This window comes from Colletotrichum godetiae, assembly GCF_030913485.1.
Source record: "Colletotrichum godetiae strain CBS 193.32 chromosome Unknown BDP55scaffold_16, whole genome shotgun sequence".
NCBI lineage: Eukaryota > Fungi > Ascomycota > Sordariomycetes > Glomerellales > Glomerellaceae > Colletotrichum > Colletotrichum godetiae.
Window position 1 is genome coordinate 162,559 of NW_026851264.1, and position 134,145 is coordinate 296,703.

At 53.6% G+C, this 134,145-nt stretch overlaps 32 protein-coding genes and 2 non-coding genes across 34 annotated transcripts; 16 read left to right on the top strand and 18 right to left on the bottom strand.

Annotated features, from left to right (window-relative positions):
* Positions 1-491: 491 nt before the first annotated feature.
* On the bottom strand, positions 492-2,204 carry BDP55DRAFT_630824 (uncharacterized protein; the record flags this gene model as incomplete). The annotated part of the gene is made up of 1 exon (XM_060572205.1): positions 492-2,204. One exon carries the CDS (start codon positions 2,202-2,204, stop codon positions 492-494), a length of 1,713 nt encoding a protein of 570 aa, XP_060430733.1.
* Positions 2,205-5,463: 3,259 nt separating this feature from the next.
* Positions 5,464-6,310, bottom strand: BDP55DRAFT_630825 (uncharacterized protein; the record flags this gene model as incomplete). The annotated part of the gene is made up of 4 exons (XM_060572206.1): positions 5,464-5,754; positions 5,783-5,867; positions 6,026-6,144; positions 6,227-6,310. The coding sequence occupies 4 exons, from the start codon at positions 6,308-6,310 to the stop codon at positions 5,464-5,466; spliced, it is 579 nt and encodes a 192-aa protein (XP_060430734.1).
* Positions 6,311-13,560: 7,250 nt separating this feature from the next.
* On the top strand, positions 13,561-14,848 carry BDP55DRAFT_99316 (uncharacterized protein). Its single transcript, XM_060581353.1, has 2 exons — positions 13,561-13,720; positions 13,966-14,848. The coding sequence occupies exon 2, from the start codon at positions 13,980-13,982 to the stop codon at positions 14,769-14,771; it is 792 nt and encodes a 263-aa protein (XP_060430735.1). The 5' UTR covers positions 13,561-13,720; positions 13,966-13,979; the 3' UTR covers positions 14,772-14,848.
* Positions 14,849-15,986: 1,138 nt separating this feature from the next.
* Positions 15,987-17,084, top strand: BDP55DRAFT_727545 (uncharacterized protein; the record flags this gene model as incomplete). The annotated part of the gene is made up of 2 exons (XM_060579321.1): positions 15,987-16,407; positions 16,591-17,084. The coding sequence occupies 2 exons, from the start codon at positions 15,987-15,989 to the stop codon at positions 17,082-17,084; spliced, it is 915 nt and encodes a 304-aa protein (XP_060430736.1).
* A 1,510-nt stretch (positions 17,085-18,594) lies between these two features.
* Positions 18,595-20,001, bottom strand: BDP55DRAFT_693049 (alpha-N-methyltransferase NTM1; the record flags this gene model as incomplete). The annotated part of the gene is made up of 3 exons (XM_060577185.1): positions 18,595-18,712; positions 18,948-19,283; positions 19,727-20,001. The coding sequence occupies 3 exons, from the start codon at positions 19,999-20,001 to the stop codon at positions 18,595-18,597; spliced, it is 729 nt and encodes a 242-aa protein (XP_060430737.1).
* A 1,420-nt stretch (positions 20,002-21,421) lies between these two features.
* Positions 21,422-21,880, top strand: BDP55DRAFT_714453 (uncharacterized protein; the record flags this gene model as incomplete). Its single annotated transcript, XM_060578270.1, has 1 exon — positions 21,422-21,880. The coding sequence occupies one exon, from the start codon at positions 21,422-21,424 to the stop codon at positions 21,878-21,880; it is 459 nt and encodes a 152-aa protein (XP_060430738.1).
* A 1,268-nt stretch (positions 21,881-23,148) lies between these two features.
* On the top strand, positions 23,149-23,930 carry BDP55DRAFT_630829 (uncharacterized protein; the record flags this gene model as incomplete). Its single annotated transcript, XM_060572207.1, has 2 exons — positions 23,149-23,237; positions 23,288-23,930. 2 exons carry the CDS (start codon positions 23,149-23,151, stop codon positions 23,928-23,930), a joined length of 732 nt encoding a protein of 243 aa, XP_060430739.1.
* Positions 23,931-24,343: 413 nt separating this feature from the next.
* Positions 24,344-25,309, top strand: BDP55DRAFT_660607 (uncharacterized protein). Its single transcript, XM_060574644.1, has one exon. It carries the CDS (start codon positions 24,528-24,530, stop codon positions 25,092-25,094), a length of 567 nt encoding a protein of 188 aa, XP_060430740.1. The 5' UTR covers positions 24,344-24,527; the 3' UTR covers positions 25,095-25,309.
* Positions 25,224-25,315, top strand: BDP55DRAFT_t136. Its single transcript has one exon. It is a non-coding gene; the product is annotated as a tRNA-Arg (tRNA).
* Positions 25,316-26,851: 1,536 nt separating this feature from the next.
* Positions 26,852-26,945, bottom strand: BDP55DRAFT_t144. The gene has a single exon. It is a non-coding gene; the product is annotated as a tRNA-Ile (tRNA).
* A 2,807-nt stretch (positions 26,946-29,752) lies between these two features.
* On the bottom strand, positions 29,753-31,873 carry BDP55DRAFT_580358 (uncharacterized protein). The gene is made up of 2 exons (XM_060570813.1): positions 31,503-31,873; positions 29,753-31,411 (listed from the first exon to the last, which is right to left on the bottom strand). Exons 1-2 carry the CDS (start codon positions 31,638-31,640, stop codon positions 29,777-29,779), a joined length of 1,773 nt encoding a protein of 590 aa, XP_060430741.1. The 5' UTR covers positions 31,641-31,873; the 3' UTR covers positions 29,753-29,776.
* Positions 31,874-32,531: 658 nt separating this feature from the next.
* On the bottom strand, positions 32,532-33,032 carry BDP55DRAFT_727549 (uncharacterized protein; the record flags this gene model as incomplete). The annotated part of the gene is made up of 1 exon (XM_060579322.1): positions 32,532-33,032. One exon carries the CDS (start codon positions 33,030-33,032, stop codon positions 32,532-32,534), a length of 501 nt encoding a protein of 166 aa, XP_060430742.1.
* Positions 33,033-35,229: 2,197 nt separating this feature from the next.
* Positions 35,230-36,811, bottom strand: BDP55DRAFT_550197 (aminopeptidase I zinc metalloprotease; the record flags this gene model as incomplete). The annotated part of the gene is made up of 2 exons (XM_060568998.1): positions 35,230-36,662; positions 36,754-36,811. The coding sequence occupies 2 exons, from the start codon at positions 36,809-36,811 to the stop codon at positions 35,230-35,232; spliced, it is 1,491 nt and encodes a 496-aa protein (XP_060430743.1).
* Positions 36,812-42,794: 5,983 nt separating this feature from the next.
* BDP55DRAFT_630834 (uncharacterized protein) lies at positions 42,795-44,065 on the top strand (the record flags this gene model as incomplete). Its single annotated transcript, XM_060572208.1, has 4 exons — positions 42,795-42,911; positions 42,994-43,083; positions 43,415-43,829; positions 43,968-44,065. 4 exons carry the CDS (start codon positions 42,795-42,797, stop codon positions 44,063-44,065), a joined length of 720 nt encoding a protein of 239 aa, XP_060430744.1.
* BDP55DRAFT_99736 (uncharacterized protein) lies at positions 44,018-44,693 on the bottom strand. The gene is made up of 2 exons (XM_060581355.1): positions 44,323-44,693; positions 44,018-44,161 (listed from the first exon to the last, which is right to left on the bottom strand). Exon 1 carries the CDS (start codon positions 44,615-44,617, stop codon positions 44,324-44,326), a length of 294 nt encoding a protein of 97 aa, XP_060430745.1. The 5' UTR covers positions 44,618-44,693; the 3' UTR covers positions 44,018-44,161; position 44,323.
* Positions 44,694-52,545: 7,852 nt separating this feature from the next.
* BDP55DRAFT_727552 (uncharacterized protein) lies at positions 52,546-57,306 on the top strand (the record flags this gene model as incomplete). Its single annotated transcript, XM_060579323.1, has 4 exons — positions 52,546-52,733; positions 52,807-52,909; positions 52,986-55,868; positions 55,924-57,306. 4 exons carry the CDS (start codon positions 52,546-52,548, stop codon positions 57,304-57,306), a joined length of 4,557 nt encoding a protein of 1,518 aa, XP_060430746.1.
* A 2,033-nt stretch (positions 57,307-59,339) lies between these two features.
* BDP55DRAFT_660633 (uncharacterized protein) lies at positions 59,340-61,302 on the top strand. Its single transcript, XM_060574645.1, has 3 exons — positions 59,340-60,218; positions 60,298-60,576; positions 60,671-61,302. The coding sequence occupies exons 1-3, from the start codon at positions 59,745-59,747 to the stop codon at positions 61,157-61,159; spliced, it is 1,242 nt and encodes a 413-aa protein (XP_060430747.1). The 5' UTR covers positions 59,340-59,744; the 3' UTR covers positions 61,160-61,302.
* On the top strand, positions 61,285-61,723 carry BDP55DRAFT_660634 (uncharacterized protein). The gene has a single exon (XM_060574646.1). The coding sequence runs from the start codon at positions 61,305-61,307 to the stop codon at positions 61,470-61,472; it is 168 nt and encodes a 55-aa protein (XP_060430748.1). The 5' UTR covers positions 61,285-61,304; the 3' UTR covers positions 61,473-61,723.
* Positions 61,724-63,645: 1,922 nt separating this feature from the next.
* On the bottom strand, positions 63,646-64,010 carry BDP55DRAFT_99821 (uncharacterized protein). Its single transcript, XM_060581356.1, has one exon. The coding sequence runs from the start codon at positions 63,974-63,976 to the stop codon at positions 63,758-63,760; it is 219 nt and encodes a 72-aa protein (XP_060430749.1). The 5' UTR covers positions 63,977-64,010; the 3' UTR covers positions 63,646-63,757.
* A 1,596-nt stretch (positions 64,011-65,606) lies between these two features.
* On the bottom strand, positions 65,607-66,909 carry BDP55DRAFT_727554 (RTA1 like protein; the record flags this gene model as incomplete). The annotated part of the gene is made up of 3 exons (XM_060579324.1): positions 65,607-65,751; positions 65,817-66,227; positions 66,539-66,909. The coding sequence occupies 3 exons, from the start codon at positions 66,907-66,909 to the stop codon at positions 65,607-65,609; spliced, it is 927 nt and encodes a 308-aa protein (XP_060430750.1).
* Positions 66,910-72,642: 5,733 nt separating this feature from the next.
* Positions 72,643-73,314, bottom strand: BDP55DRAFT_549883 (uncharacterized protein; the record flags this gene model as incomplete). The annotated part of the gene is made up of 1 exon (XM_060568970.1): positions 72,643-73,314. The coding sequence occupies one exon, from the start codon at positions 73,312-73,314 to the stop codon at positions 72,643-72,645; it is 672 nt and encodes a 223-aa protein (XP_060430751.1).
* Positions 73,315-76,192: 2,878 nt separating this feature from the next.
* BDP55DRAFT_630839 (uncharacterized protein) lies at positions 76,193-76,875 on the top strand (the record flags this gene model as incomplete). Its single annotated transcript, XM_060572209.1, has 2 exons — positions 76,193-76,292; positions 76,457-76,875. The coding sequence occupies 2 exons, from the start codon at positions 76,193-76,195 to the stop codon at positions 76,873-76,875; spliced, it is 519 nt and encodes a 172-aa protein (XP_060430752.1).
* A 1,904-nt stretch (positions 76,876-78,779) lies between these two features.
* BDP55DRAFT_550264 (NADH:flavin oxidoreductase/NADH oxidase-like protein) lies at positions 78,780-80,138 on the bottom strand (the record flags this gene model as incomplete). Its single annotated transcript, XM_060569007.1, has 1 exon — positions 78,780-80,138. One exon carries the CDS (start codon positions 80,136-80,138, stop codon positions 78,780-78,782), a length of 1,359 nt encoding a protein of 452 aa, XP_060430753.1.
* A 3,490-nt stretch (positions 80,139-83,628) lies between these two features.
* On the bottom strand, positions 83,629-86,789 carry BDP55DRAFT_549828 (exportin 1-like protein; the record flags this gene model as incomplete). Its single annotated transcript, XM_060568966.1, has 2 exons — positions 83,629-85,148; positions 85,202-86,789. The coding sequence occupies 2 exons, from the start codon at positions 86,787-86,789 to the stop codon at positions 83,629-83,631; spliced, it is 3,108 nt and encodes a 1,035-aa protein (XP_060430754.1).
* A 2,158-nt stretch (positions 86,790-88,947) lies between these two features.
* On the bottom strand, positions 88,948-90,906 carry BDP55DRAFT_550252 (uncharacterized protein; the record flags this gene model as incomplete). The annotated part of the gene is made up of 3 exons (XM_060569006.1): positions 88,948-90,053; positions 90,104-90,456; positions 90,512-90,906. The coding sequence occupies 3 exons, from the start codon at positions 90,904-90,906 to the stop codon at positions 88,948-88,950; spliced, it is 1,854 nt and encodes a 617-aa protein (XP_060430755.1).
* Positions 90,907-93,285: 2,379 nt separating this feature from the next.
* On the top strand, positions 93,286-94,264 carry BDP55DRAFT_550242 (acyltransferase; the record flags this gene model as incomplete). The annotated part of the gene is made up of 2 exons (XM_060569003.1): positions 93,286-94,003; positions 94,068-94,264. The coding sequence occupies 2 exons, from the start codon at positions 93,286-93,288 to the stop codon at positions 94,262-94,264; spliced, it is 915 nt and encodes a 304-aa protein (XP_060430756.1).
* A 798-nt stretch (positions 94,265-95,062) lies between these two features.
* On the bottom strand, positions 95,063-96,463 carry BDP55DRAFT_660659 (uncharacterized protein). Its single transcript, XM_060574647.1, has one exon. It carries the CDS (start codon positions 96,189-96,191, stop codon positions 95,163-95,165), a length of 1,029 nt encoding a protein of 342 aa, XP_060430757.1. The 5' UTR covers positions 96,192-96,463; the 3' UTR covers positions 95,063-95,162.
* BDP55DRAFT_693060 (uncharacterized protein) lies at positions 96,381-96,887 on the bottom strand (the record flags this gene model as incomplete). The annotated part of the gene is made up of 1 exon (XM_060577186.1): positions 96,381-96,887. One exon carries the CDS (start codon positions 96,885-96,887, stop codon positions 96,381-96,383), a length of 507 nt encoding a protein of 168 aa, XP_060430758.1.
* Positions 96,888-98,279: 1,392 nt separating this feature from the next.
* On the bottom strand, positions 98,280-99,280 carry BDP55DRAFT_660661 (ATP synthase subunit delta; the record flags this gene model as incomplete). The annotated part of the gene is made up of 4 exons (XM_060574648.1): positions 99,080-99,280; positions 98,719-99,014; positions 98,466-98,644; positions 98,280-98,399 (listed from the first exon to the last, which is right to left on the bottom strand). Coding segments are annotated over exons 2-4 (304 nt in total), but the record flags the coding sequence as incomplete, so codon positions are not given.
* A 10,065-nt stretch (positions 99,281-109,345) lies between these two features.
* BDP55DRAFT_630846 (uncharacterized protein) lies at positions 109,346-109,969 on the top strand (the record flags this gene model as incomplete). Its single annotated transcript, XM_060572210.1, has 1 exon — positions 109,346-109,969. The coding sequence occupies one exon, from the start codon at positions 109,346-109,348 to the stop codon at positions 109,967-109,969; it is 624 nt and encodes a 207-aa protein (XP_060430760.1).
* Positions 109,970-117,830: 7,861 nt separating this feature from the next.
* Positions 117,831-119,340, top strand: BDP55DRAFT_100300 (ADP-ribosylation factor family protein). Its single transcript, XM_060565286.1, has 5 exons — positions 117,831-117,948; positions 118,109-118,212; positions 118,345-118,384; positions 118,476-118,841; positions 118,908-119,340. Exons 1-5 carry the CDS (start codon positions 117,930-117,932, stop codon positions 118,946-118,948), a joined length of 570 nt encoding a protein of 189 aa, XP_060430761.1. The 5' UTR covers positions 117,831-117,929; the 3' UTR covers positions 118,949-119,340.
* A 1,687-nt stretch (positions 119,341-121,027) lies between these two features.
* BDP55DRAFT_693063 (patatin-like phospholipase) lies at positions 121,028-123,564 on the top strand (the record flags this gene model as incomplete). The annotated part of the gene is made up of 2 exons (XM_060577187.1): positions 121,028-122,111; positions 122,168-123,564. 2 exons carry the CDS (start codon positions 121,028-121,030, stop codon positions 123,562-123,564), a joined length of 2,481 nt encoding a protein of 826 aa, XP_060430762.1.
* A 1,484-nt stretch (positions 123,565-125,048) lies between these two features.
* BDP55DRAFT_549954 (DnaJ domain-containing protein) lies at positions 125,049-127,260 on the top strand (the record flags this gene model as incomplete). Its single annotated transcript, XM_060568976.1, has 3 exons — positions 125,049-125,390; positions 125,447-127,037; positions 127,097-127,260. 3 exons carry the CDS (start codon positions 125,049-125,051, stop codon positions 127,258-127,260), a joined length of 2,097 nt encoding a protein of 698 aa, XP_060430763.1.
* An 859-nt stretch (positions 127,261-128,119) lies between these two features.
* On the bottom strand, positions 128,120-133,760 carry BDP55DRAFT_630851 (uncharacterized protein; the record flags this gene model as incomplete). The annotated part of the gene is made up of 4 exons (XM_060572211.1): positions 128,120-128,488; positions 128,545-133,106; positions 133,135-133,434; positions 133,610-133,760. 4 exons carry the CDS (start codon positions 133,758-133,760, stop codon positions 128,120-128,122), a joined length of 5,382 nt encoding a protein of 1,793 aa, XP_060430764.1.
* Between the last annotated feature and the right edge of the window lie 385 nt (positions 133,761-134,145).

A 134,145-nucleotide genomic window follows, 5' to 3' on the forward strand; every position in this document is an offset into this window, starting at 1 on the left:
TAAAACTTGAATGCAAAAAAATAAAAAACCAACAAAGGTGCAAAACACAAAAATCCAACGCTGTGGAAAAGTTGATTTTGGTTGGACCAGACCCTCTCTCGGGAGAGGCAAAGGTGCTTCCTTTCTGTTGTAACGATGACTTGACTCTTCTTGACACAACCACTTCTCTCTCTCCCCCTTCCTTCTTTCTCTTATTCCATGCAGCCAACTCCCATGTTACAGCCCATAAGAAATGTCTGCGTCGGTCGCCCAACTATGCGATTCTCTGAGAATAACCAAAACTAAGCCCAAATCAAATAGTCCCTTTTGAAACCACCATCTCCCTCCTATTATAATCTGTATCCGTATAGAGCGAACGAGTTCGAACAGTTGAAACGAAGTGGGTATAAACTAGGTAGCGAGTGTCGATGTAGAGAAATGCGTCGGTCGGAATTCCAAAGGCCTAAAGAGATAAACACTTTTCTGTCGTACGTTGTTATAATTCTGTTGTTCTACCGCGGGCCACCTTCATGGGCATGATGCCCGTGGTGACCGGGCGGTGGCGGACCAGCTGATCTGCTCGCAAATCCTGTCTCGTGAGGAACACGCGTGTAGCTGGGATACAAGGGACCACCGGCAGACACCCCTGGCCCCGGTTCCTGGCCAAGATAAGGACCTTCCATGCCCCGAAGAGGCGGTAGTCGCTCACCACCCGGCGCCGTAGACGGGGGTCTCTGAGGCACCATGCCATACGCTGGAGCCTGCATGGGCGGCAGATTTCCAGCTTGAGGGATCGGAGCGCCATACGAAGGCATCGAGAACTCTGGAGGCGGGGCCGAATCGGTCCTACGCCTTCGCGTTGGTCGTTCCACCGAAGATGCCTCACTCGATGCGTAGCCCTGAGACTGATGGGGAAGCATCGGAGCTTGCGCCATGGGGCTGGTCTCCGCCATAGATCCACCGCTTCTCGACGACGTTGGGCTCGGAGGTCCGTTCGCCATGTCGCTGAGAGGCGTTCGTAGGACCACATCGCGAAGACGGTTTCGTTCGTCCCGGTAAAAGTCCCTCTCCCGAGTCAGCTCCCGTACTCTCGTCTCCAGGTCCCGTCCCCGCTGCTCCAACTTTTGCAGGCTGGCCGTCTGTTCCTGGTCTCTCTCTTTCTTCCTTTGTCTGAAGCGTGCCGAAGCCCCGGCATTTCGTTGGCGTTTCTCGTCTGCCTGTTTCGACGCCTGATGTACGTCCACAGGTATGAGAATGCCTCCTTCATCTCCTGGTAGCCTGACCACCATTCCGCCCTCCGCCTTTGTCACATCTGATCGCAAACTTTGATATAGAGAAGTTCCGGCACCAGGTGTGGACCAAACAGGCACTCCTGGAGACTGTGGCGGAACATAGTTCTGGCCAGGAGGTAGCATTGGTTGACCATGATATTCTGTTGGTCTACCATGAGGATCTCGTGCCATGGGAGGCAGTTGGGGCCGGTCAGAGTTGCCAGGCTGCATGTGCCCAACCATGGGTTGGGACATGGATCGCGGCGGCGTTGTGAGCGGCCCCATTCCTGCTGAAGGAGGGCCCAGGGAAGGTGGTCCAGAAAAGGGCAGACCGGATGCTGAACGAAGGGGTTCCTGGGGACCCTCCTCGCCAGGATAAGGACGCTTCATTCGCGGAGCGTTGGGCGGTAAGAAGGGAGTTTGTTGTGGCTCGGGGCCTCGCATGCTCGTCTGGCTCACACTGGCTGCGCGTACCTCTCGAGGACTGAGAATTTGTCTCGGAGCACCCATGGGAGGGAAGGGAAACCCGCTTTTGGGCGAGTGTTCTGATGGTGTATGGCCCAATGGCGTTGTCGTCGGGTGCCCAGCTGGCGTAGCGGGCTGAGAACTGGGATATCCCCGACCTTGGAATGCAAACTGACGATCACTGGATGTGGTGTATTGCCTCGAAGGCATGCCATATGGCGAGGTTTGACTGTCAGTTGGCCGGGGCTGTGATGACTCGCCAGTGGAGCTTTCCTGTTGCGCTTCAGATGGGTTGATCAACCCTCTGATACCCAGGGACCGTGGAGCATGGGAGTGTCTCTCGCCGGCAGCTGATGGGGCTGTGACAACATCTTGGAACGCTTGACTATCTCGAGGGAGTGGACTCTGCTGGGAAGTAAAGGGAGCTCGAGGTGGTGATTGCGTCGATGCCTGCGTCGTAGAGTGAGGTGCAGGTCCCCTCTGTGACATCGAGACCTGTTCCCCTACACTCTCCCGGCCGTTATGGCCCGAACATTGACCGTTCTGGCCAGTACTCGAAGCCGAGGAGTAATCTGAATCCGGTCCAGGAGAAGGTTGTTTGGGAGTGTGTGTGTTTTCGTGTCCAAGGTACCGAGCAGTTGTGTTCAAGCAACTTGTCCGTGCGTTTTCGCCCTCCTTAGCCTCGCGGCTACGTTGGGGTTGGTGATGTCCAGAGAATCGGACAACCGCTGAGATCGCCAGGTTGTCGGCTTTGGGTGGGACTAACTGGGTCGAAGCCAACAGTCCCAAGGTCTAAATATCACGAATGGGTCAGGAGGTAAGGATGACTTGTTCAACGGCCACAGTGGAAGCCGCTCAGTCAAGTCAATCTTCAGATTGGAGAGCTGGCTAAAGCCCAATAGGGTAGATGGAGGCCTGTCGAAATTGGCGTCGGTGGTCGTTTCAACGCCTTCTCTATGTAATGGTAGGCTGCTTTGCTTTTATGGACTGAGAGAAAAAGCTTTTCAGGTGAGATGCAAGTTTCCGTAGGTGAAGTACTTGGGTGACCACAAAAGGCCGTGGAGGAGGTTGGAAAGCTGGCTGAGGGCTGGCAGTGCCGATGGTCAGATTAAATGTGTTGATGGCGTGGGATGAGTGCAGGCCGAACGGGCCACTCATGACTCTGGATTCAATCCCAGGCAATGAGTGGCCGAGAAGAACCTCAGGCACTAGGTGATGGTTGGATCGACTCACTGTAAGTAGCCAACGCGTCCTTCTTCCTTGCTTAGAGCTAGTGCTCTTTCTTGCTGGTCTTCTTCAGGAACCCGGGAATGATCCAACAGTTTGACAGGTTGTAAGTCTGTCTGCTTTAGAGAATCGTTGTAGAATGTGAGCCGAATGGTAGTTGTTGTTATTCGAAGTAGCGTTGTTCAGTCAGTCGTGGTCCTCAGAACTGAGTATTATTTCGATAACCGGGCAGGGTGGGTTCGTGACCAAGGTCGTAATCGATTTAGATGAGCAAGTATGATCGAAAGGAGTGGTTAGGATTCTCTTGCAAAGCTGCTATGATTCCAATGTAACCGCTGGGTCATTACACGACAGAGACTATTAGGCAAGGTCGGGAGGAGCCAGGTCTATTTGATTTTTTTCTGAATTGCCCTAGCGTAGTTCTCTTATGGCGGCATAGCCTTCTTATCGACCGAGCCCTGGCAACTTGCCGGGGAACCAACGAGCTTAAGGTGCATGGGGGTGTGGTGCTGGAGGAGAAGGAGGAGAAGAGGAGGATGAACGGCGACATGGATTCGGATACAAGTTGAAGCTGTTGGGTTGTGGACAGCAAATGTGCTGGCCGGGGTACATGGGATCAAGGGAAACACCAGGGGGGTAGACCCATTCTCGGCGCCAGAGGGTGCTCAGACATTGACAGGGCTTAGTCGACTGGTTGCTGCTTGGGTCGAGAGGTAAGTAACGGTACAAGTCCCCTGCTGACATGACGGTACCGACTCTTTCGCTCTCTCTCTCTCTCTGTCTTGCTTGCATGCCTTGGCTTTGGTTGGGACCTTGACCTAGGGAAGTTTGCCTCTTGTTTTTGCTTCTTGTGACATGCCATGCAGAAATACTTTTTTCCAGGAGGGTTAGCCATGCTCGACGCACGGAGCCAAATGTTCTCGACTGAAGAGGCATTCCGGAACGGCAGCGAGAAACTGGGATGGGGCTTGCTTGTGCTGCCTCGGTCTTCCTAGCAATGACGGGCAGCAGTCAGTGATGCTTCGCAGCTAGCTAGCTTGAGCTAGCTGGCCGTACAAAACCACAATGCTCAGGCGGCGTCAAGCACAAGAAGAATGGCTGCTCGGCCGAGACGTAGCGGGCATCTTTTCATGAACCCAAGGTGCCGCGAGATTACGATGCGCTGCGCAACCGTTATTGAGTCGAGAAGGATGGTGGCATATATGGTACTCCACGATGCTCATTGCGTATCTTGCTGTCCCTCTCGCACAGATGTGTTCGCATCCGAGGTGTGTGCAGGTAAGGCACTGGGGTCGGTTGTCAGCAGCAGTCAGATATGTCTGAAAGCAGACGAGGGATTGCTCTTACACCCCAGGAACGTCTTCCGCTGTATGATGCAAGAATCGGGGAGCTTCCCCTCTCATCACCGCCCTTCTGACCGACTTTGGCAGGCCGAGGGAGGAACGCGGGATATTGGGCCTTTCCCTCATCTCTGCCAGTGGAGCGTGGGAGGGAGAAAAATGCAAATCGGCCGGGATTTCGGGGGTCCCTGCGCGGGTCTCCGGGGGGAGGGGAAGAGTAGCGAGAGAAGTCGAATAGAGGAGTGAAGACGACGTCCTTGGACCAGGCTCATGGAAGCTACTTCGACGCTAGGTAACTAGCCGGCTAGCGTGGTTCGTCGAGCAAGGTGAGGTGGGCAACATGGCAAGGCACAGAGGAGAATGTGGACGGTAGCGTGCGGTGTCCCGTATCTGTTCAGAGAATAGTGTGGTGGTAGTGTCCAACGTCCAAGTCCATAGATCCCCGTCGAAGACTTTTCGTCCCAAAGTGCCCGCCTGCCCGGTGCGGGTAGGATCCAGCGCGGTGTGGTCGACGCTGAGCAGATCGCCATTGTTGCTGCACATCCATTCGGCTCGGCGTCAGTCTCTTGGGCAATACTCTGTATCTGTGAATGGAGCGGAGTACAGAGCATCAAGGTGATGTAAAGTACCCGTAGGCAATGAAGCACCTGGTCGCAAATCATATCTTGTAACGTCCCGGACGGTCCGTCGGTTCTGGTTCGCTTCAGTGCCTACACTCCATGCGCAGCCTACAGCCCGCCGGGATCCAGGTCGTCAGCAATACTGCGTATCCGCACTCCGTGTGGCGGTTTAGCCTTTGGGAAAATCGATTTGCAAGCCTTTGGGCTAATATCGAATCGGCAAGCCGGAGAGTGAAGAATGGGGGCCAGTTGGCTTAGCGCAACGGCGGGCCATATGTATGTCTATGATTGGAATCCATCCATCTGATCAACGGTGACGTTTGGAATGCCCGTCTGGGGCGGGAATAAAGCTGCACTGATTCGCATGAGTGGCCAAGAAAGGAAGACACGGAAACTTTGAGCCACAACTCTGCGCCGTTATCTCGTGCAGCAGCGTTTCTGTACTCTGTACACCTGACGAGAGGGAGAGCGAGCACGTGATTGCAGTGCAGGTGGCTAGGCTTGGGGTTCGAGATGAGATACCCAACCCAACAATGTTTGTCTTGTGTGTGCATTCGAGGTTCAGTACGGAGTGCCGGTAGAAGCTGGTCGTTCGATGACTCGTTGTGTAGGCTCTCCCACCGGCAGCATCCGATGGAACGCCTGTCCAGTGTCGGGGACGGGTAGACGATACTCTAATGTTTCGTTGCTTCGAGGCACGCGCCGAGGCTTGATGGACGTTGAGTTGGAAGAGATAGAAACGCGGTACATCGTACGGACTACGGAAACCCACGACGACGACGATGTTGAGTGGACTACCTTGGATCTTGAAGTCTCCAAGGAGGGATCCTGAGGTATCCTATCTGAACGTGACTAAGGTACATACGAACTCAGTACGTACTGCGTTTAACAGGTACTGAGTAATTACTGCCGCGACTTGGTTGGATGACATTAAACCGCAAGGGGAAAGGACGACGAAACCAGAGCTAGACAAGATTCAAGAAGAAACAATAGCGGAGCTGGACCAGAAGATGGGTAGCAGCCGGTACGGCAGATGCGGAATGATGTAAGTCGCGGTCCTCTTCTTCTGGGTGTACTGGTACATGGAACGTGGTTCCTGACCAAGTTCCTTCGCCTAGCGCACCCTGAGGCTTGCGCACCCATCGGCATGTTTCTGCGAGTTGCAGGGGAGACACGAACGGTGCCAGGCACTTGGAGTGCATTCCATGGGGATGGGCTGCCGCTGCTGTTGCTCAATTTACTCTAGTAATCTAGGTAGTCATGGTAGTGTGCCTAGAGCTACTCTCAAGTCTAGACGGATACGGTTCATCGTGACCCAACTCACCTGAACGTCCTGAACAGAGTGGGCTGCTTTAGACCTCGTCGTCGAGACATGTTTCCCTCCCTCCCTCTCCCGGAGACCGGACATGTCTCTACCTTATCCGTACAGATACTTCAAAGTATAGTAGTGTAAGTGTAGTGCCCACCGGCAGCACGATGCTACTTCCGAGGCGAGATCCGGCTTGCTGCCGATGGCGACAGCCCTCCGGCGCTTTAGAGTTCGGTAGGCAGCGTATCGTTCGGAATCTGGGGCAAGCCGCAACGCGGGAAAGGGGAGGCTGGAGCTATGAAGAGAAGGGGGCGGAAAATGAATGCCTCCAACGGTGTGTATCTTGTATGTGGAACTTGGAACTTGTACCAGACTCTCAGCAGAGTCTAATTGCAAGGAGCTCAGCTGAGTGTCGTACACTACTTGCCTAGGCTCTCCGCAAACCTCCTGTTCCACCCCTCTAAGCAAGAAAAGAAGACTTGACTGACCTCGCTCTCGATTGGATGTCATGCGTTCTTGGACCCTGACCTTCCGACGGCTTGGGCAGACAGGCGACATACTCCGCCCCTGGGCCGAGCTTTCGGAGGGGAGGGGACGACTCAGGTGTCGACGTGTGTTTGTGTCTTTTTATTTTTTTTATTTTTGCGCAAAATGGATATGAGCAGCTGCTAGCCGTGGGTTAGGAAGTCTATTTGATGACGGAATTTCCTTGCGAGGGACCACCAGGCAAACATGCAAGCATCACGGCGTAGGGCAAGCTGGGATGAAGGTGGTAATTGGAAATTGGGGGCGGAAGGTAAGGGAACAGACGACATTCATCGCTTCATTGTACCAAGCACAAATCGAATCGAATCAGCCTGGGTGATGATGAGATAGTCGAGACTCAAGATTGAGCCGGAGCCTGAGCCTGAACCTGGCTATGTTGAGTGTTGACAGTCAGTCGAAGTGCCGCGCCGTTCCTTCACCGTCGACGCCAAAACTGGCTTTCCATCTTTTCATTTTGTTTTTTTCCTCCTCCTGGTTCACTCCCTATCGTTCTCTGTCTGGTCCCCCTCTCCCCCGCTCATCACATCACTCTCATCTCTTTTCCCCCCGCCCGCGTGTGTTGCAACTTGCTTCCAGGTCTCGACTCCTCTCATGTCTCCTCAAAAGGTATTCGCACCCACTCTGAGTTTCTCCGAGTATCTGAGCCCTAGACAAAGAAGCTGCGAGTCTATCGTTTAATGTCTCAAGCGTCACTCATATTGTCTCGAAGCGGCATCCCATGCTCACTCAACTGGCTGCTAGACCGCTACCCTACGGATGCTATGAGTCTATGAGTGAGTCTGATTATCTGAGACGATTCTGAGTTGTCCAACATCACGTTTGGTAACCGTCCGTTGCACGACGGCCCAAGCCAGCCCAGTCATGCACTGCGTGATGTGACGCGATGCACAGCACAGCACAACAAAGCAAGCAAGCAAACCACATCGCACTTGCACTTGAACCATTTGGATATTGGGCACCCATGGCGCATCCACATTCCTCCTTCTCCCCTGTTCCCTGACACATCACGCCTGCACAACCACAACCATCCTCATCCTGGGGCTTTCCTGGTCCGCGCTTGCTAAAGGTATCCTCAACGGAACCACTTCCTCTCCGTCGTCTTTGTCTGCCTTCCCTCTCCACCGCTGGAGTAGCTTTTCCTGGGCCCTGGGCAGCTGGGCTGGCATGCCTACCGCTTATCCCTGCCCTCACAGCCCATGCCATCCCAGCTGCACCTTGGACACGTTTTGGCTCCTCATTTTCTCTCGCGGAAGACGGAATCTAGCCCTGGCTTGCTCTAACGTCACCGTCACCGTCTTTTCGAGAAGACGACAAGGACTCGTCAAAGTCGATCTCGTCTCATCCATTCCTCCCGCAGCCAGCGGACGGACACAATTCCTAGACGCCATGGATATTTCTTCTCTCCGGTCCACTGCGGCGATCTTGATCCGGAAGGCCACTCTGGCTCACGCTCATCGAATTCCGACCTGTCATATTCACACTCTAGGCCGGCTCACGATTCGAGCACCATGGTAACATACGTGTACTCTGTACGGTGTATGTCTGTCTATGCAATACACAATCTGTCAAGGAGACCATGACCGCTCTGTTTCTCATGCACCGACAACTCCTCCATGACAGCACAGCAGTGCAGTTGGCGCTTGAACGGGTACAAGCACACTCCTGCCTCTGCTTCGCTCTCACTAATCATTCAACTTGTCGTCCTCTGCTGCCCGACATACCCACAACGTCTCATCCCCGCCATGTCTCATTGAAACATTGTGCGCAGACTGCAAGAAGGTGATCGATGTTCCGGCCCCAAGGTTAGTATGGATATAGAGTTCCACGGTCATTGGACTTTTGTCTGGACTCTGGACCTTCTCAAAACAGGGACCTGAGTCGCACATCTCGTGTATCTGCCCCTCTGAGGTGAATCCCGCAAGCTCAAAAGACCTCCCCAACTGACGACTGTGTGCTAGCCCTACAGATACAGGCAAATCCATTCCACGGTCGTCCAAGGCGGTCAGTTGACGTGCAAAGTTTAACCCCCATATCATGCAAGCTAGCAGACCGATGGTCTGTTTAGATCCACACTAGAACGCATGCTGCATCCGCTTCGTGGAAACATATTGCGCGCATCACATCGAGAGTCGGGGTGGGTTGGACGGATGGACTTCCTGGGCTTCCTGGCAGGTTGACCGTGGCCATGGATGCGATGCTCACCACCATCTTCTGATCCCGCCCGCTGCATCTCAGGATCCTCGTCCAGGCCATGCCGTGCCATGCCATGCAAGCCCTGCCTCCCGGCCTCCTGGAACACCATTCACGCGCGGCCACGGTCGCTGCTTCTGGACCGATGCCGGACAAAGAGCCTCGTTGGGACATGGCAGCGAACACACGCCGCAGGAGCGGGTCACCAGTAGAGATGGCCACATCTTGCGTGCATCTCAGCCCACCATGGACGGGATGCTTCCATTGGTAACGTATCACCGACGACCTCGCCATGGCCAAACAAATCTACAACAAGCCCGAAGGGGGGTGGCCGCCCTGGATCCAACCTCAACCAGCTGGCTTGTTCAGTTGTTCAATGTTGGAGAATGGACGAGACATGCCTAGTTCCAAATAGGCCACAATCATCGCTTCAGAGTCTGGTCTTGTCTCTCTTTCTCAGCATTCCATTGTGCATTCATTGTCAAACCTGCCTCCATTGTTTCGTTTGCTTCTTCGCTGCAAAAAGTTTCCCCACACCACTATCGATTTCGATGTAATATTCCCTGCAAGCAACCCTACGAACTGAAATACCTAACCAACCATCCTGGACGGCAAGGCTCCCCCCTCGCATGCTCCTAAGATGACCCCAGTGAGCCGACACCGACTATGACCGACGACCGGGCACAGGCTTCTGCTCCTGCTCCAGCTGCCCGTCACACGGTCACTTGCGGCGGCATGGGGAATGAAGGGACTAGGTAAGAAGATCCTGGATGGGGAATTGAGATTCTCTGGGACGACCCTCCATCTCACCCTCCATTTGTTCTCTCTCCACACTCAATGGTCTCCCACCCACGCCTTTTCACGGTGTCTCATTTCTTCTTCGTATTATCGTTTAATTCTCTGTCTGGGGGGGGGGGGGGGGGGGGGGGGGCTACAAGTACATTCTTCACATCGGCTTTTCTTCTTTGGTTTCTTTGGTGCGGCCCACTGCCAGGCCATCTCTTGGGACAGCCAGGCCAACCATGCCTCCAATGTTGAGTTCATAGATGGTTAGATGGCATCGAGAAGCTCCAACAGGTTCCGCAGCTGGACGGTGACTGTTATTGGTTGTCGTCCAGCGTTGGTAGGCGCAACTTCGCAAGTCATGATATCACACCGGCGGCTGCCAACCCTACCAACGCGACAGATGATATCAGATCCTTGGCCCCTAGCGACGCACAGCACCACCCGCGGGACGTGTCGTTGTACGTACATGCACCATGGCCACCTGCATGAGCTGTACGGAGTATGCAAGGCCCCAGAAGGAACGAAGTGCCATCTGCGGCCCAATATGCAGCCCCTGACACCTCTGTCTACCGCCTACGGTAAGGTGTTCAGGGACAGGCCGAGTACAGAGGTACTTTGGCCTCGTTTCAGACGAGACGAGACGACACTCGCACTACGCTACGAATACCTGACCTACGAATACCTCACAGGCTTACGGAGTAGACACCAAGATAGACCAGCAGACCAACGTAGCTGACGAGCAAGAGTCCCGCCAGCCCGCGAGAATAGTGCCATGTTGCTTGGTACGAATCATCGCGACCCGGTTGCCTCCCGCCGCCAGTAAACTCACTAACCCGCCTCACCAAATGAGTCGTTCCAAACGAGTGGATAGCCGCAATTATACCACTGACTTAGCCTTTCCGGGATATTTCGCGCTTCCGCGAAAGAGAATGAAGCTCTACGTATGATGTACCAGTACGCAATCCGGCATGTTCGTTCGGCTCTGCCCTGTCTAATCCTAGCTTCTAGAATCTGGCACGCGATGCACCCCTACCAGTCTACCAGTGCCTAGTCGTGGAACACGGGTGTGTGTGCGCGCGCGCAAAATCACCTCGTCAGACAAAACCACGTTCGCGAGGGACCTGACCCTGGGCTTATGCAGACTGAGTGTACGGAGTACAGATACTTGGTTCGAGTTACAGAAGTTGCAGAACGCGTCCGATGAACGGGGGTTATTGCGACAACGAGACCAGCGCAAGCCTGTTTCCGGTCTTACCGCGAGCTACGCGCGCGTATCTTACCGCGTAGCTCCCCGAGCTTTCCGTGATGAGAGTGATGACACCGCATCTCAAGAGTCACCCATGAGATGCGTAATGCGTCACACCAAACATACGTCGGTGATTTGGTGACAGCGGCTTTTGTGACCGCAGTGGAATCATGTATGAGAGGCAGCGCAGGACGGATACAGCGCAAGCACACATCAAGGCTAAAGAGAAACCCTGCCCCGTCTCGCCGCAAGATTGGCTTCACACACCGTTGCGAGGCTCAAATTTGATCAACTTCCGAAATGTCACGTCTCGAGACTGCGGGCAAGGATATCCCTTCAAAGAGCTTTCAGCCCGCAGAGTGCCAAAGCCAAGGGAGGCAACGTCGGGACTGGAATAGCGTGCCTCCTTGATTCGAGACGAACGGGCAACGCTCATCTCATCGGACCTTGTTCGCGACATTCACAGGGAGTATGGACTCGAGCGGATGTAACGTCGGACTGGGAACAAGGCCATGCTATTTGGAGGCATTCCCCTGGTTTTCAAGCTTTCATTTACACTCGTCGCTTCCGAAGCCGACGCGAAACAAGCACCGTACTGGGTAGGTTGCGGCATAATTGTAGACTCTGGGCGAAAAAGAGGGGACAGAGTCTATTGTTATGCCCTTGATATGATGGCATCCCGCAGCACGCCTTTACGGATACTACTAATGTACATCACCGATCAAAAGCTCCGTTATTCGGAGTGGAGGGGCGGATGGCGATGTGCTCGACGGTAATAAGTAAGTCGATTCAATTGGTACCAACACAGCTGGCCCCCAGTAAACCTCAAACTTTATCAGGACCCGTCTCTGCCAACCAACCCCTTTGGAGTAGCTACGACAGAAAAGTTTGGCGGTCTTTGACGGCGCTACGTTTCGTTCCGTGTTAGTCGCCACAAAGTTTCAACCATTTCGGGGTCCTGGGCTAAAAGAGACCAAAAGAGAGAGGGGGGGGCCCGGCGGATGTGGGAGACGCAATAATATCCGTCACGCGCCCAAATTTAACATTGCGTCGTGGGAAGTTGCGAGATGAACCCCCACCGAAGGGCCGAAGTTCACGGTTGGTAGTGATGAGACAAGTGAGACATCTGCAACGACGACGGGAATGGGAGCTTCCTTAATTGCGATGATCAACTGTCGTCAACGCCTGAACCCAGGCCAGAGCGCATGTGAGGTGGTTGATTGCTCTGGTTGCTGGGCAGATATTACATTGGCATGCTGTTGGTAGCCGAAAGCTGCATTCCGCCACCTTTCAGAGTTTCCAAGCGGCATGCAAGTGGGTTTTGCTGGATGCTTCAGAACACGAACAAGTTTAGGTGCCCTACAAGACTGAATTTCGCAGCCGCCATGATGGACCGAGGACAGAAAAGGCCACTCTAGAGCTTGGCAGTCCCGTCGCTCTGCCAGGTTAACGCCTTTGTCCAAGCCACCAGAAGCATATACGACGACGGTAAGATTTCGTTCGACATCGACAGGTCACATCTAATAGCACGCAGCGCGCGCTCGAAAGAGGATTGAAGGCCTGTTCCCTGCCCGTCTTCACTGTCCGGCCCGTCCCTAGCAATTTGGTTTTCCCAACTAGTCAGCAACATCGCACATCCAATAAAGCCCGAACCGTCCACTCGCGCGAATTGGCGCGGTATCGTTAGTGCTGTGACGACTACTCCTTTTTTTTCCCCCTTGAATCCTGGCAGACGCACGATGAAAGAAGGAAGAAGAAGAAATTTGAAAGGTGATACTTTTCTTGGGGTGCGCTGACGATCGCTGCTGCCATCGTGTGGATGTGTTGAACCCGGCGGCCCAGAGGCGATCGATGCCGTCTCAAATCTCGCCAACTGGCAAACGAGTTGAGGGGACACTGACACACATCCAATCCTCTTTCTCTTCAGTCATTATTTCACCCACCCCCTTCCAAACAAGGGTGCCAAAAAAGAGAGAATGCTACCCTGACGAAGAAAGTTAGGTATGTGATGGGAAGAAGGACGGGCCACACTAGGCAGGGCGGGTAGGCACGGCGAAGTAAGGTAAGGTAGGGGAGGGAGGGGAAAGCGGAAGCGGAAAGCGGATAATACGTGATGTGAGAATGGCATGCGTCTTGCAGCTGCAACTAATAAACGGTTGCTTCACACGGGCCGCGGTTCATGCGCCCAGCCTCTCTCTCTCTCAGTTTCGACGACTTCCATTACTCCTCCGTACTCGGTAACCCCCCTGTCCGGCTGGCTGGCTTTGCTGGACTGACCAGCCTCGGAAACGGGAAGTCGTCGATAGGTATGTGCAGACGCGCGTGATGATCAACGAACGGCCTTTTTGGGCCAGCGGGTGACCCGTGTGCCTCTCGTGCAGCTGCTGCTCGTTATGCAGCAAGCCGTTTGGGGTGAGAAAAGAGGCAAAGGTGCTTGGGGTGGTGAAAGCCCTGTTGGGGTCACTGAGTGATTCCTGAGGCTGGCTGGGATGGAGTGATACGCGCCTAATAAGAGCTTCACCATTTCATTAACATTGGCAAACTCCAACGCCAACGTCACTGTCACTGGAAGCTTGCGACAGGGCGACGGAGCTACTAAGCGATACGACTCTTGAGGTATCCGTGACGAGGGGTACCCCTTCCCGCACGCCGTTCATCACTCCCGTCCTCGTACATTAAATCAGGGCGCCATTCACTCCCAGTCTCCGACCCCAAGGTCAGGCGATTGTATGGCTATCTAGGTAAGTAGGTATCCTGAGAACAAGACGCGCAGTTGTTGGATACAGATACATGGCATCGACGTTTTTTTTTTTTTTTTTTTTTTTTTTTTTTTCGTTGCTCCCGCCTGGCCCGCATCGGCACCCGAACGAACAGCTGCATGATTCATGGGAGCGCGAAAATCCCAAGAACCGCGAACGAGCCTCGTTGTAACCCCCCCTCGTTCGGGAAATTTGCAAAAAGAGAGACGCTGCTAACTCCCCGGGTTGTGGGCGATCATTGATGTCTGATCACCCCCCTAAAGGCCCCTTGATGATGGAACATTTCGATCGGGGGACCGCACTGCATAGCATACTTACATGTACGGATACCCGTAGCCCATGGATGATGGAAAATAGCTGGCTGGACTGGCCCATGAACTCTGCTCACTCACCTCAAGGCACAAGTTCCCTCGTCGGCTCTGCCCTCATGGGTGCGGTACCACAATACCTGAAGAATATCCATACATTCCCCTCACAGTCTTCGTATTCAAATACTTCTGGAGCGGGCGGCCCATCTTTTTTTCTCTCTCGCGTTGGTAATCTTCCATTTGTTCCTTCAATCTTCGATGAGCGAGCGCGTTCACTTGACAGATCCAAGCTTGCATTGACCCCCTCTGGGGAGGATTCGCAACGGAGCCGAGGTGAGGTTAGAGGCTCGAAGCCAAGCCAAGCCCGAGGAGGGTTAAAAAGAAGAAGGAGGAACATTACGCGCAGGTCGGTTTCGGCACGTGAAATGAACAGCTTGTTTGCAAAATATGTTAGGACCAATGTTCGGATGGAAGGAAAAAAAAGGCGAGAGACAATTGACGAAACAACGTGGGGAAATGGCCAGACAGGCGGCCCTCGGCTCACTTATTCACTCACTCACTCACTCACTCAACTCTCGGCCGCAGCGGGCCACCAGGGCCACGGGCGCGCGGACGATCTGGCACATCTCACTCACCACAAGTTTGTTTCCGCGGCACCGCCGTCCCGGAACATGCATCCAATGCTTCCCCGGGCCCCCGGAACTGGGTGTCGGGGGGCTTGTTAAGCAAACATTTGTTTAATCAACAGCAATCCTTAGCCTTGCCAATCCAAACCGGCCACAACTCTGTTGGTGCAGGGGGGTTTCTTTTTGGCTAATGAATTCCTGACATGCAGCCATGGCGACTGTTGGTTTATCATGAACTACAGATGTGCGAAGTCACGAAGTCACAAAGACATGGTGCAGAGTTTCAACCAACAAGACGGCAACGATCATCCACCCGGACGCGAACAAACTACTTCGTACGGATAACGGGGTTGACAAGCGTCGCTCCTTGGCTTTGTGTTTGTTTTCTGCCCACTTTGCCATGATGAGTTGCATCAGGAGATTTTCTGCTGAGATCTGCCGGTCAAATTTTCTTTGGAGTTTTATTGAAACATTTCTTAACCCTTGTCGTTCTTGCGTCTTATTTCTTTTGGCTTCTTTTCTCTTTTTCGGCAAATTTCCTGAGCTCGGCTTCCATTTGCTTCAACGCGGGAGATTTCGTCTCCATTATCAGTTGCTGGTTTTGGAGGCCTCGCTTTGGGGGAAACTTGTCGACCTGTGTGATTTTCCTTTCCTTAACTCAGTAATGTGTATGCGTGTGTTACATGCGTGTAACCTGTTCAATCTTGTGTTCGGTCTACAAGACACAAAGTTGCGGGATTGAGGCTAAGCGGCCCGTCTCCCGCGTATTTACTCGACTATTCGGGAAATACGAACGCGGTGGCTCCGTGGTTCTTCTCGGGGCGAACAAGATGCTTCATCCTGGGGGGATAAGGCCAGATAACAGATTCTAAGCGAAATGTCGGGATATCATGAGCAAGTTGCCATGATAAGAAAGCTGGCTCTTGCAGAGTCGGTAACGAACGACTCCGCTGACGCTACCGTGACGTCTGCATCTCTTACCTCTCAAAAGACGTTTTCTTCTCATCCGGGCGGAGCGTCTGCGGAGTGACGAACCGAACCGAGAAAAAGACGTGGTGCTGTCGGGTTTCCTTCGGGTAATTGCTGAGCGAAACGACTCATTTTCGCAGACAGCATTCCCGGGTTTACTGTCTGTACAAGGATATAGCTAAAAACCTCCTCATCGCGAAACCCCTCACTCTTGAGTCTCCAGTACTATCAAATATAGGACAGGGTGACAATCCGAACCAAAACCAAGTTTCTCTCTGAATCGAGCTTTCCAGGCGATAGTATACTTACGTTCACTCTGTACGCCTCTGTACAACCAAACAAAAAATGGCGTCTCTTCAGACTTGGACGGTCGACAAGCCGTACCTCAACATCCACTGCGGCCTGGGCGAGGGACCATACTACGAAAAGGCGACAAACCTACTGCGCTTCGTCGACATCAAGAAGAAGAGGGTCCACTTTGTCAACCTCGGGCAAGGGCCCGAGTCCCTGCGGACGGTGCAACTCGACGTGCCCGTCGGCGTGACGGCCGACATCGAAGGGGTCGACCCGGCCGACAAGATCCTGGTCGGCCTCAAGTACGGCATCGCCGTGCTCGACGTCCGCTCGGGCATGTACGAGTACGTTGCCAAGCTGCACGACCCGGACAATGAGAGGCTGCGATCCAACGACGGCGCCGTCGACCCGAATGGTCGGTTTTGGCTTGGTACCATGACGGATTTCGGACTGGGTGACTTCAAGGTTGAAGGTATGTGCCAATCGTCCATGACCCTTGTCAGTCAACTCACGACACCGCATCTTTCAACTCACAAGCCTCGTCGTCATGACAACAAAAACCTCTCACCGCATCACCTTACACAACCAAACATGCATCAGAAAACCTTGTGAAAAACATAAGCTCATTCATCGGGGTCACCGAGCCCCTTCTTAGGCGCACTGCACCGCTTCCACGGGAAATCGGGCAACGAACAAGTCCTACAGGACATCCTCATCCCCAACTCGGTGGGATGGTCCCCAGACAACAAGACAATGTACTTTACGCACTCCACCGACCGTAAAGTCTACGCATGGGACTACTCCCCCGCCGACGGCGCCGCCGCGCTCTCCAACAAGCGCGTCTTCTACACCCACGACGGCAAGGGCGAGCCCGACGGCTTCCGCGTCGACACGGAGGGCAACCTGTGGCACGCCGTCTACGGCGAGGGTCGCGTGCTCAAGATCTCGCCCCAGGGAGAGCTCCTCGGCGAGGTGCGCGTGCCGACGCTGGCGACGAGCTGCGTGCAGTTCGTCGGGACCGAGCTCTTCATCACGACGGCGCAGCTGAACGAGGGCGAGGGGACCGAGGAGCAGAGGGAGCTTGGGGGCGCGTTGTTCCGCGTCGATGTCGGCGCCAGGGGTCTGGAGCCGTTTGAGTTTAAGCTCTGATGGGGGGATTTTCCCGGGGAGAGGGACGAGATGGATCCGGGCTCTGGATTTTGAGGGTTCAACATGGGTTTGTGCTAGGTAGCGTGTAGCGTGATCGTGGTCATGGTCTCGTTTCATGGGTTCATGGCCACGGTTTCCCACTGATGGGGGTCTGGATGAACATGGGGACATGTGTCACGTCGCTGCATCAGATACGAAGCGCGTCCTTCACGATACTCTCACACGATGGAACACGAGCCCATGATGCTTTGGGGAGGCTGGATGACTGAATGGCCAGGGGTTCTGACTCCTTACTCCAAAGGAAACTAGTCAGGCAAGACGTTGATGGTAGGATGCGTTGATGACGGCAATGAAGCATACGACACCGCTCTTTCTCTCTCTCGGCCTCCCTCTCATTTTCGCCGTGCTTACCGCGTCTTGTTGTCGATTGCTAAAGAACCATACTACCATGCTATCGTGACATCTCAATGGCCAGGTTTCTCACGGACGTGGACGACGATAGCTTCATTGGGACTGGAAGTAGAATGCGTTGTCGATGACACCGGGTCCGAGGCCCAACCACCCTGTCCAACCTGCGCTTCTTGCGCTTCACGATAATATTTTTTTGGCGGTTTGCCTAGGAATGAGCCCTTTGACTCATGTCTGTTGCCAATTGAGTTGGTGATATGCACTCCGTATTGTATATAGAACTGCAGCATGCAGCAGGTTCGCCTCACTTTTACACCGTTCAGGTCCATCCATATACGGAGGGTGGGAAGAGCAGGGGAGATGCAACGGGCTATTTTCTTTTTTGCTTTTGGGCACCAATGCCTCTCGCAAAGTCTCAGCTCCTTGCTGCGTTTGCACTGCATGCCTTACTGGTCGTACTCCGTTGCATTCCATCGCGGGACGTATGACAGCGGCGTGGGAAGAGGTGCAGCTAGTGACGTCCGACATCGCTAGTGTATATGCATAAAGGCAAAAGCCATGTATGTAGCCCGCGGAGGGACCAAGGTCCAGTCGAACCCAACGAACCTGACGGTCCTGTTCACGCCCACCACACCCACACCTGTCGTCCGTCGTCGCCTATCTGCTGCATCTGCAACATCGACGTGGCAGGCCGGTCGCGGGTCATGTACACATACATACAAAACTCGTGCGGACCAGGTACCGCCGTCTGGCCGGGTGAGTCTGCCTCTCTTCCCCTCTCCCTCGCCTTCTCGCAGTCCCGGTTTTCTGAGATCGGAGAATTAAAGTGGCTCCCCATGGAACGAACGACCGGGGGCCTGCCGTATCGTGCAGTAGATCGGAGCCCGAGCCGCCATGTCATCCCATTCCCATGCTAGGCGGCCAGGGGAAGGGAAAAATCGAATTGCGGGATTGTGTCTCTTGGGTTTAACCTGGGCCTAGTCTAGCCCATCCAGCCGGCCCCCAGGACCCCTGGTGTCCCGGCGATGAGCCCCGGATCCATGGTTTGCCGCCGCCGCCGCCGCCGTCGCCGTCCCGTGCCACCGCTGGTTTTCCCAGGCCGCTACTTGAGTGCATACATGCGTACCGGGAACAGATCCTTGGGAAAGCCGTGCTGTAGCTCCGTCTTGACGAGGCGCAGACCCGCTTGCTCAAAGAGGGCGCGGAACTTGTCATCCACCCTGTTTTGCGTTTTGCCATGCGTCAGTGTCCTGTGTATGTAGGTATATGTATATGTATGTGCAGGTGTCTTGCATGCGTCGCAGGCCATCCAGTTACGTGGGCCATTGAGAGTTATTGATGGCCGGTGCGGCGGCAAAAGTTTCAAACAACATGACGGTTGGTGGCAGAGGTTGGCGACAAAGAACCAGGGTAGGGAATCGGGGAGGAAAATGATAGGCTTGAAAGTAAACTTACCTCGTCACACTGCTGTCAATATCATCAAATAGATCGACACCGCTAGTGCTCAAGTTTTCCTTGACGACGATGAGGCCGTCATTGGGGGCGACAACAGCCTTACAACGACGCATGTAGGCTACAAGTTGGTCATCAGTGAGGTGGCCGAGACACCACTGGTTCCATACGAGGTCGTAGGCGGTGCCATCAAGTGGCTTCCACTCTTCAAGGCCAATGTTGAAGACAGAGCCGACACCAGCCTTCTCCTGGAGAGCGGCGGTGAACTTCGCTATGGGTTCGACGATGTCAACTTGTTCAGCTACATCGAGGAGGAACCCCTCTGTAATACGGCCGATGCTGGGGGTTGGGGATTAGCAAGGGTCTGCATGACACGGAGACTTGAACCGGGGAGACAGGGATGTTGCAGCAAGTATCCGTACACCATGGTGAGAGGTTCCGACGTGAGATGCAAAAAGCAAGACAAGGGCTGAAGAAACGGGTCAGGAGAGGCAAATCATTAGCTCGGCCCGCTCGTGCAGTGTTGCGGTTGCGGTGGGTAAGGGTAGGTAGAGGGTAGAAGTGAGACAGAGAATGGAGGAAACTGAGCATGAGTGACTGCAGAAGGAGGCAAAAGGGGAAAAAAAGGTTGGGAGGCGGTGAGTTGAGATAGCGGTGAGAAACGCCGGGGGGCGTGTACGGATATGAAGTTTGCGAGGTCGAGTCTGAAAATCAAACGCGAGGCATGTCCAATGTACGGGTACACCGTACGGAAGAGAAGAAAGTCGCAAAGAAAAACTCACCCGGCCCCGCCTTCCAGAGCGCGGCTCACCGTCCGCAGACCGCTCTTCGAGCCAATGCCCAGTTTGGCGAGAAAGTTGCGCGAGCCCTGCAGGTCGACCTTGCTGATGTACGGGAAACCGCCCAGCATACCGTTCACGTCGGCGTCGATGCCCTGCCAGTAGGAACGGCCATCGGCGGCGCTGATCTTGGCGTCTGGCGGCGGTGTGGCTGTCTGTCCTGCTGTTGCTGTTCCTGCTGATGCTGAAGCTGCGGCAGCTTCTTCGTCACCGGGCATTGTGACGCAACGCGGGCAGCGACACGCAACCTCACTTGCTCGTCTTTTAGCAGGTGTGTGTGGTTGATGAAGTGTGTGGCTCGTTGGCGGACAGCGTGGTAGTGAAGAAAGGATCGGAGGTTGCTTGGCTGTGTCACATTGTTGAAGAATATGTGCACTGCATCACAGCAGCATCGGTTGACGTGGATGCGAAGATGGAGACGACTCGGGTTTGTGCATTTTCACTGGATTAGCAGAAGTGACGTGTGTTTAGGTGCATACAGAGAACCGATATCCTACTGAAGGACAAGTATCACTTAAGCATGGTGAAGAAAGCTCCTACCATGTGAGATAAGATAAGAAGATGCCGATAAGGCTTCTGAGACCATGGAAGCCTGGGAAGATAAGAAACCTAAGTCGTCATCCATCACGCGAAAAGAAGCTCTCGGTCTAAGGTTAACCTCCCAACTCTATCATGACGGACTGCACCGGGCCCTTCGTTGCCCACTGCGCGCAATTAAGTTGCCATGAGAATGCTTGCTGAAATATCTGCACTATGGGAGTTTCTTTTGCCTTTTGGTTTTTATATCCATCTGAACCTCCAACCAACCTAAGTTAATCTCAGCTCCTGCAGCTGTCAGCCTCTCCCGGAACCCTACGGAGCACCGGCGGAGGAAGCGGAACATAATCCCACTTCAACATCACGACACACCTATATGCCGACCTCGTCTGATGGCCCGTTGATTTCCAAGTCAGCCAGTGCTGTCTGGAAGACTTCTTTTCCGTTCATGTCCAGTCTGCATTGTGGCACCGCCTGCGCCCGAACACACACCTTTATGTGAACGACACTTTGCAGGACCGTTCGGCCGTTATGCGCATCAACTTCCAGGCAGCGGGACGTTGGAGGATTCAAAGGGACGATTTCGACTACATATTCCGGACGGCCTCTGTCTTCTCAACTTCTGCAACCAGTCAAGTGACTGTGCTTCTCCCTTCGGAAACATTTGCGACGAAGCGGGAACTGTTTTGCCTACAAGCCGGCCACCAATAGTAAAAGTCGCCGTACTCAGCCACACCAGTCCATGCCGGCCTCGTTCCCAATTGCCTCATGGACGATGTCAAACTGACTGACCTCATCAACAGACGAGGTGGTATTTTTGAAATGGGCCTCGAATGGAAATAGTTCGTCGTCCCGGTGGGAGCGATTGGGTCACCTCTTGGGATTCGGCTGTGACATTCCTCACCTCGTCTTCCAGAGTCCCCACGACTCCGGCAAAACTTGTCTCTGAAGCGAGCGGCTCATGTCTAAAACTTCCAAAATAGGATCCCGAGGGGCCGCAGTGTGGCCTGTGTCTCGAGTTGCAAACGATTATTTCCAAATACCTACCAACTGATCTGCGATGGATCCAGGAATCCGGGGATGCCAAGAGTTGTAACCAACATGCAACCGATATCAGGCGCGAGAAAGATTATGGAACAGAGGATCTGCAGATTCCTTGGAGGACATCGTTTCCTCAGCCTACAGGGCCTCACCCTGAACGCCTCGGCCAAGGCCGGTGCCTCTCTCGACCTCACGACATCGACATCATGTGATACTCCAAGAAAACACAGCCCAGTTGAGGTTTTGCGTGGTGCGGTCCAGGCTTTTTTTGCGGCAAGGGGCCTTTCTGGGCTGAGCGCAAAGCCCAGCCGTAACCAGGCACGCCAGGTTTCTCCTACACACTACCATGCTTCTGATACTAGCCCGGGGCCCGAACGTCCAAGATTGGGTCCCCTTTTCTTCCCCGCGGGGGCGGAACCTACGGATCGCGTGAGGCAGCGAGCCCACACGACATTCGATTGCCTGTCTAGATCACTGGTTCGGTATTTCGGCAGCCTTGTGGCTGCATCTGCTACTTGAAGCTGTACGGCTCTTCGGCTTCTAAGCGCCGTGTCAAAAAGCTTGACTGACAACGGTCACCGACGACGGCATACTGCACCCGCGCCGCGTAAGTCTATTCCCTCGCATCGCGGGTTCCCTTGAATCTTTCCTCGGTGAAGACGATATCCGGAGCTGAATCAGAGTTCAAGGACAAGGGGCTGTCAAAATTACAGTTGTATGCTTCTTTTTTTTTTCCCCGTCACCATGCCCTAGTCATTTGTCAATTGCGCATATCAGCAGTTCTCTAGACTGTCAAGAAATGTGCGTAATCCTCCTGGGAAAGCGTTTAATCCGCCAGCCTATCGAATCCCATCGTTTTCGGATTGAGTCGTGGGCAACCATGCAACGAATGGTGTCGAGAAGATGACGAGCAGGGTGGGACGAAGCGAGGCGGTTTGAGGCGGTTTGACCTTGCTCGCCTCCCATGGTGTGTTCTTCAGCACCGGCCCAACCACATCACCCGTTGAACCACCAAAGGGGATCAGGGGGATTGAACAAAGTTTGCTGCCCTCAAACGTGAAAACGCGACGAGAGGATGGGAAGGGGGGCACGAGCCAGGCAGATCACCCGTGGTCGTGGTCAATCGTGTGGATTTCTCTCCGGATCCCCCAATGCTTATTCCTGAGACCGAACAGGGGCGACCTTTGAGTTCCGAATCAAGCATGAATAACCTTACAAAGTCTGTGGGTGGCCCTGGTTCGCGCTGCATGATACGAAAAGGGCGTGGGACTGAAGACTTCGGACGAGGGAACAGAGTTTCGGTTGCCTCGAGCACCTTACCCTTTTGAAGGTCTGGATGTAAAGGACTTGGGATGACGATGGACCGAGTCCCGAAACGACTCTCTACGGTTGGCCTGACTCAACGGTTGTTACTATTCTCATTGCGATGCAGATGAGAATATCGACAATCGTCTCTTGGTCCATGAAAGGTGGCTCAGCGCCTAGCACATTGACATCTGTACTGCTAGAGTGGTTTCAGGCACTCTCGGTCACATTGTCTCGACATGTTCCGCCTCACGCCACTCACAGTCGTATTGGGGGCACCTGATTTGGGACGAAAGATGAGTGAGTACATAAAGATCTGGCTCGTTCCTCGTCATTTAGATCATTTTTGATTTGGTTCGACGGCAGGCCTCACAGTATCAAATTTAATACAGACATTCCCTTGGAAACGGTTACTTCGGTTCAAACATTCACATCAAATCATCTAATATTTCATCAACTTCGGTTCACTTCAGTCCATCAAAATGAAGTTCCTTACATTCGGATTCCTTCTCGCCTCGACGATCGTTAGCGTCAGCAGTGCTCCCGCAGATATCGATAGCAGGGCTGTCAGGTAGGCCTAGGAGCTCATCTTTCACAGCAACTTTTCACTAACACCGTCAGTTATCAAAACAACTATGACCAACACTTGGAGGACCGCGAGGAGCGCAAAGAGGCTCGCGACATCTCCGTCCCCTCGTTCGCCGGTGTCGAGACCACCAGCGGCGTGATCGCTGACATTGAGGTCGAGGAGAACGCCGTTCCCCTGAGGGCCCGCCAGCTTCTCAAGAAGAAGAAGGGCAAGAAGGGCAAGAAGGCGAAGAAGGCTAAGAAGGCAAAGAAGGCGAAGAAGGCCGCGAAGAAGGCAAAGGCCGCTGCCCCCGCAAAGGCCAAGGGCAAGGCCGCCGCGCCCGCCGCCGGTGCTGCGAAGAAGAAGGCCGCCGCTCCTGCTACTCCTGCCGCCGGCAAGGGTAAGGGCGCTGCTGCTCCTGCTGCTCCCGCCGGTGGCGCTGCTGCTAAGGGCAAGGGCAACGCTCCCCCCGCGGCTGCTCCTCCTGCTGCTGCACCTCCTGCTGCCGCACCTCCCGCCGCTGCCCCCAAGGCTCCTGCTGCCGCGCCCGCCGCCAACCCTCCCGCCGCTGCTCCTCCTGCCGCCGCTCCCAACGGCGCCGCGAAGCCCATCCAGCCTGCTCAGCCGGCTGCTGTCGCACCCGCCCCTGTTGCTCCTGCGATTCCCGCAGCCAAGGGCAAGAACAACGGCAACTGAGTTATTTCTCAGCTAGTTGTGGTGGATGGAGGTTAATGGATAGAGAAAATCAGCACTGGTGCTGGTTGCTTGATTCGGTTCACGAGGTTTACGACAATGCGCAGTTACGGCGATTTCACAGGACCAAACAGATGTGGTGACAAAAAGGTTTAGCCGCATAGGATGTGGGCAAATCCCTTCTTGAGACCCTCCATCTCAGTGGTGGTCAAGTCCGTGGGCTTCGTCCCTGGCAGCTCAGGAAGCAGCCCTCGAGCTGTCATTGAGACGTGTTGACGAGTTAGGGGTTTGAGACCGGAGTGCGGAAGTACGTACATAGCCACAACGAGCAATCCAAGCGTCAGACGTTTATTCCCAACTTCTTCGTTCTCGTCTCTCTCCTCTTCGTCGTAGTGAGTTGCGAGTGGTCAAAGGCCGGCGCTGCACTCTCAAGTGAATCTCAGCATGACGATGCGCCTGTGAGACGGATATCTTGGCGCTATGATGTCCGCGGCCTCCTCTTCACCAAGGAATCCCTTTCCTCGTTTCATGGGTTGGACCCATGGAAACATGTTTCACTCTGGTCCCTGCTAACCACCACACCAACTTCAACCCACGGACATGCAGGTCACATACGGATACCATGTGCACGCTGTGGCCGTCTCAACTTCTATCCTCCTTGCTGCCCCCCTCCTCCGTTCGTTACATTTTACTTACCAGTGTCACCATCCAAGGCCAAGTTTACGAGCAACGGGACCCGATCTCTCCGGCGACCTGATCGACAGATTGAATGCAACCCTCTCTCATGAGATTTTCCGAGTGGCTGAACCGAGACCAGCAAGAATGGCTTGGCCAGCGAGTATTGGTCTAGCTCTACACGATTCTCTACCCTTCTTTGGTAGCTACCTCGCCTTTGTCGAAAACAGGCCTGAATATCTTGGCCAACACTCCCGACTCAAGTCCGAGAGCTCCGGCCGCTCCACCCGGTCGCACCGGACACCGACAACCAATAAAGATGTCATTCCCATGATTCGGGCTTTTGGGTCAAATGAAGCTTTCCCTTTCTGGAGTCCACCCCCCGTCCACGAGGTACGTCCACTTTTCCCCTCTTGGCGCGCTCTTCTCTCTTTCGTTCTTCATCCCCACCGAATTAACTATTGCGTCCCCGTTTTCCCGCACGCACATTGAAGAAAATTTCAACGACCTCTCCACCATCAAGCCCACAACAACCCACGCTTGAAAGACTAAGAGCACATTCTGCCTCCGAATCTTCCATCACCGGGTTCCCATCCCTTCGACTCCATCAAGTCGTTAAATGGCCGGTTGGCCCAATGGCAAGGCGTCTGACTACGATTCCCTCAAAAGAACGTGTAATCAGGAGATTCTGGGTTCGACCCCCAGGCTGGTCAATTGTTTTGCCTCAGTATTGTAGTTGGTGATTGTTCTTTTGTTTCCCTTCCATTTTGGCTGAAAATTCCGAGGATGTCTTCTTACACCCTCCGACGCCACCTTAGTCAGATGCCAGTCAGATGGGCGGGAAATCGACTCCGGTTGGGTGGCCGTGTAACATGAAACGAGTGCTGAGTCGATTGTGGCCACGAGGACCCAGTCGTCCTTGTTTACGAACCTACCGTACATTGCGGGATTTCACTCCAGGCGAAGATGAATGAAGATGATAATTGCAATTCATTCAACAGTGAAAACCGTAGGTCGTTGAACAAAAACTCTCCCCATCACAATTTAGGGATAAGCTTAAACTGGGTGACAGAACTCAAGCGTGACGCGAGCAAGAAGTTTGTTGTCGCGATGCTTTTCGCTACTGAGGTCCCTCGTTCCCTGTACAAGCTCAGGCTTTTGCTCTGTATTTTGTCACTCTGAAGCTTATTCGGAAGAGAGACGTCATGGTCATAAGTCGGAGTCGTCGGACCACGCGAGAGAGAGAGATTTGTTGGGGCTTGTGCTTTGAGTTTTTTGTCGTCATCGTTGGACTTGTCTTCGTGAAGGAAGTGAGTGATTCTCTCACCTCGCGCTCAGTGATGTTTTTCAAAGGCCAACCACCTACACCAAATAGGGCATCATTCGTATCATGCATGCCTCTTGGCGCAGAACATTGCAACCTCCCAGAGATTCCATCAACGTATGGCTCTCGGACCATCTCGGAAGACTTCTCTCAGTCGCCTTTCTCCTCTGTCAAGGATCCCTCGACGATTGGCAAAAGCTTATCTCCAGCGGGCGTCGAGGCAAGCTCTCCTCCCCCAAGTCAAGGGTCACACTTGTAGTCCAACTTGGCTCAAATGTCCGTTTATTCAACAACAATGGACTACATTCGAAGCCTTGTAGAAGGGATAACCCGTCAAGGACTTAATGTTCACACTGGCCTAACTGTCAAGTGTCTTGGAGTAAGTCTATTCTGCTTCTTCTGCACGCTGCCTGGGCTGGGTTGATTGAGCACGTAATGCCTTGGAGACCTGGGCACGTGAGAGAGAGACACGCCACAACGCCAGGAAGGATGAATGCCCCCTCCCATGCAATTGAGCAAGTATGCTCTCTGCCCTTGTAGTGAAGAGGGAAGCTGTGTCTTTGCGACATTGCATATCGATGCCTCGCCCTTTGTAGCGTTTGTCATACCCCAGAGATGGGAAGACACCAATCAGCCAGGCGGGTAAGAAAACATTGATCAATCTCGTTCATATCAGTGCACTTCGTGCTTCGTTCACACTCCGGCAGCTGATGGTGAAATGAAAACGCTATGTGTGTAATGAGGCATGATGCACAGAAACATCACTCCATTCATTGCCACATCTTATTCCTCTCCTGGTTTAAAAGTACACATTCAGTCGACATGAGCTATTGCAACTTTATCGCTCTCTAAAAACTGTGTGAAGCGTCGATTGATCCATAATCGACTCAAATTGCGGTGCAGTACTACGAAACGCAAAAAAGATTGCTCCTGGTGAGGATCGAACTCACGACCTCCGCATTTCTCACATTGATGATGTAATTATAAGAACGGCGCCTTCACCACTTGGCTACAGGGGCTTTCTTAACTTTTGACAAAATTTACTTTATCAACCCCTTTTGCACCCCCGGAGCTCGGTCCGGCACCACGCGACGGTGCGGCGCAACAACTGCGCATACATCCACATACACAAAGCACAATCCGTAAAAGCATCCGATGCAACTCCGATTTTCTTCACAAAGAGCGCTGTCCTCAAAATCGTCGAGATGCTCTGTTCCAACAAGGTGATGTGCACTGTTAGTGCAGTACATTGTTGCAGTGCACCACCTCTATCAGAGAGTTTAATTGGGTGTTGTGTGTCTTGGTGGGGTCCGGATGACGGGTGAGGGGGAGAGCTGTCATCGGAGGTAAGGTGCGACACCTTTACGGGCTCCGTCAGCGGTCCTATGGAAGCCCAAGACGTTGAGTACACCTGGCGGCTGATACGTGGGCTGCTCTGCAAGTGCAGATTTGGGTTTGATGTAGTCTTTCTACAGTTGTCTTCCTTGTGTTCGGTCTCCTTCCCCTGAGCTTGTTGTATACTTTTAGCTGTCCGCTCAAGTAGGGACATCTTGCGTCGCCGGTTCAGAGTCGGCAGCGTTACCAACATGGTCCAACCGACCCTCTTCCTGGTGGATCTCCTGGCGGTTGTCGACAAGAACGAATGCCCTCAGCGCCAAGATTACAAGTCACAGCATAGCAAACGAGGATAACGATACGACTGCGAGATGACGTGCCATTCGTCGGCGACTGTTTGTCACCGCGATTGATCTTCACTATTAGATTCGCCGGCTGCACATCTGCCCCCAAACTAGAATAAACACGAGAAAGCACAAGTATGCAATGATGAAATGGATGAGGTACTAGATTCAGACTTGCGATGCCGCTGCCGCCGCCACTACCGCTCCGAAGAGTGGGGCAACCGGAGCCCGGAGGACGCTGGGCATTCTCGAAGACGAACCCCGCCGCCCCGATGACAACCTCCCGAGACTCACGTTACTCTCCAATGAGTCTCTCTAATTATTGTCTACGAAGACCAGTAGCTCTATGCGTTTCGCAGATGATAAATTAGTAATACATTCGTCCTACCTACCTTTATCTTAGACAGCATACATTGTTGTGCATTGGAACTCCACTATCCATACATTCGGGAGCACTTCGGGAGCACTTTGATGTACCCTACTTAGTTTGTTATGGAGTAAAAGCCAGCTAGACCTCTTTTATAGCTACGAATATGAACTCATCATAGCAGAGCACACTTGAACTACACCTTCATACGACTGTAGTCTCGGAAGAGATGTCAGAAAAAATATGACCCCACCAGGCCAGGTATTAGGCAAGGACGTATTCCCATAGTCTCCATTGACCTGCATTTTATAAGGCACATGAATCCATGGCCGCTTACCTTTTCCTGAGTGAAATTATGCTGTTGGCAAGGGCCATATTGCTGCAACAATCGAAGGAAGCAGACTCACGTTCTTTTCCTGAATGGAGGCGACTGCCACTACCTTCAGTTTTCCTCCTTCTTAGCGATGGGAAGCCTTATCTACCTGGACCTTTTGAGGTTGCCTCCTCAAGGCTCGGCCAGTCTAGAGTACTGTGGACGCAAAGAGAACAGAAGAGGGACTATCAGGTGAGGTGCTTTAAGAGAACAATCCGTTCGGCACCCTGTTGTAACTTATTCATATTCTCCGGAGTATACAGCCAGGAATACCCGACGAGAGACAACTGACAGCCCCAATTAGCGGACCCCCTCGCACATCATTTTTGATGCCATCACGCATGTCTGTGGTTCCAACGAGAAGCTTATGACGGAACTTTGGACGCTGGTCGACGAATACATCGAGAGGGATCGCACTGGCTAATCTCTTGAACGATGGTTCAAGAAGAGCCCATCTGGTCGCTTCTTCCGAGAATATTCCCGAAACCTGGCCTCCAGATGCCCTTTGGTATTTTTTTTCCTCCCTAACGGCATCACCTAAAGGAACTACGTCCTCGCCATGTTAAACTTTTGCCAACATGTAGTACTAGACCCGTTCGGCTTAGAGGGAAGAAACATCCCGGGACAGAAACATAAACTTCAATAGTGATCCAAACCCAACAGTAGCGCTCAATGTACTCCATCTCACGGCTTGAGAAGGCTCAACCTAGAGTTAGCTCTTTCTACTTACGTATCCGCCAACTCACTTTCCAAATTACCACGAAACCACGCTCTGTCGACACAAGCAGTGTTACACAAATGGCAATCGCCAACATACCTCGTCGTGTAGAAAACTAACTCGTCATCTACGAGCAGCAACCCCGCCTTCTCTAACTGAATGCAAAGTCGAATGCCCATAGATTCAGCCCAGAGATCTGATCTTCAACCTGTAGCTCACATAGGCGGTTGAACTGCGCACTCCCGTGTCTACGAGGATAAAACAATTCAGATGCTGCGTCTTGGAGGGTAATATTCTCAAAAGCTGCCAACCCCATAGACGAAGCGGAGCTATGCGATGTTGGAGAGACATCATCATACATTTGTCTAGGCGTAGCATCGCCAATAAGACGTCCCAGACGACCAGTGCGGCATCGCAAACCGCAGGCATATGCAATTGGCAATCTTGACTATCCCCAGAGGCTCCAGCAGAAACACGAGACGGACTACATCACATCAACCCACGTCCAGAAGAACAATCACCAACCTCAACACATCTAACCTCTCATCTTACAAAAGGTCATTCTCCAATAAATCGTACCACTTCGTGATTAAATCGTACATGCCCGTCCCGGACAAGTTCTATCAACGACACATTTCCGTAAACACATCTTATAATATATCTCATTTGCCCCCCCGCCTCCCTTCCTCCCCCAATCACAAAACACACTCGCCTCATTGACCCCCCACAGCGCGTCCCACCGCCCCCGCAATCTCCCCAAACAAGACGCCCTTGAACACGCTCTCGCCCATATTCTGCGTCCAGTGACCCGCCTTGGAAAGCTTCTCCTTCCAGAGCTTTTTCTGCTGTGGCGCCAGGTCCTCCCAGCTCACCGCGGGACCGTACACCTCTTCGTCGTGCACGGCGGCCTGAAACCTGGGGACGGGGTCTTCTTCAACGTGCGTGGGGCTGACAACGTCCTCGCGGATGACGATCGGGTCTCCCTGCAGAGCGTGGACGTCGCCGATGAGAGAGGTGAGGAACTCGTTGGGCACGTTTGCGACGGAGCCGCGGCTGGGGAGGATGCGCGGTTGGATTGCGCCCATGGTTTCGAGGCCAAGTTGGAAGAGGATAGCCAACACGAGGACGAGGACCGTCGTCGCTGCGAGCCAGGTCTTGGACCACTTCCGGGGCTGCAGGGCAACCGCATAGCGTTGGGGACGCGGCGGACCGCCCTTGCGGATGGGGGCGTCCCTGTCGGTGAACTTCTTCAAGAGGATAGAGTGCACGATGACGGTATTCTTCATCGAGATACTCGCCAGCTTGATGTACTGAGGGCGGGCGGTGGTCTTGGGCGGAATGTAGTGGGAGAGGGCGACGTTTGTGATCTGCAGAGGGTGTACTTCCTTCAACGTCGTGAGCAGATCAAAATCGACAAGCAAGTCAATGCTCGAATGCGCATGGTGCTCGAGCGTGAAGAGTGATATCGACCGATCCTGACCAACTGCAGCGACGAGGAACTGCGCGTTGCCAATCTTGGCACCGGGGGCTGAGGGAGGAGTGAGATTCCGCGCAGCAATGGTCGTGATTTGGTTCACCGCACGAGGCAGCTTCACCGTCGCCGCCAAGCGTCCAGGTTCGTCCTCCTTGAGCGGAAGTCGGATTCCTAAAAGGATTGCACCACCCCGCTTGGGAATGTTGGTGCCCGCCAGAACAAAATCTTTTGAGAGGTACCGGATTGACCGGAAGTTGGGCCAGGTACCGGAGCCGTCCTCCTTGATTTCGTAGGCATGGTGAGGACCGTCAATCTCAGACTTTACAACATTGATGATGAACAGCTCGCGCTCGTCGCAGTACGCGACCTGGTACGAATCCTCCCCAGTCTGAATGACATCCACGTCCACGGGCTCCTTGGAAACGTCCAACTGTCCGAGAATCTTGGGCTTGGTAGCATTCCCAGCCGCAATCTCGAAAATCGCAATCTGCGACTGCTTAGCCAGCCCCGTCGCCACGACACCAAGCTGCTTCTCGCCGTACGACGCAGACAGCCGGAGGACGCGCTGGTACGCATCCTTGTCGATCTCGTTATGGGCAAAGATGGAGGCGCGCGACAGCTCAGCCAGGCTCACGCTAGGAGCGTTGGCGCCGGCCGAGACGCGCGCCTTGCTCTGCTCGATGCCAAAGGCGCGGAAGTGCTCGTTCTTGCCCTGCTCGACCTCGGCGGGGCTCGAGTTGATGCCGGCGTAGAGGTAGCTCGTTCTGCCCTTCTTGGGCCCGGCGGCGAGGGTCATGACGCTGTCCTCATTGCGGCTGAGGTCGGCTTCGCCGCTGATGCGCAACTCTTCCTTGGCTGAGGTGTCGATTACTGTCTGCGGCGCAGAAGGTTAGTCGCACGAAAAGGCAGATGATTGTGGGGGGGGGGGGGGGGGGTGGGAGGAAGAGCGATTGGGTTTGACAAACAATCTTGTTGGCGACACCGCTGCGGTTGGCACCACCTCCTCCGCCGATGAGAAGGCGATTCGGATCTTGGGGGTCGAATTCGCAGGCGTAGGGGAGGTAGTCGAGGGAGAGCTTCGCGGTCTCGAAGGGGGAAGCCATGGCTGACAGATCTGATGGCGGTCTTGGCGGGGGAGACGTTCCCTGCAATTGACTGAAGAATGGGTCCGAGGTATTAGGGGAAGAGGATTCGAATTTTGCTGAGTACACGTATCAATCGTCAAAGAACCATGGCCGACTGAGATTTGATTTGCGCAACACGTGTGTGTCGGAGGAAGAGCAGTGATGTTGAAGAAGGATGACGTTGGAACGAATGCGGAAGAAAGAAAAAAAAGAGTTGGCCAGATGGCCTTGCCGAGTTAGTTAGGGGGGGCAACGTCAGTTTGCCTCAGCTCTGGTTCTGGTCTGGAACCTCTCCACGTGTGTTTTAGTGCAAGTAAGCTCAGCTGGAGCACGGGGCAGGCAACCTAAAGCTGTCACTTCACAGCTCAGCTGGGGGAGCACGGGGAGACCCTTGTTCTTCTTCCTAACTGGCTGTGTTGATCATTTTTACCCATATTTCTCCCTGTCCCCAGAACCAGTTCCTCAGAGCCGCCAAGATGAACAACTTCATTTCATCTACTAATACTTACTTTGCCACCATCAGGTTTTCTGCCGTCTTTTGCTATCAAAGCTTTCACTCTACCTTCATATTAAGGATGTCTTAGTCAAGTTAAACTAAGAGAAACAACAAGCATCGTATTCTGCTGTTGCTGTAACCACCACAAAGTCGGTGGATCTATAGTTCTATGAATGGAAGCATTTACTGATAGCTTCTCTCTAAATGATTTATTGCGCTAAGTAGGATGTGTCTTTTCATCCCCAAACGAAAGCGCAAACTACCCTCGCTGGCACAGTGTGCTGGTGGCACGATTCTATCCCCTCCAAAAAGAAAAGAAAAAGCCCATCCTGTCAAGGCCTCAAGGCTCAAGCCTTTCTCTCTCTATTTCTCTCTCAAAGGGCATTTTGACCGCGCTGGACTGCGAACCAGGTGTCCCGGGCCACATTGATCTGGTACAACCTGCTGGGGGCAACGGGAATGTTTTCCTCACGCCTCATGTTGCCCATCTTGTTCGACTCCAGGGGGCGAATGGTCTTGCCACTGGGCGAGATTGACTGTTGATCTGGACGGCTCTGCGTCTGCTGGCCTTGTTGCCTTTGTTGAGCCTGGGAAGCCTGCTGGTGATCCAAGATGATTTGAGCACCTTCCATGACGTTGTTGTAATGGTGAATCCGCTGCTCCCATTCACCCATTACTCTGGCACCATGGCGATTCTGCCTCGTGATTCGAATCACCTCGTTGCAGTCGTGGCAGATCTGATCCTTGAGACTGGTGTGCTCGGATGGTTCGCGATGCATGCAGCCATTTCTCGTGGATCCACGGCTCTTGATGCAATCATAGGTGACGCACTCAACATGCTGGCACGCATAGGTGTAGAAGACCTTTTGGCACATCTTGACTGCGATGACTAATTCAGCCCTGACTCGTTAATGAATGTTTCCAAAGCACAAGGGCGAGTGAGTACTCATACCTGATCTTCTTTGATGTTGGTCCTAGTTGTATAGTAGGAGATTGCTTGCAGATAGTGTATAAGTGACCGTCTTTGTCGAGGTTAAAGGAGGAAGGTCCGACGCTGGTGGATACGCGAGAGTTGTGTCGGGAAGATCGTCAGACTAGTTTCTAAAGAGCCAGAAAGGATCTTGGAATGGGTAGTCGACTGTAGAATTGGAGGTGTCGAATTAAGAGATGCGGGCGACCATCTTCTAGGGGACGAGGGCGATCTGGGAGGTATCGAGGCTGTTCTTTGATTTGAGGTTGGTGTACAAGAAGAATCCTTTGGCCAAGAAAGGTGCTACGCTTTCTTCCAGTGCTAGTTCTAGTCGATGGAAGGCGAGATCGAGATTTCTCCTAGGAAGTTGCCTTTCCAGACTCTGCTGAAATCTCTGTAAAAGGCTTAGGTTCCCATGAGAGAATGTGTTTAGGGTAAGCAGGAGCTGTTCGTCAAGAAACAGGTCAGCAAATTGTTTGGAGATGAGGAAGTCTTTGTGAATATTGCGACTGCAGTGCTCAGCAAGACATGGGCGAAAGCCAAGAGTCTTCGTTGATTGATGTAATGATGAAGTGCTGGCAAAGGCAGAGGGAATCAGGGCCGAGTTGCAATGGTACGTGAAGGGAAGATTAAGGCGAGGGTGAAAGGCTCCGAATAGAAAGTGCGAGGCCGAGGAACTTACCAGTACAGAAAAGGTTGAGCTTTGCTTGTTTGTCCCTGTATGCCTCCCAAAGTCAGCTACGGTATGGTCAATCGTATGAAGATGTTCAAGATCGTGAAGGGAAAGTCCTGCAAGAACCACCAATTTTCTGGAGTGATTTTGTCGGAGCGCAAGTGTTGTAGCAGTGGTTGGAGTAGGGGCGGGTTTGATACTCATTGAAAATGGACCTGTCAATCGAAGGAGTCGATCAGGACGACTTTTCCTGAGAGGATGTCTGATTTGTCTTCGTGAGGTCTGCGATAGGAGTGAGGTTAGCGTCGTGAAACTTATTCGCAATCCAGGTTGACTTGGCGTTGGCCCAGGTAGATGGAGAGTATGGGGATAGGTATCGTACCGGGCAAAGGAAGCAAAAGGTGATGTTGGTGAGAGTAAGGGAGAAGGGAGCTAGGACGTGGAGGAAGATATTTGTAGTCCTCTGTGAAGTGTGCTTGATGGAGTTGTGAGCGAGGTAAGGCTCGACCAACTGATGGGAAGGGGGAAGTTGAGAGGAAGGCTCAAGTGTACAAATGGAAAATATTGATACCCTGGGTTGGCTTTGGATGGGGAGGGAAAACACCGATCCAGAACCCAAATTTGAGGCGAAATTCGAGACCGAAAAGTCCGGTGTCGAGGGGTCGAAGTGGCTGGACGAGGATACAGATGAACCGGCAAGGCAGGTGAAGTCTGCGAGGTGTCGAGAAGACAATTCTCCCAATGTGGTTGAAGAAGGTAACGACGAAGGCGGAGATGGACGACAAAAAAGAAAAAAAAGCCGACGAACCTCTCACAAAAAATCGACTGTATCGTGATATCTTCAACCAGAAAACTAGCCGCTGTGAAGACGTCGAATCGCGGGAGGCGTTCCCAGTTCGTTTCAAAGGACGACGCTCGAGAACCTAAACCATTACTCCACGTCGATGGCCCGGGATTGTTGCAAGTCGGAGTTTTGAGTGAGCATATGTTGAGCATATGCTAAGCTTGAGTCGAAGTTGACGAGAATAATACAAGACGCCGCCAGCACTGGGGCGTAAGTACTCCCGCCAGGGTCCCATCAGATCTATAGTTGAGATGGAAGGAGGAAGGAACGACCACCTCAGCCAGCTACCTCTTTCCTCCATTCATCTCAACCAACGTTTCCAAAAATAACACGCCAAGTCAACCAAATATCTCAATCGTCCTTCACTCATAACAGTCACTTTCACATCTCTCTCTCACATAATCACAGTCTCAGCTCCGGCAAGACGAAGTCATCTATACTCAATTAACATTTGTATTTCCCTTCAACCACCCAAACAACTCCAAGGCAATACGCTACTACAACTACACCCACTTCGTCAAAAGCCAAGACAAAGACCGAAGCATCTTATCGCCATCTCCAAACGGGGAGAGGGGGAGGGGCTGCTTAATCAACAAGAATCTTCTCCTCCAACTCTCCAAACCGTTCATAGAAGCTCTCAAATAACTTAATCGCATGCTCCACATCCGCACTACCGCCCGTCTCGCGAATCGAATGCATACTCAACTGCGGGTTCCCCAGATCCAGCGTCCTCACGCCAAGCTTGGCGCTGAGCATGGGACCAATCGTGCTTCCGCACGGCGAGTCGTTGCGCACGACAAACAACTGCAGCGGAACACCCGCGAGGCGCGCGCACTCCTGCAGAAGCACGATGCCGGGCGAGTTGGTCGCGTACCGCTGGTTGGCGTTGACCTTGATGACGGTACCGCCGTTCATGGCCGGCTGGTGCGAGGACTCGTATTTACCCGCGTAGTTGGGGTGCACCGAGTGCGCCATGTCGGCCGACACGAGGAAGGAGCGCGAGAGCGTCTGCTCGTAGGCCGTCGACTCGTAGTCCCCTCCGTCGTGGGAGGATACGGCCACGTAGGACCCGTCCGAAGCCGTGTCGCGGCTGCCCGGGAGGGAGGCGAGGCGGCGCAGGACGGCGGGGAGGAGGTTCGAGTTGGCACCGTGGGCCGAGGTGGAGCCGATTTCCTCGTGGTCGAAGCAGGTGACGAGACGGATGGTGGTGTCGTTTTCGAGCACGTCGGCGGCGCGGACCGAGGCGATGAGGCCCTCGATGGAGCAGTACGTCATATTGAGGTTGTCGAGGCGGGCCGAGAAGATGAACTCGTCGTTGAGGCCGCCGAGGCAGGACTTTTGCACGTCGTACAGGACGAGCTCGAAATCGATGACGGCCTCGGGCTCGACTTCGGCGTGAGAGGCAATGACGTCGAGAATGTGAGGGTGGTGACGCTCCGTCATGGCCTTGAGCGGCTTGAAATCCTCCTCGGCCTCGTCGCCCTCAGTAGCACTCTCGGGCTTGGCGCTCCCCTTGTTCAGCTCCGCCGTGGCCAGTCCGGCAATGGGAAACAGCTCATTCTCCTTGTTCGGGTCGAAAGTAGAGCTCCGGTCAAGGTGAATGGCCAGCGTTGGGATGCGCAGCAGCGGCTTGTCGACCTTGATCAGCTTCTGGACAAAGTTGCCCTCGGCATCCTTGACGAGGACGCGTCCCGCGATGCTGAGGTCGCGGTCGAACCAGCTGTGCCAGATACCGCCGCCGTAGGTCTCAACGCCGACCTGCATGAAGCCGACGTTGCTCTTCTTGGAGACGGGCTTGATGCGTAGGGTCGGGGAGTCGGTGTGGGCGCCAATCATGGCTACCGGGTTACCGGGCTTCCACTTCTTGCCGATGGCGAAGGCGACGATGGACGAGCCATTGCGGGTGAGGTAGTATTTCCCGCCCGGTCGCAGCGCAGAGTTCCACGAGTCGCGCTCCTTGATCTTTGTGAAGCCGGCCTTTTCGAGGCGGGCGGCGGCGGTCGCGCAGGCGTGGTAGGCTGCGAGTTGGGGGAGGGAGACAGTTAGCTAGGGTACCTTAAAGAGACTAAAGATGTTTGCGCGCGCAAACAGATTGCCAATTGTACTTACGAGTAGGAGAGGCGTTGACAAAATCGACAAAGTCGAGGGCGGCAGCGGGAGGAGCCATTGTGCTGGTGGACGTCGAGAATCGAGCTCGGGTCTGGAGGGGTCGTCGAAGGACGGTAACGGTGACGGTTGGGATGGCGGGGTTCTTGATTGATCTGGTAGAGGCTCGGCACAAGAAGGTTGTGGCCGATAGCATTTAGGGGTGCTAGATGAACAGATAGAAAGCTTTGCAATTGCAACTAGGAGAATATCACAGACGTTGCTCTCCTCTCTCTTTCTCTCTCTGTCTCTGTCTCGCGGATTCGTTCAGTTGTAAGGAAAGGTCACGAGGGGTGGCTATCAGGTCGCATGTCGTCAAAAGGTAAGCCGACGTTGATCCGGCGCCGAAAGCTGGGATTATCTGCTTCACCTGCCGAAAAGGAATGGGAGGGACCCAGGTGCGTTAGGTAGGCATGTAGGTAGGGTGGAGCGTGTGCACCACCGGCTTCTGAGCGTTAGGATGATGGCCCATGGGAGATCGGTGAGTGGTGGCCGTCGTGGTGGTGGTCCCCCAAAGACTTAGCTTGGGTTGGAATGATCCGTCGTAGACCGGCAGAAGTAGAGGTACGAGTATATTCCATTCAAAGTGCATCAAAAACTACCCGCGTCATGTATCTATACATATCTCACCACAGCCTACCGTCCATCCCGTGAGTCTGTATGTAAGGCAAGGTGAGTCTAAGGTAGGTACTGGCGCAGCCGGGCTAAGGCGCCTCAAGCTCAAGGCAGAGGCAAGGTAAAGTCGAAGGTATCGGTCGGATCGGGTCAGGTCAGGTTCAGCATCCATCACCTTGTTGGTGATTCGCATACACCACCAAAGACAAGATTCCCTTGATGTAAGTTGGGTTGAGTAAGTAGGTATTTGTTCGGATTAAAAAAGGATGCGTCGTTGGAGAGCATAAGCAGAGGGCTTCTTCGATGGTGGTCTCTATGCGCGACTTGACGCGCGCCCTCTCTCTCTCTCTCTCTCTCTCTCTCTCTCTCTCTCTCTCACCCTTGTCTTCTTCCTCTCGTACGGATCAATACGCATACGACACACACGCACACGCACACAAGCATAAATCTTGAGCATAAACACTTCCCATCGCAAGATGCGCAAAGTGCTACCAACCTCGGCTCGGCTGGGACAGACTGCGCTATCCCGCCTACAGTTGACAAAATTTCCTTCATGGCCCGCTGCCAACAATGGGGGTCCTCGTCTGCTCTTCACTAGATGACTAGGTTATGCTCCGTGGTAAACAGGCTATCCGTACAGCCAGGAAACACTGTAGGCCAAAGGTCCTTGCCCCTGGCCTGGCAGTGGCAGCGACAGAGGGGGAAACTGAGAGGCCTGTAGGAGATTTTGCCTACCCAGTAACAAAAAGCAGAGAAAGAAGAAAGAGAAGGATAAGACAGCAGGGAGGGAAAACAAAAAAAAGAAGCACCCAGTCCAGGGTCAAGGGGGAAAAAGAAGAAGGAGGAGAAGAAGAAGAAGAAGAAGGACAAGGCAAGGCAAGGCAAGGCACCCGAACCCGTGCAAAGTGGCGGCAAAGTCGACGACTGCAAAAACCCATGCAACCATGTTCGATACCTGGCGTTGCAGCACGACAGATACGGAATTGACCCCCCCGGCTCTGCAGATCCCAGGGATTTCCTTGAACACAACCCATAGCCAGCCAGCCAGGACTGACTGACTGACTGTCCCAGCAGTGCCTTTGCAGGACTCATGGACGGGATGATGGGGACACACAGTTTGGCACCCATCAAACAAGCCCATTATGCTTTCCCGTCCGTCTCTCACACGCTCTCTCTCCATTCTGTCTCAGTGCCCCTCCTGGTGGTGGTGGTGTTTCTACAAACAAGAAGAAACGAAAGGACTCGAAAAAGCCACACAGCCCATTCAAGTCAGAAGAAGAACAGCAACGAGAAGAGAAGAGGAGAGAGAAAGCTACCAGGGCAAACACCAGATGGCTCATAGCACCATGGTGAAACTTGTCACCGGTCCTTCCCTCCACTTCCTCCCATTTCCCAACGCCTGCCACACAAGCAACTCCTACCACCAAAAAAGACTTGGACCACTCTGAGCTCCGTACCGGTCGGGAGAGCCAAGCTCATTGGCGTGGCCCCCTTTTGGGATGCCCTGCAGGCGCTTGTCTGTGCTTCCTCCCCACCTCTCCATTCCTAAGCCAGGCGTACTAGGTCGATATGAGAGCTGCTGCTCTGGTATCCCGAATGGATACACATTAACACAGTATGTGTTGTAGAGTGGCAGGCTCCCAGGGTTGTCTAATCTTCATCTCGCCAAAAAAGATAAAAGATCTCTAGCCTCCCGTGCCTTTTTTGGCTGCAAATGGGAGCACGGAGGCAGCTTTTTGGCCCCCCCCGGAGCCTTTGCTGCCTGCCAGGCAGTCTTTGCTATCATGGCGAAGCTGATATAAGTACCTTGATCGTGTAGGAGTTGTGTGGACACCTTCTATATCCGTCCAAGGTACAGACGATGTGCAAGAGGTCATCTAGCCGTCGTGTATCCGTAGAGTAAATCGCACGCCACGAGACCTCCTCCAGTCGGCTGCTCTGTCAGTCTGTCCTCACTAGAGTCCAAGACTCTCAAGTCCTGCAGCAACGTCGACGGTCGACCACCACCGCGGTCTGCTGCCCGCAGCCCGCCCCAGACCCCTGTCGAGGTCAAAACTATCGAGCAGGGGTACTCCATGACCAACGCGGACCCAGGTTTGACAAGCTGCCCTTTCTTTTTGCACGGAGCAGATGCCAGGTCCCTTCGGATCAGCAGAGTAGGTATTGTCGAGCAGGTGGTCAATCAGCGAACGATATGCGCCCATCAGCCAACTTTGTCCGGAAACTGGGCTGTGATTGCCGACTGTGTAAAATGTGTTCTGGAAATGCCCATCGTGTTTCTCAAAGTACCATTCTTTGTCGGAAAGGTGACTGTCAGCCAGCCATGCATTGTGCTTTCCGAGTCCGATGGAGGCTGAACAAGAACACCCAGCCAAAGTACCCTGTAGTTATCGCAGGTCGGCGCGCATGCTGATGTCGCGGATTCGGTGGAGAGTAGAGAACCGCACTCAAGGTGGCCTCTATCCGTGCCGCGGTACTCCGTAGTGTTTGCCGCCTCTTCTTCACTGCTTCTGGAAGGGCATCGGAATCTAAGAAAAGAAAGGCAGTCGAGTCCTTCGCCTGGCCCGGTATCCAGAGTAGTTGCGAGGCAGGGCAGACACCTGCATCGCCGCATCGCATCGCCCAATGCAAGATGCGCTGACCTGACATCCCATCCGACACTTCACTCCCGGTCTCTTCCAGTATACACATTCGATTATCAGCTGGCAACCGTTTGCAGTTTGCTGTCAAGTGGTTCTTTTTTTCGCCACGGGCTGGACTGCGATCCGAATGAGCCAAAGAACGGCCTCCTCCAAGACCCGGTGGTAATCTCAAGCCACCGTCTTTTGCTGGGCAGAAAATAGGGACTGGAGAGGGAGAAGAGAGACGGACCAAATGAGACGAAGACGCACACCTCGTTCTTTGGGGCGGTCCCTTTGATCAGGGGTTGGCCTTGTCGCGCTATGGACACTCGCCCCAGCGACACGCATACGCTTCCGTCACCTTCCAGTAAGATCCTCAGGGGCATGAATGCTCACTTCCTCGATGTCCCCTGCGCAAGACAAGAGTGATGAAGCTCCATCTTGATAGAAGGAAAGGCTGGCAGATATCTCTGGCCGTTCTTTTTCTGGTGGTGCTTTGGTTATAACATATTTGATACACGCAAGCGCCAGCTTCACGTCGCGATGCGTGATGGAGGCTCATGGCTTGGGATGCCCACACACAATGAGGTGGGGGAGCTGGCTCCGGGACTCGAGCATAGTTCCGACCCACCACAAGGGGCGGGGGGTCTGGCCCCCCTTGCCCTTCCCAGGTCGTCGATTTGAGTGCGACGATCAGACATCTACGACTGTATCAAAAGAGCTGCCGTCTGTTGCGCACCGTTTCCTTTGTCTAGACTCTCCAGCAGTTGCAACTTGCGAGCTATCGCCATGTAAGCACGCAAGTAGATACTCGCGGCTCTTTTTGACCGCTGTCAAATGTAGTGCGCGATGCGTTTGCATGCTTGGCTGAGTGAGATGGTGCGATGGCAAGTAGCCACAATCGTCCCCGATGCCCATCGATCCTAGCTGGGGGGTGTGTGTCGTCAGATACGGGTGGTGTCTTTGGTGACGCCATTCCCTTGCCAATCGAGCCTCTCTGTCCGGTATGACAAAGTCCAAACTCGCACCATCATCGCCTCCGATGGAGACCAGAAGCCCCCTCATGTTGGCCGAAGTGGTCGATCGATGCTGACTGGTTGCTTGTTTTTATTTCTTTCTTGCTGTTGAATCTTCTTGATCGTCATATCAACTGGTTTCTGTGCGTAGCTAGTTCCCGCACTGGCAGTTCGAAACTTTGGAGGGGACCCGCAGATCGTCCAAGGGAAGTGGGCTGTTGGCATCCCAAATCCTGTCCAGGCACGCCAGGATGCTTCACATTGCCCTCAAGGTCCCGGGTTAGAGCATCGTTTCGACATTGAAGAGAGAAAAGATCGGAGGCGGCGACAGAGGTGCAGAGGTTGTGCGCGAATTTGTTAGCTGCATAACCCTCGCCCGTGCCGTTCAAGCGGGAACAAAAGCGCAAACTCTAAGCCCATACCAAGTCGCTGCTTTCGTCCATTCCAATGTGTATCTCATGTCAAAGGCCCTAAAGGCAACACACATGCAAATGTGGAGGAGAGCACGGTGGCAATCCCACGACCCCGAGCGCACAACAGCAACGGTGCCATCTAGATCACCAAGACCAGAAGGGGGAAAAGGTATTCTGGGATAGAATGCGGAGGTGAATGAGGGACTCGCTCTATCACGTCAGGGATTACCGCGTGGGAGCACAACGGCGGGCAGAAGGTTGGAAGGTGGGTTGCTTTACAACCGTGCTGCGTTGACCTTGTTCGAACTTGTTTCGTCTGCTTTTCCCCCTAGATGACCTTCCATCGATGGGAAGAGATATCGTCTCACAGCGTGACCGCCCAACGTTCGTCGCAATGCAGTTGCCATCGCCAACTCTCTCTGTACTGTATACTCTGCCTTGGAGTGATAGACAACATCGTCCAAGCCCGGCGGCGATCCCTGCGCAGCGTCCTTAATAGAACATGATCTCGAGTGTGCTCCTTTCTCTCTCTCTCGTTTGAGAACCAGGCGTGCCAGGGTATTTCGAGCTGATGCGGCGTCGTGTAGTCGGTTGCTAGCCTCGCTGCTTTCGCTGCACGGTTTTTATGTATTACTTCGTGTTGTTCAGTAGCTTTCACAACAGTGCTGCCTCGTTTCTCCGTATGCGCGACGACCCTGTCTGCTTGTCAGCCACTTTGGCTGGGGAAGCGGGGTGGCCCAAGACGTAAGGCTTTGAACGAGATACAGACGACTGACCGCGGACACGTTCCCGTGCCGATTTGATTGCATTTCTTTCAGAATCCGAATGTATTCTTCAACTGCGAGAAAGATATCGTCCTCTTAAGTTGAAGAAACTGGTTGATGCGACAGGATTCAACTCATGGTTTCGATAGCACTCTGCAATACCGATGAGAACCCTGGCGGTGATCGTTCCAGACACGGGCCAATACTGCGAAGTACCGATTCAACGTTGGCGTAAACGTCACCAGATGTCCAGAACACCAGTCAATCATCCGAGCTGGACCCGGGCGAGAAATAGCTTGTGTGTATCTCTCTGAACTGCGCCAGCAAGAGAGGGGGGTTGTTCGACGACTGCCATGCCTGATTGAAGCGTAGAATACGAAAAGGGGAAAAAAAAAGCAATAAATTCAGCGCAGCTTTGGTACGCTCACCAGCTGCCTCGAACCATTGGAGCTGTTTAACGGATCAAGGATCTGGCTGATGGTGTTGCCGACCCCTGCTGGGCTGAGAGGACCCCGAAGATGCAGCGCCAATGGACGAGTGATGTGCTAGTGAGGCGATCGACTTGACCGAGACTGGATGTCAGCCACGCGCACGCCAGTACAAAGTAGCCTGCGCCTCTTCCATCTGGCGGCCCCCCCGGCAGTGTCGCTAGTTCGAGCACCCACGCCATCGAATAGTGCAAGCGGCCACTTGGTGAAGGCGTTGGACGGCTGGCGGCATGGCGAGCCAGGAGGACAATCTGCCCTTCTGCCACGGCTCTTGACCATACATATAGGTACTGGGATGCGCGAGGGTGATGGCCTATGATGACAGAGCGGTGGCTCTTCAAAGCTGCGGAAGATTTCGAGTGGCCAGTGAAGAAGCGGTAAGTATGGAGACTCTCTTCAGGCTCATCAAATCGAGTAGCAACAAGGGCGAGGCGAGAAGTCGGTGCGAAAACAGAGACATGTTGAACAAAGATTGGCCCGACGGATCAAGGTCAAGGCTCCCCCCCGTCCGTTGTATGCTGGGCCGTCCACACTTGAAACGGATATGCTATTTTGGCGACCAAGGTACACGGCGGGCAGTGGGGCACCTGGCATAATCTGATGAAGCCTTCTCTGGATGTGTATGTGTCTGCGTCTGCGTCTGTGTCTCTACGCGTGCGTGAAGGCTGTCTGCTTGTCCTATTTGTCTCTCCTTCTCGGCTCTTGCAGCATCACCTAGCATCTGTCATTCAATGCAGTGCGTTTTGGGCGTGCAGCGCCGCCAGCTGGTACAAGGTGCGGCAGGTCTGCGACACGCCTACGCCGGGTGCTGCTGCAGAGCCATTGGAAAAGAAGCAGTATAGGTGGCATGGCCCAAGGACTCAAAGAGGGACGGGGTGGGTTGGTCTGGAGTCGAGGGCCGCGAGAGGAGCCAAGCGCAGCGGGAGACGCTTTGCTTTTCTGACATGGCCGGACGATTGTTTGGCAGAAGAAGAGCCCCTTCCAAAAGCTGGCCCGTTAGCTGTCCTTCACTTCCCACCCTGCAGCTTTGATGCTGACTACTCGCCCACGGCCGAGGCGGATGAGCTGAGCTACGTGGCCGAGACTTGGCTGGAGAGTCTTTTGATTCTGTGCGTTGGTGAAGGTGAGAGCCGTTTGGCGCTCTTGATAACAAGAGTGTACTGGTAGTCAGTCCAGCAAACGGCCTCACACTCCGTACATGCAGCCGAAGGCTGAAGGCCACGATTGCGAATAGGATGACAAGTTGGAACCTGTTTCTTAGTCAGGGACGGGGGCCATATGCCAGATTCGGATCCGGAAGAAAGAAAGCTGGTGGTGGTGGAAGTAGTGGTTGAGTCGAGGACGGAGCTACACCGATAGTATGTGCAGCTTGACGTGGCTGGAACGAGACGAGTCTGGGGACGTAACCTTATTGCGCGCGGTTCAACCAGTCACGGTCTTCTTCTGCTCAATGGTCTGACAGTCAACCGGGAGCTCGAACGGAGAGAAGGATTGATTTTTTTTTTGGGGTGTCAAAACGGCCGTGAAGCGAGAGAACATGTCTGGGCTGATAGGCTGGTTGGTTGGTCTTGTGATGATGTTGGTCTGATAGGATAAGCCCAGGGTTGAGGATCTACCTTATCCAAGGCCGGTACCGCGACTGGTTTCCTGGCGATAGTGGTTCACGCACACCGGGAGACGATGCAAGGTAATCCGAAAGAGAGGGGAATAAAGAAAAGAAAATGGAGAGGAAATAGTAGAAGCACCCCTCAAAACACAAGAAAGAGACCAGCCGTTGGTCGCGCGAAGAAGTGGAAGCGTGTGTAACCATGACTTGTCGCCGTTGCTCACCGTTGCTGCCCAGAATATATTGGCAGCGCAGAGTGATGTAATCAAAAGGCGGCGAGTACGAAGTAAAGTAGACCTGAGCATCTTGGAGGACCAAAGGCAGGCACAGGCAAGACTCAGGACACAGGACACAGCAGTGGCAGGCACGAATGCAGTTGGGTTGGGCGGGTTACCACACTTCTTTCTCTCCCACGCAGGTTGCGACTTCTTGCTGTAAGGTGAGGGAAGGCAGTTGACCACCTCCATCCATTCAGAAGCAACGGGACGCCAAGTATCAGTCACCGGCAAGGTTAGGCAAGTACCGAATGGGACCCAGACACATTATGATTGGGCCTGACCGAGAGAAAGAAGGGGGGGGGGGGGGCGTGATCTGAGGTACCTTGGACATGGAAGGAGAGTGGGGGGGGGGGTAAATAGAATCGAAGGGGGAGAGAGGAGGGGAGGGGACTTTCCCTTCCTGCTGGTTCTGGGTTGGGATTTTCTTAGCTGGAGATCCTCTGCAACGACCAAGCTGCTATTCTCTCTGAGGCAAATACGGCAAGGCAAGGAGGTACCTTGGACACCAAGAGGTACATCCGAAATCCTAGGGACGAATGATGCGCAGATGGGAGGGAGAACTGCAACTACACCTCAGGTACGGTAGTACTCACCATTCTCATCATCGTGTTCCTAATTTTCCATCGAGTTGAAGGATGTACCCAATGCAGATAGCAATCAATCAAACAGACGCTGCCTTTATATCTTTTTCAAAAGTCTCTGGAAATGATTCTTGGCAGAATGAAATTGATCATTCCCAAGGATAGAGTCTCGCTCTATTTTATTTGTTTTCATCTCTCCTCACAATCAAGGTAGCCTCACCTTGCCACTCCACGATGGGGAATGGGGACAAGAGTAAACGTAGAAGCAGGTAGATTAGAACTAGCAGGGGGAAAAAAAAAAGACCAAAAAATCGCAGATCTCGTCCGTTTGATGTTCCCAAAGTGCCAACACCTTGTTTTTCTTTTTAGGTTGGAGCCGGTTTAGAAGAACCTAATTAACTCAGGTCCCTGACTGATGTCCACGGGCAGCCTTTACACTTTCTTCCCCCCCTGCTACCTTACCTTATCCCACCTCTACGGCCTATTTCGTACGGAGTATTCGACTGGATACCTGGGCTTGCTTCAGAGCCTCTAACTCTTGACTCTCTGCAATCCAACCAACACCCGACTTGCTTGTTAGTCATCCACGGCTACCAACAAGGCGATCAACCCCTGCAGTTCACCTTATATTTCTGCTGCATTTTCTGATCGCGAGGGTTCATACTGCGTGACTTGCTCACTGATCAGTGTGGTGAGGCAGGCAATCTCTCATACTTTTGTGTGACACTTGCTTGTGCTCATCTCGCCGCATTAAGAGAGAGTGAAGCACCTTATTTTGGCAAGGTTTCGTAGCAAGCGTCGCGCAAGGCCCAATGGCCGGTCCCGAGTTCAGATGATTGCTAGCCGTTGCCTTTGAGGGTCCCTTTACTTTTGCCCTCCAAACACCCAAACGCCGACCCTGTCCACCCGGACTTGCTCTGATTGTGTCGCTTCTTCAAAGTTCTTGGGTTGGGAAAACCACTCTCAGATGCAGTGCGTGGTGAGATGCACGGCCTGCGCCAACCCCAGAGTCCCCGGATGGAGGAGTGAGGGTACGGACCGTCGTCGAGGAAACCCAACATGGACCATCATGGTCCCAGGGCCTGGCTGGACCCCGATCGATCATGGTGGGAAAGTTGGTCACAAATAAGAGAGTGAGAGGGAGAGGGGGAGGGGGAGGGTATGGGGAATTTGGCTGCCTCCTCTGCGATGAGTAATGTGTGACTCGAAGAACGACGAGACGGATCATCTATCTGTACCCTGAGATCACTGAGATTAACTTACTCGCTGAACTAGGGGAATAAGGCGAGTTGCGACATGCAAACATGGCAGATCGAAACGGCTCCCGTGGACGGCCCCTTGGTGTCTGATCATGCCCACCGGCACACTTCCCAACACCTGCTGCAGGTTAACTTACAAGACCAGATTGAAACCGTGATACCCAGGCGTGCCAGGCCTCGTCGCCGTGGCCCGGATAACGCCCATTCTGACCCCGGTTCGGAGCCGCAGGAGCCATGTCGTCCGGGGTTAGTTGACTATGGCAGTATCTGCTGAAGACATGGCATCTTGGACTTGGGAACAGGCTATCAGGCCGATCGATGGATTGATGTTGAGAATGGCGTTGTCGCAGAGTCGGGTGTCTCCAGTCTACCTGCTTCACTTTGTCAGTCATGGAACTGGTCACTTGTCTGTATCAGTACGGGACAATGCTGAGGTGTGTGGTATGCTCGATAGACAGAGAGGGAGGCAGTGGTGGGCACTAGCTTGACTGAAATCTGGGACTCGCAGGGTGCCCGTGGACCCGTGCATCCGTGCCTCCGCGCCCTTGTTATTTTCTCCTCCCGGCACGCATGTACTTCGTCCCGTTTCGCTGCAACGCTTTCCTCATATTGAGATGGATCGATGTGGATGAGCCTAATACCAACGTCCATTCCTTGGTCCCGGTTCTTGCGGCTTGCCCGCCGCCTTGAACGTCCCCGTTGAACTCGAGCGTTCAACGCACCTCCATCTTGCACAATCCTATTTTCGCCTCTGATAGAATCCGAATGACTCTTTGGAAAAGTACGGATTGCCAGCAGATACACCGCCAGGTCACGTCTCCATACCGCCGCGGTCACTTGGCACAAGCTCAGGTACCTCCTCCCACCTTGTGAGAAGCAGGCCGTCACGGCTTGATCATCTTGGGTCTAGCGCCCCATGTGTGCAATTGAACTAGACAGGGATGACCCTGGAGCTTTTTGTGCAGCGTGTCCAGGGAAAAAGCAGCAACTTGAGCCACGAGCCGTGAGCCTCGAGCTTTTTGAGCCTTTTCTCTCTGTCTCTCTCTCTCGCGCTCTCTCTCTTTCTCCCTTTCTCTCTTAGATTTGGGTTTGGGTTCCTTAAGAGGGTCCCCGTTCCGTCGATGCTAGGTGTGCCCTTCCTGCCCACAAAGAGACGCGCAGACGTACACATACTCCATGGGCCAATTACGCATGGCTTTTCCCCTGCTGCAGATGCCATGTGAGGTTCCTTTTTGCGTAAAGTGCCGGGAGTCCTTGCGGTCAAGATTCTCCCTCACCAATCCTCTGTAGTCTGTAGTCTGTAGTCTGTACAATACGGATATGCAAAGCATCGATGCAAGGGCAGATGTCCCCTGTTAAGTTGCTGTGTTTGCAACTTCTCCTCAGTATGTATCCGTAGGCACATCGGCTTTGTCTCCTACACTGGAACAGGAATGCCAGTGTGACGGGGGCAAGAGGGATAAAGCAACTAGGTAACCGCTGAAACGTGAATCGGGGAATGCGTGGGCGGGAAGGCCTCGGACTTGAGGACCATGTTGCTGGGACGTGGGGATCTGGGAGACAAGACGACGGGCGAATAAAATGACAAGAGTGGGACGGTAGAATGGTTCAACTGGTAGTGGAAGCAGAAAAAGGAATAGGAATGAAAGCCAACTTGCCCACTCGGGAAGCAAGACGAGAGGGAAGGGGATAAGAAGAAATGAGGCAAAGACAAACGAGGCCCGTCCCAGCAAAAAACGTAGATAGACGGGTGGCCTGCATCTACGAATATACTAAGGTAGGTATTCCGGCACTAGGCCTATGTATCCGTTCGTACTTTGTAGAGGGGGAGGAACTCGCCAGTGGGCCAATGTCTTGCCATGGCTGGACTCGACAGAGACATTGGATTGTGTCGACGGAAAGAGTGCTGGCTCTGCGAGGCTGCAAGAATGCGCAGCGTGACCATTGAAAGCTGGAGAAGTTGACTCCCGCTCATGAGCGCCCGGCATAGAAATGGAGCGGAATGTAGAAAGGGTCTGTTGGTACCTGGTATTCGTACGAAGAATAGCCAATGGCTGGAGCGAGATGAAGAATCGGGGACGTCGAAATTCCTCTACATTCCTCTGCCAGAGGTATCGCGGATTGCCCGGGGCAGGTCCCTGGTAATTGGGAACAGACGAGGTGCCGTGGACGGTGGCGTAGCCGTGCCGGTCCTGGCTTGCCTTGCCCTGCTCACCGGGTGATGTAAATCACTGGCGAGCGAGACGCGTGACCAGGGGTTTCGAGAGATGGCCATGGCCATGGGATTTGCTCCTCCACGATCTGCTGGCGAGGGCTCATGGCGATCGTCACGTCGCAATGTGGTCTGCCAGTCTGGTGAATTGATGGTGGATATCCGATAAGTGGCTCGTCCAGGCCGAGGAGCTGAAGAGAGATGAACAGTAATACTCTATATTCGTAAAGTAATCATGGCCGCCCCCGAAGCTGAAAACCTTTTGGAATGGCCTCAGAGGGGAGGGGAGACAGAAAGAGAGGGCCAAGGCAAGGCCAAGGCAGGGTACATCAGACATACGGGGTCCGGTATTGAGGTTGGCTCTGACCCTGGCCCCCGGCACTGACCCCTTCGGTCTGTCTGTACTTTGTACCGTCGTCGGTTGGCACGGAGCGGAAGAAGCTCTCAAATGTTAGATGAAGCAGATGAGGCGAGGACACCACCACACTCGCACCATGTCGTTCGTCAACCTCGTTCGTTTCCGAGGAGTTATTCTGGTAGGTATGCCTCAAGTGTCCGGTACGTAGGTGAGATATAAGGTATAAAGTACAGGTGTACAGGGCAGATAACCGTAGACTGTGTAAGGTATGTACCACATTCGTTTTGGCCGGTTGTCAATTGCTTGCCCGGAGGGCCTGGGCTCGAGCTTCGAGGTACCTTACACAGGTGAACACGGTCTAGAGTTGGCTACCAGGTTGTATCGTGTTAGCACCCATGATACCGTCAAGAGTCTGGCGGACCACGTTGACCGCTTCCCACACCGCTGCGCTGATAGACTGGTACATGCTGACCGAATGCTGGCCTCTTGCTTCGCACGTATCTCAGCAACTGAAGATGTTGTCGCGAGAGCATAGGGCTCCGAACCAGGTTCAATGAGTAAGAGGAACGGACGGTGAGAATGACAAGATTGGTAGAGTGGTAGGTAAGTAGACCAGAAAGTGGCAGAGAGGGCTGCTGGTGGCATTGTGGACGAGTGAGAGGCAGACAGAGAATGTGCGTGTGTCTAAGGTATCTTGACCGCACCCCCCTGTCACTAATACCACATCAGCCCCCCTCCCCTCTCACAGTCGACGTCCCAGTCCCTGCCCTGTCTGGTCCAGGTGCCGTCTGGTTTTCCCCTCCTGGTGCCAGAGAGAGTGCCAGAGTGCCAGAGTGCCAGATTCTGCGGATAGGTGAGGTATCCGTACCTTTCCAAGGCGCGAGGGCGGGAACTACGAAAGGAAAAAAAATTCAACCAACCGCCGCCAAAAGGTAAGGAAAGAAAAGGAAAGGAAGGAGAAGAGGACCCCATTTTCGCCAGGTGCCCACTTTAGCCCGCCTGGCTTCCCTTCCCTTTCCCTTCCCTTCCCTTCCTTCCTTCCTTCCCCCTACTTCTACACGGAGTACGGATACCTTGCTCGTCTTTCCTCGTCCATGTTTCCCCCCCCATCCGCCCTTCCCAGTCCTGTCAGTCTTGCCAGTCTTGCCAGTCTTGCCAGTCTTGTCCGAATTCTGATGCCAATGCAGTCAGTGTTGGCGAGCAGGCGCATGCTGGTTGGCAGGTCGTGATGGACCACAAAAAATGGGTTGCGGCGGCTGTCTTTCCATGCCGGTATTGCTGTGCAGCGCTTGGTGTGAAGTTTGTACCTTTTCGTCCCAAGGTACCTTCCATACCTTACTGCCCAAGGGTACGGGCTACCTATCCACCCGGCCTTACCTCAAGTTCAACTTACACCGAAGACCAAGACCATCCTCTCTCTCTCACCGGGACGAACACACCAACAGCCCCTTTCGAGTTTTCCAAGCACAGGTACGGATAGAGACTTATATAGAATTATCATCTGGCCAGGTTTTATCAGTTGAAACGTGTGAATATACTGCAGAATTACGCCCACTGGGACTCTCTTTCCCTCCCTCGCCCACCCAAGGTAGGTACCTAGTGACGAACCCTTGCACGTGAGGTGAGGCAAGGTACCTCGTGCACCTCCTCAAGCTCACCGGTACCTGGCTCTTGCCTCTTGGTGTTGCGCTGCCCTGCTCTTTCCCACAGCTACCTCCCACCTCCCACTTCCAGAGTAAGACCACACCCCCTCCTTCACATGCTCTTGTCCAATCATCTCTCACCAATCCACCTCGTCCACTCATCGTCCCACGCCCTCCCCTCTCCACCTGCGCATCTCGCCGCCCTGCAGGCCCCATCCTCTCTTCTCTCAGTCTCCCACCACCCACGCAACTCACGGTCCCCAGTCACTCTCACAGTCTCACTCACATCCACCACCACCATCACCAGTACTCTTCACTGCGCACGCCCTCTTCCTCTCTCTTCCATCGCCCTACCTTACTTTTACCTGGTATTATTCGTACGAATACACCTACCTACCTACCTCTACCTACGTGCCTACCTATCCGTATTGCCTACCTTGTCTGCTCCGACCTCCGTCCTCATCCTCGTCTACTACGGATACGTCCTCCCTCCCTCCCTTTCTTTCTACACACAACTATTCTGTCACCACCTCCTCTCCTCTTCCTCCGGGTCCTCCTTCTCAGCTGTTAGTCGCCTGGTCGCCCCTCTTCTTTGGAGAATGGTTGGAATCCCATCCTCTCTTTCTCTCCTCTCACCTTGCTCATCTGATTCACTCTAGAAAAAGGTGAACGAGCGTCTTCCCGCGATATAGGGCGATTACGACGACAGCTTCCTCGTCCAGTTGTCGTTTCAGCCACCCCAGTCGACCGTCGACCACAGGCAAAAATAGGCTCCACGCTTAAAAGGGCGCCAATCCTGAGCCCACCAGAACCTAAATCAACTGGCACTGATCGAGCGAAAGCCCATCTCCAGGAGGCTCCACCACGCCCAACGATCCCGTCCTCTGCCGTAACCCATTGCTCATTGCACTCACCACACACCACACGCACACGCACACACGCACACACACCTCTTCTCTCTCTCTCTCTCTCTCTCTCTCACTCACAGCCATCTCTTCCACCTCTTTTTCTCTTCCTACAACACACTCCACACGACCTCTACGTCGTTGTTGTCGTTTCTTCCTCTTTTCTTCGTGAGCTTCTCGTCGCACTTGTCGCCGTTGCTCACCAAACCAAAATTCGGCGACGCTTACACAGACGATAAGTTTGTATTGCATAATTTGCTACGCACAGCACCGTCCCGTTTTCGAAGACCACCCCCGGCTCGCTTTGTCTCGACCTGCGGCTGTCCACGCCCACCCTCCACTCTCTGGAATTTCCGCCGCTCCTGGACGGACACAACCGAAACCACAACAACCCACCACCACCGACAGCCACCTCTCGCCGCGGGTCATTTGCTTTTCACTCTTCTCTCCAGTCGTGTCAACCGCATTTTCCTCTCTCCAAGGTTCATGCTACAGCGACTGGCGCAACATTCAACGTCGTTGCTGAACAGGCGCTCGGGTCTATTGACGACTCCACGTAATCCTGGTTAACGAAAAACACGAGACGAGACCACCGAACCTCCACTCACGCCTGCCTCGTCATCCTCCTCACTACTCCAGCACGCCCACATACGACGAAATCGATTTTTGTGTGGCATCGCAACAACTTCAACGAGCGCAAAACCAGCTTCCCAGTCGCTCACAACGCCCGAATAGCTCCTTCATGCCTGTCGCAAGTCGCTAGGCATCCTGCAGGTAGTCAACGGCACCGTGCTTCATTGTTAGGAACAAAACCAGACCAGCACCACTTCTACGTGTGGACCTCTCAATCCGATCAACTTTCCCTTCGCCCAGTTCTGCCCCCGGACCGCGGACCTCATCACACCAGTCGATCGAAGGTCCCTGGCCCCTTGCCGACCGAAACTATCGGTTCTGGTATTATCGTTGGAAACTTGTGTAAAACCAGTGGAAAGCGGCCATGGCCGCGAATATGCAACACATGGCGGGAGCGGCGGGAATGATGCAACAGCAACAGCCGCGTCCCCGACCCTCCCAGGTTCAGTTGAATCAGTTTCTTTACCAGACCATGCTCGCCCAGCAACAGCCACACACAGGCTGGCAAGCTGGCGTGGCTATTCAAGAGCGCATGATCAAGTGCCATAATCTGTACGTTGAGTCTGACTTCCACCCTCTGGATTCTCCAATGTCGCGCCGCAACTGACATGACGTTTCCACTCAGGATCACAAACATCGGCCTTGCCGTGTCCAACATTGATTTCATGAAGGCGGCAGAGGTTGGCGTAAACTTTGAGCGCGATGCCTTCAACAAATGCCAAGACAAGGTAAGATTTGAGCGGAAACATTCACCCTGATGTGTTCCTCCTCCCGTTGGAGGGAAATTCTAACACGGAGACGCAGGCTCAATACGAAGCTCAAATGAGCAACAAGACGAACGAGTTTTTCCGACGACGACAGGCGAACGAGCAGAACCTGACCAACAATCTTCAAGCCCAAGCAGCCGCCCAGGCTCAACAGCAGCTTATGATGAACCAAAACGCGGCTATGCAGAACCAGATGGGTCGGGGAATGGGCCAAAATCAACCGCAGGGCTTCCAGCATCTCCAGCATCAGATGCAAGCGTCGCAGATTCCTCAGCAGGGCCAGATGGGTGTGAATATGGGCAATCAGGGCGGCCAACCGATAGGGCCCAACCAGCAGATGTTCCAGATGCCCGGTGGACAAGGACGGCCTCAGAACGGCATTCCCACCGACGCCTCAAATCTCACACCGCACGATCAACAAAAGGTCATGGAACTCGCACAGAAGATGGCATCCGCTTGCCCCGATCCCCAAAAGAACCACTACCGCAACATCGTGCAGACTCGGTTCGCACAGAGGGCACAAGAGTACACTGCTCAAGGCAAGGATCCTGTCTTGATTTGGTTCCAGCACCAGGCCTTCCAGGGACTTTCAAAGAATGCGGCTCTGGCCAGACAGCGACAGCAACAGGGTGGCATGCCACCCAACATGAACCCTGCCCAAGCCCAGGCCATGATGCAAGCCGGCAGAGGACAGGTCAACCCGGCCATGATGAACGCGGCAAATATGCAGTCTGGCAACGGGGACTTTGGCCAGTTCACCATGGAGAGCATCATGAACCAACAAAAGGCGGGCATACTAGCCCAGGAGCAAGGCCAGATGGTCGTGCCTGCGAGCAACGGCCCAGCGCGCAACGCCACGCCGCAACCCATTGCTGGGGGCCAAGGTCAGGGAATGCCTAATCAACCTGGACAGAGTCAAACACCGCGACCGAACCAGGCTCAGCAACAGTTGAGTATGCAGCAGGCACAGCAGCTGAAGATTGAGCAACAGCAGTCGCAACATGCAGCGCAGATGCGTGCTCAACAACAAGCCAGACAATTACAGGGACAGCCGAACGGCCTCGGAGGCGCCCCGCCATCTCAGAGCCCGGGTATGAACACCTTGAACACCCCCATGCGTCGTCCTCCGAGTGCCATGAATCCCATGGAAGGTCAGAACGGGGTACAGGCAAATGGTCCTTTCGCCGGTACTCTTGACCCCCGTTTCAACCAGGGCAACCAGAGGCCGATGGGCGCGGCGGGCAACATGAACTTGAACAACAACCCAGTCTTTCACAGTATGATGGCAAGCATGAATCCCGAGCAAAGACAGGCTGTTCACGGTCTGCCACAAGACAAGTTGCTCGAGGTCATGCAGAAGTGGCAAGAGCAACAGCGCAAGATGCAGATGAACGCCATGGGTAACCCAGGCCAGATGCAAGGTCGACCAGGACAACCTGGGCAATTCAACGTTGCCAATGGCAATCAGTTCATGCCCAACGGCATGATGCCTCAGCAAGCGCAACCAGGTGCCCCTGCTCCTAACAACCAGCAGCAACTCATCGCACAGCAACAGCAGATGCTGAACCGATTGAGAAACCAGCAAACACCTGTAGCACCGGCACACCAGGTCATGATGGATAGCATGGAGCTGCCGCCACCAGTCCTCCACCAAGTAGGAAATCAGCTTCGTGCTCCTCCCGAGGTACGCAAGTGGAAGGATCTCCGCCAATGGCTGGCACAAAACCCCGTACAGCCACAGTTGCAACAGCACCTCGAGAGAATCCAGAGATCGCAGTTCGCGACCTACATGCAGAGGCAGATGGAGAAACGCAACCAACAGCAGGCAGCACAGGCAGCGCAGCAAGGACAACAGCCAACGCCGCAACCACAACAGCATCAACCCCAGCCGCCACAGCAGGTTCCGCCACAGGCTCAACCACAGCAACTTGCGCAGCAACCTCAACAAGCTCAACCTCAAGGGCAAGCCCAGCCGCAGCCGAATGGGATGCAGCCTGGCAACGGCATACAGAATCCGCAGGCACCCAACCAACCGGGCATGCCGCCTGGCATGCCGAGTATTCCAGCTCACATGATCCAGGTGACGCCAACTGATATCATGAACGCTCGCAAGGCGAACCCTAAGATTGCTAGCCTTACCGACGATCAACTGCGACAGTTCATCATCCAGATCAAACAACGGCAGATGGCTGCCGCAATGCAAAAAGAGATGGCCATGCGCCAGGCTCAGTCACAGGGGCTACCGGCGCCGGGAGGACAGAACGTCCCGGTGGCAGCACCTCAACAACCCCAAATGCCACAGCCCGGTCTTCCAGCAAGCATCACCCCGACACCTGCCCAAGCACCACCAGCACCGCCGAAGCAGCAGAGCGCTACTCCTGATCAGAAGGCTGTCGCCAACGCCGCGGCACCAAGGAATAACAATCGGCCGGCCTCGAGCAACCAAGCACAGCCTCCGAATCCCTCGCCTGCGACGCAGCAGAAGAACCTCAAGCGACCTAGTACCGACGAGCCTGCCGACGTCCCTCAGGCATCTCAGCAACCTCAGAGGCCTACTGCTGTACCGGGTCAGATGCGCCCGTTCCCGAACTTCACCCCGGAGCAAATAGCGGCCATGAATCCCGAGCAAAGGGCCAAGTATGAGGCAATGAAGAGTCGCCAGCAGGCCATGCAAGCTGCAAACTCGGGTATTGCACCTACGGAGAACGATTTTGACAAGCTCAGGCGCATCGGTCAAGAAGAGCAGAAAGTGATGATGACTGAACATATGCCGGATATTCCCATGTCACCAGACCAGCGTACAGAGACTTGCACCAAGCTCATGAAGATTGTGGTCGACATGGGCAAGATTGGAAAGGCCCTGGGCCGCTGGTATGCCGCGACTCGTGATGATGCGCGCGCCAAGAGCTACTTCCGAGCTGTAAGTGAACATTAAAGCTTCGTACTGGCCTTTTCATTTTGCTAACATGACCCAGCGACTCCGCATGATCAGACAATTCACTGACGGCGAACACATGAACAATCCCAAGCCAGTCTTCAGTGTCAGGCCCGCCGAGATTGACGAGGTCCGTAGACTCCTCGAGAGCATGGCGCGCGACTGTGCTAGCCTCGGCAAGAAAGCCGGTGCCGTGCCACCACAGCAAGGCCAACCCGCAGCGCCGAACCAGGCCGGTGCTACTCCTGCTCAAAGCGGACAGGTGACGCCGTTGAGTGCCGCCAACTTGGAGAAGCAGACCAAGGCTTTGAACAATATGCACCAGCGGTCCAACAGCAAGAGCGGTGCCCCCCCAGCTGCACCAACGACAAGCCAGCCTCCGTTCCCGTTCAACGCAACCTCTCCGCATGGCGATCCCACTTACATGGACAGGCCAAAGGTGAACAGGGACAACCTGAAACTGCCCAACCCGCGAAAGAAGGCCAAGACTGGGGCTCAACCGACGCCGCCCCAGCAGCCGAGCCAGACAACCCCGTCGCCCCAGATCAGCAAGTCTGGTTCCCCGGAACTCAAAAGGCAAGCTATGCCCGAACCTAAGGCGCCGCCAAAGCCTATGTTCTTGTGTCCCGAGGCAGACTGCGAGATGGCGACAACGGGCTTCCCCTCAGAGCAGGCGCGACAGACGCATATCCAGGAGGAGCACGTCAAGCCTCTGGAGGACCCTATGAAGTTCATGCAAGAGAACTTGGCTCTGTCTTTGGGATTAGATGTCAACGGTCAGGTGCCAGTCACTGCGCAGCCAATGGGCCAAAACGCATCCAAACAAGGCCAGACGCCAGCCAGCAATCCGGGTGCGACACCAATGTCTCGAGACGCGTCGATGCAGCGCACAGGCAGCAAGATGGGAGGGAAAGCACAGGACAACAAGCTCGCGGTTGGCAAGACGGACAACACCCCCAAGATGGAGCACAAGCAGCCCGAGATGGCGGTCGCACCGGCTCCGCCAATGGATGCGTGGGCAACGACGATCAACCCACAGAGCCTGTTCAACAACCTCGGCAAGTTCGAGCTCGGTGCCAACGGCGTCATCAGCGACATGGCCGTGTACCGGTCACAGACACCAAACGATACACCAGAGTCGAGCAAGGACAGCGGATCATCGGAACCCAACAGCGATATTTCCGAGGGTGTCCACTTGGACATTGACCTTAACTGGCAACCAGTCGACATGGACGTGCTTCTCGATATGAACAACATCAACATGGATGGACTGGACGGTGGAGCCGAGTTTGAGGGGCTGATGCTAGAGGAGGCGATGCCGATGGAGCAGTTCCCTAACTGGGATGAAGTGACAAACGACTTCAACAAGCCGTTCCAGTTCGATAACAGCCTGTACTCACTCGATGTCTCGTCGTCGATGTGAGGAACAGAGATGAAGGGGTGAAGTGACAGAGAGGAAGCAGATGAACAAAAGTTGACCGAAGACTATGGAAAGCGGATGCTGGATACCCCCGGGAGAGAATTCCACGAATGACGACCAGCCGGTTCATTGGATGGGTGGGCAAGGTTAGCATTGGGAAAAGCAAAGGGTTTGGCGTTCCTCTGGCAGGGTTGTAGACTGGCTCAGTGTGCAGTCTCTGGGCAGGTCTCTTTCGTGAGCGTTTGTGGTTTTTTTTTTTTTTTTGATATATGGAGAGACTACCTGAGCAGTCGTGACATGAACGACGTTTGGCTCAGTGTGTGGTTTGGGTGATTTGAGGATGCGACGACGACGATTACTTTTTACTTTTCTTTTATTTGCCGTCTTTTGAGGATCATTTCATCTGGAGAGACAACTACTTCTACGCGTTGTATGTATGGAGGGAGGGGAGGCCGAATTGTTTTAGTTAGTTTCCTTGGCGAGGACGAAAGCGTCAGCGCAACTCTCGCAAGGGCGAGAGGAATGATACCCGAGTTTACAAACAAGCGTGTGCTGAAGATGTGATTGTGAGATGTTATCATATGCTCGAGAGTTTCGGCTTAAATGAGACGATGCACAGAGGCTCGTCGAGTTGAAGAAGGTGGAGGATGACAAGAAGGGAGGAGGGAGGACAGGCCCATGCCAGTGGTAGCATCGAGGCCAACGACGCGTGGTGTTGATATGACACCCAATTAACAGTGACAGGAAGGGTTGGTTCTTTGGAACGGTCTGGGATGGTCGGGGGGGAAAGGTCGGGTGTCTGTCTGTCACGTCAATCCCAACAGCGTGGACCCTGAACGGGCGTGCCCCCGGTACCTGCATTTCATGTTTCGTTAGCGCTAGGCCAGATGCGATCGACGGTGGCTAGCGAACCCTTGCAAGTTGCAACCTTCCATTGGAAAAGAGACACGCGCCTCTGGGGACCTTTCTGCAGGTGTTACTGAGGTGAAGTGTCCTTATGTAAGCCGCGCTCTGGAATATTGCAGGGCAGTCACAGGTCCCGTCCCCTGTGAATAGCGCTACAGTACACTGTAAAGGTCGCCTGGAACTCTCAGCGGTCCACACCCGGATGCTGGCGCCGACGAAAGCAGTGACGTGCCCCAGCGGGTTTGGATTTTGACGCAGCAGGGGTACGCGACCAAGGTGCCAGCCACCAAACAGGGGGGCGATGAAGCGGGCCGCGATTTGGGGCGGTTCCTTTACTCTTTCTCATGCAGGTTTCTTTCTTTTTTGCCGGTTAGGTTACTTTGTTTTACAGTGAGGTTCATGCAGTGAAGAAGCCGGAAAGTGCGCTACTAACGCGGGCTACGCGGTCACCATCCTCTGTGTGCTGCGTGCCTGGGACGCTACCCTACTCTTTTACATATTTCCCTCCTGGTCTCAGACAAACGGTCAAGAGGTGCACCACCACCCTTTACGCGTCTGTGTCTGTGTGACCTGGATCATTATCATATTCCATAGAATCACCAACACATTTGGATCGTCCATAGCTTGCTTCCCCCCCGCCATTTCCTCCCTCCTTGGTTGTGAGATATCCATCCTTTCTCCCTCAAGTTCTCAAGGTTTGTTGCAACGTCGAACATTGGAAACATCAGACGTTTAAATGTCAAACGTCAACAAACAGTGTTGTTGCTGTTGATTGTTTTGTTTAGAAAATAAAGCGCACGGGCAGCAGAGGAAGGAAGTACACCTACCGTCCCGTCAGAGGCTCAGTTCCTCCCCGTTCAGTGGGTGAGCTACCGCATTTTTGTGTTGCTACAGCTGCACGCGGGCGGAAGCCGTTCTTCATTCGTTCGGGTTAGGTTTAGGCTTCGGCTTACCTTAGGTAGCCGTACCGTGTATCTGTACGGGCTCTTGGGCGCCTCCCTCCCCATCCCCCAGCAGCGGCGCCCAGCTCCATCCACGGCACGCCACGAAACACGCTCTGAGAAGTTCGCTTGAGAGCTTTTTTGTAAATTGGCGATTTGAGTGGGAATAGCAACTTTGCCGCCTCTTCCCTTTTCCTCTCTCTCTCTTTCTCTCTCTCTCTCTCCTCCGCCTCTCTACCTCTTCCTCTTTCCCATTTCCCCCTCTCCGTGCACCTTTACTAGGTATTACCTTGGGCTTGTAGCAAAGGTACTTTACACGCACCTGATCTGCCTTCTTTCCAACCCTCCTCATCCCCTCCTCCACACCAACACGCTCCCAATCCCGCTAATCACCTACCCACCTCCATCCAACCACTACGAGGATCCAGACCCCCAATACCTCCCTCTCCCTCCCTTTCTTCCCCCAAAACCTTCCCCTCGAAAACCATTTCCAATCTCTCAACGGTGGTGCAGGAAGATTGAACAAAAAAAGGAAACATAGACACTCCTACACGGCCTTTACCCATCAACACAAACACACGCTACACAGAGATCATGGACCCCTCATCACCAGCAAAGAGACGCGCCCTCGCGCCCCTGGACGCGAACGTGAACGCGATATCGTCGCCCACGAAGCTGCACAAACACTCCAAGCTGAGCGCCGGTCCTCAATCGCCGCGTAAGAGCCAGAGTCCCATCAAGGCTCTCAATCTCAAGAGGTCCATCGCCGCCGTCGACATCTTTGACGAGAACGCCCTCGTTCCCAAGAAGAAGCATTGCCAGGATCCCGCCTCTGCTGCTGCTGCCGCTCCTGCTGCTGCTACTGATGCTGATGCTACCACCGCCGCCGCCGCAACCCTTGTATCTGCTGCACCCGTAATTGCACCTGCATCAGCACGAGAACTTGCATTGGCACCTGAAGCTACTTCATCACTTCCTATTGCCTCTGCATCCGCGGCCGCACCGACTCCCGCGCCGGCGACCACACAGACGGAGATGGAAATGGACGTTGAGCCCGACGCCATGGAGGTGAGAAGATATCTCCAATAAATAGTCAATTGACAGGTACACGTTAGAATTGGTGTACTAATACGCGTACTACCGACAGAGCCAGAACGAACAATTACAAGAGCAGAAACAGCACAGCGAACAACAACCAGAACCAGATGTGCAGGGCGAGGACGAGCTGCCAGAACAGCAGAGAGAGTCGCGGCACGAGACACCGCGAACCCGCTCCGCGTCCCCCGACACGTCGGCCGTGTTCGACACCTCCGCCATGGACACGTCTCAAAACACCACCATCCTCACCGAGCCCGATGCAGAGCAGGCTAGGACCCTGCCGCCGCCGGGGCCGAGGAGGTTGTTGACCCGCGAGGAGGCGCGACAGGTACGACTGATCTCCCCCATTGTGGTACTTGAATAGTGCCTTGGGTCGGTGTTTCGAAGACATGATTGCTGACCTTAGTGTTTCGTTTACGCAGAAAGCTCGGATCCTTCGATTGAAACTCGGACTTGCGAATTACAAGCTCCAGACGGGGCAGGAGAACGTGCCTCTTGACAAGCTGCAGGTGAAGCCGCGACCAGGACAGCAGCAACAACAGCAAGAGACGAAGACGCAGACGCAGACGCAGACGACGGAGAGGGCCCTGCCGAGGGTCATGGTGCAGCCGCCGTCCAGCCGCGATGGTCCTCCCGAGAACGAGGCCGAGGAGGTCATCGAGGAGACCGAGCCTGAACAAGAGCAGGAGACTGACGAGGCCGAATCGGCGACGCCGACGCAGCAGGGACAGGAAGAGAAGGAATCTAGGAGTGTGGTCGGCGCGCTGCCGCGTCTGGAGATGGATGACCTCAAAGCTGGCCGGGGTACCAACGACGATGAGGAGCCGACGAGTGCTGTTTCGGGTGGTATTGTGAGCAGTCTGCTTAGTCTGGCGAGGGGTCCGTCGTCTTCCGTTTCTACTTCGTCATGACGGTCGCCGTCGGCGATATATATATATGTCAGGGTTTGGGAGTGGGAAAAGGCGTTGTGTTTTGGGGGACTTGCATTGCATCGTTCGGTTCGACTTATCGTCGAGACCGCGTCTTGCAGCGGAACTTTTTTTTTTTTTTTTTTGCATGATGTTTCGTCGCAGCATACGGGTTGATGATATTACTGCGCCGTTATCATGGTCAGAAAAGGAGATGGGATGGGGATGGGTGGACTTGATATCTTGCCTGGAGTGGGATTGGAATATATATCCCATGGCGAGATCAGTTCCCCCTTGGTACGGGGGAGAGTTTTGATTATTGTCTGAGAGTAATCGCTGGGTAACTTGTACGCATCTCATGATGGAAGGGATGGTTACTTTTTGCCTTGACCTGAGACGCATATCACATGGGCTATCAGCTCTTTGCTTCACGTTGGAAGATGGCAGATCTACAGCCATGAGGAAAACGGCGTTATGGGCGCTTTAGTTTTTGTTTTTGGAAGCTAGAGCTAGAGCTAGAGCTGAAATGCCGGCGAAGCCAAAACTTTTTTTTTTTTTTTTTTGTCTACCTACTTAAATGAACGAAAAGTTGCGTCGTTGATTCCGGGACCCGAGGATGTGCCTGATTGTAAGTCTCTGCTTGAGGCAATGTATGGAGTTGGGCGTGATGAGATTCAATGATGTTGGATCTTACTTGTGACATATGGCTAACGGTGGTTTGGAGTCTGTCGGGGTTAGGAGGTTGGGCTAGTGACGGGGCGGAAACGGTGCGGGTGACGGAAGTGAGGGGGAGCGGCGGGGTCTGTGGGAGCGGGGTTATCCGAAAACCAAGTGGGGCCGTGACCCGAACGGACACGGTGTTGGTGGGCCAAGTCTTTTTCTCTCGGGGATCAGCGCATTTGGCCTCGGCGTGATTGATGTCGCGGTCCGGTCGAGGGCTGGTACAGGCAGAATAGGTAGGCCGAAATGGATGGGGTAGTACTAGTTTCAAGTACTTTGACTGGGTTTCGTCATGGTCTATTTGTGAGTGGATTGGCCTTGAGTCTGTGGTACCTATGAAACTTTTGGGTCATTTGCATGAGGAGTCTGGGTGCCTACTTAGTGTGGGTAAGGTAGCTGGGAAACTTGGTCTTTAGGAATGGGTACGTCTGGCAGTAAGTATATCAATGCAGACTTCTTGGCCGCCGGTACCCTTTTGGCAAGCGAGGGCTTTGCTATAAGGCATGCTAGTAGGGCAAGGCAGATCGTGTTCCGCAAGTTTGCTGTTCTTTTGAGCTAGAGGTATATGTGCTTATATGTGCTTTTATTAGTAGGCCGTTGGGGAGAACGAAGCAACGTCTTGTCACATGAAATAGCAACCATTGACAAAACCAGACAACATTGACGTGGACCGCGGCGGTAGTCCACACCATCCGGCGGAGCTGAAAGCTGGCTGCTGCGTAGTAACAATCTTCCTTGCGCCGAGGGTCCAAGCAGGTATTTTGATCGAGGTATAAGTCGGGTTTTTTCGACGCACTGAATTCAAGATTTATCCACGCCACGATGTTCCCATGTATGTTTCACTTTGGTGAGGTCACCGACCGGCCGGAAATGGTCATGGTTGCAAGTTCGACGCTATCGAGGCCCGTTGTGGGTTTAGGAGCCAGGGTCCTCCTCTATCTAGATACCGTCTTTTCACAAGCTTTTCCTAGTATGTATTCCAGTATGAATACCAATGCAATGGAGGCTAGATGGGAAAGGGGTTGATCCTTTTTTTTTTTTCTTTTCTTTGTATAACTGGTTTCTCAAAATACCGCGCTTCCGACTTTTTTGCAAGAACCTAGCGTGCCAGGTCCCCGGTGTCCAAGAGATGGAACCGAAGTTCGGGTGCGTCTATCATGACCATCTCATGTTCGCTGCCCTCCCGCCTATAACGCTTTTATAAGGGACGGTTGAAAATGGGAAGATATCAGTTACGAAGATTGGGGTGACGAGACAGAGAACTCTAAGGGTCTCATGGCTCTATACCCGAGGGTGAATATTCCCATGGCATCATGACCACAATCGCCCTCTTCACTCCCCTGTTTGGAGAAGACTCATCGTAAATTGATCGGTATCAAGACTGATGGGGTAAGCATTATAGAAAACAACCCCGACAATGTCACAAGTAGGGGTCATGTCAAGGTGTCTAGAGGGATAAGCAAGACTGTATGGCCAAGGCATGGTTGGAACTGACCATTATCGATGTTCAGTAAGAGCCGCAGGTATTCGGACGATAGTTGATGGGCCGTTTATTGATAGGTCGAGGCATGCAGAGCCGTTGCGCCTCACGGTGGTAGAGACGTTGTGTTCTCCCCAAGAGAGAGAGAGAGAGAGAGAGAGAGGGAGAGAGAGGTAGAGAGGGAGAGAGAGAGAGATTAGGGGCTGTCCCATAGATAGAGGTGCTTTTCATCGGAAACTCTGCCAAAGGTATGAGAGATTATATATATAGAATGAGGTTTCGAGTAGGTCTAAGGCATTTTTTACAACTACTAGACATTCTCAGAGTACCTAATCTCTTTTTGGCGTTTTGGTGAAGATGTCTGCCCTCCCGCCTGCAAATGATCCGTTGCACATTTCGCTTTAGGAAAGATGCTGACAAACGAGGTGTAGAAACCCAGAGTCCGTTTCCATAATCTTCCTCGGTCCGCTTTGAGAGTGCTCGAGACGAACGATTAACGAAGAAGGGTTTTGGACAGCGGAGAGGAACATGTTTATAGTACCGGGTCGGTTTTTGGAACGGATGGCGGGCGGTCTATATTCTATAGCCTTGGAGAAAGGCCTCCCCCTCACCTTTCCCATCCTTCCATTCTTTCTCTGCCAAGAAACACTATAGATTGCTGGTCATTTTTTATTGTCCGTCTCCATATGTGTAAAAGGTGTTGTGCGAGGCGTACGTCTAGAATTGGTCGTGATCTCGTAGCTTCCGTATAGCTTGAGGCAACCAAGGATAGATGAGAAGGATAAGATAGACAGAAGATTTTCTCTTCAATCCTATTAATACACAGCTAGAGTCAATATAGAGAACTCGAAGCCACGATATCCTGTTTATCCTTCTCAGAATCCGAGACTATGCCGAACTCTTGGGAGAGCTAGTAATTGATTACAAGGTACAGCTAAAGAACCTCTACTTACCTTCTAGTGTCTAGCTAACAATCATACTCATCTAGCTTCCAGTCACTTTCTGGCATATGCATATGCAACGAATACGCTAAGAAAACTGACGGAGGATGTGTTCGGATGAATCTCTTCCTTTTAATGGAAAGTAGCACTCTCGACAACATGTCTTAGTAGAGCTCTGCGAGCCGAATTATCCTATACTAACGCGAATTCGATCTTCAGAACTTCTTGAAGCTTCCATGGAGCTTCAAGAGCTTCGCAAAACCTCGGACCAATTGGATAGCTTGAGGAGAACGAAGAGAAAAAGAAATAAGAGCCCTTATCAAGCCGCATCAGGCCTGTTTTCCCGGAGCGGCGTTTTCATCGGTGACATCCGACACCTGTGAACTTGCTAGAAGAGCGAATCTCGGAAAGCGATTCCGCCTTCGGTTCTATCCATCGCTCAGTGGCGAGAGACGTCTCTCCGGCTAGCAAATGCATCTAGTTGATATCCAGATGGCGGTAGAACTACTGGCGTCGCAAAGTCTCAGTACTTTTATATTCAAAACAGGTCATTTCATTTAATAAGGTATCCACATTCTCTAGGAATTTTCTTTTACGTCTTATGCTTGTGTGAATAAGTCAGTCATGACGGTATTGTACGGGGAGGGGCTTTTATCCTGCCTGAGCATTACCGATGGGAAACAAAATGCCATCACCTGTAGAGTAAATAATGACGCCGGCTCTTGACACCAGAGATTACCATCAAAATCACTCGGCTAAGCCTACTTGGTGCCTAAGGCTCTGGCATCCATGATACCACATCGATGGTTGACTTGAACCAGCAGCTCTTAAGTAGCAGAGGCGAGCCGGCCCGACAACGCGAACAACCTAGCACGACGTCACCTTCAGCCAGGCTGTTGGTATGGCACTTCGAAACTTCACAAAGACACTTAGGGCCGTTGATGAGATATCATTATGCCGTTGACATTGCATTGTCTCACGGCATTAATGTGAAGGCACTGAAGTGTGCTGGTGGGTGCATTTCTGGGCTCATGTCATTTTCAATTTAGAACTAAGGCCAGCCACATCATTAGCCAAGTTTGGTTGAGGTGTTTTAATGTTCTTCAATGTCGTTAATCGCCGTGTCTATGGTCACATGTCATACTAATATCGCTTCTAAATGCTCAAGGAAACCGGGACCTAATCAAGATGAGAGCAACAGAGCTACGCTTCAATGTCCGCTCAAAAACGTGTACACAAATGAGAAAGAATGGCGCAAAGAGAAAGTACACTGACAACACGAGTCCCGCTCTGCAAAATGGTATCTCAATCACTTTTGCTCCACTTCCGCCGCGGCACTTTCGGGTCCGCTCTCTACATTCGACTCCTTTCTCACATCATTCGAAACCTTGGGCTTGCCGAATAAAAGTCCGGGGTGTCCAAGGCACAGCGCAAAGACGGCACAGATGATAAGTCTGAGTAGGGACATGTCAGTAAAGAAGACACCAGACGTCAGCTTCGATAGGGGAAAAGAACTCACACTCCCTCCAACCCAATAAATAACCCCTCATTCGTAATCTTATCCGAGTTCGAGTACCCTTCACTCAGCTCATCGACACGGTACGCGCACCGCGCGAGGATAAGCACGATCGCCAGCGCAAGGAACCCAAAAAACGTCTTCTCCCTCCGCGTCAGCGCCCGCGCGACTTCGGACCGCGTGTAGCGGATCATGTAGTCGGCAAAGAGCGCGCAGAACGCAACGAGGACGATGACCTGGATGACGAGCCCGGCCATGGCGAGGTCGACGCCCACGTCGGAGCTGCCGCTGGAGGTGGTGCTTAGGGCGCCGCCAGCGGCTTGGAGGGTGAGGCAGAAGACGTCAAAGGAGATGAAGAGCCAGTAGATGTACTTTGTGGGGATGCGGGAGAGCTCTGGGGCGAAGGATTCGATGCTATGTTATCTGAGTCAGTTTGGTTGATGTTTCAGGGTAAATGGATGTGATGCTATATCGGGCCGCTCTCTCCACTGTGTTTTGCTTTTTGGCCGGGAGAGGGGACTCAGATGCGCATGATCTTAGATGATGACGTGCTGTGCAAGGAGGTAAGGGGTTTACGACGATGAGACAGCTGTCAATAAGCCCTCACGGGGTGGAAAGTGAAAAAGAAAAGAGACCATGTGAAGTAAAAAAAAAGCAACGAGCGCGAAACCAGAAAAGGAGTTCAAGAAACAGGGAACAAAAACAGAGAGACAACCATGACTTACGCCTTTGAAATGGTAACATAGATGGCGGCGGTGTAGTAGACGGGCCCGCTGGTGATGAAGACGATCTGGAGCATAAAAGCGATGAACTCGAAAGGGTTCTTGTACATGACGATGCGGCCCACGTAGCCGACAATCTCGCTGAGGCAGCCGGCGAGCATGAAGGCCATGAACCACCACTGGCGCCACTTGATGCCGAGGACAACGTGGACGGCGCCGGCGAGAGCGAAGAGGGCGAGGAAGAGGATGTTGACGGCGAGGTTGGGGCGGTACTTGTACAGGCTGTACTCGAGGGGGCAGATGTCGAGGGTGCAGTTTGATTTGGGGCCGAAGATTACGACGTAGGGCGGGAGAGGGGGCGGTGGGCCGGCCATTGTTGATGGTGATGTTCTTCGTTTCGGTGACCCGAATTCGTTTTTGGGGGTAAGGTAGAAGCAGAAGAGGATGGTTCGCGTGAGTAGTCGAGGAGAGTAGAGAATCAGGCGGTTGTCAAGCTCCTTTTCTTCTCTCGTTGTGTTTACGTGCCAGAGAATTAAGAGGATGTCTTAAACAGTCGGATTGTTCAAGCTCGGGCCTGGCGAAGGTAGTTTGGGAACCAACAGGCAAACATCTCACCTTTCATTTCGAGCACGGGGAAGAGGGTAGATGATATACACGGTTCTCTGCAGGGAGAGAGACATTTGATAGGGAGTCCGGTTTCTCATTTCGCTCTACTCGTTAGACCGGGCTACTGGGCTGAGCGGGAGCCCAAACTGTGAACGAACGGGATAAGTCGTCATCACTAGCGACTGGATACCAGGAACAAGGGCTCTCTCTCGCATTCTCTTACACTTGCAGAGATCGGGAATAAGCTCGTGTAGACTAACTGGAGGAGAAGGAAGAAAAGAGAGGCGTAAGACGTGGGGAACGAACGCCTAGTCTTACGGGTGACAGGCGCGTGGGAAGGGGAACGGCAGCGCCTGAGATATTCTCTCGCATCCGCATCGACGGGAGGGCAGAGACATCTCGCATCGGGCGGGTGGCTTGACTAGGCTGCCAAGGGAGGATGATGGTCGATGGGGACGGAAAATCAAACAGGAGGCTGATTCTATAGCCCCTGGTTGGTTGGCGCAAACGGCATAGGCAGTATTCAGTTCCCGTTTCTTGGTGTACCCTCCCTATCAGGCTTCACTTCCCTTGGAACCACGCACCAGGCAAGACACTTTCTCTCACGGCCCAGCAACGAGGGTAACGACGGACGGAGGTGGGAAAGGCTTGGCTGGTTGGCTGGTATGCCTGGGCTTCGATCATCGCGGGTTCTGGCTGTTTGGTTGTCCTGGCTTGGCTACACTAGATTTAAGCGAGTGCGGAAGTGGGGCCGGCCTTGAGCTCCAATCTCTCAGCTCAGTGGAAGAAGAAAAGAATTGAGTGGTGTTGAGAACCCGTGAGAGTCGGCGATCGGAGGCAGGACAAGCTTGGTCTGTGCGTGCCGAGTGCGAGCGGAAAGAGTGGAGACCATCCCGGGCTAAGGGTAGCTAACGTTCGTTCCAGTAAGACGGGATGACAGGTTTATGTACCTAGTGTAAGGTATTTTCGATGACGATTGGGTCGGGACGACGTGTTCGGTGAGAGAAGAGCGATGGGATGATGCGCGTGGCTTTCCCGGTTGGTGGTGCTGATAACGGATGTCGAATGATTCGAGGCTGTAGGGCTGGGGCGCTTGCATGCGTTGGATGAAGAGGCCTGAAAAGTCGACGTGTCATCGACGATGAATGTACATATCAAGACTGAAGATTCTTGGCAGACTTTTGGATGCTGCCAATAATTTCTAGGGTAGATGATCTCTCAAGTCATTTCGTTGATTGATGTCCTACCTTGACGGCTGAGCCTTCTGTCCACGACCGTTCGTTGACCTAAGCCCCGGGGATCGGAATCGGCATCGGCGTTGGGTTGCGCCGTTGGCAACACAAGCTCCGATGCTCTACTTGACACCGAACGCCAAGGCTCCAGAAACGGTCGAACACCCCCCCATGGGAGCAACAAAGCGTAGTATCTACCTTGAAATCTCACCCTAGCCAACTCTACTTCAATAAGGAAAATGGAGGTGGGACCTCATCCGTCGGTGAATTGCCAACGGCTTCATCAAGGCAAGAACCCGATCCCTTGAAGAATTGCAGCGACAGGCCCTGCAACTGCAGAGCAATTTGCTCTTTCGAACATTCTTATCCATGATGACGAAGCCCCATGAACCAGCTGCAGGACGTGGGCTGAGGTCGTTTGATAGGGACCATAGGGTATATTGCCGGCCGGAGAGTGGACCCTCGAAGCTTTGGGGCCGAGTACCTTTTCGGCCCGCGTTTGAATTGCCGTCCCGGACCAACGTAAGTGGAGCCGTCTCCGAAACAAAGGTTCCCGATGCAGCAAACAACACGACTTCTGGCCAGAGGCGGTTTTACTGGACACTTGCCCAAAACAGATCGTAAATCCATGATCAAGTAAGACGAAAGCTATTCATTAGTACAGTAAAGATTCACCTGAGTCGTTTCAGTATTTCTAAGTTGAAGGGAAGGACAGGGCTCAAGGGGGCGGCGCGGGTGGTCTTGCTCAGGTACCTCATGTGAAAGGGAGCGATGTCAACCAAAGCTCGAGCCAACCTTGATTGTGCGACGTTCACTCCCACTTGATACTTGGACGCAGAGCTCGACATGGCTCTCAGCCTCAGCCGTGCTCAATACGAAAAGACGAGCACCTTGGCGCAGCATCGGACGTAGCCGAAGAATACGACTCATTTAATGGAAGGGGGAAGAGAGGAAAGACCAACAGGCTGCTCTTCGAACGTACCTTACTTGAAACAAATTGTTCGCAAGGACGAGTGTCGTTGGTTCCTTACAATCAGATTTTAGTGTTACTGCGAATAAGTCAGCAGCTATGCTGTGAAATGGTCAATACGCCTTGAGGCTGAGGCTATCTTTAGGTCTGGCACTGTGAATGGACTTGGCAGACAAGGGTCTCGAGTCGTTTGCCCGCAAACCGCAGCGCTGTTGGGTTGGAACGGTATTCTATTTCAAACATGTTTACGTTCGTGGAAGCTACTTATTCTGGAGGAGAGCAAGCCACTCTGCATTTAAGAGAGAGACAAAATTTAAAGTTGCCTTGCAACTCTAGAAGCCGTTGGAAGGAAATCATGCCGAATTGAGCCAACAGCTGGGATTGCGTGAAGGCAATTGAAGTCTCAAATTGATCCCGTATAGGGCTTGGGATGACACGGTCTAAGAAAAGGCGACTTTCTTGCACTTTTTCTTCACCGGGGACTTGTTCCAGATGGTTCAGCGAGCTATCTCTGAGAGATGGAATTCGAGAGCTCAATAGGATCGTTGCCATGCAGGCTTCAGGTCCACAACATGACGATGAAACCGACACATATGGTATGACCAGTCCGTCTAGAGAACCATACAGACTCCCAAGAAACCCCGAAGCAGGGGCTAGTGGATGATGAGCCTAAGTATACGAGTACTTTTCCCGGGAAGCAATACGAATGGAATTCAAGACATGAGAAAGATTTCGTAGGCGTGCCGTACCATGAGATAATCGTCCCGCAACAGATATGAATGTGTCCTGGCCTCAGCGAGCCTTTTTGCCCGCTCGTTTCTCAGCCCATGCTTACGGAATTGACAAGCTAGCTTGCTCTCTCTGCTCGGGCGGATTACCCGCAGAGATGTATACCAAATTAACTCCTTCGATCAAGGCTGCGACATTGAGACTTTTGGCACCGGGCTTGCAAGCTGGAATGAAATGATAGTTCGGTGACGAAACCCGCGATGCCAAATCGCCCCTTGCTCCTGTGAGATATCGGCGGGCACGCGGAAGGCAGGCCGTCACTGTCAAGAAAGGCGGTCATATCAATATTTTTGCATCGTTGAATGTGACAGCAAAAAGCCGTCGTTGGTTCCTTCGATATAGGTGCGAAGGTGACGTTGGCCGTCTTTCCACCAGCAAACCGCTTTCCGCGGCTTGTTCAGTGACTAGAGCCGGGTGGCTTGGTACAGTGAGCAGGAAGGTCACCGCGGAAATATGATGGAAACGCACTTGCTCCATAATCTTTGTCTTTTGCGTCTCAAGTGAAGTCGTGGGGAAGCCAGAGACCAAGTGACTGGATGTAGCTGTTCAAACAGATGAAAAGCGAGTTTTGATCCTTGATGGAAGCGTCATCATGACCGTCAAAAGTCCGAGCCCCAAGCAAGAAGAAAGAAAACCCCCCTTGAGCCAAAATTGCCCATCACATCACGGCTCGGCAACTTGAGATGACAATTTGCCATCAGAAAAGCAGCGAGGAGACTGCAAAGACCAGATACGCACCATCGATGATGAGAAACACCAAACACCGCCTCACCACCAACCATCATCACGGCAGCACCAACAAAAGCAAACAGCCGAACGTGTTGTTCTACAAGACTGAAATCCCCCCCTCCTCGGAAGAGACCGAGAGCGACCCACGCAGCTCACCCAAACCCTCATCTCCCCAGACTCCGGGACCACTGCAAAAATAATGTTATCAGCAGAGGTATCCGTACTTCCCTAAAGTACGCAAACTTCGTACCCGCAGCATGACAGAAGCGGAAGTGGGAGATTTGCAGCTTTGCATGAACGGGGGACGGGGGAGGAACCCCAAGTCTCCAACGCTGTTGAAGACCAAAAAAAGAAGAATACCAAATATCCTCCGAAATGAAAGGCGGAACTGCGCCTCGCGATCCTTGGGAGTGATCAATGGGTATGGGTTCAAAACTTCCTAAACCCATTCATCCATCGCCTTCCTTTTCCGGCGCCAGGCTGAACTGTTTTTCGAAACCCCATCGCATGGATGTATATCCCCCCCCTCCTCTCTCATCTTCCCGTTCCCTCGGTGAACCTTGACCGCATGTCTGCTGTATTCGTATGATGTGCATAATAACAGGCAGAGGAAACCGAACAAATTGTGCTGAACACACACACACGCACACAGGTCGCATTCAAGAGAAGTCGTCGGGGAAGCCGTTCATCCCATTGGGCGGAGCCGAGCGTTTCGTCCAAATTGCGACCGGGGTACCGTCCAACCAATCGCGCACACCCGTTCGTCCAAATCGTAATCTCCCGAAAGTCCCTCAAAGTTGATCCTGTGGGGTAAGGGCCGTTTTCTCTCTTTCCCACACCCCTGTGCGTGCCTGTGCGAGTGAGAGGCACACACTGAGAGTGAGGAGGGGGAGGGAGGGGGGTGCGTGGTTAGGATCATTTGACAGGGCGATCCTCCTTGTTCCTTGCATAGACATCCGTTCAAGTCTTGGCCGGAAAGAAAAAGTCGTCCAAAGGTTCGATCGATTGGTTTGCTTATTTTTGTCTGCTGATGTGGTTCTTGTCAGTTCGGTGTGTGCGAACGTACGGATAGTTCTGAGCTGATGATTTCGGTGCCGTCGGAGTCGTCCGTGGAGAAGTGAAGGAAGGATGATGATCAATGCGGATAGTTGCGTCCAATTTCCCATTGTGAGGGTTTCGAAAAGTCCGGGGAAGATGGCTGTAGGGCGGATGTCACCTCACTTGAGGAACATCCCCCCTCCACGATATCACACTGAGCAGCAGATGTCACATTGCAAATGGTCACTTTGGTAACATATCTTTTCCCCAAACACTTCGTCGTTAAAGCCAGGTCGTCGGGAATAAGCCGAGTAAAAGTCCCTCGCGCTCGATGTCTCAATCGCAAGGTAACCCTCAACTTTGCTCAGTCCCAGACGTCCCCCAAATACAATTAGAAGATTAGGTACAAATGGTATTTTTTGCATTCCGTTAAGATACAATGTACAAAGAGAAAGAAGGGCTCTTTTTACATTTCCTCTTAAGACTCCCCAGCAAAAAGAACACCCGTTAGATTTGATCGTAAACTGCCGTAGCCTTGGTTGGCTTTTCCTCAGAAGAGTTGTCCAGAAGAAGGAATTTATGCGAAGACAAAGGCAGCAACACCGGCAACGGCGGCTAGGACGGCGGAGCCGGTCAGGCTAGCGGCACCGGCAGTGACGGGAGTCTTGGTGGGGGCAGGGGCACTGATTGGAGAGTTAGTGTCTTGATTCTTTTGGTTTGAGGTTTTGATTTTGGGATAATACTCACGTTCCGTTGCCACCGGTAGGGACACCAGGGATAGTGGCAGAGGGCTTGCTGGGGGTAGGGCAAGGGACCTGGACAGTCTCGTAGATGACGGTGGGGATGACGGTGGTGACGCTGGTAGAGATGGTCTTGACGGAGACACCACCGCAGGTGGCAGCAGCACTGGTGGCCAGGGTGGCGGGGACAGAGACGGAGGGAGCAACGCCGCCGGTGGTGACGGGGACGGGCTTAGCACCGCTCTCGGTGGTGGGCTTGGCGGGGGGAACAGCCTCGGACTTGCTGGGAACGGCGGGGACGGTGCCGTTGCCGCCGGAGGGGGGAGGAACAACGACGACGGGGGCGGTGGCGCTGGGCTTGACTCCGGTCTCAGTAACAGGGCAAACAGTGGTTGAGATGGCCTCGGTCTTGGTAACAACAACGGTCGAGTGGGCCGGGCAGTTGGTGATCTCGGGGGCGCAGGAGGTAACGGTGCTAACCTTGGTGGTGTAGATGGTAGAGGTGGTCAAGGCCTCGACGCTGGAGGAGACAACGGTGCTGCGGGCAGGGCAGTTGGTGACCTCGGGAGCGCAGGAGGTGATGGTGAAGTACTTGGTGGAGAAGACGGTGGAGGCGGGCTCTTCGGTGGCCATGACGGCACCGGCGAGGGCGAGGGCAGCAACAGCGTAACGCATTTTGAATAGAGTTATTGGGGGGGTTTCGTGAAAACGAAGTTGTTGGTTGTTGGATTAAGAGAGCGAGTGTTTTGAAGCAGAGAGCTTTGGTAAAGAATGGACGACCGAAGTCAAAGTTGAGTCAAAAGCGGATGCTTGAGATTGATGAGGCTTGTTTGGCTGAAGAGGGAAGAAAAGAAGAGGTCTGCAGTAAACGGGGAGGACGGCAGCATATTAATAGCCATGTTGGACAAGTGCGAGTCCTTCACCCAAACGGCCCCTCTCTCCGGTGTGAATGAGCGAGTGAGAGTGAGAGTGAGAACAAGGTGAGAGAGTCAGTCAGCTCCCCTCCCGTTTCCTCCGCCAGGCACTCCGCCAACGCCCATCAGCAGCAGCAAGTAAGAGCGAGTGAGCGACATGGAACGAGGCACACAGAGTGGGAAATTACACAGCGCCTGCTAACATCCAGCCCCATGAACGCTAATCCAGGGGTTTGGTGGAGAGGTTGGATGGCACCAAAAAGGCACTTGGGCGAATTGGCCCGTACAGACCAGGCCGGCCAACGAACCCTTGTTTTCACCCCGGCCTTTCCGCTGGGACTCTAGGCCGGGGTTAGATCCCATCTGCATAGCGCTACATTAGTGGCAGAACAGAAGGGAAAACGCCGTTGCCACCTTATTTGCTGGACTGCAGTAGGTGTGGTCTCTCGCATGGCTCTTGTCTGTGGTAAGGAGAGAGATGAGTTGCGAGCGCTTATTGAGGGTCGAAAACACGACCGGATAGGGCGCCATTGCTTAATGGTAGCCGCTGGAATTGTGCGCTGGGCTTCATTAAGCTTCATTGGATCTCTGGCGCCTCTTTCAATTTCCCCGTTCGTGTTAAGCAATGAAGCACAACAATTTCGCTCTGGACTTATTGTACGATGGCCACTTGCGCCAACGAAAAGGAGAGAGAGAGAGAGAGGGGCATATATCCACACACTTGCTGGAGGAAAGCCGCTGACACTAATACCAGGTGACAGAGGGTGAGCGTCTATTGAACGTCCAGCTGGACAACTCTGACAATGGCTATTCGCGATATGAGCGTTTGCACATTAGCGGTGACATGAGTGAAAGAGGCTGTTCTTGGTCGGGTTCGCCAATCTCGGGTCCTCCTTCAGAGTTGGCCAACGCTCTGTGCCTCCTCTGATCCCAAGGATCCTGGGAGGCAAGGTTGCCCAGTACGAGTCAATCAATCAAGGACCATGGAATAATGTTTGAAGGCGAGCCAGAAAGTGGCACAATTCATGGTAACAGGGATAGAATGTCTGATTGGGCAAGTGGATGGTTCGGTGAGACTTTGTACGCGGTACAGCTGGCAAAGGTGTGAAGTTGTGCGAGCCGAAGTCATTGCTGCCGTACCCGGTACTTGAGTGACTGAGTATCCGTAGTTTCGCAGATCCAGGCCGTCGTTATTTCGCTCAGTCGCCTCCCCTTACCCTGTCTCGTCGGCTGGACAGAGTGGTCGTCAGTCTCCGAGATGCATCCAGGGCGGCACGGATGAAAGTGAGACGAGATATCGGAGAAGGTGGTTGAGAAAAGGTTTGCCTGAGGAATGCGGGAGCGAGTGAGCGAGACCGCGCTGCTGTGGATGAGACCAGAAGACTGGCTTCATGTCCGCAGATAGGGAGAGAATGTTCCGTAGGGAGAGACAATCCGCGGCGTTAGTCGTCTTGAGAACAATCGGAGCTACGAATGGATAGACGGGACAAAGGAGCGGAAGAGCTGAGTGCTGAGGCAGCGAGGCCGCCCAGCTGAGAGAGATGATGGGCGGCGGGAATGCACCGAAACGTGGAGTGAAGGACGATCATCTCACGGAAGGAGGGAGGACTCGATGAGAGGTGCAGCAGCGTTAGCGGGAGTCGACAATGACAGAACCTGAACAGAACATATTAGAACAGAACCACAGAGACAGCGAGACGCCAACACAGAGAGAAGACGAGGAACAGGGTTCTCCGCCAAAAGAGGGTAGAGAGGCATCCTCGAGCCAGAAGACAGGGGTAGCGGTTCCCCTTGGCAAAGCCTTGTTGTGCCTTGTGCCCTGTGCCTGTGCTTTGCCCCTCACCCTTTGTTGATTGACCCTGAACATTTTGGAAAGAAAGTCTGACAGTTGGCCAGGGGTACGGGGTAATCTCAGTACCTTAGTTGCACAAAGCAGGCATAACTCGAGGGAGGAGCACAAACATTTGGTTCATCGAACTAATGCAGGAACAAGCTGCGGAAAGTTGAAGCTGTGGGTTCTCTTTCAAAGTTGTTTCCCAAAACATTTCAACATCCCGACTCTGTACGTATCTACGTATCTACATACCTGGCACGTGCTAGGTTCATCGCTGAGTGGTACGTATCCGTAAGATACGTAGCTATTCCCGCACAAGCCAGAAAGCGCAAATGATGTTCACAACTTCCCCTTTTCAGTCTTGAGTCGTCAATCATTTTCCTTTCCACGAACAACTTCCCTCCAACTCCATGGCGGTCTAATTTCCTGCCGATGGCTGTCACTCAAAAAGGGAGCCACTTTCTTTTGGTATCCATCACTATTCAGTGGGCCACACGGCAAATCATCCCCGTATTTTCAAGAGGAGAAAACTGTCACCCAACACGACCACGGCCCATGGCCCACGACACGTTATCCATGACACTCACACGATGTACGGAGCCGCGGGAGTCGGGGACGCCAGAGCCAGAGCAGACTCTCACAACAGGACTCGAGATACGGATACCGACTCGAGAATCGACAGGCGATATGTAAAGCCTACTTCGTACAGGGATTGACATTGGTTGAACAGACCCTGGCCGCAGTCGAACCGGCCCCCTTCTGGATCTCCAAGCCTCTTTTCCCCTGTCAATCCCTGTGTCCCTCGATGACCGTCCACTGTCAGCGAAAATCCTCCGCGGCTTCATCCAGCGTCGCTACGAAGCAGATCAGCATTGCCAACACGTCAGAATCACGGACCACTGCCCGTGTGTTTTCAAGCTCAAAAAGCCAATCTTAATCTCCAAATCCTCTCTCTTGACCGCCCCGGCACTTCATGATGCCGCTCGAACCGGCTTAGCCCCGACTTGTTTTCTCTTCCTTAGACCAGCCACCACCGACTGACAGCTTGAATGCCACGATGTCTTGGCAGTGGTGTCTGGACGCCGCCTCATCGACAAGTCGCAGCGCTACTGCTTCTCTCTATTGATTGAATGCTCGTGCTTCAATTACTCAATGAGAGTTGCGCAACGCCCAGACGCGACATTGTGTGACGGCTTCTTCGATGCAATGAGCAGATACCCCCGGTATGGCTACACAGAAGGATTGGCTCGAGTCTCGAAAGTCCAACCCTTTGCAAATTGCATAATCGACACATCCTTGTTGGTTATCATCAGCGGTATCTTAACAGGCCCCACGAGGCAGGCCAAGGGCTCCAGCGAGCTGGCCTTCGCGCGTTTCACCACTGTGGATGCACAAGATCGTCTGATGCTCCCTCAACCCGCCATCCCATGCTGCCTCAACCCTTATGACGTCGCACATGCCCTGCTCTACCCGTACGAATACCTATGAAGTAAACGGCGCAGTGGGCACTGACCGATGGCCGGCCGAGAGTGCTTGATTATGGGCATGATATCAACGTCCGCGGCTACTTTCCGCCAGAGGGTCACTGGAAATAAAAACCAGGTCCGTTCGACAGGACTCAAGGAGCAATGATAACCTTAATCAGCCGCGACTCAGTGCGGCCACGGCCAAGGTCGAGCGCCCCGGGGCCACGCCATTGCAGACTTGGGCCCGGCTCTAGCTGCTCTATTCCTCCCTCCATCTCCCCAGCGGCCTCATCGGATCGACTGCAATTTGGCCACACGACCTCCGTGGCCGCACTGCCGCACGCCACTGGGCCATACCTTGTTTTCCCGCATCTTGACCGATCATCTGGCCAGCAGGACGACCATTTTCCAAGAGAAAGCGCAATTTCCAGACGAGCGCCATGGGCTGGACGGGCAGTGGCGTGCAAGAAGAGGCGTCCTTCATCATGTTAGGTGCATGAAGAGCATTGTCCCCTTACCAGACTGTCGGTGAAAAGCGTCAATTCAACCCGGATTGAAGGCTTCGTGGAACTCCGTCACGTACGAACACAAGCAGCAGAAACTTGTTCCTGCTGATCTTCCGGTCGTTTTTCAAAACTTCCGGTCATCCATGGATCTGTAGAGATGGATGAACCATGCTGCTCCGCTTCACCAGGCGCTCGGCGCCACATCAATTCGTAGATCATGCAGCCAATCTTCTCGGATCTTCATACCGGTTGCCTATCACTATCCTCTTCTTCATCGGAAGCGGTGCGACAACTCAGAATCGAGATGGATTCAATGTGCTATTTCGAGCCGTGGAAGGCCTATCTCTCTTCTAGGCAAGTGGGAACGAGACCCAATTGTTCTCGCTCCACAGGCTGATTGTACACTATAATCTCGTCCAATACGCGACTTTGAGCTTCCTCGTGGATCAAAGGTAAAAAAGAGAGGAGCAATCCGGCCATACGAAGAGCAAATCTCGGGCAATTTTTCGAAACCCACCTCTGACCCCGCAAAATTCCAAAAGGAGTATTGCTCTCAGCACCGTCATTGTGAGGAACGCTGCTCGCGGGCCGAGTGTGTGCCACTGCCAACCGATCCCAGAGTTTCAATCTGCATACACTCTAAGTAGTGTATGCAAACTTCAGGGGCGCTCACGAACTCCAAATCTGCGGGTTATTTACTCTGTTCTGCCCGGGCTTACATGACTGAAGGAGATAATTCAAGCGGCAACCATTCTCGTTGATGCCGTCGTATACATTTCCATCCCTCCTCTGTCCACATGACTTTGTGTTGGCAAGCATCCTGCCATACTTATTCGAACGAATCTTCCGTCCATGTGTAGCTCTTTGAGCAAATACAACAAGCTGTACATTGGTACCAAAAAGGCGTGAGAGCCTTCAGGTTTGCAGACAGTTTTACGCAAGTCGAATGCCCGGCCGGTGCTCCGCGTGCTCAGTTTGACATGGTATTCTGTCTTGTCACTAACCAAACTCTTGAACAGTTGAGGTAAGGTATTGCCACGGTTTACTTGCGAGGGCTCAAATGAACCATGCGCAAGGGGTTCGCGGCATATTTCCTAGTCAAACGACTCTCGATGGCACCTACAATCGCTACTCAGGGCCCAATTTGTGTTACAAGATGTTATTCAGAGTGGCAGGCTTCCCGTAGGCAATTGCCACAGCGAATGTTTCATAGAACCCCTTGGCTCTTGCCTATCCGCGCGTCTGATCAGACATTGTCTAAATAGGTACCTTGCACACAACGCCATGTCTTCCAGGCATATTACAAAACGCAATCATACCATGTCTCAGTAGAAAGTAAGACATTTCTCGGTAGTACTCTAATATCCCTTTCGTATACGGATAGGCAACGACGGAACACCCACGACGACCGAGACTCCAATCACAATCTTGCCGGGGCAACATTCCCATACGGGAACGCGGGAACCGACTCCAGCCTGACGAAGCCGTATAGCTGCCCTTTACTTTCAGCCACCCGAGCTTTCCAAGCCGTGAGGTCCTTCACCAAGCCCTCTGTCGACTTCTGATCTGACGGGTCCATGGGCTCCTCGTTGTGGCCCATCTGCAGCATCTGCGTTCCCGCCATGGCAACTCCCAGGCCAAAGTCCTGCTCGTCGAATAGGGGCTTGATGCAACTCTTGACGCCGTTCTCGAATATATCCTTTGGCAACCTTGGCTCCGCACAAGCAGGCCGTCCGATGCCCACACCATCGAGCCCAGCCTGCAAGATGTCAAGCATGGCACCGACCGAGCGGACGCCGCCCGTAACATAGGTCCTGGTCTTGCTCACGTGCGGCACAATCTTCTCCGCGAAGTCGAGGAAGAAGGCCTCGCGGGCCCTTGTGCTGTCCCTCTGGTGGTGCCACCCCGACTTCTCGTACGTGCCACCGCTGAGCTCGACAAAGTCGAACTTGTGCTGTTCTAGGAGCTGGCATAGCTCCGCGGCTTCGTCGGTCGTGAACCCGGACTCCTGGAACTCGACGCTGTTAATCTTGATGCCCATGACGAACCCGGGACCCGTCCGCGCGCGGATGGCGTCGGCAACCTCAGTGATGAAGCGCGCGCGGTTCCGCAGCGAACCGCCGTACTCGTCCGTCCGCTTGTTGGTCGTCTGCGAGAGAAACTGCGCCATCAGGTAGCCATGCGCGCCGTGGAGCTGCATGCCGTCGAAGCCGGCCTTCTCGAGGTATGCGGCGCAGTGCACGAACCCTTCTGTGAGCTTCTTAATTTCCTCCACCGTCGCCGCGCGCGGCTTGGCGAAGGTCATGCCCCCAAAGTCCGTCACCAGCTGCACGTCCGAGGCGGAGACGGGGTTCGGCTGGATGGCGCTGATGACCTGGCGTCCCGGGTGGCCGACTTGTGCCAGGAAGAGAGAGCCTTCGGCCTTGGTCGCCGCGGCTATGCGGCGCCACATCTCGAAGCGCTCGTCGCCCTCGACGGGCTGGTGGTCGAGCGAGATGGCTGGGTTCCCGGGTGCCTCGAGGTGGCCCGCGTCGATCATGATGTTGCCGGAGAGGAGGATGCCCCAGCGGCCGGTGCCCCAGTTGCGGTAGAGATTCAGGAGCTCTTCGGTGGGAGCACCGCGCTTGGAGACGTCGGCGACGTCCCAGGTTGCCACGCGCTCCGACATGGCGCCCTTCATGAGGCGGTTGGGGGCGACGGTCGTCGAGAAGGGGAAGCTCAGCGGCTGGGCCAGAGGTGTCGGGTCGACATCCTCTCGGCCGGGGTAACGGGGAGGCATTGTGAGGTTTTGGTCTGGTCTGCCGCAGACTCGTAATCTACGGGTGAAGATATGATTCTTGACGGTTTCAAGCTTGACGATTCAACAGCTGACTCGATTGGATTATAGTAGAGGGATGTAGAAGTCCATCCTTCAGTTGCGAGCCAGGCTCTACATATGGAACGACCAAACACTCGGGGAGGAGGGGGGGGGGCTTCGACAGCAAACGTGTGGATCTCATATCTGTGGTCCGTCCCATTCAGAATCCATGGCGGAAAGGGTTGCGCACATCGTGTGGATTTGGCCTGGCTCTCTCCGCTGGGAATTCCGAATACCATTCCTGTGCCTGGGTCTAGAATCAGGTTAATGGCCAAGTGCCTATCTAGGTGCTAGACCGCGCAGCTTCGTCCGAGACGGGGGAGCAAAGGCCTGGAAAAAATGAATCCACTGCGGCAAACGCAACGCATTGCTGAAGATATGCAGGTTTGCCTCGGCATTAGAAGTTGGAAGTAGGGCAAAGAGATTTTGATGCTGTTTTTTACCACCCCTGTACCCCGGTTTGGGTGCCGGGCCTTGTGGGGATGCAGCGAGAAAGCAACATCTGCCACAAGGCGGTGCGGGCCGGTCAGGGGGTTGATGTAAGTCGCGGATTTTTGCCACTTTTTGCGGCGTTTGAACATGTCACCGCTCTTTGAAGGTGCGGATAACGTTATCGAGCAAACCTACGGAACTCCCGTCTCGTGAGGTGAGATTGAGTAGCAGCAGCATCTGGTTTCTTTCAGCCGAAGTTTTGACGAAGCTATACGGAGTGATGCGTTCTTTTTTTTCCCCCCCTCGGCCGGTGGGCGGCGCTTTTGGCAGGGCGGGTGACTTCTGGGTGTTGATCGCACTTCCCAACACTCAATGTGATCTACCAGATGGCGCTCCGCTGAACTCTGGTTGCAAAGAAAGCCTTATTCTATCACCTCTAAGTTATAGATCACGGCCGAGAAGACTGACTGACCCGCGCGCGTCTGGTGAAGAAGTCGAATGTGAGTTGACGGGAATAGCGGGGTACGGAGTCATTGCTGTTGAATTGACTGATGGGTTGGTTATGGGTTGGGACGGCGGACCCCTCCTGTTCCCACCGCCCCCTGCTAACCGCGGTTCGTCTTAGCCTTGAGATGAGGGGCTCGCTAGGCCCTTTTTTCACTTCTTTTCCACGACAGTTGTATCTGCTGATGCTTATAAATCCGAGTTTTGGGGCTGAAGAATACGGAGATTCTGGCATCCTGGCTTGTGTGCTTTCCTGAAGAGGCATGCCGAGGTTTTGCTCAATACCTTAGGCAAGCGTCTGTTTCTGGAGGATGTTGAGAGTCTACGTACTTCGTCCACTTGAGGGGTTTTTTTATTTCATTTTTTTGGTATGACACAACAGATGTTCCTTGGTTCTCAACGTATTTATAAAAGTTTCCCCCATCACATCTTGGAAGTAAGGAATACGGGTTTCTGAATGCAGTGTTAAGATCTCAGTTTTACTTCAAGCTCCGGAGTTTGGGGGAGGTCGGACCAAAGTGATATGGCGCAAAGGTTCCCTACGAGGGGGGAGAAAGGGGAGGGGAGAAACTGTTATTCGAAAAAGCTGAGCCTTGGAACAGGCCGTTCGAACTACCTTGCATAGACCACCCGTACGTTAGGGATTATCGTCGCTCGACGAGTAGCTTTTATTTTTCAAACGACTGGCAGACTCTCCTCCAGGTTTGTCTTTCTAGCAAAGCCGAACCCCACTACGAGTTCAGACTCGCAAAGCTGCGGTGAATAAAGTGTGTGTATGTCTACGCTTCCCACACGCATCAAATGGAGCAGACATTGATAGAAAGATGGAAATCAACAATATCCATCGATCTTGATGTTAGATGAACCCATGAGGTTGGTTATCGTGTTTTACTCGGAACAGATACCTTCTCCCCCCTCCAAAGATTATCGAAACAAAGCACTCCTTCCAAGTAGACATCTTTTGCAATGGAAAAAGGAGCAGTATGAGCTTTGTAACAGACAGACGAAATCGTACGCCAGTGAACGCCACGACAAAAGATGCCCCCAAGATCCATACGCTATTAGTCGAGGGTCATATGGAGTCACGTTTTAGTACCTTCTACGCTCTCAAAGAGCACCTCGCGCGACAGATATCTATAGTTTTAAGGCCCCATTGCGTACTTATAGAGCCTCTGACTGGGTCGGAGGGAGAAAGCCTTGAACGTAGGTAGTATCCCTCCGGTCTTGAATCCAGAGTTCCAAGAAACGTAAGAAAGTACTCATGGACTGGTTGGTCCCTAGTTCTCTCGAGTCCTCATGAGATTGGAAAAAGAACTTACTCTCTTTTGTGGGTTGATTCAAGTAGAGACTGTTCGTACAAGTAAACCCTTTTGTTTTGTATGTTATGGTTTTTCTCAGATAGGTTGGGTTGAGTAAGGTTCCTCTTGAACCAGGAGTACTAAGGAAAAGTAGCTTGAGCCTTTTTTTGCCTCGTTCTTGGTTGCTTGGAAGGAGAGCCCCTTGGCTGGTTCACTTTGAGTCACTTGACGCTCCTGTGCTAGTTCACGTATTGTGCCCCCACGAAGACGTGCGAGCGAACAAAGTAACAGCTAAGGAGTCCTTTAACAAGTCACGTTAAACGCTAAAAGGATTCTCTTAGCAAAAAAAAAAAAAAAAAAAAAAAAGCAAATCAAAGCCCGTACGTACCTTGCCTTTTCTTGTATACTATCTAACCGCCCATACAGATACACGACCCGTGCCCAACTACCTATTCTCTCTCCGCTAATACCAGGGGCAGGCCCCTCAGAAACCCAGCGCCCTCTGAGCGCCGCTGCGCGGGCTCCATATAATACATCCTTGGTACAGTAGACCATTTACCTTGGTATACACGAGGTAAGAGTAAGCAGAAAAAGCCTTCGGCTCTCAAGGCGAGATGTAGAAAAAGCTGCGAGTTTTCGTAACCAATGATGGACTTGAAACCTATACAAGTCCTCCAGTAAACACCGTTGTGTCTTACGGTCCAAAATAAGCTGCGGCAATTCGACTTGTTCGGAATAGCAGTAATATTACTAACGATACAATTGTTGAGAATGTTTACTGGCTTTATTTAAAATTCTTTTTTTCGCATCTCACCATTATGGATACTTGGTCGTCTTCTCATCTTAGGTCACAAGCATGGACGAGACATCGTCCACACCTGTAGCAATCACACATTCAGGTGAGAAACATGATTCTTTCTTTTTGTCATTTGTGTCGTTTGATCTCTAATGCCTCCCTCAAAACTCCAAGGCGATGCGGCCAGTGGATATGTTAAACAAAGAAAAGTGGCCAAGATAAGAGAGGAAGAGAGAGAGATTCCTAATTGCCTTTTCCCCCATCAATGAACCCTCCTCCCCTTTCCATTCATACGCTTTATAACGCGTTTTCCACAACATACCAGCCCTCCGACTTCACACACCCTTCTGCCATTTGTCATGCCCTACACCATTCCGCCCATCTACCTACGGCTCTTCAGAAGCCCCTGCAAGTAACTCGAGAATCCCTTTCTGTCCGTGGACGTCGACATGGACCTCAAAAAGTCAGATCCGTCGATACCTAGATGCGGGAACAGAGATGACTGGAGGTGCTGGATGAACATCTCTCCCGTCTTCAGGTAAATAGCCTGCTCGAGGCCGGCGATCTCGTTGAGGACCTGCTTGCTCTGCGCATCGTTGTGCGGCCTAAAGTTGGGGTCCTGGAAGACTTCCCAGCACAGCGGGTGGAAGCGGTCAATCATGAAGCGGTCGAAGCCCGGGATGGTCGGGTTCGGGGAACCGCTGGGCGCCTCTGGGTTCTCGGCGATCTTCGCGCAGTCAGGACCGCCCCAGACAACCACCATGCGTGCCAAAACACTGAAGGCCAGCCGGCTGGGTCCGATGTTCTCCGCTACGAGGGTTCGGCCGAGGGTGATGACAGAGTTGATAAGTGACTCGAAGAAGCCTTGGTTGGCCTCGCTGATGAAAACGGACTGGAGTTCGTTGTTCAGGATGACCAGCAGGAAGGACAAGTATTCCCTACGTAACTCGCCAAGCTGAATCTCGTCGTCTGTACCGGTGACTGGTTCGGAGAGACCGGCAAAAATTCTCTGCAGCAAGGGAGTAAGAAGCATGTTCAGGACATTGTAAATCTCCGTTTTGAAGCCAAAGACAATCTGGTCAAGCAGTCGTAGGAAAATGGCCATCTCGTCCTTGGAGGAGCTTTGGGACAGAAATCCTTCGATCCACTGAGGGAGCTGCGGCAGCACAGCGGATCCGAGAACGCCTAGCAACTTGGAGAAGGATGCTCGGCAAGCAGTGCGAATGTCGGTGGAGTTGTTCAACTCGCTGAGGGCAATCAGAATGGCTTCGGCGGCTCTCGAGAATTCATCAGACACAAGCTTGTCTGGGGGAGGTCGGTTCTGGACTGAGGTGCTGCCGGGCTGCCAGTCCGAGAAACCATGGGCAAGGCGACCAAGCGCCAAGATGATGTGATGTATTTGGAGAATGGCCTGGGCATCGTTTGCCTTTGCCTTTGGCAGATGGGTTTCCATGTCACTGAACAAAGGATTCAACACAAGGCGGGCATAGTACGCCTGTTTGTCTGCTGGCGTGCTTCCAGTTGATGCGATACAACCAATGGCCTCAAACAAGTAAAGCTGGCTTGTGAATAAGGCGTCCGCAGAGTGATCAGACTCATCTGAAGACATGTCATCGTCTCCGTTACTCTCTGAGACCTCAGCCTTGATTGGCAGGAGGTCACTGATGGATTGAATGACAGTTTCTGCCACGTTGCCGACCTGGGCTCTGAGGAATTTGACAAATCTCTGGAAAAGATACCAGGATCGTGTCTTGATGCGCACGTGGTCGTGGTGAACCAGCCGCACAAAGTTCTCCAGGACCTGAGGGATGTATTCTTGCCGGGCATCAAATACTTGCCAGTATCGGACACAGATCTCCATATACTGGAGCAGAATCGCTGGGTGGGGGAAGTTGGCAATTCCTATAAAGCTGTCAGGTACTTGACTCAAGCAGATGAGAAGGGAGGTCACTTACCAGACTCAACCATCTTGGTCACCATAATGGTCAGTCGCTCTGTTGCCGTGCTTGAGGGCTGGCTCTTGGTGCCCAGCCCTTGGTTAGGCAGCGCGAGTTCGCCAAACAGATACATCTCGTGGAGCGCAAGATCCAGGTCTCTCCAATCCATCCGAGACCCTTGCTGGTCAAGCGTTGTGAAAGTCTGGGACACGAGGTTGCTGAGAACATCGATGTAAAGCTCTTGGTCCACAGCTGCAACGGTCTTTTGGAGAACTTGCAACCGCTTCCGCAGCTCTTGAAACTCGGCCTCATCCGTTTGCTCGTCTTCATCGCCCCAGTTCGAAGTCTCGTCGTAGCGCATCTTCATGATGATGGCGTTAAGAATGGGAGGAAGCATTTCTTTGTAAGAAGCAGGCAGGTTGGCGCCGACCTTTCGCAGGAGGGTAAGGAGGTCAGTCAAAGAGGGGATAACTGTTGAGCAAACCTCGTCGTACTCGTCAGAGAAGAATCGGAGAAGGAAGGGTAGGAAATCGTGGAGGTGTTGCTCGGACTTGGCTCTGGTGTCCTCGGTGGCCTGGCCATCCTCGAGTGCGCGCACAATGTCGGCCATGACGGTGTTGACGAGCTTCGCGACAGCCTCGGCGAGATCGGTGTCGTACTGAGGCGTAGATTTGAGCTCGCTCAGGGGGGCGCTGGCGATGAGCTGGGCCACAATATCGCGCAGGTTGAGGAACGAAATTAGTTCCATCTTCTCGGGCCCCCTCATCTTCTTGCCCACAATCTCGGTCAGGGTGTCAATGGCGGCGTCCCGAACCTTGTCCTCGCTGCCAGACTGATTTGTCCGTCCGACAACAGGAAGCAAGAGATTCAGCATTTCCTGGTTGACAATCAAGGAAATGTCCATCCAACTGATCCACTTGCCAATAACCTTGAGAATCATTTCGACGATGACATCGCTCTGGCCCGAGTACTGCGCCAACAAGTCCTTCCATGACTGAGCAATCTTCTGGACGTCACGCTCTCGCAGCTGATCCTTCAAATCGGTGTTGCGCTTCGCGTCGTTGCTGTTGCGCGTCAACAGCATGTCGGCAATCTCGTCGTGGACAGAACCAATGATTCGCAAGTAGAGAACGACACCGGCTGTGTTGTTGGGGCTGCTGGCAATAGCCAGGAAATCGTCGATGAATGACTCCCAGCCATCATTGTAGAGGAAGACGAACAGGTAGGTAAGGGTCTGCGACAGCTTGTTCTGCAGGTGGGAGGGGTCGACCTGGTCTTGCAGGTTCTGGCCGTAGATGTTGCGGACGTATTCGAGGAGGTTGTCCTTTAGCCACGAGAGGCTGTTGCGGTCGAGACCTTGTGTGTAAATCGCATAATTAACCACTTCCAAGCAGAAAAGGCGGACGACTTCGGAAGGGCGTTGTGATCTAGTGAAGAGGGTGGTGCAGACCTGCCAGCCTTGGGGGTCGGCTCGCAGCTGGTTCAGGTAGTCGAAGGCTTGTTGCTTGAGGTTTTGGTCGCTACCGACGTTGAACGCGGCCTCGACGGCGTTCTCAATCTGTGCGACAAGTGGGGTCAGCTCTGGTCCATGTGCGACGAGGTCCATTGTCCTCTTTGGCATGTCATCGTGAAAGGCCCCCCTCTTCCCGTGGCAGGCTCGAGTCAACAAAGAGAAGGCCGGCGGCGGAGGTCAGACCATGATCATGGAGGCAGCGGGCGTTGGTGGGAGAGGGAGGAGGGGTGACGATGGAGGTTGGAATGGCGGGGCAAGGCGGACGATTTTGAGCAGCCCAAGCCCAACCAGAATAGCCGCACAGTAAATCGCAAAAGAGGCGCTGCAAACGTACCTGAGCGTCCATGTTCAAGACGGTGTATGCCCCCGAAAGAGGTCGCGGGTTGTAGAGAGGTGATCAAGAGAAGTTTAATGTGGGAAACCGTAGACCAAGAGTAGATAATTTTTTTTTCTTCGGTATCGAAATGCTGCTATAATCCTGGCAGCCCTCCAAGCTGTGCATTCAGCATTCTTGCTTGGGGTAAAAGCGGCGACGTGGAAGCTACCGAGAACTCATGGCCCAGTTCGGATCGACAGATGATAGGTGATACGGAGTAGAGTACTGTTCAGACCGTAGGCAGACCGAATGAGGCAGCGGATGTCGGGTTGGTTGGGAGATTGTACACACACGAGGAGTACTTTGGTCGGAGACGAGGGGGGTGGGGTGGTGGTGCCGAGGTGAGGTTCGAGATGCAATCCAGGCGAGGTGAATTGTACAGGTGCTCGAAGTGATCGTCGGTCGGCCTCTGTGTGCAGAAGTGGTCGGTGAGGGGGAGCAAGTTTGGGAGAGCGAAATGAGTGGGAGAGGGAAAAGAGAGAGTGGTGCAAGGCTGAGGGGATATCACAGCACCACAAGACAGAAAGACTCGGTGGTGGTAGGTGGTATCTGTCGGTGTCGGTGGGCTCTTTTTTTTTTTTTTTTTTTTGGGTTGGTTCCCGCTCACTACACTAATTACCAGGTAGGTCCCTCTCGGTCTGCTTCCTCTCTTCCAGTCGCAATCTCAAGGGGGGGCCAAAAGTCGGTCGCTGTTCACTCCTCAGTCTCGTGCACAACAAGTGGGGTCAACTCTTGGTCTGTGGGCATCTGGACAGTTGGACAACGAACAACGTAAACACTAAACACCGTGACACCTCAGTCTGATTGATGCCTGTCGGCCGGACTAGGTGGACTCGACTGAAGACCTACGAGGAAGCTAATTTCAATGAGGGGCCAAGCACCCCAAGCAAGCACAGCACATCCCACTGGACCTCCCTGCGCAGTGCCTGAAAGGAAGCGCCAAGCTTCTTTATGGCATGTCTTTCCGCTGGTAATCCGAGGGCGGGGTTCCTGGCTTGCTGTCCGCCCCTCTGTCTTTCTCTCCAGGCTCTTGAATCCTGCCCAACCAAGATAGTACCTTAGGTAGGTATTACAATACCCGTAGGTACACTCACCACGGAGTACGTGTCTGTAATGTCCCGGCAAATTATCGGCCAAGTCTTTCAGTCATCCGGACGGAGATACTGCTGTTCCATGAGGTAGATTTGTGATACGTCTAGAGCTCTTAGCCTGAAGTACTGTATCACCCGTAGAAAGATCCAGAAGCCAAACATCCCACTACAATATCCGCAACCGCCACTATTTTCCCACTGCCCCTCACCCCTCATTTTGACCACTTCGACAGTGTGCGCTCCCCCAGCTTGGGTGATCCAGGTCAGCCCTATTCAAATCTACGCTAGTAATCCATGCGCTCCTCTAATCAACCTCAATCTTTGGATTTCCCCTGGGACTGGTCAGGGTTGCCCGAGGAACATGCGTACATCCTCGGAATTTCGATGCCGGAGTTGTGAGCAATGAAATGGCTACCCCAGAGTATAGCCGAGTGTCAACATCTCCCCAGGACTGCAATCTCAAGCTTCTGCATTTGTTAAAGACCGACCAATAGTCACAGAGGACCCTGTTGCGGTTACTCTTGGATATCGGATGAAACTATATTGCTGACCTTCTAGAAGGTCCATGACATGTACAAGAGACGTGTTCCTACACGTTCGTCCAGTAAGAACAATGATAACCAAACGCCCGCAACAGATTTTGAGACGGATAGGAACATAGCACTATTATTACGCCCTCCAGAGTGCCTAAGCTGAAAAAAGGCCGTCCCTCGAACAGGCGAGGACGCGAAAGTGTTCACAAATGGAGAAAACAAGATCGACGCTCTCGCAAACAGTTGGAAACTTAGCAAACCCGGACGCCGCAAACCTCAACACCTTTACCCTCAATGTACGGCCTTCGGTCGTAGTACTTGCTCATGAGTTCCTTAACAAACTCCGCATCGTGCGTGTTCCACACGTCAAGACCCATACTCTCGAGTGCATCGCTGCCAACGCGCACCGAGCTTTGATCCGACTCACTGTTGGTCCTCAGAGGAACATCATCGGCGTCGTCTTCGCCATCCTCGTCATCGTAGCGATCGTCCGAACTCTCCACCAGATCAGCCATAACCGTAAGCATTTGCGCTGTCAACCGATGGAAGTAGGCAATCACGGCGAGCTCCGTCGTTGCTTCTTCGTTCTCGGCGCCAGCGAATGGCCGGGAGACAAGGGATCCAGTCGAGTCAGCCATGCCACCGGATGCCGACGACCGGGGTCTCGCAATGGGTTTCGACATGCTCGGTATGTGGGGCATCAGACCCAGGTCCGCGAGCAGCGCCGCATCGTGGGCCGCCTCCTCCTGTTCCTCGCTCCGTGCCTGTTCACCGGCGCTCGCCCACCACATAAATCCACTGTATGCCAACGCTGTCCAACTTGATGGCTCGACAATCTTGTCCAGAGCTTCGTCGCCCTCGACAGCTGAAGCCGGGAAAGCGCCAGTGGTCAGCTTAAAACTCGTTGAAGTCTCCGACCGGGGGCTTTCAGCCGTCATCGGCTTTGGCGTTGTTGGTGACAACCTAGCCAGACCAGCCTTCAGGGCACGGAACCGCCTCAGGTCGCGCTGTGTTGCCTTCACAGGCGTACCGCGAGGACATTCCACAGTTGGCCAGGCCTTTTCCTTGGCGTTGGGAGCATACGGTGGCGGCATAGTGATGAGCATGTCCCACAGAGTATCCTTCATGGCAAGGATACTATCAGTCGTGCAAGCAACCCATCCAGAGCCAGCCTCATCCGCCAGGTCGTCATCGCTGTCGACTTTCCGGCGCTTCGAAGCTTCAAAGTCTTCCACCAAGAAGGGAATATCGTGAACTCCAATGGTGAAGAGCGGCCTTAGACGTTGGGAGGACGATGTAGGAGCCAATAAGTCGGCCACGGTCTGGGGAATATTTGAAAGAACAGAAATATTGTACACTTGTTCGGATGTCAGTGAGGGCCATAAGATGGTTTTCGGGGCAACGTACCAAAGTTGCAAATCTCTCGCACCGGCGCATGGCACGATAGTAATATGCGCCTCCTTAGCAGAGCTGCCCTGTGAATAGGGAATATGAGTGGCCCGAATGTGTCCAGCAACGTCGTCAGGCTCCAGGCCGGGTGATATGGTGACAGTCGATGCCCGCTTGGCAGTAAGGAAGCTCCGTCTGATGCAGAGCGATTGCGATTATGGTTCGACTTTTTTGGTTGTGCGGCTTGAGAGCTGAAACTGATGGAAGGAGACTCCATCGAGGGTCGTTCTTGTTCAGCCCCTTCTTTGGCCTTGTTATTCTCCCAATAGTCATCAAGAAGACTGGTATTCTTGCGATCCTGGGCCAATTTCCTGATACATAGTAAGTAACGATATTCCCATCCTGCTCTCGCAAATGTGCACTTACGATGCAATATCCTTGAGACCTTCAGCATGTCTCCAGGCGCGGCCTAGGCGGCCGTAGCTGAGGGGCACCAAGACGCCGACGGCAATCATGCGCGCATGTCGAGCCTCCTCCTCGTCGCATGGCGTGTTGATGAAAGCGCTGAGACCAGCATGTTCTCCCTCGTGCACAAAGTATATCAAGTCGTCGGGGACAGTGTGCAGACCCGAAGGCAAGCTCTTGTACTCGACGAGGCCCTCGAGTTCGATTCCGGGAGCCGATTGTTTCCAAACAATGGTATAGCCAGCTTTGACGTCAAAGTCGATGAGGAAGAGGGCGGATATGGGAGGGAGTTCGGTTTGCGCATTGCCCGTCGGCAAGCGAACTGAGAGGGGGGGTGGTTCCCGGCGAGAGGGCATAGTCGCGGAATGGCAGCGGGCTCAAGGTCACTCTATGGCAGCAAGGAGATGCGCCAGTGACCGAGGCGCTGGTCGTTTCGGCACTGGCTGTAGGGTTTGTCGTAAATTCTATCCCGGCAGACGACAGGCAGTACTATCGAAGATGGTTCCGCGGTAATGTGCGATATGTTTGACGAATGTCGTGCGATCAAGGTTGCGAACTCCTCGCTGTCGGGCAACAGGTACCGACGCGGAGCTCAGACAGACCCCAGGCGGACGCACCGGGTAAGGCAATGTTGTTAGTCAGCATTTCGACCGTGAAGGGTTATCGATAAGAAACCCCTGCCATTTTGGACATGCACGGGTACCCTGGCCTCGCAGCTTGGACCAGCGTCCACTTTAGCCATGTCGAGGATTAGGTAATCCATGATGGGCAGTTCGGCATCGAGAAGCTGAAATTGCGAATGTTGAAGTAAACATTAATGGCATGGGCAAGAAAGTCCAGAGAAGGGCTGTGGTTTTGGAAGAGACATTTGAGGCATCTGGTACCAGATTCGACTTGCCTAGGATCCTCTGCCTTAGGTAACGCAAGTACGTATGACGGAGGGATTCCGAGACAGAAGCAGCGGGTTGAATCTAAATCTGAATCTGAATCTGAATCGCTGGGGAAGAGTGCAGGTCCTGACTCCTGCCACATGCTTTTTGAGGCATCGCAAAGTGACCGCATTGAAGGAGGAGGAGGGGAACATTCTTTGCCCCACTCCACATGCCTTTTGGATGTCAGGGAGGCACGACAGTCTAGACTTGCAAGTTTGAACACTTTGAGATAGGTATGTATGCACTCAGAACTTGCCTCTGCACTTTACACGTGCAAAGCGCGCCAGTCATCATCCCGTCTGAACTTGTCTGGTTCCTCGAATCCCCAACCCTTTTTAACCGCCGGTTCAGCGTTCAAGCGGTGTCCTTACTTAAGCTAAGACATTCAATGCACTAGCTGTGGTGAGTAGTACAGAGAATTCGTCTCAAAATTTGATGTCTGTCTCTACCCGCCCCCCCTCTCTCTCATCAGGTGTCCCGCTGGTCCGTCGTCTGCCCTTCCCAATCAACACATGGTGGGCGTTAGACGGGACAATGACATGTGCTAGCGGCCTACCGACAGGAGATCAAGAACAATCAGGTCTAGCGCCCATAACGGTTTGGTCCTGGACATGCCCCGTCCCCAACCGCCTTAAAAAGCCTAGCCGTGATGACCTTGAGGTTGACGGTGGCTTGAAGACCACAGATTACCTCACCTAGGTAGGTATACCTCTGCAACTCACCTCATGGCAAAGCAAGGGACCGTTTTATGGTTTAGGTCCTACAAGGCACGAGGTCGGCGATTTGGACCAATCCAGTCGTCGCCGGCTTTCCGAATCCCAACGACTTGAGCCTCCGGAAGTCTGGAGGGGCATTTCTTCCCCAGGACAGCCAAAAAGTCATCCCACCAAAAAATATTTGTCCGGGACACGAGCCGACAGGGAACCCCACACCTTTCCTTACAGAGTATTTTGTGGGAGTAACAACTTATGTACCTACTTCGTAAGGTAAGGTAGCCATGGATGCTTATGACCCCCCGTCACGACCCATGACCATAGTCACCACACTTCGGTTGATTAACGGTTGTGACCAGGGCCCTTTCCTCTCAGTCTCGGCCTCTCTATCTCTCTCCCCCGCCAATCCAAAGAGCTTGAAGTGCGGTGTGCAGCACCATGCCACCAATATCCGTACAATTTACCGATCCCGTCCTTGCCATACAGAGACCTTCCAGTTGCCAGTGCCCATTCATGATCCCGCCACTTGGCGCTTCCCGTTTCCACTTCTTGCAGTTCTGTGACCCGTCGCAAGCTGACCCTGACTTGCCTTAACATCTTCTCGCTGGTCCGCGCCCACCAATTCCGATTCCCTTACATCGTCATTGCGAGTCGAGTCTCTCTGTCTCTCTGTCTCTGTCAACCTAACCTCCCCTCCCACCTTCTCTGAGACACACATTCATACGGATACCTTGTGCTCCTATCCACCCCCTGGAACATGTGTCTTCGGAAGCTGTAGCCTTATCCTCCATTTCTTCCCTCTCCATCTCTCCTCCTAGCATCTGTACTGCTGGCCTGTCATCGTTCCCCAGAGACAGAAAATCCCATCGTTTTGCCGCGCCCTTGCGACGATCCTCCGTTCCACGGCCTCAACCCCGCCTCCAAAACCTCCCTCCTCAACACATCCGCCCTCCCGAGGCGCGCCCCAAAGAAGCTTAACGCACGCTCAGTCCGATTTCTCAATCGCCTCCAAGCTTCCGCGCGCCTGTCTCCTTTTACGCCCATCTGCCGCCGTTCCTAATCAGCCACGCACCCTCCATCGCCAGCAGCCATGTCGGCTTTCCTGGGCTACATTTACTCCTTCTTCAAGGGTTATGCCGCCCTTGTCGTCGCCCTCTACATGCTGTCCTTCGTCGTTCCCAAGGCCGCCTTTGGCGCTCGTGTCCTCGCATCGTACATCTCGCTTGCCGTAGCGGCCGGCTGGGGTGTCTTTGCCTCCATTTTCCTGACCCTCATTGGCGAGCAGGGCATTGCGCAATGGATGACCGGCCGCTTCCTGTACTACATCATGGCCGTCACCACGGGCGTCACCTTTGAGGTCGTTGATCCCAACCACATTCTCGACACTACCCGCCCTGCTGTCTTTGTCGGCAACCACCAAACCGAGCTCGACGTCCTGATGCTGGGTACCATGTTCCCCAAGTACTGCAGCGTCACTGCCAAGGCCTCCCTCAAGAAGACGCCTATTCTCGGCTGGTTCATGAGCTTGAGCGGCTCCATTTTCATCGACCGCAAGAACACAAAGGATGCCAAAGATGCCATGGCTGGCGCTGCTGAGCAGATTCGCAAGAGGAATCAGAGCGTCTACATGTTCCCCGAGGGCACCCGCAGCTACGCCAAAGATCCCGTATTACTGCCATTCAAGAAAGGCGCCTTCCACCTTGCAGTTCAGGCCGGTGTGCCTATCGTACCCTGCGTTGTCGCCAACTACAGCCACGTACTCTACCTCAAGGGCCTCATCTTCAATTCTGGAAAGATCCCCGTCAAGGGTAAGTGCTCGGTTGTCTATGTGTCCTCCCGCCGCCGAATACATGCTAACGTACAGTTGTGCAGTCCTGGACCCTATTCCCACTACTGGCCTGACCGCTGCCGACGTCGACGAGCTCACCCGCAAGACCCGAGACCTGATGTTGGAGGAGCTCGTCAGCCTGACCGAAAAGGCTCAGGGCAGGCCTATGAAGGTCGCCCACGATGCCCCTTCTGCGAAGACGACCGGGACCGACGCCACGGATACCGTCTCGGCTCTTTGAACGCCAAGAGTTTGCGTAGGCCAAGAGCCTTAGTTCTAAAGAGGCAATGTTGGAACCCTGCCAGATCGAGGGCGGGCATCTCCAAATAAACACATACAACTCGTACAAAGATTAAAACGGGTCAGATGGCAACATCTCCATCACAAGAGGCTTTAAACAGCAAGTCAACATGGTTACGGTTAGGGTAGGGTAGTTAGATTCAGGTGGGTGGGGGCACGTCTTGATACCCTATAGACCGAAAGTACTTGCATTTCTCTCCTTACTCGATTGGCCTCTCACCAGGTCCCACGGGGTTCGGGAATCTAGACGTTCGGCATGACATGTAGATGAGATACGGCGTGCAGGCAGCATCTTATTCAAAATGATATTTAACGTTCAAATTATGAGGAAGTATCGGTACAAGTAACGCAACCCGCCCCCCCGAGTTCTATGAGTGGCACAATCGCTGCCTCTCTTAGAAGTGAAGATGGAGCTTTTACCCATCTATATACACGCAATAGCTCAAGCTTCGCCTTTCGGTCAATTGGAAAACAGGCAGGATTGATTCTTATCCAGAACATTATTCAGGGTCGGCTGTCTAGATACTATTCCATCTCAGGCTCGACAGCCGTAGTAGTGATGTACAACCTCACCGCCTCTCCCTCTGCACCTGTGCTTCTCTTCTGTGCTTCTCTTCTGGTGACGAACAATGCCGATTCTACAAACCCGTCCCAAGAGCCTCATCTGCTCAAACTTCACTGGTCACTCAACGCTGAGCAGAGTCATGTTCAGCGACATAGCGATGATAGCAATTTATTCGGGGGTTTCGCAAAGTCTAATCCATGCTGCTATCATAATCTCATTCCCTGCCCATCCGCTACGTTCAAAAGTAATTCCAACCTAGCATTATTCCCTCGTCTCAAAGTCCGGAAGAAGCATGCGTCAAGTCGGTGTTGATGATCAAATCATCTTTACCTCTGAGATGCATGACTATAGTAAGCCCTTCAACTCCTAATTCGTAGTCATCTTCTCGATTGACGTTGACACCCACGTCCACGAGCCCAGGCGCGTCACGTCGTTCCTGAGACACAAGTTCCGCCTTCAACTCCCGCACTTCCGCTGTCAGATTCAGATACCTCTCCTTCCAAGAGCATGTGTGATTCGGTGGCATGATTGGTAGAGGACTGAAAACTTCAACCTCGTCGTCAAGGGAACGGGATAATCGGGTCACCGGCTGCACGCCGCTTTCATCAAGGGTCTCCTCGGCTTCGACCGTTTCCGAAGCAGAGTAGGTGGCCTCCAAAGTCCGGGCGACTTGGCTTACAGTCTTTGATTCCACCTTCGTTGTCGTCGAGGTCCTCGAGCTCGATCTTTGGGAGACCGGTTTCTTCATCTCTTCAAGGCGCCTATGCCTCATTGCATAAGCTTGGTCCTCCTGTGCGCCTTGCTCCGTGTTGTCGGTCCCCTTCGCAGAGGTTGTGGCAACATTCGATGTACTCTTCCTCTCCTCTGGAGGGACATGCAGTGGCGATGGTTTGCCATGACCACATGAGACGCAACTGTCCGCCCGCTTGCGATCGACATGATGTGTATGGTGTACCTCAGAAGACTCTGCTTCTGTGGATGAGACCTTTCGAAGCTGCGATCTCCACGACTCAACGTCGGCAGCTTTCTGTTCCTGAGCTTGCTGCGATGTGTTTCCCTCTTTATGCACACGGCGCAACGGTCTCTGTAGCCACGGAAGCGGCTCCTTTTCCGCTTCCAAGTTTGCTTCTTTGCGGACCTTCTTCAACTTTGGCCACTGAATAGATGCTCCGCCTGTTGGGGAACTGAGCTGCTCAAACTGGCCCTGGATCAAGTGACCACTACTCTTGGCACTCTGCAGAGATGCCGCAGATGCTGGACTGGCTGTCTCCGCGACGGAATCTCGTCGGCTGGGCGTCTTCATCTGAGGAAGACTTTTGGTCCCTATCGCAGTCAGTCTGTTCTTCGTGCGATCTGACACCTGGCCTGGGCTCTTCAGCCATGATGGAGAACGTGAGAGTTGTCCCCCAGCACGGACAAACAAAGACTCTGAGCCTCTCTTTTTGACTGGATCTACGTTCAGAGACTGTGACCTCTCGAGGCCAAGAACGTCCTAGGCCCTGGCGTGCTCGCTGTTTTCGGCCATCGCCGCATCGAAGCTAATCAGCTTCTCGCGATCAGCGTCAGAACCTTCGGTCCAGGATTGCATCTGCTGTTCAAGGGGTGTGGCGTATTGAGAGTTCTGCTTGCTTGCTGAAATTCCAGCGGAACCAGTGGCCAGGTGCTCCATGATATGCTGTGCACGTCTGAGGTCTTCGGCGTGGTGGTACATTTGGTCAATCTTGTTTTGGACGGGATCCTCCAGCGGAAGATGTGGCCGTAGCGGCTCCGAGTCATCTATGTTTACTGAGCTCTGCTGCTCCACGATACATGCACTACTGGGGCGGCCAGAATGATGCCCGGCATGGGTGGCATTGCACTTTGGATTCCCATAATCTCCGTGTGTCTCCGCGACGTTCAGGTCCGTTTGCCTGGGAACGCAATCTGAAAGCCTTGATGCTTGTCCGGCACGAACCGTCATGTCAGTGATCTGAGGTTCGGCCGTAGTGATCTTCGTCATCCTGTCTGCGAGTATGAAGGGGTTTTCATTGAGATTGACCGAGGTGGCCGGGGCCCTCTGGTTCTTCTTCGATGTCCCGGTAGCTTCCAGGCTAGAGGGTGATTCAACATGCTCCTCTGTTAGCCTTGAGGTGTGATGCTGACTGGCTACAGCATTTCGATGAGTTCTCTCAGTATGCTCGAAGTCGATCGAGTCATCGTCAGGTATTTCGCTGGCACATTGTGGACACACCGCATGGCCGCATGTGGAGCAGAAAGTGCGAGAAGTCACCTCGGCGCCGCAGGAATGGCAAGTGTTGAGAACATGCCTGGGAATACTGTTGGTTCCATCTCGGTGACGCGAAAAATCCTCTTCTTCGTCGTCAGAGAGCCATCCCGATGGACGGGAGATGCCAAATTCTACAAAGATGTCCCGAGCATGGCGTTTTCGAATGGTCGAAGTAGTGAGCTCAGTCCCGTACGACTGGGTGGAGGAAACAGAGTGATTGGAGACGTGTCGTGGCTTCTGCGGGCTTGATGCAGTCGACATCATTGCCATGGGAATCTTTGGAGGCCGATTCAGCGTTCTGCTCGGTCCCGTTCGAAGCCGGCCAGTTGAAGCGGCCTGGCGAAGCTGCATAGGCTCTGGGTCAGCTACTCGCGGAGGAGTGAGGTACATTGACTTCTGCAGACGTAACGCAGGTATGGCGGCTTGGCTGTTGCTTCTGGAAGCTTGCTTTGGACTCTGTCCGAAAAATGAGTGGTCTTGAGACGGAACCCTGGACTCTGCGGTTTGAGTGTTGCGCGTTGCTGGTCTCGCGAAGACCTTGTTGGTACGTTGACCCTAGCCAGACCAAGTGCTCTCGCGTTCCCTCGCGCCTAGAGGTGATGATTTGCGGCTCACTACACGAGTAGAAGGTCGTCTTGAGAACTTCTGCCGTCGGGCAGAAACAAGGCCCTCTGGGATGTCACCATCGTCGGGCTCCGTTGCGAAGATATTGGCTCGGGGCGGGGGAAAGTCGTCAACGAAGGGATCTTCCATCTTGAGAAACAATTGGGTAATGATTGAATGATACTGTATGATGTCGTGGGAAGTGCAAATTGGTACTGTAATAGATGGGCCGTGGGGGGTTGAGAAACGATGCTCCTTGACGGGCGATGCGGAACGTTACCTAGGGAAGAGAATTTGCCTCGAGTGAGGTCAGGATAAGTAGTTTCTAGGACGAGTTCAAAAGGCAGAACGCAGGCAGGGGCTTCTCTTGAGTAGGAGACAGGACCGGCCTGGTATCCGGGGTAGCCTAGACCCGTGCAGTCACTCGCGGAAGGACCGTCTGATACATGAAGTAACATCCATAGCATGCACGCAATGATGGTCTTTCTGACAGAGAAAGAACGCTAGAAACGTCGCAAGTGGATTCAATTATGCGATGTTAGATAGAGTTAAGGGAATCCGAGTCTTGATGTACAACGTCATGTGTCTGCCACGACCTTCTTTTACACTCTATTTCAGGGCAGCCTGGAGGCTCTCAAGAACCTGCAAAAGTACAGTTAGCGTCTCTTCTCTATCTCTCGGGCGTTTTACTCTCGGAAGGCAACTCACCTCAACCTCAATCTTCGCCTCGGCGATCTCCATTTCGCTTCCGCTGCCGCTGGCGACCTTCTGGGCCTCGGCGAGCTGGGACTTGACAGCCTCGGCGCTGAAGTCCTCAATGGGGTATCCCTCGGTGGCGTTGATGCTGAGAACGGAGTTGGGCTGGACAACGGCAAAGCCGCCGGACACTATAAACACCGTCGTTGTCAGTCTCCTGCTTCTCTCCTATCCCTTGAAAAGCTCCATCTCGGTTGTGACGTACGGAAGAACTGCTTGCTGGGGCCGCTCTCCTCGACAACCTCGACCAGGCCGGGCTTCAGCTGCTCAATGGCGGGAACGTGGTTGGCGAGGACACCCATCTCGCCGGAGTCGGCGGGGATGTTGACCTGGACGACATCCTGGGACTGGTAGATGGACTGCGTGTTGCGGCAATTAGCTCCGATCCTTCAATTGACTTCCGCCTTGCATCCCCCTCGTATCGTCGTCTCGTCTCTCGTTCAATGATCTCGGGTATTATCGAATTCGTACCTGGTGAGGAAGGGACAAGCTCAGCTTGATCTGCGAATGGTCAGCGGGTACTCGGGATGCCTCCGGCTCGGAGGATGCAGGCTCGGGCTGCTTGCCTTGTCCGGGACGGCATCTGCGTAGGTTCTGCGCTGGAGGGGAGCGCGGAAGGCAGCAGGGCGGGCTCGGAGAGCCGCGCGCGCGAAGCGGAAGGAGTTCATGATGGGCTGAGCTGGCAATGGGGATGTGTTGCTAGAGGCAGCTCGGGTGAGGTCGCAGGCAGGAATCTTTCGGCTGAGTCCATTCGCGATTCGGCTAGCGGGAGAAACTTTGGTCACGCTGCAGAGCACATGACCCGCAGTGCACGGAGCAGCCCCGTTTAATCTCTCATAGCTGGTTGAACAGAGAAACACGCATTGGCGCAACTTTATGCTCCTAAGCAGCATTTGTATCGTATGCAGCTTCTGGACTTCAGTTTAATGATTTCTCATCAACATCGTGTCTACCTCATGTATCAACCGCATGTTGCATCTTCGAGATGCAAGCAAGCGTGGGCGAGACTTCTAATTTTATGTGCGGTTGGATAGCTTGAGAGTATATTTGACTGCAGTCAACTCACTGTTGTGTGCGACCTTTTCTAACGGATGAAAACTCAACTCGTTGGTGATGCTAGATGTTCTGCAGCAAACATCAACTGTGTGATCACCGGGCTCGTGGAATATACAACCACGTACTATACCGAGTCTCCCTCACTTTCATTATCTGCCGCACCCTTTTTCTGCCGCACGCTTTTTAACCCTAACAGTCTTCATTCTGCTTTGCGAGTTGAATACATTCGCAGCTTGACGATGCAGCCAAACTGTGTGTCTTATTCAGGTCCTGGTAGACCAGTGTGATCCCAATGCCTTCTTCTACGGTAGCCACCATCGATAATAAGTGCGCTAGGTCAGCACAAAGGGGTCAGGCGCTCCCGTGTATTCGTATGTACATCCTATCTACAGAATACACTACAGAAGATGCCCTTATAGGTCCCCTCAATCCCATTCCTGCCACCAGCCAGGAGGCGCCCGTCTAGGTCGACGGGTCAGGTCAAACTGGCTGGGTGGTGGAACAATTAATGGTCAACAATAATTAATCACGCCCACAGCCTATTTGGCGACAGGCTTCGAGTTCGAGTTCGAGTTCGAGTTCGATTTTCCCAGCATGAGCACCAAGAGATGTGGCCCCCAGTTCAGCACCCGGGGGGGTGAACTCTTTTGTGTTTTTGGTCCAAGTTTTACCGACTTAAAAACAACGTCTTTCATGGCATCTGGCCTTCCTACCACACCTATCGCAAAGAAGTCAGTTGTAATGAACTATATGGAAACCCAATGAGGACAGCAATCTTGGCTCATCATGTCCCCTGAGATACCTATCTCGATCAAGTTGCTATGGCCCTCTTGCAAATGAATATGTGCCACTACGTAATTACAGTAGCAGGAGTGTATCGTGTTTCTAGGATCATGCGAAAAAGAATGTCCGCTGATGTCAAGGCAGTACTATCCAGGCAACTGCAACCGTGAGCATGGCTACCCATTCCTCCTACTCCATCACTGTGGCCCAGTCTCCTTACCGAACATCCACCATACCTCGCACTAAGCCTCACTCTCAGGTCTATCAGACTGCAGCCGTTTGATATGGAGAGGAGATGGGCGTTCATGATAAATCTTACTTCCGAATTTCTCGCGGATACCGGGGTCGAATCTAGGGGCATTCATTCGAGCAAGACGAGAAACAGTTTTAGTGACCTGCTGATAGTTTCATTCAGATCGGAGATATCAGTCAGTTCTTGCCTGTATACGTCTTATTATAGAGATAAATACTAAAAGATTGGTCGTGGGGGGTGGTAATTACCGAGTCTATCAGTTCTGAGCTATCCGGAACTGACGTTTCAAAGACAAGTCTATATAAATGTATATATATATGTGTATATATGGCAGCTCCTTTCCTCTGACCTTTCGATAGACCTCACATCTGTTCCTTGACCTGTGGCCTTCTCTAGCTGTGTTCGTATTTGCTGGCGAGCCGTTTGGAGATAATCTGTCATGCCCTGTTCGTCATCCCGATTTCTTCCTGGTTAGCCAACACCACTCCACAGCTACGTTCAATCTAAGGAGGCTTGATAAACTCTCAGTTTAAATTAGATGAGTGAATTATGCTGAGCGATTCTTAGTCGTTCTCACTTGATTTGACGCTTACATGGTTTCGACCCTTCATCTTCTCTCCTTATCCGAAGTGTCGTGTTGATGACTTCTGAAGAAGGATCCTGCCAAATGCTGCAACTCTGGTTTATCCATCCCTTCGTGAACTTCGATGGTTGAGATCAATACATCGCAGATTACTTCACGTCCTGGTACCATGCCTTATCTAGGTATTTATATCAAAGTTGGACGTCATCCGATAGCTGGCATCGTGTAGATATTCAATCGCGTCCCTCAAACGCAGCTATCTTGGCGATATGAAAGATGAAAGATGTTTACGAAATGTCCTTGAGTCAGAACTCATTGCTTCTAGAGACGAGCGACGTATCTATGCAGGTACTAGGTTCAGAATGCTAGATTCTCAAGGCAAAGGTGCAAGCTAGCTACATATTCTTCGTCTACGAATCGTCGCTGAACGTTTCCAGCGGTACTGTGAAATACACCGAGTCACAACTGCATGCCTATAGAACACTCTGAACTCTATAAAGAACACGATACAACCTGCACATGGTCGTCAGAACTACATGCACTTATCTACACAATACATGTGGCGGCTGAGAAGGAAAAGTGTGTGGAAGATAGAGCAAATGCTGCTTCATGATGTTTGATTGCACGACAAATATATCCCAGTATACATCCATCAGATCACCATAAGACAACATCTACATTTTAATGCCAGCCATATGAAAGTATTACAGCAATGGCCCTAGATAGAACACATGGTCCCCGCAAGGTCTTCTCTCTTCTTCAGAGCCCGATGACTACTTTATATTCTGCGGACGAACAAAGTACTGCTACTTCCCTGGCGTGCCCTGCCGGCGTAGAAGGTAATTGCAGTAAGCACTCGAAGAAACACTCGCTCATGGACTTGAATGAGGACTCAACTGTCCCCATCGCTCTGAAGTCACAGTTCCCACCTGTTATCAAAGTCAAAGGGACCTCATTGCCCATGTTGCCGTTAACACGTAAGCAGAAGGAAGTCAGCGTCAAACCACATGTCAATCGTGTCTCATCACATTTCACTCGCCAGTCAGCTTACCTCCTCAGGACTCACATGTCGAACCCCATGACTGAGTTCTATACTCACTTGTATCTTTATACGTAAGCAAAAAATATGACATACGACTTCGCGGCAGCCCGATATCTGACGATACACGACATGCCACGCGAGAAGAATATCAAAGCAGGCAACTGACTCGTCCAGTCCCGCATCAACATCGATGATCGAACTTGGCTTTCGTTCCTACATCCGCGATATACCATTGGACAGGGGCTGGCATACGTTGCTTAGTCCTCGCACGAAGCAACAAGATTGACATATCCTCCTGTATCACTCGTGACCGACGATCACCAACAACGTACCGTCCATCACTTCCACATACAACCCGTTTCGACCTCCACCATCAAACCACAACCGGTAACCGCCACGTTCCGATGCTGTCCAAATGGGTTCAAAGATCACCACGCCGCTGAAAATCTTTACTCTACGTAACTTGGATAAACTTTTTGACCAAAATACCATGCCGGGCAAAGATGGCAAATCTACAAAGAATGTACAAATGTACCAAAATTCTCCGACTTAGGAAAGAGACACCTTGACACTTGGCGACAGCATCCGCCCTCCCTTGAAACGAAACATTTCCAAACCGCAATGATCGACACAGCAAGGAATACCTAAAAAAGGGACAAAAACAGGTGGACAGCGATCTACACTTTTCAGAGAAAGCACCAGCCACACACGCATTCATGCTGAGCCTTGAAACCGGGGAAGCCGTCATCGGAGGGAAAGGCCAACGAGGTGAACCCTCCTTCGGCCGATGACGCTCCCCGATTCTCTCATTCTTGATTGTCCCGGGGGGGAAAGCCATGGAAGATATCCCTTCCACCCCGAAACCCATGGAGGAAGTAAAGATCCGCGGCTCATGAAACCTCGCCTCAACTTTTCACAAGGCACGGGAAAGAGAGAGGACGCTTCTCTCTCTCCGTGACTCGCCATTCTTTCGATGACCGAGCTTCCGGGGCCCGAGAACCGAGGAAAAGATGGTGGTTGTGTGTATGCACCAAGGGACGAGGATAAAGAGTTTGAGCCTCATGGCATATTTTCTCGACAACCACTGACGGTAGTGACGGCAGTGACGGCACTGAAGATTGGAAGGCTTTCCTGCCCTCCCCCCAAACGGCCATGTGGTCGAGGTTCTTCCCTTGAACATTCTGGAAGGAACCGAGACGGAGAAAGAGAGGTCGACGAGATCAGACGAAGGCGAGGCATGTGTCATTGCCCAACGTCTTGTGACCAGGTGACTCGATGCCCGATGACGATTGGGCAGTCTCTGTCGAGAGCAAGCCCAAACAGTTCGCTCTCGTCTTGTCAAGCTTTTTTTTTTTCCTTTCCTGTTCTTTCCTTTTCTCGGGACGAGACTTTAGAAACGTTCATACGAAACGCCGACAAGGGGCATCATGGTGAAGTCCCATTCGCGATTGAACAGTAGCAGGCCAATCGAGAAAGGGGCGATGGAGGAATGAGCGCCTCATGCTTCACTTTCTCCCCTTCAGCACCGAGAAGACCGTGTCACTCCTTTCATCCTCCGTGCCTCCGTCGAACGAACCGAACCTCCAAAGACCCTGGAATCTACCCTGGAATCTAATTTGACCAAACCACAACCTCGAAAGAGCCAAACTTTCCCAGCATCAGATTACCACGGCCCAACGAGCTCTGAGATATTGTGTCCTCCCTGTGTAAGGCGTGTGTCCTTGCCCCCCCTCCAAAAAGTCTCAAGCTTAAGAGAGTCAATTGCTCCTCTCAAGCCTCTAAAAGAATTACGGTCAACTGAAAAAAGAAAAGTCACACCCACAGACGTAGAACGTGCCTCGACGGGGAAATCTAGCGTGTGAATAAGCTCGTAAGCAAAACACAAACAACAACAATCTTGTCGGAGCGGTGACCGGCGCAGTCAGATGCAGTGTGGCTGGCTCATTAGTAAAGTGAAAGGACTCTGAGGAGTAAGTGTGGAATTTTAGGCCCGGCCTTCATCCTCCCCAGGCTGCCAAAAAATTCAACCAACACACACCACCACCAACACGGGGGAAAACAAGCCTAGGAGGTCTGGAGTTTCCCAATGCAGTCTCCCGAGAATAGCCCCTTCTACACCACTCTAATACAGCAGTCCCGGCGGTGAAGGACGAGAAGGAGGGGTGGTGGTGGTGGTGGTGAAGCGTAGAAGGGGGGAATCGCTACCGCTAGTCCGGCAGACCTCCCATTCCTTTCGTCTCCAGAGTGTCGGAGCTTTCTCCTTTAGTGCGATTGGTTTTGTCGCAGAAGGGGGGGAGGAGGATGAAATGGAGGGGGGGAAATCACCGCTCTTCCTTCTTCGAAGATGTCCAGTAGCATAGCTCTCGATTCCTTTGGGAGATGGTGGGCTTCAACTTCCCCAAGGATTTGGGTTGCCCACGCACCACGAGTTGGGTGATCGTCGCAAATCGTCGCGTGCGCTTGCAACCCTCCCCCCAACTCTGACCGCCCACGGACACACAGCGTTCAGCAAAGCTACTGTTGTCACATTTTCATGTGTCAAGACAGCTCTTTCACACCAAGCTATGTATCCCAAGGCTATGTGTGTGGGTGTGCTTTACTTTACACTAGTAGAAGTAGTTCGACGACACCGAGAAAGAGAATAAACACCCCAAAAACCTGGAATAGGGTATTGGAAAGAAGACTGCACTAACAGAACAAGAGCAACGCAAAAGCAGTAGAAGCTTACACTGCAACTCTAATGAAATGGCTAACACTTCCGTCTACGCCTTTCTCGCTTTGCTAGCTTCGCTACTTGCTCCCCCGCGGGAGAAGAAGCAGTGAGCTTGACGACACGAGTGCATAAGCTTAGCAGAAATCATACCTAAAAAACCCCAAATCGATCGATCAACGACTGGGAAATGATTTGGGCCCCCGGATTTGGGGGGAACCTGTCGATCTTTTTGGCTGCGTGGCTCTTTTTTCTTGTTCCCCTTCTCTGAGGCTGGCGGCGGGCTTCGTATGCAACTTGCCAATGTTGACCACTTAAATTTCCAACGCTACGCGCCGCTACCGCGTGAAGAAAGGTTCAACGTTTGGAGATGGGGGACAGCTGGCGTGCGTCGCAGTCGCTTCGTCCTCTCTCTCTCTCTCTCCCCCTCCTCGTCCCAGAATGCGGGGTCGAATAACCCGACCGACCTCCCCCGACAGGAAAGCTGGCAGGGGGAGCGAGTAGATCAGGGATTTCGACGCGGGGGTTTTCTGTCCTCTTTTTGAGTCTCTGGCGACATTTCCGAGACTCCGGGCTTGTAAGTCGCTTGGAAGGAAGGAAGTGGGATATGGGTCAAAATGGGGGAAAGCCACGACAACTCAACGCGCATGCGGACTGAGTTGGGGAGAGCTAATATCACCTCACATCTGACATCCCACGCTTCATGGCGGGGTTTTCCTACCATGGTCATGGACACGCCATAGAGGTGCCGCCATGTCGTCAAGCACATGCGGTGACGAAATCTCCCGTCCGCCGCGGCCGCCGTGCTAACCCACGACCAGAGTTTTGGTGTTCAAGAAAGCTCTCCTACACACGTAGGTAGTACTCACCTTGATGAAATGGCATCGGCATGACGACTGCCCACTTACAAGTCCTCCGAGTTCGTCGTCCACCCCACCTCGGAGTATGGAGGTAGAGGGGCAACAGGCACAAACAAGGCCGTTCCCAGCAAAGTACGAAATGAGAGGAGGTGCCGTAAATGCCATGTAATCACCGCTCATCCCCTTTAGTTCGACACTCTTGCCAGCGATGAATCTTGCTTTTCTGCTCGCGCTTGTTCAGCGCCCGCTGAGCGTCCTCCCCACTTTGAACAAGCCCACCTTTGGACTTCTCGGCGAGCTGATGAAGAAGCGTGGGGAGCACCGAGAGGAGGGGGCGGGTAAAGAAACATGGGGAGGGGTTGATCAGCATCCATCACGGCCGGCTCGGCATTGGGGAAAGGAACGAAGGTAGAGTCCGCTCGGCCCAAAAGACCAAGACCGCATGCCGGGAGGTCCGCTGGAACATTGAAACTTTTTCGTTTTCGATGTCTCTCGATACCATCTGTTGTCTCTTGAAGTTGTATTCGGATTTCTCAGTGCCAAGAAGTCGAAGCCTCACTTTTGTTATGTGAAGTGACTGTCTTCCTCTCCTTTGTTGCTTTGGGAGAGGTCGGGGCCTCGTTGTATGAAGTCTTGTCGCGCGAGGACCAAAGAGGTTGATTCGGAGACCGTTGGATCTCTTGGCAGTGGTGTCCGAGTGCCAGATCTCAGTCTCCTTTCGCCCTCTCACCTTTCTCAGGGCTCCTCTCTCTAACAGAATCTCTCTGTGCTGTGCTCCCGAAACCTCAAACACATGCTAAGCGGCCCGAATCGGTCTAGGGCGGAAACGGGGGGTCCACGGACGGGCCATTCTCGCGATGCCCGCGGTGCTGGCGCATCCACTCCAGGGCCGCCATCTGCGAGTTCCGCATCCCGCATTGGACATCTCTCCAATCCATCTTCCTTTCTCTTTGCTGTGTGCACCTTGCGATGCCAAGGAGTCGCAGCACGCAGCACGAAGAATAAGCTGTCGCAGAGTATTGGCTGCCGTCATGCTGCATGCCAATTCTCCAAGGCTGAGTGAAGTGAGCTTTGAGCTTTGAGCTTGAGCTTGAGCTTGAGCCTGAGCCTATGCATCATGGAACGGGATGGCCACGGGATATCTCTCGCATTGGGAGGGAGGATCCTGCATGCCAGCGGCTCGCCGGCAAGGTACAGCTACATTCAATATCAACAGCTGCAGGCAGAAGCTCAGAGGACGCTCGGCTTATGATAAAATGAATGTCACAGTTTCCCTGGGCGGTTGATGGCGGCGCTTCCAGTAACCCGAGACTTGGCAACTCGCGATGCGCCGGGCGAGTCAGGAAGAGGAATGGTCCGGGATGGAGGCTGTCGGACCGAAGCTTGTTCTCTGATGATGGGCGGTGGGCTTGCAGGAGGCGTAGCCACTCTCGTGGAAGTGAAGGAAGTTCCTTCTCCTCTTCTCTAATAACAGTGGATGGGTGACATTCCTTCGAGAGAGAGAACGACACAAGCTAGGGGACAAGGATTTGCATGTGGAAGCACAGCCCGCCGACTGTCGGACGAAGCAGCTAGCAGCACCGCCATTGCCCAGTGTGTAGAAACCGGGAAAGGCACAAACGTAAACCAAAATAGCGCTATTGAAAGCGTCGATGGAGATTTGTTTTGTTTGGAAGGTTTGGGAAAGATGAAGCGACCAACTACCTAGAGAAGAGACTCTAGACTTTCTTGGTGTTGATGGGCGCGGCCGGCACTAAGGGTTTTACTCTAGATGGTGCGCAACGACAACAACGGGCGCCGCCGTCGTATTTTTGGGCTCTTGTCTCCATGGCTGGTAAATGCCATTGGCAACGCGCATTGGCTGCATGGAGATCTAAAGGGCTGAGCTGCCTGAGCTACATTGCAATCGGAGACGGCCCCAACGGTCCTGTACCCAGCATCGAGGCCCCGTTCCGTCTGATGTTGGCGGCGGGTTGCCTGTACGTGACATGGAGTAATTGAGAACCCAAGAAGTTCAAGTGCGTTCTTTTGGGTGTTCACTTTGGGGGGATATCCCTCTAGACTTGTAAAAAAAGTGCTCAAGAGGAGGCGGGAAAACGCAGTGTAAGCGAAGGGGGTGCAGGTTGCAGCGTTGCGGGAAGCGGGTGTACCTGAAGTTGTAAGACGAGGATGGCTGGTCTTTGCAGTCGAACTGAGCGCTGGGGAATGGAGGAAAATGTCTCATTTTGATGGACTGCTTCTACGCAAAACCAATGGGTGGCTCCTGCGGGCATACGGGGGGAAAGAGAAGGGACGTTGAGTCAAGGCACTGCGTTTGGGGATGCATGTTGTTGATGGGTTTCTTCCCTCGGTAAGAACGGGTCAACAATAATATTGACACAACGGCATTCCGTGAATAGAACAGAACGGAGCCGAGTAAGGGGGTTGAGAGAAACAAACGACGGATGACTTTGTTTGGGGCGCCTTTGGAGGGCCTGGAGACTGGAGTCACTTGACTGGCACACTGGCCACAGGGCAAGGTAGGTCAGGGCATGATGAATGAAGGCTGGGCAGAGACTGTGTCAAGGTGAAAGTCTGAGCTGGAGATTGACGAGTTGGAGCGTGGGATTCTCGACACAGGAATGGGATGAGACTTGTGGAAAATGGGCCAAGGAGAATCGACGGCTGCCTCACGAGGACACCGACAAGACAAGACAGCTGCACTGCATCTGCAACGCAGGCGGCTCTATTCGTATGGGTGTCGAGGAAAAGCCCGAGGGGGTGTGGGAGGACGACAAGTCGGGAGAGAGACATTGAGACCTTTCGCTCGAGAGACTGAAGACGGAATTTCAAAAGCTGTTCTGGATGGACGGATCACGGATGATGACCGCGACTGTGTGGAGTGGTGAGTCGGTGATTTGACGGCGTCGACATTTGGGGCCCCCGAAAGAAACTTGGAAAAAAGATGACTGGAGAAGAGAGTTAGCTCCCGAGACCCAGGTGAACCAGCGGTGACCTGCGTGTCATACGAACAAGATATGGCAGACGCAAGTCACTTTTTGATGAGATGAGACCATGCCAGGGAGGGTGGGTAGGATGATGGTTGGTCAGACGGTCGGCCTGGCTAGAGTAATTACTGCATGCGAAGTACTCCGTGGGCCGTAGTAGGGAATTGCAGATGCAAGATTCAAAAGATGGCGCGCGGGATCCGTTTCTTCCTTTCCCTTCCTCTTCCTCTTCGGCCCTAGCAGGGGAAGCCGACGTGGTGCTAGCTTCGTTCCATCCTCTTCCTGGGACCATGCCTTGCCGATGCCAGCTTCGACCTATACGGAGTATTTCGCAAGTGCTCCTCTCTATCCGTATTTTGCCTTGAAAAAGCGGTTAGCAGAGTGATTTGAGCAAAGTGTGGATGTTTGGCGGGACAGACGCAGCCACTGGCAGGACCAGCAATGGTCACCCACCAGAGAGAGGTGGAGAGAGAGGGAGGGAGAGCACTGGCCAGCGGGCGAGAGCCGATGAGGACCACAGCCTTGCCATTTTCGTTGTGATTGTCGATTGAATTGTCGATGGGAAGACAGGGGGGTGAGGAAGGGCTTGAGGAGCAAGGGCAGGGTGCTCGGCGTGGGTTGAGAACTGGGGAGGGATGTTGGATTGGGTACGGAGTACGTGCTGTCAGCAAGGATGCGGATACGTTCGAATGGGTACGTACCGTGGGTGGACGGATGGGGATACTCGGGTGTTTGACGGTTATTCGTCGCAGAATTCCTAACCAATCAGATAACGATAAAATAGTGGGATACACAGTGAGGAATTTCTTTCGTCTGAGGTCACCTGGGCCCCACCCGGCTAGCTCCGTTTTCGGCGCGAAGCTTGAACTTGCTTGGCGCGGTACCCGACGCAAGGCGAGAAAAGTGCCGCAGATTCCCGCAACGCCGGCGCAGGTTGAGGAAGTCGCGAAAGGTCGCTCCGGCCGTGCGTCCTCTGGGCGTTTCCACCCAAATCACCGCCTGAGAGAGGTTCTCGACACTGTTTCTGAACACTGTGTGGCGCCCGCTACTCCGATCCGTCTTTCCATCTCCCGCGCTGGTGTTGGCCTGTTGACGATGTTGGCCCCCCTTGGTGATGGTCCTCTGTGTCTCTTTCACTCCGACGGTGGATATGAGAAATGGGGAGGCCCCTGCGAGCCCTGAACGACAGGCGTGTCCCCGGACTAGTGTAGCGGTGTTTTTCGGGGGTCCCACCTCAGGGCCATTGACAAGTTGAACTTGACACTGAGTTTCCTTTTTTCCCCAATCCGTGCCACCCCCGGAGACATACGGGAGAAGCCAGGCAGGCAGTCAAAGGAAAAATAAATAAAAATTCTCGAAAGAAGGGCGGAATCCCCACGGAAAATTAGACGAAGGAAATTTTCCAAGGGGAGACCGGACCGAGCGCCATTGAAAATTTGAGAGAAAAAAAGAGTTGGGGCCATCTTCAATTCTGCCACTCATACTTTGTACCCGGGGGCGTAGAGCAGAGAATGTAATGGGGACACCAAACCAAGTCTGGACTCTGGAGTATGGACACTCGGGGAAAAAACAATTGCCAAAATTACCAAAATACCCAACAAGAAGCTCTCGCCCTCTTTGGAGTGCGTATTGCAAAAGTGAAAATAAGGGCTGCGAGACTTTGCGCTGAGGGAAAAAAAAAAAAAAAAAAAAAGACGCATCACAACAAAACCCTAAGGTATTGTGAGTATTGGAACTTGCATTTGCAGTGAATTTGTTGTTATCTGCTGCATCAGCTGCTTTTCCTTTTGCTTCTTTGCCAAGGAGTAGCAAAAAAGGCAGAGAGAGTGGTTGTTTTGGCACTCGGCATCAATCAGCACATGCCTCAGTCCGCAGCTTGAGCCTGCAGCAGCGCCTCACTCTGCAAGTCCGCCAAGATCTTCAAACACCTTACTCTGATTCTCGCCAAGCCCAGCGAGAAAGGCAACATCCCCAATCTCATCCCCTTTTTTGCGCTTCATCCGCCTTTGCCCTTTGCTTTGGATCTTGGCACTCGCAAATCAATCTACCTTACGGTACGCCGTGCAGACTACCTATTGGATATCATCTGCTTAGGTTTCCTTTTTGCTTGCCGCTGCCACTGCCTCACATACACCATCTGGCATCCACCCCGCGTCTTCCTTTTCGCAGGAAGCTTCCCGTCGTCTTCCCTGTTCACGGAGTATTCCCATTGCAGATTGCAGAAACACCACGCACACCACGCACACCACGCACACCACACACACACACACACACACACAAAGACCCCGAAAAACCACCTTAGACCACACACGCCAACTGCACCTTATTCTGCAGCCTGCGGCCTGCCATTGTTTCTCTCATCCATCACCCCGGCCCTTTCGCCCACCTGACCCCGAAAACCACCACCACACACACACCTACAGCCATCAGGTCTCTCTCCCCTCCAATCCAAATCAACCAGGACGACGGACGGAAAGAGTGTACGGATACGCATTGACGAGCAATTCTACCACAAACGACTACCAAGAGAACCACCACAACCAAAACGCCCGCGACTCTCCTCGCGACGGATATCCATAATCCCACGCACCCGTCAACAACCCACTCTTACCACATACTGAGCTGCATGCTGCGTTCTGCGCGCGCCCACTTACGGATACTCTGTCTCCCTTTCTCTGAGGGTCTCTCTCTCTCAATCATCCATCAATCAGTCACCTCACGCCCACTTCCCCTCTCAGTCAGACGCTTCTCCCGACCTCCTGCTTGCCACGAAAACTCCCGCTGTCCTTTCGTCGCGCGCTGGAGCTGACTGAAGCCGCACCGCAACTCTTCTTTCGGGTCTTCTAGCAAACGAGAAGCATCCACACCACACCACACACCAGCACCACAGACAAATACCTACACACACACCTCTCAGGCCCGCACCACGTTCCACGTTCCACGTTCCACACCCACACCAGTCTACCTACACCTCCCGCGGCAACGGCAGCACCAATAAGGCGGTAAAGGGATTTGCCTGCCCTTGACGAAAGAAAACTGGCCAACTGACCTCCCCTAGTCGCGGCCTCTACCCGTCGCCACCTATTTGGTCGGTCGCCTTTCCTCCCAGTCCCAGCAAGCAATAAGTCAGGCCTCTCCCAGCTCACTTCTCGACCACCTATCCGTACCTTACCGTACTTTTCTACCGTACGGAGGTGCGTCTCAATAGTCCTTGCAGTCGCTGCCAAGCCCCAGACCCACAATTACTGCCCATCTGAACCAATAAGAGCCTAGGGATTGATCTTGACCCACTTTACTTACTTTCCCCCCAGCACTGCCCATAGCAACGATTTTACCCCATACACCGCCATTACGATACTACCACTAATCCTACGATAATATCAAAACCGCCAAATCGCTACTTACTACGCTGCTCTTTTTTCCTCAGTATGGATCCTGAGATGCCGACAAAGAAGAAGCTAGATCCAGGCGTCAGGGCAGTGATTCTTGCTCTACGAAGTCGACTTGTTGGGTGGACTGCTGAACAGGTCTCTCAGGCTCTAGAAATTCCAGTTCGAACTGTTTACGACGTTCTTGCCCGCGCAAAAAAGAACGGATTCGACCCAACTGCTCCTACCTTCTCGATTGAGCCCGCCCATTACGAAGATGCCCCCCGAAGTGGCCGTCCAACCAAACAGACGAAAGAGGTCAACGATGCCGTCATCCGCAAGGTCTGCCGCGACCGGTATGGGCGTGAAAAGAACTGTACTGATATTGCTGGGGACCTATTAAGGGACGAGGGCGTTGACGTATCTGCAATGACTGTTTGGCGAATCCTTCGTCGCTATGGCTTCCACAAGACCAAACCAACCCGCAAGCCAGGCTTAACGAAAAGGATGCGGCAAGAGCGACTTAAGTGGTGCCTCGACCACCAATACTGGACCCTCGACGATTGGAAGCGGGTTGTATGGTCAGACGAGACCGCGGTTGCCCTCAACCACCGCCGCGGTAGCTATAAGCTCTGGCGTCGCCCAGACGAGGCCTACTCTAGGCAGTGCATACGAGAGAGGTGGAAGGGTTATTCCGAATTCATGTTTTGGGGGTCTTTCTCATACGATTCGAAAGGGCCGTGCCACTGTTGGATTCCCGAGACTGCTGCTGAGAGGAAGGCTGCCGACGCAGTGATTACCGAGCTTAACGCAGAGCTCGAGCCCGTTCGACGTCAACAGTGGGAGCTCGAGAGTGGTATGGAGCGAATGGGCTTACGGAACCAACCGGGCCGTAAGCCCCAATTCAATTGGAATGCGAAGTCGGGCAAGTTAATACGGAACGGCAAGGGCGGAATTGACTGGTACAGATACCGCAAAGAGATCCTATTACCCAAATTATTCCCTTATATCAAAGGATTACCTGGTAATCCAATCGTACAAGAGGACAAGGCACCCGCTCACGACCATCACTTCACCCACTATACGTACAGCCTTTTCGAGATTACGAAGCTTCTCTGGCCGGGTAATTCGCCCGACCTCAATCCCATTGAACCTTGCTGGCCGTGGATGAAGAGATGGACCACCAGGAAGGGGGCGCCTTCGTCACGGGCCGAAGCAGTACGTCGCTGGCAAGAGTGCTGGAAAGCATTACCGCAAGAGGAGATCCAGAAATGGATAGAAAGGGTACCTCACCACATCCAACAGATAATTGCCCTAGAGGGCGGCAATGAATACAAAGAGGGTCGTCGGGCTGGATTATACCGTCAAACGACCACTAATTGACCTCAATTGACGACTTTTTACCGCTGAATTGACGATAATTACAGTGGGTGGAAGTGGCCGAATTCTGCCGCTTGTACACACCCTAGCCAGCCCCTTGTCGACTCCCCTGTCTATGGCAGGGGTTGGTCTTGGCAGCAACTGCAAGGACTATTGAGACGCACCTCCGTACCTTTCTACCGTACTGCCCACCGTACGGAGGCTCCATACGCACACTTCGGCAAGCCGCAAAGGAGACAAGAGCGCTCGAGCCCTCAGCCTCTGAAAATCCTGAATTTCATCCCACCTTGGTCCTCCAACTGCCAAGAATACTCCCGGAACCTGTTAAAGTTCCTCGCTGTCCGACCATCTATCCCAGCGCCCTTTCTTCTCTCCCTTTCCCTCAGACTCACTCTCTCCCATCCTTTTCCGTCTGTTTTCGCCATTTCCCTGCGCCACGCTAGGCCCGACGTCATCTGCTCGCCCAGCACACACCAATCCTTGTGCCCACGCCCACGGCCATACACAGCATAACTCACGCTCGCCCTTTTCATCTGGGATCTGCGCGCACGCCGATTTGGTTATTCTTGTACCCCCAAGGACCCTGAATCATCGCACTACCGCGCCTCACATTGAGCCAACGCCCGGTCATCCTATAATCTCCCTCATCTGCCCGGCAACTACTACCACTACACATCACACTGTTTTCCTCGAGATGTCAGTTTTGTTCTTATAGCACAACGGTCCCTAGGGACACGATTTGATCCGCAGCACTTGTCTTTCGAGACGATCTTCAGCTGCACGTCCTTTTGAGGGCACACCCTCTCATCAACATATTCATACAACAAAACAACACCAACTACTACTAGAAAAGCTTCTCGCAAGCAGCCTCGCTATTACTACTACTGCTGTTACTCTCAACAGCTCTTACGAAGTCGATCTTCGACCGGTTGCGCCTGCTAGAAGCATCGTTGAACGACTTGGCCTGGAATTATCAACCATTCGCCACACCTCGAGCCGAGAGCCCGAATTCACCCCTGCACCCAACCTCGACCAACATCATCACCTCTCCACCATGACGCACCGAACAGCACAACACGACGCTGCGACGTCAAATGTCCTGGCTTGGTCAACACATTGCGCAAATATGCCCTCCATGATAGAAGACGAGGCCGCCGACGCCGACGAACCCCCGGAAACGCAGCTGCCCATCTCTCCCATCACTAGCATGTTCAAGCGGAACCCTATCAGACGCACCACACTCGATCACAACGCCTCTCTCTTGACCAAGGCGCTCCACAGCCCTTCCGAAGATGAGGAGCCCGAAGCCCGCCCGGGTATGTCCTTCTTCGCCCGTCGTCGCTCCATGGCTAGCAACATCAGCCTCGCCTCCACCGCCGACTTGACGAGCGATACCGGCTTGACCAGCCCGTCTCGCGCCAACACTCCCAGCCCACCTCTTCCCGAGATGCGTCTGCTGAACATCCACGATGAGCCTGCCAAAGAGGCGCCTAAGAAGCGTTGCATTCAATTCGCCTGCGCCGCAAAGCCCAACAAGCCCGTCGAGCCCATCCGCAGCCAGCCCATGGTCAAGGCACCCTCTGCACAGGAGCCCCAGCGAAGATCCTGCATCAAGTTCGCCTGCCCTGTTCCTCAGCGTCCCGCATCCACACAAAACACTCCTCCCCAGCGTATGGAAATGGCGGCCGCAAGACTCCAAGCACCTGCCCCGGCGACAGCTCGCAAGACGCGTTCAAGGTCTCCCAGACCCACACTCGCTGCCCCCCAGGTCGATGTCTCTATCAAGTCTCCCACCACCAAGAAGTACATCACCGCCAACCCCTCCGACTTGAACAATGAGTCGTCTCAATTCCACGAGTTCGCCAGCGACATCCCCCGCGAGGACGACTGGATCCGTCAGGCCTTTTCATCCCAGGGACGTCGCATTACCATCGATGACACTCTCAAGAAGGAGAATGCCATCCGCAAGCTCGCTACTGAGGCTGAAGAGGAGGCTGAGCAGGAGGAAGAAGATCTGGCCACCGCCATTGATGACGAAGATGACGAGGACCTCGACAACCTGGATGACGCCGACGACGATGAAGATGAGGGCGAGGATGACGAGGACGAAGATGAGGACGACGCTTCTGATGAGGACGATAATTCTGATGGGTACAAGACGGACGAGGAAACTGGTTTCGCTGATTCTGAAGAGGAGGAAGAAGACGATGATCTCCGCTTGTGGACCCCTGGTCGCTCGACCATTCAGAACATCGACAGCACTCCCATCGCTCGCAGACCCTCTCTTCCTGAGCAGCTTTCGGACTCGTCCATTGCCTCTCACAGCAGTCTCCGCGCCCGACGTGGCCGCGCTCAGCGCATCAAGATCCGCCCCGGCACCCCCGAGCTTCCTGATAGCACCGACTTCGTCTGTGGTACTCTCGATGAGGATCGGCCCATGGAGGATGCCTACATGTCTTGCTTGGCCGCTCGCAGACGCGAGAAGCTGCAGCTGATTCCTCAGGACATTGACCCCAGCTTCCCTGCTTCGGACCCCGAGGACGAGGGTGAGGAAGAAATCTACAACCCTGTCCACCACAGCAGCGATGACGAGATGTTCTTTCACGGAAAGATGGAGGATCTGCACCACAAGAACGACCGAAGCCGTCGCCAGAAGAAGGCTGAGCACACTCCTCCCAAGCGCTTTCACTCTCCTCCGCCCATCAAGCGCCGCGCTTCCCCTGCCCTCAAGACTCGTGGTCGCTCCCCTCGCCGCCTCTTTGACGGTCCTTCTCCCCGTCGTCTGAGATCCCCAGCTCCCCAGATGCTGAAATCTCCCCCCGCTTCACCTCGCAACGGCCACGGCGCCATTACTTTCAAGACTTTGGCATCTCGCCCTGGTCTCACCGTTACCAAGTCTCTTCCTCGTCCTCCCTCCATGTTCCCCCACATGGCCAAGGGACGTCGCTCCAAGGCACCTGCCAACGACCTGCATATTCGTGGCGCCATTGACATTGTCAAGGGTCTAGAGCGCAAGCGACAGCGTCGCAAGGAAAAGTTTTACCAAAAATACTGCAACCGCGCTCGCAAGGGACAAGTCCCCGAGCGCAAGCCTCACCGCGCCGGCCTCGGCTGTGAACGCATGAGGGAATTGGGTTTGCTCATGGCCGGCAAGATCGACCAGGGCAACTATGTCCTATCTGTTTAGAGGCGTGCCTACAACTACATTGGGCGGAGTTTTTGCTTTGCATTTACAGCGAGACTAAGAATGGTTTCGCAAGGCGTTTAGCATCGGATGGTGCATGGCATGGTGGGCTTCATGACATATATGAGACTATTTTCGACGTCTTTTTGGGACTGTATATATTACTTTTTTCTCTCTTTCACATCGGGGCGTCCTCGATGGACGAGGTGCTCCGCGCCTACATGGACTTTCGCTTCATTTTCTTTTCATCATTTTGGGAGTCCAGCGGCATCTGGACTTGGAGCACGAATACCCCCTGGAATAGCGTGTATGAAGGCTTGTATGGTTGTCGAGCAAATACATAGCATTAGGTAGCCTGATCAATAACTGCATTCCTGCGAGATATCGCAGACCTCCAATACTCTCTGTCTGTTCCTTTGCCACGTGCCCATTTGTTCATAACCGAGGATCTAAGGTGTAGAGTAGAACAGCAGCCTTGATTGGTGTTGATGGCAACATTTGAGTGACTTGGTTCCAAGATTGAATGACCATGAGAGATGTTATTTTCTCATGTTGTCAGACTACCTGGGTATTCATACAAAAAGGCCATCAGACTCATTCATGCAAGTAAGGTAGTAACCTGGGATTAAGAAGCTGTCAGTAACAAAACTCATTCGGCCTCATTCAACTGACATAGCCATCGGGCTTTCATATTGGTGAAGCCTTTCCTAAAGGAGATGACAATGAGTTTCGTTTCGCCTTGATGCACTCCCAGACTTTTTGCATTTTGCGTCTCCCGTTGTTCTAGCCAAGTTCCCAGACCGCAGTAGACAGCACTCGGTGCAGCTGTGGAGCATCTCCGATACGTGGCAGCCCCAGATATAAGGCACGCGCACCTCAACACACTGCAATTCGCAACAGCAAATGCGCCAGCGAGCACAGCCAGCACGCACCACCTCACCTCACTCTCCGTCCCCGACTCCCCTACCAGCTTCTCCTGGTAGCCCCCACCTCACTGACCACCAAGCCTAAAGGTGGCCCCCAGCTCAGCCAGTCCCGTCCCGTTCAGTCCAGACCTTGGGTACCTCGCTGTTCGTACACGCCGCCGCCTTGTCTCCTGGGAGCAAAAGCCCGAACAACGAAGCCTCCCCGACTTCAACCTACAAACTCCACCGTCATCCACGAACCACCCTCACAATACAGACAATAATCTCGCCCCTTCGTCGTCAAGATGTGGATTGTTGATTGGTGTATGTATTATGCTTCTCCCTCATCTTCATCCTTTGCCTGATCCCTCTCCACCACCTCGGTTGATCTGCTGCGCGCGCCGCCTTCGCCGTAGCTTGTGGCCTACCATCTATCCCTGGTTAAATGATGACGAACTGACTGGTATTCTGTCCCTCTCTATAGTCTACAACGTCCTCTCAAGCCTCGGCTTGCTCAACAAGCATGCCAAGCTTCTCTTCCTGGGCCTCGACAATGCCGGAAAGACCACCCTGCTGCACATGCTGAAGGTACGGTCCCCCCGACACCCGCCGGTTGCACCATATCGATACCACGAGCCTACCGGAGGTCGGATGCGCCGATATGGGATACTCTTGGGCTATGATATGGATGGAATAAACAGCTGCTAACCAGGTGATCAGAACGATCGTGTCGCCATCCTTCAGCCTACTCTTCACCCCAGTGAGTTATATGCCCTTCCCGCAGCAGAGAGCCCAGTGACATGAGCTCTGCGCACGTGTCCAGAAAGCTAACCGCCTCGCCCCCCCCCCAGCTTCCGAGGAGCTCGCCATCGGCAACGTGCGCTTCACCACCTTCGATCTCGGTGGTCACCAGCAGGCCCGCCGCCTGTGGAAGGACTACTTCCCCGAAGTCAACGGCATCGTCTTCCTCGTCGACGCCAAGGACCACGAGCGATTCCCCGAGGCCAAGGCCGAGCTCGACGCCCTCCTGTCCATGGAGGAGCTGGCCAAGGTGCCCTTTGTCATCCTCGGCAACAAGATTGATCACCCCGACGCCATCTCGGAGGAGGAGCTCCGTCACCAGCTCGGCATGTACCAGACTACCGGCAAGGGCAAGGTGCCTTTGGAGGGAATCCGACCTATCGAGGTCTTCATGTGCTCCGTTGTCCTCAGACAAGGTGCGTTGCTTTCCCCCGGATTAGGCAAGACAAGGCACAGAACAGTTTGGCTAACGCAAGAAACAGGATACGGAGACGGTATCCGGTGGCTCTCGCAGTACGTCTAAGCATGGACCGACAGCTCTGATAGGAGCTAGCGGGAGGTGTTTACGGCGGAAACGGAGTAGTACCCGGACGATTTGGCAAGAATGACAATAGGGAACGTCTACGCGGGAACGAAATTCATGGTGCCACGTCTACGAAAGCTCCGGTCAAGTGCTCGAGGGGGGGGGATTTTAAACAGAACAGAGCCCTCCTCTTGGCATTTGCGAACCTGATATCCTTGGGGAACAACGGATTAGAAGAGCTGCGTAATGGGCTGACCTGCTGCTATTGGGCATGTTTGCATCGGTCCACACGGAGGAGGAAGTGTTCCTCGGTTTGGCTTCTCAAATAGCTCTGCTCGATCCAGTACTGTCGGTCGAGCATCCAGCTTTGAGCCAGAGACGAGGCAGTTTGTACGCTTGTTAGGCTAGAATACTCATTGGGCTCAGGGATTCGGAATCTGGTTTATTTGCGTCTTTCAATCGTTAGCCTGCTCTGCGTAGCTACTGCTGCATCAACAATAACATTGACATAAAAGAAACGTGAACAGTATGGCACTGTGAGGGCATCATTGGTTTGCGCCGAGACTCGCAAGAAATAAGTTGTCGATGGTGACGGTGACGATGACCGAGGCCACCGTGTCCACGTCGTTGAAAGTTTTGGTTAGTGGCGGGCAACGGCGGGATACGTGATGAGGGACATACGTCAGAAGAAACTGTGGCGATGCTCTTTAGCATTCTACAAGTCACAGTGGTATCTCTGAGATCAGCAACCGGCCGACTGTGTTTCCAAGGTTTTTCTGGTCTCTATCCATTTGGGATTACGTTGACGTCTAGATGATTACTGTCTTTGAGGCTAGGCGTACGGAGTACTTTGAGTAAGTCACCACATGCCACAATATGCCAGGTACCTATCCCACAAGCCACTTCCGCCTCCTGCTCAGCCTTGCTAGCCAGCCATTCAGGGATACGTTGGACTTTTGGTCGAGGGGACCACCGGCGTAGTGAGGTGACATTCCTTTCGAGGGGACTCCGGAGAGACGGGACGGTTGAGACAGGGGCCGGATGGGAACATGAGGAGGGAGATGGAGGGGCATTGGCGAGCGGCCTTTGGGAATTTTGTTTCAAGGTGCCGAGTGGTTTATGACCTGAATCTTTTGACATCTCCTCTTGACATAGCTCGATGCTTATACGGATACTTATTGTTTATATCATGGCTGTACTATCTACTCACAGACGGCGGGAGGTTTGGTGTTAGTCAACCTGCGCTGGTGGAAACTAAGGTGGCCTTCCTCGCACCGCATCCCGCTAACGTGCCTTAAATCAGGTACAACATCCACTGAAGAAAGTGAAGAAAAGTGAAGAAAAGTGACCGGGAGGGGTGGAAACGGTGGAAGCTGCCCCCTGCCACTTGACGGTTCATTAGCCGGGCGTGGGTTGGTACTGTAGTGGGCGGCCAACAGGCGGGCGGCCATTCACCATCTCCCTGAGTGACTGAGTCCCCAGTGCTCCGAGGTCCCAACGAAATCCAATTCGAGCTACTGCCGACGTCATCCGACCCGTGGCATCACGGGCGCGCATTCCCTAGGGAGGTCTGCGCATCTTCGAGGAACCTGGGAGCTAAATGCCCGTGTTGGTCGTCTCCTCCCCGGCCGAGAAGCGCCAGATACACCACCCCGAGGCATCTCTAAATTCCCTCCCCAACAAATGCATCGAAATCAACCGTGTATCTGCAGATTAAGGTAGTAGCCACGCTCTATTCCGACGCTTACATCCTCACGCAACTGTTCACCCACCACGCTACACGCAATACGCCCGCATTCACATACTACCTGACCTTGAGGTACCTCGCCTTACCTGGCCTTACACACCTGCCACCACGGGTACTTCCTCTTCATTTCGGAGACCAGACTCATCCCTTACTCTCTCTACCTTGAGCGCGTCAGCACCCATCATCGTGCCTCTCTCTCTCTCTCTCTCTCTCTCTCACATACTTCCCCTGAGTAGCTTCACATCTTTGACTGTCCCGCAACCTCTTTCTTTCTCTCCTGGTGTGCTGCCATATCATGCGCCTAGACCCGTCAGACGACGCAGCCCGCAGACATGGCTGAGCACCAACCTAGAGTTTCGTTTGGCTCATCACCGAGCGGCGGCGGCGGCAGCAACACAGACATTTACGGCTTCCCGCCCGAGAACTTCAGCACCGACGGCTTGCCCGAGTTCGACACAAAGTTCCTCAGCGATGCCGACCTCGCCGCCTTCATACAGGCCCTCCAGGCCCCCGACCCGTTGCAGTCTCCCGACGAAACCACGTCTCTCCGGCCCCCCGGCCTGAGGAGTAATAGCTCGCTAGACGTCACGAAGCGAGGGTCCGTCTACGAGGATGACAGGGAGGATCCGTCGGCTGTCGCAGCCGCGGCGGCTGCTGCTGCCGGCGACGTCACGGCCCCGGGTCCGGGGATGCTGAATCACACTCATACCAACGGCGGCGGCGGCGCTTACAACAACGGCTCGGCGACGCAGTCCAACATGTTCATCACGGCGCAGAACGACTGGGCGCCCGTCAACCAAAAGATATCAAAGAGGGGGTCTCGCCGGAGGAGGAACCGGGCCAAGGGGGCGGCCGAGGCGCTCCTGGGCACCAGGACAAAAGACGAGACGCGGGAGGGCATCTTTTACGCACTCCTCAAGTGGCCGATGCTCTTCTTCGTCGGCGCCTGGCTCGCGGGTCTGGCGCTCACGTACCTGTACACGCGGCTGTACATCTGGGTATACGAGCACTTTGTCACCTGGCGCGGCACCCGGGAGAGGCTGCGGCGGAGCATGCGCCGGACAAACAACTACCGCGACTGGGTCGTCGCGGCTAAGGAGCTGGATAGCTACCTCGACCGGCAGCGGTGGAAGGAGGAGAACGATTTCGCCTACTACGACTCCAAGACGGTCAAGAGGGTGTGGGACCAGATGCGCAAGTGCAGGCAGAGGGCCGAGGCGGCGGAGAACGGGGAGACGGACGACGAGGGGGCGCAGCCGGACGCCAAGGGGTCGACGGGGAAGCCTGCTGTTGAGGAGCTTCATGCATTGCTCTCGGCGTGCGTGAAGAGCAACTTTGTTGGTGTTGAGAATCCCAGGTTGTACAGCCAGACGTACTATGGCACCAAAAACCTGGTGCAGAACTTTATTGACGAAGGTACGTATTCGCAGCTGTGTTCAACAGTGTTTGGCGGATTGGCTAACTGCGTACAGTCGAGAGGAGCATCAAGTTTATCCTGAGCACGAAGCAACTGTCGATGGAGGAGAAGCGTTCCATCTTCAAGGGCATGCACGCAAACTACGGACGGACGGCCCTCTGCCTCTCGGGAGGCGCATCCTTTGCCTACTACCACTTTGGTGTCATCAAGGCCCTCCTCGAGGCGGACTTGCTTCCGGACGTAATCACCGGCACCAGCGGTGGGGCTCTGGTCGCGGCTCTCGTGGCCACACGGACGGACGACGAGCTGAGGCAGCTCCTCGTGCCGGCGCTCGCGCACCGCATCACGGCGTGCCGCGAGACCTTCTGGACGTGGATCCCGCGGTGGTGGAAGACGGGCGCCCGCTTCGACTCGGTCGACTGGGCGAAGCAGTGCAGCTGGTGGACCCGGGGTTCCATGACCTTCCGAGAGGCGTACGAGCGGACGGGCCGCATCCTCAACGTCTCGTGCGTCCCTGCTGACCCGCACTCACCCACCATCCTCTGCAACTACCTCACCAGCCCGGACTGCGTCATCTGGTCCGCCGTGCTGGCGTCCGCCGCCGTGCCGGGTATCCTCAACCCCGTCGTGCTGATGATGAAGCAGCGCGACGGGACGCTGGTCCCTTATTCATTTGGACACAAGTGGAAGGACGGCAGCCTGCGGACCGATATCCCCATCAAGGCCTTGAATCTGCACTTCAACGTAAACTTCACCGTCGTCAGCCAGGTCAACCCGCACATCAACCTCTTCTTCTTCTCCTCGCGCGGCTCCGTTGGACACCCCGTCACGCACCGCAAGGGCAAAGGCTGGCGCGGCGGGTACGTCATGTCGGCGGTGGAGCACTACCTCAAGCTGGACATGACGAAATGGCTCAAGTTCATCCGTCACGCCGAGTTACTCCCCCGTCCGTTGGGCCAGGACTGGTCGCAGCTTTTCTTGCAGACGTTTAGCGGTACCATAACCGTGTGGCCCAAGACTGTGCCTTCGGACTTTGTGCATATCCTCTCGGACCCGGACCCGCCGCGGTTGGCGCGCATGATTCACGAGGGCCAGCAGCGCGGGTACCCTATTTTGAAATTTGTTGGGAATAGGCTCAAAATTGAGAGGTTGATTGAGCAGGGGAGGCGGGAGACGAGGCCTTGGATCCGGAGGGGTAGTATTGAGACGATTCTCAGTGAGGATGATCTTAGGAGTTTGCTTATTTCTGGGAATACGGATATCGAGGATGAGACTACGGATGCGGAGGGGGAGACGTTGTTGGAGAATGAGGAGAATGAGGAGGCTGTTGTTGATGACGAGGGGGAATATGAGGAGGACGAGTATGAGGATGGGGAGGGTGAGTATGAGGATGAAGATGAGGATGAAGATGGGGAGGGCGAGGAGTACAGGGGGGAGGGAAAGATGAATTAGGCTGTTCCGGTTGACTCCTTGAATAGGGTGTACGGGTCGTTGTGAGAATACGGTGGATTCCACATTAGTTGAAAAAGAGGTTCCTTTTCTTCTATCGAAAGACCTCGGAGGTGGTTAGAAGTGTAGCATAGCTAGGGCGTTTTGGTACATCCAGATGGAAATACATCCTTTTGAAGAGCGATTCACCTCGTCTCTTGCTAGTACCCAACCCGTGAGAGCAGGGTTATATGTGACACTTATAGCACCGGCTGTGTACTAGAACTCTCTCTCTCTCTCTCTCTCTCTCTTTATACAGTCCAATCGACGATTGGGATAGTTTAGAATACAGGTAAGGCAGTCAAATTAATTTGGCTTATACCTCACAAATAGACATTGCCATCAAGGAGGCAAAATCATGAACTCACTGGGCACTTAGGGAACCCGTCTGCAGGCCGGCCGGTTTACCGTCGCTGATTCGGACTAGTGTTGCCGAGAGACGGTTGCACGGGAATTAGGTAAGCATGGCACGGGTAAGGTACGGTGCCTTGGGGAAAGAATGAGTGGAGACCTTCAAAAGCTAAAAAAGACACTGAGGGGGCACGGAGGGGAAAAGAAGGCTCAAACCGACGGGTCCCATTTGGGGAAGGACAGATATTCCATTTGCCGTGTGCCCGTGTCAGAATCAGAAGGAACCTGGAAGCACTAAGCAGTCGCACGAGTGACGACCTGGAGTGAGCACTGAGAGGCGACAAATGGAAGGCGAACAAGGTTTGTAAGGTGGGAGCCAGCTGTGGAGCACTTCCAGGGCGCGCACTGACGGCCCGACATTTAGGTGATTGGATCCAAATGGGCCTTGCCCTGCCGTTCATACAGCGCGAGGACAGGACACAGTGACCTCTCCCAGTGTGCTCTACCTCCATTACTACAGGGCTCTACTACGTAGGTGTAAGGTACCTACGTACCTTGCTCACTACCTCAAGGAACCGGCCGACCCCTGCTCGCTCTTCCGGAAACTACCACCGCAGAAGCAGCCACCAGCGCAGGCACAAGCACCAGTTTATTTCGAGGCCACGATTGTCAAAAGAAAGTGACTTGGCCGAAGCCAGCAGATTGCGGTCACTTCATACCCCAAAACCAAGTCCCCGACCTCGACCTGGAAGAAACAACCAGCGAACGGAGAGGCAGACACCATTCCTTCACGGTCTCTGGCTTGTTCTTTTTTTTTCTTCCCCTTTCACAGGTAACTCTTCTTGGTCTCGTCTGCGCTTCTTCAAGTGCAACCTGCCGCGCGCGACACATACTCCCACTCTTTAAGACCTTTTTTTTTACTGGGTTACATAGCTGTCTAGCGACGTGTCCGGATCCGCGCGCAAGACTCCCACTCGGACTTCGATCTCGACGGTACGACTAACCACCTTTCCAACACACACACACACACACACATACACAACGACCCGACACCGACACTCTAGAGCTCCAGAGCTCGTCGCCACACCCCCGTCAAGATGAGTTCCGACTACTCGTACGACGCCGAGGCGCAATTCTACCCCTTCTTCATCCTCGCCATCAGCAGCATCATCACCTTGCCGCTCGGCTATACCCTCGTCTTTCCCTCCAAGGAGATCGAAGCCAAGGCCCCGCGCATCCAGAGCGACTTCAAGCCCGAACATGTCGACCTCATCGACAAGCAGCGCAAGGCTCACGAGAAGAAGCAGCGCCGCATCGTGCGCGTCATTGCCGTCCTCTTCGGCCTCGCCGTTATGACCGGCATGATCTACCTCATCATTCACACACAGAGCGTCACACAAAAGATCTGGAACCCATATGATATCCTCGGCATCTCTGACGTACGTTGAACCACATGCACCCCCCAAACAAGTGCTGACACGCTGCTGCGTCATAGTCCGCCGACGAGAAGACAATCAAGAAGGTGTACAAGCAGCTCTCAAAGAGACTGCACCCCGACAAGGTCAAGCCCGACCCGGCCAAGAACGAGACCATCGAGTCCCTGAGCAACGCCTACGTCGAAATCTCAAAGGCTTACCAGGCGCTCACCGATGAGGAGATCCGCAACAACTACATTCAGTACGGCCACCCCGACGGAAAGCAGAGCTTCAGCATCGGCATTGCGCTTCCCCAGTTCATAATCTCTGACGGCAACGGCAAGTTCGTTGTCCTCGCCTACACGCTCCTTCTCGGTGTCCTCCTTCCTTACCTGGTCGGCTCTTGGTGGTACGGCACGCAACGCATGTCCAAGGATGGCGTGCTCCTTGAGAGCGCCAACAACCTCTTCCGCGCTTACGATGAGAACGTTGACGAGGGCGGCGTTGTCACTGCCCTCAGCAGTGGAAAGGAATTCGATACTGTTCTCAAGGGTGACAAGGCCGAGTCTGGCCTCTCCAAGCTCGAGTCCAAGCTCCAGGCCAACGCCGAACAGGCCGGTCTCTCCCAAAAGGACAAGCAAGCCCTCGAGGACCTCGACAGTGGTGTGCGTCGCAAGGCTCTGGCTCTCCTGAGGTCTTACCTTGGTCGCGTCGAACTCGGTGACGCCGCCCTTGACAGCGCAAAGTACGAAGTTGCTCCCATCGCCCACGCCCTTACCCGATCCTTCTCTGCCATCGCCCAAGCGTACGGTAACACTGGCCCAATTCTGGCCGCTTACTCTACCAGCCAGCACCTCATCCAGGCTCTCCCGCCCAAGGCCTCTCCTCTTCTCCAGCTCCCCCACTTCACCCAGGACATCGTTCGCCAGGTCGAGGGAGGCGACTCCAAGGTTCACATTTCCCTTCAGCAATTCATGGATTTGCCCGACGAGCTTCGCAGAAACTTGGTGGTCCGCAACAACCTCCTCACCGAGGCTCAGTACAAGTCTGCCGTCAGTGTCGCTCAACAACTACCCCAGCTCCGCGTTGCCAAGGCCTTCTTCAAGGTTACCGGCGAGCGCTTCATCATCCCCTCCTCCCTGGTTACCCTCGTCGTCAAGGGCCGCATTATCCCCCCTGGTAGCGAAAACCTCCCCGAGGTCAACGAGCTGGATCTGGAAGACATTGACCCCGCCGAAGATGACCTCGAGGCCTACCTTGGCCGCAAGAAGAAGACTGTCAAGGGCCCCGACGGCAAGCCTGTCCCCGTTGACGACAAGCCGATTCTGCCTCCTCTCGCCCACGCCCCTTACTTCGCCCGTGATCACGCCCCCAAGTGGTATGTCTTCTTGACCGACTCTAAGCAGGGCAAGATGGCTGTTCCCCCCTTCACCTTCACCCAGTTCGACCAGCCCATCTTTGGCGACGATGGCAAGCCCACCTTCAACATGCAAACTCTCAAGGCCCAATTCGCCGCTCCTCCCCAGGCTGGTCACTACACATTCGTTATGCACGTTGTGTGCGACAGCTATGTTGGTTTCGATACCAAGATGGAGGTTACTCTTGTTGTTGAGGAGGCGAACAAGGCGGCAGCGATGGTTGCCGAGGATGATATCAGTGAGCCCGATGAAGGTATGCTTCCCTTTCGATGCCCCTAAAAAAAACACCCACATACTAACATTATTTGCCAGACTCGATAGCTGGCCAGATGCAAGCCCTTAAGGGCGGCAGCGTACCGGGCGCCACCAAGCCCCGCAGGAAAGACGACGATGACTCGGATGAGGAGAGTGGTACGGACGACGACGTCCAGGACGACACGAGCGAGACGAATACCGATACAGAGGATGAGTCATGAAGCGACAAAGGGCATTTGAGCCTGGGGTGGGTTGGTTGGCGGGGGTAGAGGTGCTTGCTGTGTACGAAGCGATAGACGTTAGTTGCACAAAAAAACAAAAATGTGTAAAAAAGGACACTTCAAATATACCCAAAGTCAGAACATCAACTACGCCACACAAACACACACACACACACACACAGAGAGAGAGAGAGAGAGAGAAAGAGAGAGAGAGAGACGAGCTGGTGTTGAGCGGAACGGTTTGTGGTTGTTTAGCTGCTTGAGCAGTTAAAAACAGTCTTGGTACATAGTCATCGGCGTTGAGTTTGGGTTCTCCATGGATTTTTTAACCATGCGCATACTGTTTCTTCACTTGAATTAAACATCTTGTTTAGCATCATCTTCCTCATCATCAGCACTGCAACGCCAGGTCTCTACATCTCTCTTCATGACTTTGTAGTTCTATCAACCTTCGGCACTCATCAAATCGGGACCTGTAACGTGCTTTGAATGATTTGATATTCGTCCACGATACCAAGAAGGTGGTCCTGGTGCATAGTCACTTGCTGCTGCTGCTGCTGCTGCTGCTGCATGAATCGCCTCGCCGTACATGGTCAATCAATCAACCAACCCAAAACACCCCCTTTCTTTTTCGCAATTGAAAAACGCCCTTCGCCATTTCCTTTCCCTTCTCCTTTGCAAATGCGACAATAATCCATGTACACTTCTCTCCCGTCTCCTGACCTTCCCCCAAGCATCCGGGTATCTGGTATAAAATCGCATCAAACCCGCCGCCGCAGCCCCCCTTTCCTTGGTTATGAAACTCCGTTCGCGCCTCCCGCCAACTGGCCCATCGCTTCAGTTCACTTCACGAGCAGGCTTACTCACTAAGAGCCTGGAGTGCGTGCGTGAGAGGGACGACGCGCAGAGATCTTCCGCGTTTCAGACCGGACGCTGCCTTTTGGGGCATAATGGTAGGGCTAGACTCATCTCTCCACTTGCGGAACACGCTCTTGAGGTCTTTCGGGATGCCCTCCAAGACGACCGTCGAGATGGGGATAAAGGGCCGATCTTCCATGCCACTAGCCAAGATGGCGTACTCTTGCGCAAAGTCGAGTGCGTTGCGGAAGGAGCTGTACTCGCTCTGCGACGTTCGACCGACAATGATGTACATTTCGAAGAATGCGTCCAGAACGTAGATTGAGGATGGGTCCAGGTCAGCCTGAGTGAACGGGCTGATTTCGGAGACCTGAAATTGACATGGTTAGCGATGAATTAAGAGACTCGGAACATTGTTGAGCTTACCTGCTTCGCCGCAGACGCGTCCGAGCGGAAGAGTCTTTGGCAGTACTTGTCGTAGTTGGACTTCAAACGCCAATGGTCTGCAGAGTGCGGCTTCGTGCCGTCATTAAAGATGGCCCAGAAGCTATCCGGCTCACTGCCGTCCTCGATTTCCAGGAGTTCGCCCATCAAGCTCAAGTCCATACCAATGAGACGGGCGCAACTCAGCTCATCTACGTCACTGCCCTTGCCTTTCCAGAGATAGCACTTTCCTGACTGCGTAATCAAGAAAGGGAACCCAGAGCAGAGACTTGCAGATGAGAAGTCAACCTCATCAAATACAACCTGACCAAGCATCCGGCGGCCGCACAGCATGCTTGGTGCCAAGGAGTCGTACTTGGTGTTGGTACCGCGACGGGTAATGATCATACCTCCGAGCGCCATGATGAACTCGGGGGTTTCTCTGCCCTGGCGCATCTTGATGACCTTGCCGCCGAGCGAACGAGCCTCCCGGTTGACAAAGAGAGTGGTATCTTCCACAGTTGCCACCGGCACCTCGTCACCAGCCCAGAAGTACACCTCCGTCTCCTTCCAGCCAGTCTCGTTGGAGAATGTGTGGGCACAGATGTACATTTCCCGCTCGAACAAGATACGCTCATTATGTGATTGCACAGGGATCTTCTTTCCGTCCCCAGTAATTTGGAACAACCTCGTGCCCTGGCTTTGGATGTCGCGCACCCGGGGCTTGTTCATCAGCACTTCCGTGGTGTCAAGGCGGTACTCTCTCTGAGGTCGCGGCGTGCCAAAGAAGTCATCCAACAAACCAGAGACCTCCGAGCTTGACTTTGTGGGGGATCGTACAGGAGATGCGACTGGTGTAGGTGAAGAAGGCTTCGGCGGGATAGGCAGGGGCCTAGTAGAGATCCTCGTGGGGGTACTAGTCCTTTGGACCGGGGACGCAGGACTCTCAAATCTCGACTTGGCCTCGAGAGGGGGCGACCGTACGACAGCGCCGCCGAACATCGATGCAGCGTTCTTGACGGATACCACAGGCTCGCTGTCAACCCTGTCGTTTGACTTTTGAGGTGAACTGGGCCTGGACAGAGGACGGCCAAAGGTTCTGAGAGGTGCCACGTGAGGGCTGTCGAACTGCTCATTTGGCGGCGGCGACCGAACGGGAGACCGCGTTGGTGATCTTGGAGTTGGTTCGGGCAGCGGACGTCCAAAGGTCTTAATGGGCGCAGGAGCTTCCTCAACTTTGTCCGAAAATAAATTTGCTGGAGAACTCGGTCTAGGCTCAGGGAGAGGCCGTCCGAAAGTCTTGACAGGAGAGACTTCCTCGGTTTTCTGGAGCGCAGGGCTAGGAGGCTTCTCGAAGACTGGCTTCGGTCTGACTTCTTCCGCCTTTTGGGGCGGTGGGCTGAATGGCTTCTCAAAAATAGGCTTAGGCTTGATGCTTGGCGACGAAGCCGGGCTTCCTCTCTTCGGGCTCGCAACCTCGGGACTGGTAATCTTGGGACTGACAACCTTAGGACTGGTAATCTTGGGGCTCTCTTTTGTGGGGGAAACCATCTTAGGTGGGCTGCCCATCTTTGGGGGGCTTTCCATCTTAGGGCTTTCCCTTTTCGGACTCTCGGGCTTTGGGCTCGTTTGGTTGTTCTCCTCGAAGAATCTCGACATCCGCTTCATATCCAGCTTCTTGGGTGAGGTGGGCTGGGAAACGGGTTCACTGGACTTCTCCTCAACAGGCTTGATCGGGGAGGCCTGGAGCTTCATTGTGGGAGATCGGGACCTGCGCTTTGAAACAGGATCTTCCTCCTTGGCGGGAAGAATGGGCTTCTCTGGAGACTTTTCGGCAGACTTCTCAGCTGGAGCCTCAGTAGGGGTTCCAAAAGGCTTGAGAGGCGCGGGCCTGTTCTTGGCAGCTGCTTGAGCAGCTACTTGAGCTTGAATGGGCATCGGTGCCTCCTTTGCGGGGCTCTTTACTGCTTCTTCTACCACAGGCGGCTCCTCCTTCGCCGGTGAGAGGACACTCGGAATGGGCGTGGATTCGCTTGCCATCTCTGCGCTGGGCGCAGCTGCGGAGGGAGCCTTGGAGGACGGCGCCTTTCTTCTCGGTCCACGAGCACGACCCTTAGTCATGTGCGTAAGCTGAGGTCCTGGAGCCGAAGGTTCGGCGGGTGCCCCGTTGGATCCTTCCGACTTCTCGGCATCACGCCCTCCATTGGCAGCCATGGGAGGGGGACCGCGAGCCAAAAGTCCTGCGAGTGCAGGATTGAACCGATTCGCTAGGCCCCCGGCAGCGGCACGTCCTTGAAGCCGGCCAGGAGCAATGCTCTCTTTCTGAGCCTCAGCCGCAGGCCCGGGTGATACCGGTGACTTGATAGAAGGCGATTTAAGCGACGGTGACCTAGCAGAGGGCGATTTGACTGATGGCGACCTAAGCGAAGAGACCGACTCGTTGGAATCATCCCTGTACGATGACTTTGGTCTCTCGCTTACAGACTTTCGATGCTCGATGGCAGAGGGAGAGGTCGCGTCTGACCTGCCGGATATCGACTTGCTCAACGCATGTCTCTTCAATAGAGCTTCTGGAACCGGATTCTCAGATGCATTGGACTTGGTTCTAATCACGCCTTTGCCTTCTGATTGAGCAGCCTGGAAATCTTGCTTCTTCTTCAAAATCGCGTCCTTGAACTCATCCTTGCGCTCGCTGGGCTTCGGCCCACCGGTGATATTCAAGGCCGCTTTGCCGCGCGAAATGTTGCCCTTCAGCTCATCCGGCGCCACGTAATTCTGCGTCTTGGTCCGTCGCAAGTTGCCAAAAACATTTTGCAACTCGTTGGCGGGCTCTTTGGACGAGGCAGCATCGCCAGAGACGTTTCTGGACTTCAGACCAGTGCGGAAGTCCTTCTTGGGAGGAGTTTCGGGCTTGACTTTAGCCACGGCAGGGCTATCGGTGACAGAGGAGCGCTTTGGAATGTCCACGGGCAGGGCATCTCCTTCCGGCTTGCCCTCGCTTGCCGGACTTTTGATCGTGCTGGTACGGAAGCTTGGGCTGCTGATGCTGCCGCCGGTCTTGTGAGTTTGCACCGGTGGTGCATATATACCCTTGAGGCCACTCACAGAGGGCTTGGACACATGGCTTCCCATAGGTGATGAACGCATCAGCCCACCAACATTGACTTCGTGCTTTTGCGATGAGACTGAGCCGCTTCGGCCAAGGTCGGCACTGGGGTTGGCAGCCTTGTGAGCCTTGGCTTTGTTGAGCTCTACCATCCAAGCTGGCTGGTTCGATACTGGCGGGGGCTTAGGTTTCGGTGACTCTGGCTTATTCAGCGCGGTTTCCAGCCAGCTTGCCTTCGTCGGGCTCCATCTCCTAGAATCCATAGTCTTCGAAGGGCTTGATGGCGGTGTCACATCCTTGTCGTCCTCCTCCTTATTATCGAGCTTGGTATCCAGCTTGACGTCGGGCTTGGTTTCGGGCTTAGCTTCGGACGGAGGTGCTGCTGCAGCAGGCGCTTTGGGTGTAGTTTCAATCTCGTCTTGTTGCTCCTGATTGCTATGACGAGAAGTAGGGCGCGAGGCGGGGCGGGACAGAGACCGAGAGTGAGATGATCCGGTAGGCGTAGCAGCTCCGTCTCGCATGTACATGCTCTGCGGACGGGAGCGAGACTCAGGCCGGCTTGAAGCAGCTGAATCGGCGCGCACGAGGCCAGGAGGAGAGGTTACACTCCACCTCTTGACGCTGTCCGACCTCTTCATCATGGCGCTCTGAACGAAACCGCCCATGCCCTTGGTAGGAGAAACAGGTCGCGTGGGCGACGAGCGACCAGATCCTACGATTGACTTTCGACGTAATGCTGTGGGATCATTCTCGGAGATCTCGGCAGGTGGGTCGAGTCTCTGGGAGCTGCTGAGTGACAGCGGAGAGCCCAGTCTGTTTTCCTTCGTCGGACTAGACTGCTCGGCAGCCAAGTCTGTCGAAGAGCTGCGGCTCATGCCGGGAAGCTGATGGGCGCGCATCGAAGACATGTCGTTGGTATCGGTATCCTCAACCTGGCTCTTGCGGTTGGCAGCCGAGCCAACGCTGGCACGATCGGCCGTTTGACGGAACCACGCGGGGTCTTTGGAGCCCAATGATTGGGAAATTTGGTCCCGAGAGAAGGTCTGCTCGGTGGCGGAAGAGGGATCTGGAGTAGGGTTCTGCGAGGTCCTGGTCGCATTCTCGGCGGCAACGACGGAGAGGGGACGGCTTTTGGATCGATCCGAATGCTGAGAGTTGGGACGTCTCTGCCACGACAACGGCCGCGCTCCTTGTACGCCGCCGGTAGGAGAGGTCACGCTCGATCGCTTGCTGTCGGCGTCGAAGGGGGAATCGTTCTCCTTGGTTGGGGAGGTGGAGAAGCTATCCATAGTTTCGGGGGCTGCGATACCTCGTGAGAGAGGGCGAGGGCTGCCGGTGTGTTCGAGACCAGGAGAAGACAGTCTTAGGTCATCGGAAAGCTGCGTCGTGTTACCTCGAGAGGAGGGTGGTGGGGTGTTGGCCGGGGATGACTTTTGAGGGGAAATGGATCGAGCGCGTTCTGTCAAATGTTGTCAGAAAATGCGAACCAGAGTCTTTCTTCTTGTTGGATAAAAACAGTCGCGCAACGAGATGGGAAAGAAAAACAGTGCCAATTGCAGAGAAAAAGTGAGCGTCGATGATTTTCCCTTTGGGACACTTGCGAAAAACAATGGACGAAGGCCGTGTGTGGTAGTTATTGGGGGTGGGTGTCAAGGCGTTGAGGCGTCGCCCGCGGCTCGCCCAGTGCGGCGGCCGTCCCGTCAGTAGCTCAGCTCTTGGGCCAAGGGCAACCTGAACCTGAACATAGCACGGCACGAGCACGAGCAGAATGAATGGCACACGGCAAGCTGCAAAGTAGGATTTGTGCCTTGGCCGAGTCGGGAAAAGAAAGCTTGTTGAGGGCGGACACGGTGGTAGGTAGATGATGCAGTGAGGGGAGAGACAAGCAGCAGTAAGGCAAGGCAAGGCAAGGCGTGGGTGGAGGGGGAAGCAAGGAGAATGATAAAAGGTAGGTAGACGTACCGGCGCGACGAGCTTGTCGTTCTCTCTTCTCTTGTTGTATCTTTTCGTCGAGTTCGCGTTGACGGGCGTCGTCTTCTTCGGTTCGGCGAGCATTCATCTCCTTGACATCTTGCAAAAACTTGGAGACGTCGTCCATTGTTTGTTCCGACATGTTGAGGCGGAAGACAGAGTCATGACACGGTTGCGAGTGGGGGAGGAATCAGGAATGGAAACAGGTGGTTCTGTATGCGCAGGAATCCCCCCGGTTAGGACGTATGTCGTGGCAAGGCGAACGGGTAAGGTAGAGAGGTCTTTGTTGGAGAAGGATATGTTGTCTATTTTTTTCCCTCCCTCAGTCGGTCTCGTCTTTGGTGTGTCTGGTCCGTGGCGGGATTAGGTAGGATGGGATGGGATAAGGTAAGGTCCAAGGTGTACTCCGTAGGTAGGATGGACAAGGTAAGGTACCTCTGGTTCGTCACCTTTTGGATGGGTGCCGCTAGGGAAATGGCGCCAAAGCAAGGTACTTGGGCCAAGGTGAGAGCGGAGCAACCTCACAG

What these genes read in the sequence shown, in the direction of transcription:
- BDP55DRAFT_99316 (XM_060581353.1), top strand. Translation starts at nt 13,980, where the DNA reads ATGTCTGATCACCCCCCTAAAGGCCCCTTGATGATGGAACATTTCGAT.
- BDP55DRAFT_660607 (XM_060574644.1), top strand. Translation starts at nt 24,528, where the DNA reads ATGCAGGTCACATACGGATACCATGTGCACGCTGTGGCCGTCTCAACT.
- BDP55DRAFT_580358 (XM_060570813.1), bottom strand. Translation starts at nt 31,640, where the DNA reads ATGGCTTCCCCCTTCGAGACCGCGAAGCTCTCCCTCGACTACCTCCCC. An exon ending in GCGGTGTCGCCAACAAGATT is followed by an intron (nt 31,412 to 31,502) that starts GTTTGTCAAACC and finishes TCTGCGCCGCAG; the next exon opens with ACAGTAATCGACACCTCAGC.
- BDP55DRAFT_99736 (XM_060581355.1), bottom strand. Translation starts at nt 44,617, where the DNA reads ATGCTCAGGTCTACTTTACTTCGTACTCGCCGCCTTTTGATTACATCA.
- BDP55DRAFT_660633 (XM_060574645.1), top strand. Translation starts at nt 59,745, where the DNA reads ATGGACCCCTCATCACCAGCAAAGAGACGCGCCCTCGCGCCCCTGGAC. An exon ending in TTGAGCCCGACGCCATGGAG is followed by an intron (nt 60,219 to 60,297) that starts GTGAGAAGATAT and finishes TACTACCGACAG; the next exon opens with AGCCAGAACGAACAATTACA. An exon ending in CCCGCGAGGAGGCGCGACAG is followed by an intron (nt 60,577 to 60,670) that starts GTACGACTGATC and finishes TCGTTTACGCAG; the next exon opens with AAAGCTCGGATCCTTCGATT.
- BDP55DRAFT_660634 (XM_060574646.1), top strand. Translation starts at nt 61,305, where the DNA reads ATGATGTTTCGTCGCAGCATACGGGTTGATGATATTACTGCGCCGTTA.
- BDP55DRAFT_99821 (XM_060581356.1), bottom strand. Translation starts at nt 63,976, where the DNA reads ATGGGAAAGGTGAGGGGGAGGCCTTTCTCCAAGGCTATAGAATATAGA.
- BDP55DRAFT_660659 (XM_060574647.1), bottom strand. Translation starts at nt 96,191, where the DNA reads ATGAAGACGCCCAGCCGACGAGATTCCGTCGCGGAGACAGCCAGTCCA.
- BDP55DRAFT_100300 (XM_060565286.1), top strand. An exon ending in CCCTGCTGCACATGCTGAAG is followed by an intron (nt 118,213 to 118,344) that starts GTACGGTCCCCC and finishes CCAGGTGATCAG; the next exon opens with AACGATCGTGTCGCCATCCT. An exon ending in CTCCGTTGTCCTCAGACAAG is followed by an intron (nt 118,842 to 118,907) that starts GTGCGTTGCTTT and finishes CGCAAGAAACAG; the next exon opens with GATACGGAGACGGTATCCGG.